The sequence below is a fragment of the Coloeus monedula genome (assembly GCF_965178545.1).
Source record: "Coloeus monedula genome assembly, chromosome: 3".
Classification (NCBI taxonomy): Eukaryota; Metazoa; Chordata; class Aves; order Passeriformes; family Corvidae; genus Coloeus; species Coloeus monedula.
The window spans coordinates 73599436-73743614 of NC_138783.1; positions in this window are offsets into that span (position 1 = coordinate 73599436).

Below are 144179 nucleotides of genomic sequence, written 5' to 3' on the forward strand. Positions count from 1 at the left end.
CAAATGAATGTATTGTGGATGAATGCTTCCCTGTAAACCTGCAGATCCCATTCATCAAAAGCAGTTGCAATGTGATGAAATTTGTGATGAGGCCAGAAGTAGAAGAGAGTATAAGATGGAAAGACATATGGTGGGAGGCCGAAGTTCCCTGGTAATTCTTAGTCTATTGAAGTCCTCCTGAAGCCTTTTAAGCCTGCTCATATCAGTGAAACATTCCAATTCTAAATTAACAACAAAATTAATCTAGCAGATGACATTGGGCATATTTTTTACACCTAGGAATTTCTCACAGAGAAAACAGAGGAATAATGAAGAAAGTATGATAAGACTGCATTATGTTCTACCAGGAATGGTGAGGAAAGGAGCGTTTCTAGTTTTATACAAATGATACAAAATTTGCACTGGATTTCCAGAGAGAAAATAGTTGTCCTAATGATACCCTTGTGACTGAGACCCAATGACTTGTGAAAAGAGGATCATAACTGAAGTAATGCTCTTAGCACTAGTACAGTACTAACACCTCATGAACATTAGATTTCTGTATTCTATGAAAAGGAACAGAAAAGGAAATAAACCCAAATAATTTCTTATGTCAGAAGAAATATATTTTATAAAATAAAGCATATGCTATCTTGAAAGATTACAGTTGAACTTGATCATCATAAGCATGGGTCTGTCATTGCCATAACACTAAACAGCAAGCTTATAATACTAATCTGCTATTGGATTTTTTTTTTCTTTAATCAGAATGCTGAAGTATAAAATCACCTTATTCATAACTCTGAGATCCATGAATTCAAGTGACTGTAGTAGAAGTCTTCTGGAAGACAGGCAATTATGTATTATGCTGTCAAATAGATTTAAATAACTTCATGTAAGGAGAAGCAAAATAAGGGAAGAAAGGGGAATGGAATCTAAAAAATTCTGAGCTAGTTTGGTTTCTGTCTTTATATAAATTTCTCCTTCAAATTCTTTATCCATACCACCTTTAAAAAGAAATTGGACTTATGATAGAGATAAAAGATTGGTAGTTTTTATTTCCCCCCATAACAGTCAATTATTAATATAAAAATACTCCACTAACCATTGGAAAAAAGCCTTCATGTTCTTTAAGGATATATCAGAAGGCTAGAAACATTGCACTAGTGACTGCTAGCATAATTTTTCAGGGCTCTTGGATTTTTTTTTTGCGTGGAAATTTAAAGGAAGTATCATGATCACCTTGTGAGAAATATTTTCACAGAATAGAAAAGGTCCAGATCAGGCATCATAAAGACTACATGAGGGACCAGATAGAGCACCCTGGCTATTTTATTTCCATAATGTGCCAGTAGAATCCTCACAAAGACAATCTCCACTACTCATCCAGAGTGAGATTTTGAATGAATCTCCCAGTTGTCCCTGTTACTTTTCTTTAGTTTGTATCACGGAATGGTACCCAAGTGCTTGAACTAAATTCCTTTCAGATGAAGTTGAAAAATGTGATTCATGGCTATACCAAAATGCCATACATGCATGTAGTTCATTACACTGGAGATGAACTAGTTTGAAGAAAAAAAAAATCAGTTAAATATGTTTAGTGTGGGCATCAGTGCCTCAGCACCAGCTGTTTCACTCTACAGATCCACTCCTACTGGCCCTGACCATACACTAGTGTAGACATCACCTTGTCACAAAAGAAATGATGGAATTTCACCTTAGAATGAAGTCTCAGAGTATTTTTATAGGACACGTAGGTAGTAGATGCACCCTCCATACAACTTAACTGCCTAGGAAATGTTGCTTCTCTTTCTTCAATTTTAAATCTAAATAACCTATTCAAATTTGGGGGTTCCTACATCTTCTTTCTCTTTTCTGACAGATAGTTTCCCATCTTGTTCCTAATGGCAAGATTATATTTCTCATTTTCTTTTCTAATGCAAGTATCCACCACAGCATAAGAGATACAAGTCAGAATTTCAGTCCAAAACCTGCTTTAGATGCCTGAAATAACAGACCAAGCTCGCAAAAGGTAATATAATTTGGAACTACCTTCCATAATTAAGGCTTCTGAGAAGTATTCACAAGGCAGTCAACTCAGCTGAAGTTCCCTTTACAGTATCTGGACTTCACTACATTGCAGCAGTTTTTTCCTTTTGATGCCACAAATTTATCCAAGGCAAACCAATTCTTTTTTATCAGATCTTTAGAGGGAGACCTATAGTGTGAACCAGAGCACATTAAAAAATATATTTTTAAAATATATTTGCATTCCACTTAATCTCTCTTTTTGTACTTCTCACCTTGGTGTATCTCATTTGTCCCACATCTGTTTTATTTATCTAATTTTAACATAGACTGCAGTGTTAGGTAAGAAAAAAGAGTGTTCACAGAAGATTTTTCCCCCACTGTGTTGATTCCAAACAGCTGTGTTTCATTGTTGGTTGGTTTACATCAAGACAGACCTTTAAATCTCATTCTTTGTTCTGAAGAAAACCCATCAGGGGGGAAATAAAAGGAGCGTAATAATTGAATAGCATTTAGTTTGCAAAATTTAAAATTTTCTGTTTCCCAAAAGTTCATGTGAGGTGTAAATGCATGATTCACTGAAGATCAAAGAGACCAGTCATGTACAATTCTTGATGTTCAGGCAAAAATATTTGTACTGAGCTTATAAATTATGGCCTAAAGCACCAAAAAGTTAGGCAATGTCTCATTTTCTCATAAAGCATGGATTTCTTAAAAAAAATGAACTAATTTAATACAGTTTTTATGCATTTCTGCAAAGTTTGTTATGGGGTAAGGATCATAATTTTATTGCTATGAAAGTTTTAGTGGCAGACATACACTTCTATCTATGAAAGGTTGAATTTGAGATATGAACTGTCACTTTCAAATAATAGGAAAAAAATGTAATAATCATAAAAGATAAAGAGTGAAAAGGAAAAATGGAATGAAGGACTCTCAAAATTTACCATTTTCGTCTTCATCCTAAGTTTCTCGTTACTAAACCTTATGCAAATTTACAATAAAATCACTTATATTTGCAGTAATTTACATTGCCATTTCTTACTTAAGGTTTCTAATGTATATCCTCTTCATCTGACTTCATCAGTTTGGTAATGTGACATAGCAGAAGGTGTGCATTATACAGAGGAAGAGTTCTAAATGCATCAGTATAGATCTGATATAACTCACTTTTGTTTGACTAGTTTTCAGCAAATGCCTCTATACATATACAGAGATACGCACTCCAAGTATATTTCTCTTTTTAGTCTGACATCTGAACCCAATGGAAGATGTTCCCTGATCTGAACAGACTTTGGTCAGTCTCTCACTGGCAATCACTCAGAATGCCTGATTTTTCTGGTGCAGCACTGATTTCGGGAAACTCAGAAAGTGAAAAAAAGCAAACCGCTTTCCTTCAGGGAAGAAAACAAGCTGGAAAGAAGCTGCATTTATGTATGTGCATATGGTAGTTGGTTTCATTTTTTATCTTCTAATTATGAAATGTTTAATGTATCATATTTTTCCTTTCCTACTAATTTTAATAGTCTGTTAACTATCTTGAGAACAAAAGAAAACAAAGCAAAATAAAACAAGACTGACAACACCCAAAATATGACTGTGGAGAGAAGGTATTCATTTTCAAAGGGTATTTATGTCTTTAAATAAGTAATTTAATTCATGTTGATACTGCTGTCCTTGTGCTGCAAAAACTGTACAAGAGGTACTGTACTGAAAAAAATATATCTACCTTCATGATAAAGTGGGATTATGAAACTAAAAATATATTTGAAAACCAAGTGCATCAATAATTTCACAAGTGCTTCCCCAATGTAAAATATCTCTTAAAACAATGCCTTCCCCTTTTCAAATTCTTCCTGGCACATGTTAAATCACTTGCTGTGTGGTTGTTTTGGACAAAACATTTTTGCTGCCAGGAATGGCTTGAAAGAAGTGGTTTTTTCTCTCGAGAATTTGAAGAAATAAGAATATGAAGAAAAAAGAAGCTTGAGTTTTGCCAAACAGGGACTTCAAAGTTTGGCCTGCAGATGGTTATGCATGCGTGCAGTACTTGCACTTCATATGTTGCAACTTCATTTCACTTCCTCCTCCATCTTTTCAAGTGTTTTGTGAAATGCCTGCAACAAAAGAAGTGTGGTGTGCGGGTGGGAGACATTTGAAAGAGAGTCCTTTTAAATAAGCTTTGAATGTCAAAGGAGATGTGCTTATGGTGTGACAGATGACAGTGCTTGTTCATGGAAGGTTTAATTTTAAAGAATAGAGCTGGCCTGAAAACTTGAGACAGGAAATTTTTGGCTTAGTTTTTCTTCTAGCACCAGGATTAACTGATTCAAGACTTTTGTGGTTACAATAGTTTGGCTTTTCAATGAAACTCATGAATGTTAGAATAAGAATGCAAATAAATTAGATTTAATTTTGAAACATACAAAACACTTTGAGAGGGTTTAAGAGCTCTTATGGTCATAGTTTCTGCAAGCAATAAGAAAATTAATAGTTTCATTTAAAAAACATAAGCCACAATGAGGAAAAACTATTTATTTAGTATTCATGAAATATAGTTTTATATCATATTTTTATATCATAGAAGAGTTTGGGTAGGAAGGGACTTTAAAGATCAAAAATAATATGCAAGCTGTCAATATAATTAATAGGATTGTCATATCCACATGTATCTATTCACATATATAGAACCTGAAAAATTTCTGAAATACATAGATGAGGTATAAAATTTTAGCAGTGTTACATAAGGCAATGAACTATCTTAAATTAAGCTTCTGTACTAGATGTGGCTAGATTTTTAAGACAGATATTGTGACTCTTACTATTTAAAGTACAATTATATCTACAGAAAGATTTCCATCAGAAAATCTAACACAAAGTTTCATTCCATTTTATTTTATAGGATGAGATAATCAAATATAAGTGACATTCTGCTTCTGGAGATATTTGTATGTTGAATATTAAAATAATTTGCCTTTGTTTGATTTTTTTTCCCCCTTGGGGCATTCTGAATGTCATACTGAGCTATATGTTCACATGGATCATAGCAGACTGTCATTTCTCTTAAGCCTGAGTATAAATTCTTGCAAATAGTACGTATGGGAATGTACAAACATCTCTTTAAAAAAAAAAAAAAAAAAAAAAGGAAAAAATTGGAATCTATTTATACTGAGAAACACTGCTTTTAGGGGCAAAAAACCCCACGTGCCTGAAGTCCTGCCAGTATTGTTTTGAAGGATGGAAATAAACATGTATGTTCTATTCCAAGGGACATTGCACAGTTTTAAGAAAACATTACTTTTGGAAAATAGAAAGGAACTCAATTTCATCTTTAATTTCCCACCCTCCCTTACTTCAGAATTCTTGGTCAAAATCTTTGTTCCAAACTTTATAATCCAATCTTAATTTAAATACATTCTTATATCATCATCTATACTGTTCTTCAGCTTTGAAAGACTGACTTTTCTGCATTTGACTTGCTTTAATTATGCATAGTAGTGTTTAATCAACTTTTAAAAAATTAAAATGCAATGTTAACTTTGCATATTCCAGGGTCACATGCTTTTATTCTAGTGAAAATTAAAATACATGTAATTCTTTTACCTTGCCATCTTTCCCTCTTACATAATGATATTTTACACTTTTTTTTGCACAAAAATTCTCTGATTTTATGAATGTTTTTTCTTATTAAGTCAAAGAAGCCACACTGATTTAATTTGTGTACCATGCCTTCCGAAGTAGATAGATTTTATGAAATTATTATTAATACTATCAATAGATATAGCAGTAAAGAACAGCCACTTTTTTTTTAATTATTATTTCCAAGTGAATTTGTGCCTTCTTTTCACTTCTTATTAACCAGGAAAAATAGAAATAGGAAAAGCTGTTAGCAAAATGATGTATCAGCTATGTGTTCATGAGTTACAGGAGCATAGTTAATCCAGGCTTGACATGTTGGTTTAGAATATATTTTAACTTTATTTTAAAGTGAGAAAAGTAAGTATTTTCTCTCATTTCAGAAGAAAAAAAGAGAAGAGATAGTTCATAGCTCACTATAGAAGACCATGTTTCAGTTAATACTGGAGAAGCAGCATGCAGCTAAAATGAATTACAGAATTGACTTATTAGTAAGCCATGGATATTCAAATATGTCTTATTCCATGATTTTGGTGAAACATTATGACAAATCAGTATGATCAGCCTGGTGGATTTCAAATTGAGTTATTCAGATTATGTTGATTGTTAAGTACTGATATTTTCTGGGAAAGGGACATTCTCCTGCTGGAATCTAGCCAGAGCTTAGGCTGCATGTGGATGAGAAAAAGAGGGAAACCTGGCTACCTAAACATAGGCTATATTATTAAGAGAATATTATTTACATATTTTAATTATGTAATGAACATAAATAGTTAAGAGAATGCAATAAGACAGTGTTTTACTATGCTAGAATGATATTTCATTGGAAGCAACCAGTGAGGGATTTTTTATTGTGTGTATTTTTGCATGGATCATCTGTTCCTTGGTTTCCATGACATTTTCTCAATTTCGGTGGCTTCATCCTGGATAGTCTTGATAGGTTTGATAGCTGGATATCTTGATAGTCTGATCAGTCTTTCTCTGATGTTGCTTGGCTGTGTGGGAGTATTCCTTATGCTGCATCTTGTGTGATCCTCCTGTCTCATGTGAGGAACAGATCAGTGAAGCAGATCTAGTAGCAAATGGGCAATACATGTGTTAAGTAGTGCCAGACCAGAAGCAGAATTTGGAGAAGGTTCAGGTGTCTGACAAGTGTTATTAGTGGGAACTAAGGCTTACTGGACAGAAATGAGCATGTAATAGGCTTTTGTAATTAGAATTATATGGTGGATGTGTGAAAGTATCTAATATGCTATCCAAACAGAACACATAGTAACTACTGCTTCTTTGCCAGCGCTCAACATGGGTTCTCCCATTTTGCTAAAATAAAATTTCTAGTTAAATTCTAATGTAGATGAGGTATTTAATTTCCATGTACTTGCTAAATTATAAAATGGAGAAAAAGGCAGCAGAGGTGAACAGTAAAAATATAAAATTAAGCACTAGAAAGCAGAAGAAAGTAATAGATATGGAAATAGAAAGTGTTGAGAGAAGAGGACTTCAGATGGAAAAAGAGAAACAAGAATATTTATAAGCTATTTATTTAAAGTCTAATACCACAAGTGAAAAGATCCTTGCAAAGCTGAGAAGTACGACTGGTGGAGGAAGATACCAAGGTGTTCAGTGAACAGGTACCTCACAGAATTGTCTGCTCCTGAGGTCTGCCCAGAGAGAGCATTTAGTGCATTGGTAATCTGCAATAAGAACAGGGTGACAATACCAGGAGGCCTTGCAAACAAAGGGGAACAGCCTATTTTCTGTGTTAGAGAAGGAAGTTGAAAGAATTTGAGAATGAAGCAAAATTTATATTGTGGTGACCTAAGAAGATATTGGGAATATTCAAGAGTCATTATACGATGCCACAAACAGCATTGGGAAGTTGTGCAAGACCTGTTATTGGCTATTTAGTGGAGGAGCCAAAGACATAGAAATACACCAACCAAGGAGGTTTGGGTTAGAGCAAGTATGGGGACATAGAGGGGAAAAAGGCATAAAAAGTGTTGGTCAGTTACAAACAGGTTGCTAATCCATGCAAACTTATGGCCATTCTTTGCACCTGATCACTGCAGTCTCTCCTATTCTTTCATTAAAATCCATCTCTAACTCCTTCTCTGGGCAAAAAAAAATCTGTTCCATATGCATGGATTTTTATAGGGATTTGACTGCCAGTCAGTGGAGCATGGGTCACATATACTTTCCACTAATGAACTTCCATCCTGTTCAGAGAGGCGAGCAGGACAAAGCCATAGGTGTTGTCTGTGTCCTTGTGAGTGCTGAGTGTCTGTGCTGATCTGTGTGTCTGTCTGTGAATATATTTGTGCATGTAGGATGTGCGTGGGTTTGCCTGCCTCCTGGTAATATGTGCTCAGCCTCTCTGCTGGCTGTTCCTATGGACAGGGAACTGTGATGGCTGTATCTTTTTCAGACAACTGAATTAGTCAGCTTCTACCTGAAATGAGGTTAAACAGTTAAAAATCAAGATTTGTAGGTGGGGAAGAGAATTTGAAATAAAGAATTGTGAAGGAAAAGAGGGAGAACAATCTATAAGCAACAAGGCTGGGTGGTGAGGAAGAGAAAAACAGAAGCAGAAGGAAACCTTGTAGTTTCTGTTGCAGCAGCAAAACTTAGCATGATATAATATATGTAAAGATCAATGTTTTTCATTACACAATACACCAGGAAATATAGACATTTCACCTATTTCCTTGAAACATAATAAAGCAACCTTTTACACCTACTCAACTTCCCAGCACAAATGTCAGTAAGATGCAGAATGAATGTGCTATTTGTTTAAAGGTTATTAGATATATTTAGACAAGTCGATAGGGAGACAAAATTATAGAACTAATCACTGTAAAATAATCCAAGTATCAATACAGTGACAAATGCTGGCATCAGCAGTGGGAATAAGCAATAAGTTGCGAAGTTGCAGAAACAAATTCATATACACTTTATAAGCAATGATCTGGATATTAAACAACAATGCTTGTGACGTTAGCTTGAATCTTGTCTTTCTAAGAAAAAAATATATTTAATTAGAAAAACAAGACTTTGTAGGACATAAATATGGTGTGTTTTGTGTTATGTGCTCAATGCAGTCTACCAACACTATTTTCTCTTGTGAACAAATAAAAAGTTAAAACCAAGTCAAAACAATAAAAAAACCCCCAAACCAAACAACAACAAAAAAACCCCAAACCAACACTCTGCTTCCTACTGAGTACATATAAAAACTCTCAATGAAACAAAATTATGTAAGCCTTGTAGTCCTGGTTTGGTTTTGCATAGTCAATTAGAACATCTTTCCATACACTCTATAAATTTTTTTGTCCTATACTGCTATGAAACCCTGTCACTTTTGAGCATAGAACTGGAAACTCCTAATTATGGACAACAAATATTTTTGCTAGGGCAGCTCTTGCATCTTCTTACTCTGCATCCTCATTAGGAGTGCTTACCTAATCAAGTGAAGAAAGTCCTTCTCAACCTCAGGAGGCCTGCTGTTAACTTATGCTTTCAATTTGCTTGCTTTACTGAATTTGTGTCATCCTTAATGAGGGTACCGACACACATTATCCAGCTCTGTTGCACAACTTCCCTTCCTGACTATCATGTTACTTAGCAATTGGGTGCCACATTTTGATTAGCTAAAATGAAGGGTGATAAAAGACTATCTTATTGAAGTATTTCAAGCTATTTTCCCCTGTGTGAGTAGTAATGGATCATGTGCATGCTGTCTCTGAAATTCAAGCTCTAGGGAGCACCATTTTACTCTAGAAATAGGTTTGTGTTATTTACCAGAGCAATCTAGGGCAGAATTTGAAGAGTCTGTATATATCTAGTCCTCTAGAACTCTTTTTTTCCTATACGTCACTTAGCTGTGAGCAAGGTTTTTGAGAAGGGAAATACTCCCCTTACAGCAGGTCATAGTAGACAGTGTTATTTGCTGAACAAAATTGACACCTAGGAATAGTTGCCTTCAATAAATTTACGGTGACTTTTTACGCATTATGCTGGAATTCAGAATCAGGTCTCTCTCCACAGTCAGAAATAGCAAAATTTTCAGACTAAGTCATGAACAACTCTATTCCAAATTACCTGACAAAGGAAAATAGACAAAACTCATATGAGATCATGAGACTGGACCATGAAATCCTTCTTACTCCCATAATTTTGTTGAACTTGTTTTTAGGCCCACATAAAAACTTCAAAGAGCAGTTTATTGACCTTAGATCATCTTGACAACTATATACAGATTTTTACTGTTTCAATTGTTATTATAGGAGCTTTTCAGATCTTTTGAGTTCTAACTTCAAGGGAAAAAAAAGACCAAATCATAGTTAAAAATGACACTGAGGCTGGGAGACAAGGGTCTATGTTGGTTGAATATTTCAGGTGGCATAATGTCACTATGCATTAGTTTCATGATAATGTGACCTACATGATCTGAACCATACTATAGCCTCATTTTATTTATTTACTTATGAAAAAAAAAATTAAACTAAAAATTCATGCTGGTAAAATATTGGACACATTAGTGTTTGACTTTTGTTTTTGAGCCACTTCGTGTTTTATTAAAACTTTATGTGTATTAGTGGAAAATCATTATTTTCTTTTTTTCAAAGTGCAACTAGTTGTGACTGAGCTTTAGAATTTTTGGTAATCAGCTTAATAAAGAAAGTGTAAGAAAAAGATTTCAGGTTTTAAGATCCATATAATAACTTGACTTTAATTGTCTTTGAAGTTTCTTGGGATTTAAAATTATTGCAATATCATTTTTTTTCTTATGATAATTCTAAATCAGTAAGCTTCATTTACAGGCTCCAGAAATAGACTGCCTTCTATGGGATTGTTCTTTCCAAAGGTTAATTACTTAAATTGAGTAATAATAGCATGTAGTTTTTCAAAAACTGCCTATAACTTGCTGCAACAGTGTTTCTGTAATTTTCTGTAGTCTGCCAGACTAGAGACGGTAAGACTCAAACAGGAAGTATATAATAATATTTTTCATGCTAATACTCATACCCGTCTGTCAGTATGGCATTTTGCCTGTTCAGAAGATATAAGACCACTATTTACAAGACATTAGCCCTATCCAAATAGGACAGACTGACATACACTTTAACAATTGGCTCCTCTGCCAAGAGATCCTCCTGTTTGCAACTATTGCCAATCTGAAGATACATGCTTCATAAGATGGGCAAGTATCTGTAGATAGATATTCTTCAGCCTACATATTTGGCCTGTTTTTCTACCCTATGTCACAATTTCTTCTTTTGTCTTTTTTTTTTTTAATCTGATTTAGTATTTTGATATTTTGTTAATTCAAAGGGCATATGGCTTCTTCACTGATGCAAATGTAATATACTTGAGCAGTCCCTTAATGACTTTGTTCTGTAAATAAATAAATAAATGTAGGAATATAAATTAATTTCTCTCAAAATCAGTTACTTTTATGGTCCTTTAATTCCCTCTTTTATCAATTGCTGCACATCTTTGGCATTTCTCATAGTACTAAAATCTTTTAAAATTTAATCATTCTGTTAGGTTGTCTTGAAATATTTTAGCAACTGTTTTGATTACAGCATCAAGAGTTTAAGTCTTCTATTAATGCAAGCTATGTATGCCTATGAAAACCACATCAAAACTGGCTTAAAGAAAAAAAAAACCTAAACAAAAGAAAATTATGTTTAATGCTATGGTGTCTCTTTGTAGCTTTATAAATTACAACAGCAATACTTGTGCAAAAAGCTGCTATACCAGGTCAGCAGGAAAGACCACATTACTTGGCAGCTGGACTTCCCATTGGGCCATTATATAAATTTACAATGAAAGTTGTCAAAATCCAGAATTTAGAAGTGTCATTCTGTTTCTCTGTGCCAAACACTCTCAAATGAGCTATCAGTCACTGTAATGTAAGCATTGTATCAAACAGAGAGGAGTAAATAGATACATCACCTGATTATTTGGTGAGCATTAGAGGCAATGGACCGTAGGATGGGGCTGCCACTTAATGGAAAAGCTGCCATCTGTCTGTACCCACAGTTGTTTCTGAGGTATTACAGAATCGATAATAAAAGCTCTTTCATTCTTAGCAATGTCACGCTTTTCACAGATCCAAAGATCTCTTGCCAGTTTTGTGCATATCAGCAATGTAAACTTAAATATCATGTCACACACCCTGAGTGGGGTTTTAGACAAAAAGTATAAGGACAGGTTTATAAAACATAGTCAACTATTTCTAAGAACTCCCAGGAAAAAACCATGATAGCTCATACAACTGCTTGGTCTTATCTTTTTTTCAATAAACTTACGTGTTCAGCACTGAGTCTCTGATCTATGTGAAAATATAAAATATTTTTAAATTGCGAGATGTTTTATCAATGCAAAATATCTATTTGGACATCATAAAGTAAAATACAATGGTTTAATGGGAAAATAATCCCTGCTGGAGGTGGGGACCTGCTATGTCTTAGGTCTACATTTACCTATTACAATGTCTCCTATAAATATATGTGTCTCGAACCAATTCTGTCATAAGTCCAAAAGTCACTCAGCTTTGAAGTGAAGGAACAGAACATTCCTCTGCACCAGATTTCATCAGGAATTCATTATTTTAGCACATGTGCGTAGAGTAAACAAATGGTTTTACAAGCCAAAAGAGGAAGATGAAAAAATCCACAGCCATCAGGAAATTGGTTTTACATTAAAAGGCAAGACCTATTTAAAGTTAATGCATAATTAATACCAACAATTTGTTACTCATTTAGAAGCTATAATATGGCCTAAATTATAAGCACAATTTAATTGCCTCTCTGTCTCTGAGGACTACAAAGATTAGGTGAATATGGTTTTCAGACACAGCTATAAGGTGCTGATTTTGTAAGTAGCAAATTGATGTTCCTTAGGAAAAAAAAAAATCTCTTCCCAGAAAAACCACTGTTTGTATTTGCTAGGACTTTTCAATAAGGTTAATGAGATGAAAGAAAGAATACAGATTCTGTACATAAATGTTGTTATATTTATATTTCACATCATCTGAATAGATCATACGTAATTCTCATTGTTCCTGGAATTTCAGTGTAATCAAGAGTGTTAAGGTTATGTTTTCCATATTTTGATTCTTGTGTTTCTTCTCCTTTTTTTCATTTGAAGCAAAACTGTATTTATTCCATCACTCTAGATGCACATAGTTTTTGACAATATATTTTTAAAAATATTTTTTCTACTTCTCCTGGCTGCATAAGTTGAATTTTTATCCTTTTTTGATTATTCTTACTGGTAGTCTTTGCTAATTTGCTAGCAAAACTGTAAAGTGATGCATGGTAGAATCTACTGTAGTTATTTAGAATAACTTTTGCTGTGGTAGTTCATGAACAAGCAGATATTTCAGAAGTTTCTAGCACTGTTAGAAAGAAAACAAGCAACTTTTCCAGACCAAAAGCAAAAAAAAATTATAAAGAAAAATAAATTAGGAAAAAGAAAAGAAGACATGAAATAAGCCCCATAGTGTTCCTGTGATTTTCTTATGATGGTAATTAAAACAAGAGTGCAACATCGTTTGTGTTAAGAAGAATGTGCCAGAGCTGCCAATTTCATTGTCCCAGTAGGAAACATGCCTTCTAGGCAGTCATTAAAGAGTCAAGTGGGCTAGTATTTTTCCGAGACCAGGGATGGTTTGCCTATATGCTGTGGTTTCGAGTCACAGATGGTCCGCAGATTTCTGTCTGAATGCAACTGCCAGCAAAGTTGTTGTTCTATTTCATAAAGTAAAAATAACTTTGATTAAGAAAATTTAAATAAACCTTTATTAATAGACATTTAAAAGGAATGAATAAAAAACAATATGTTCTTTATTTATATTTATTATATACTGATAAGGGTGGTATGTGTGTGCATGTATCAACCAGTCAACAAAGAAGAATATTCAGAGATTTTTTTTCTTCTTTACTGATGGGTTAGTTTTCTTATTAGTAAATCTAGTGTTTAGGCAATTTCCGTGTTAGGTCTTGAGCAGTTTCCCAGATACGTGGCCAGTAGCACTGTCTAAATGATAAAACTCTTTTAGTTAGAAAATTGAAACTCTGGAGAGTTAGCTATCCCTCAACTAAAATGAAATTCCAAAATCTTATCTCTTATCTATTTCATTTTGTTCTACCATCAATGAAAATCTGTAACCAAAGGAAACGATGTTATCCAAATTAGCATATCAGCATTTGACTCTCAGAATCTGTTCCTTGCCTGAGGAGTCAGCAGTTTGGAAAGGACTCTTAGTTATTATACAACAAAGTTAATGTTTCCTTGGGTAAAATGCAGTTCCAGATGGTCCATTTCTAAACTTAGATATGCAAATATAACTGGCTAAATATGAGGGTTGGGGGGTTATATATATATACACACACATATATACATATATACATATATATAAACATTCCTCAGGATATTTGAAACTCTTCAATTGTCAGTTGCAAAGGCTTCTAGTAATATTTAGAATACATCAGTGATGCGTGGTGCTAGCAGATACTCATGACAACTGAGGGTGTTTGAAATTAATTAAAACCCTACATACATGGCAGCTGAACTGAGACCCTACTCAGTATATTGGCAGACTACAGAGAGCTTGTTCAGATTAATCAGTTGGCTACATATTGCTGTCATTCTAGAATACCCTAGGGTATTTGTCCTGGTGTCCAGCTGCCACCCCAAAAAGCCCATGGCTCTGCCATAAATCCTATATCTGCAAGGCCACAGTGTTATGTCAGACACCTCTGAGCATTTGATTTTTACACTTGATGACATATTTACAAAATTGGAGCAGGCTATAGATGTGTGATTTGAGGTAAGTTAAACTACACTGACTTCATGACTAAGGTTAAAAGTTGGTGCTGTGAGGAATCACACTGGAGTATCACTGATGTTCATCAATGGTTCCTCTGAGGCTCTGGTAATCTTACATGTTATTTGTTACAGTGAAAAAAATGTGCTCTATGTGTTTTGGATAACCTACAGCTGTCCACCTCTTCACCTTTCACTGGGCACCTAATTCTGGATCATTGAATCTCACATTAGGTATGAGTTGACTGTAATGGGAGCTTAGATACCTATTTAAAATAAGGCGGCCTTGGCCTTGCTTCAATTTTTTATATACAAATTGCTATAAAGGAATTTGAGGTGCCCTACAGTATTCAAGATATGTGACTAAAGATGGTAGATAATGCACAGGATCTGAGGGACTTGTGGTCTTTGAAAGAAGCAAATGGAGACCAGGTAAGATAGGACCATAGGACTGTAGGATGATTCAAGGCATATAAGGGGTTCTTTAGCCCAGGCTGCTGTTCAAAGCAGACACAGCTCTGACTGGAACATTCAAGACTTTGTCCAGACAGGTCTTAAAAACCTCTGAGTATGATGCCTGCACAGTTTCTCTGGGCAACCTGATCCACTGTGTGTTTGGCCTCATGGTTTAATTGGTTTTCCTGATACACAGTTTGGACGTCCCCTGTTTCTACTTACGTGTCTCTTGCCCTCCCATCACACACCTCAAAAGACATTGAGTAAGTATTTGGGGGATGTTGATAGGTTCCCTGTAGCCTTCTCTCCAGGTTAAACAAACTCAGCTCTCTCAATCTTCCTCATATGAAACATGATCCAGTCCCTAAGCATACAGCCCTTTGTTGGATTCACTCCAATATGCTTACAGGTCCACCAAACCTGTAAGCAGCCTTCCAGATGTAACCTCAAAAGGGTAGGGGATGGGGGAGCCATGACCTCCCTCAACCTGCTGGCAAGAGTTTTCATAATGCAGCTGGAATTCTGCTGACCTTTGTGACAAGGACACATTGCTGATCCATGTTCAGCTTGTTACCCATCAACACGCCCAGGTATTTCTCTGCAAAGCTGCAACTGGTTCCCAGTACAAAACCATATGAAAAAAACTTTTAAACAAACTTTCGCATGAGGTCCGGCTAAATCATCACATATTTTCTTAAGAAAGTGTTTCTTACAGACAGCTGTTTATAGGATTGAATAACAATAAATATCAATTTGTGATAAATAAGTTGACAGTGAAGGAAGAGTTTAAAATATGCTTGGAATAGCTGGGCTGTTTAGCTGCTCATTATAAAAGCAAACAGCCTCTTTCACCAATCTCAGAAATATTGTAGAAATTCACTGTTGGCATAAAATTCCTGCTGTCTTCCTCATAAAGGAAACAAATAAAAATTCCACTGTAATCATAATAGTGACACTATAGAGAAGGGATGGCTACTGTAATGAAAATTATCTGCTCTTTCTGTGACCCAGTGTTTCCTGAATAGTGTTTTCTGTCAAGTAATGAAATCTAGATTTCAAGATTCAAAGTAATTTTTTTGAACTTGGTGTTTTACTGCATGGAAAAGGTACGAATAAATTTACCTCAAAGATCTGAGTAAGTCAGGGCACTGACACAGTAACTTTTACAAGCTGGCTGATGCTCAGCCGTACAAGGTAGAAAAAAAGAGAATCTAAAATAAATCTAGAAAACAGCATTCGTTAATCTAAGACTTGTTAATATAGTTGAACAGAGTGTTCACAGAATTTAGACTTCATCACCATGTGAGAATTTGTGGATAAAATCACTATGGAGAATAATTGTTTGAAAACCATTATTAACAATGAAAGCTATTAGTTTTTTTATTAAGAGCCATTATATATGGCCATAAGAGCCATTTTTATGGGAACGTAATCTAGTTAATTTTCCGCTCTGGATTATGGAATCAAATAGTTAAAAATCTAAATAGAAAATTAAACATAGATACAGCCTCCACCTCCCCCCCACCCCCATCAAATCAAATATGGAATAGCTATGGTATTTTCTTCTGTTTAGCATAAAAGAATAATCTCTCTTTGTTAAGAAATACTGAATTCACGGTCATATTGTGAAGTAAAACAAAATATTGAAATTATTAGTATTATGTACTTTATGATAAAAAAAAAATTAAAATCAGCACTATAAGGGCTTGTATTGGGGGAGTGGGATTTTTTAATAGTTACTACTATAGGTGCCTTTAAATTAAAACAGAAGTCAAAATGTATAGCTACAGCTGATTATAGGTCTTGGTGATTAACCAGGAGATAGGAGCAAAACCCATGCTCTGTTGCCAAGATGGACTGTGGTTGTGGTAAGAACAGCAAAACAATAGAAAGATAAAATGTATGTACAGATATTATCTAGAAAGAAATACTGAACTTCTACTGAACTTCTTATGGCCATCTTTGAATGTCTCCAATTTCACATAATGGGAAAGGACTGAATAGTCCTAAGGTTCAGCTTTTTTGTGCACTCAAGTTTAACCTAGGCTTACATGGGGTTTTCTTTTCCAAACACTGACTGAGGAGGTATAAACTGTAATCAAGAAGGATGATGAAAGTCTAAAAATATTCTTATCTTTCAGCACTTTAGCAGAATGGATTAGTCTTTATTAACTGAGTCTATATTTTTTGAATATGTACACATATTCCTTCCTGTGTTTACACAGCTTCCTGTCATCTTGTACAACCTGTTATTAAAATCTAATTTTGCTAACTTTAAAATATGATACATGAACAAACCTCTTCATTCTATGAAGATCCTGTCTTTCTAACTTTGGTCCACATTCACTTTTCTGTGGAAGTATTCCAGCACATTAACTCTTTCTTTTTTTACTTCATAGATTTTCATGCTTTCACAAACATACAAACATAATCTGTTTGCGTCATTAAAAGCATGTAATAGAACAAATGAAGATAGCCAATAATCTTCTCAAAACAATAGCAAAGCCTTTCATTTTACCTGAAATGCCTGAGGGAATAGAAAAAAAAAAAGTGTGAACATTGCTATTTTTATAACAATTAAGATCTGTAGCCAAACTAATTGATGTAGGTAGAAATACTACATTTCAGAGTGTGAGCTGGTTTTTGTTCAGTATACTTAGATTCAAGGAAATAAATGGCATTTTTTTTAAAACATGAACTTTTTAAAAAGATAAATAGAAAAAGAAAAACCATACCAAACAATATAAATAGGATTTGCTAAGGTGCCACTATACCTGATATTCAATTGTTTCATTGTGCACACAATTTCAAGGATGGGGTAGGTTAAAGAATTAAATGATTTATCATCGTGACAGTCTTTGCATCATTTAATGTTTTAATTCTTCTTTCCTTCATCTTCTGAAAGGAAGTAGTTATTTAACAATGAGCATCTTTATTTGCCAGATACTCTTTTTTTAAACAATTGGCTTAGGTTTCTACTGTAGACTGCTCTTTCTTTCATTTGAAAGAAAATTAAGAAGAAAGGTGTCACAAAAGGGTAAAGAAATGAATGTCACAAGGAATATTAGTCAGATAGTTCTGATAAAAAAAATTCTTCAATATGATGATATTATTACCCAGCTTAGAAAGCATCAAGCAAATGGGTACTGGCTCCTGGATCCCATGGTTACAAATCACAAAGTTTTATATAGTCCTAGTGATTTTTTTCAGGTTTTTAAAAAGTTTAAAAAATTCAATACGTAGAGTTTTGTACCTAGAATGGAAGAACACCTCAGTTTTATCTTAAGTTTAATATAGAGTTGATGATTCATGGTTGCCAGAGACTGGTGCAAGTTTTTTCATTACAAATGATTAATTTGCATATTATATGTCTTTGTAGAAACCCAAAAATATGGTGGAGTTTTTTTTTTTTTTTTTTTGGTCTTTCCTTCTAATCTCTGTGCTATCTGCTAGCAAAGTTACTGTGGAATTGTGCATCTGGAAACTGAGGTTCTATGAAATGTTGTTCTAAAACATTTACTGAAAACTATTTGAAATAGCGGATTACAAGTAGGTTGAGCCAATGATTTTTGAGCCCTTTTGTTCTCTGGTGCTCCACATATGGTAGAGTTTTATGTACTGAAGAAAGAGAATATCAAAGACCTTTTTTATCTTTAAAAAAAGGCACAAAACCAGAAGTATATCTATACTGAAGTTGTTTAAATTTAGAAAAAAGTGTCCTTATGTTAAATATGAACCAACAGATTTTACCTACTCCTTCAGGATTTAGCACTTAGAAACCTCCTTTTGCTTAACAAATCTTTTATTTTCAACTTATCTAAATGAAAACATGGAATTATTTAAAAACCAGATAGAACATGCTCTTTTGATGTATATTTTCTTTTACTATCATTTGTAGACAGAGCAATAAATGTCTTTCAGGTGTGTTAATTAACATACTTATTTCTGGAGGCTAAGAATGCAAAATATAGATTATTACCCTCTAGATACTCTGGTTCACATATTTTATGCAATAGTGGAACTTTTTTACCAGAAAAAATCATAATATTTCCTCTGTTGGTGATACCTGTGATTACAGAAAGCAATAGAAAAGGCGAGGAAGAGGATTACAAGCTCTCCCTAGCTCTTCAGCTCAGATTGGAAAAAACCACCTTGTGATACACACAGTCTCTGTGAAGGGTCTGGAAAAGCCTGAAATTTTGACACTCAAGCATTTTAGGGTCCTAATGGGTTACCCTCTGTGACTTATAACTTGGGGGCTTTGCATATCACTAACTTCTGAATTACCTGTTATCTGCAGGTCCAAGGTCTGTTCATTATGAACTACAGACATCTAAAAGTCTCTTTATTGTCTTAAATAGATGGAGAAGGTGAACAAAATTTCAAAAATAACAAAAGGCAGGAAAAAGTACTCAATATCGATTGGTTGTTCCTTTTCAGAAATTTTTTTTTTCCCCAGATAATTCTTTCATGTCCTATTTTCTTCCATTCTGGTATATTTCTTCCTGGTCTCCTTCCATGTCGAATAATTGCAATTCAACATAGCCTGCTGCTGCAGAACTTCAATTCCACTTCATACAATTTCCAATACTTTGTGTCATTGGACAATTAATTTTTTTACTTACAGTGAAATTAATTTCTGATATTGTGAATGTGTTCATTCTGCACATGATCTACACTTAAAACACTGTGAAAAATGTGTATAAATCTTGTCTGGTATTTCACTCATACTTCTGCTGCCCCTTTGCAATAAAAAGTTTTACCTTTTATATGTTATATATGTGTTGTGCCATTATGCAAGGACTTACTAATTGATAACAGAAAAGGGTTTAAAAAAAGTAATCCTTATGTTCATCCTTAAACAAGGTTTATCTATTCAAGGGTAGATTCATTATGCCTGACTTAGTACTTCTTTTAGCTTCTTAAAGTAGGAATCAGTCCTGTTTTTTCTCTCTAATTTTCATAAAGTAAACAACTTCCCTTGTGCAGTGTCGCAAAGAGCAGATTCGCCCTCTAGGCATGCCAGCGTCTCTCCACTGCTGTAAGAGGCACATGACAGAATATGGCCTTTTTCAGATGTATTAACTAAATGCCTCAAGTTCAGTGGGACAAATCTGAGCATAAATAAGTAAATTGAAATCAATCTTCCCCTGTGGGAACAAACTCTTTATGGGAAAGAATAACAAAAAGCAAGTTAGTGTTATGCTCAAAATATTGTTTATGGGCAAAGAGGAAGTAAAATACATATCTCTGTAATAATAAAACCAAAAGGTTGTTGTTTCTCTAATGGAAATCTGAAAAGTCTTGTTCAAAAATCATCATTAGTCTAGTTACAATTATTAGAGACAAAAGATTTTTTTTCATTAAAAAAAAATAATATTCATAAGAGAATTAAAAATGCAACAATCTGGTTAATGGTTTCCTTCCTTTCTTATCATCCCTTGTTATATTGATAAAGGTCCTTGGTCAGATACTTTTAAAGGAAGCACTTGGCTTCTATATACACTTACAGGCAAAATTCTGTCAGCCTCTGGAGTCGTCTGCTGGAATAAATATGCTGCTTAGAGCTTTTCCTTTCTCCTTCAGTATCCAGTTGTGGTACTTTGTATGTGTTTGTTAATGAGCTTCTATACCTTTCTCTTTTCTCATAGGTCTGCAGTGTCATGTTGCATCTCAGTTTACTATATATAGTGCCCTGTATAAACACGTTAGATATTAGTTTTTGTTCTGTTCATTACCCCAAAACCCAGTTTTGTCCATCTCCAGATCTGCATTTCTGTAACTGACAGTGTTTGTGTTGTTTGTAGGTGTGGCATCTCCAGTGCCAAGCCTGTCCCTTCTCAGAGTTTTTGGCTACTGTATAAGATGTGAATTTCTCTGTACTACATCTCTGCACTACATCTCTGCGCTCTGCGTTAGAGAAGTAAGTACCTTGTTCTATGTTTTTGTGTTTGTTTTTTTTTTTTTTTTATTGCTACTATCAGTATAAAACTCTTGTAACGCAAAGCTGGAGGTAAGGAAAGATTCAGACAGAGCAGGCCTGGGAAGTGAAGCACCAAGCTTATGGCCTGTTACTAGCAATGGCAATACTGTATTGTTGAGCTTTTGATGGGACACCCTTCCTTCTCAGACCAGGGTAGAAGAGCAGAGGAGGCTGCTATTCTGCTGAGTTCTTTATTTCATAGTCTCACAGCTTTCTTGAAGGCAGAGTTCAAGGGGGTTACATGATAAAGGCAAGCAGCAACAGCAAACAGCAGGCAGAAAACAGCTTCTTCTTCTAATTCTAGTTTCCTCTATATCTTTTTTTCTTACAGAAGTGTGGATTATACTTGTTAATTGACCAATGAAATTAACACATGATTCTAGGGTTTTTTTTCTTAACCTATCCTAACATTATTCTATCTAATTCTTACAGTTGTAAATCTTACACAAGTGTTACATAGGTATCACACAGATTTGTGTATGTAGTTTCTATCAGCTCTTGCTGTTTATGTGAACACTATCTAAAACATGCGAACAGTATAATTCTATGTTTTGTCTAAAGTAAAGAAATTCTGTGAAAAGGTAACACTGCTGCAGTAAGAACTGTGTTTAAGATTTCTTTACTGCAGCTTTTCAATGTTCAAAGCACTTAGCATATATTTCTACTAAAAGTTAAAAATCTATATTTCTGTTTCACTTTGGTGTGACTTCGTGTATCTCAGCTTATCTAAAAGTTTTAATTCAACCCCTGTGCTTTGGCTTCCCTCTGGGCCTGAGTTCAGAGGAGCTTTCACTCCAGCACTGTATGACTGGACTATGCAATTACACTATGGCCAAATATGCAAAAGCAAATATACCAAAACTAGAAGGCAGCTAGGAGCTGCAGGTTTCTTAACACTGGAAAAACAAATTTCTAGCAGATTTATTCTCTCCAGCAGAATAACAAGCCTTGAATAGGCACATGGGATTTCAACACATTGAGAAGAACTACATTCTATAAATTAGCATGGGAAGCAATCAGCACAATGAGCAGGGAGCGGTCTATAACTGCGTGAGAAAGTAAGAGTGGAACTCGTGGACTCATGTAACAAATTCAGTGACATTAGGAGGTTCAAATTACATGCAAAAAAAATTATATATAATATTATATATAATATTTAATGTGTATTTTATATAATAATCCAAACATAAAGAATGTGTGATTGATAAGAGTAAATATATGAAATATATATGTACCGATATAAACATATATAATTATTTTATATCAGGTACAGTTTATGTTTCACATATTTGCTTGTATCAATCACATTCTTTCTATTTGGATTATTATTTTAAGAACCCTATACTCTATGTGAGAGATTTTTTTTAACTTAGGAACAAGGGAAGTTGGAGACATGAGTTTCATTTTCATGTTTAGAAGATGATGAAAAATTTACAGATCATGCAATAATTTCTGTGTTCATGAAACACATATACTTCAAAGTTTGTTTGATGCACAGACCATGCAAGCAGCTAAATTTCAAAGAAATACTAAGCATAGACCCCAGAATGCAAAAGGCCTTGTCTGTTTCATATATTTGGAGGAAGGGGATGACACTGTGTATTTTTAAACTCCCACCAAATGGCCTTAATTTATCTTCAGGGGAGGTGTAGAGAACATCATGTTCCTGGTTGGATTAATGCCTGAAAATGGCAACAGGCCAGGATATCACATGAATATTAAATAAATTATAATAGCATACAGTGCAGTATGTGTGTTCTCAGTCACATAGCATGAGAATGGCCATGAAGTGTGTAACCCCCTATGTTTTACACCATCTTCATTTATGTGGACTCAAGTTCTTTGATATCACTTCTAACTTCAGTCTGGCTCAGATTCCTGCCCTGATAGGCATTCAGTAGAAACACTGTACTACTTACTACTAGGTTTAATTTTTCTCTTGTCAAAATGATCAAGATTAGTGCAATTTCTTTTTCTTTCACAGATATATATTAGTTTTTTAAATACAGTGAAGGAGTCATTTGACTTCACTCAGTAGACATCAGTGAGATGGTTAAAACAGACCTCAATGTGTCTCACAGCTAAAAGTATTTCTCATTTTAAAATATACTTTACAAGAATAGAGAATAGATTTTGCCTTGGCTTTTTTCCAGGTGTGTGGCTTGCAGATAACATAAGAAATATTTAAGTGTGCAACGGGGAGTTAATTGCTGTTGGGAATGGTTTTGAACTGGATTCAAAATGTTTAATATTTAACATGAATGGCTGGCTGATGTTTAAAACAGGTGATTACGTTCTTTGCATTTCAATTAAAAACATGTGTTCCTATCTTAATATAAAAACTCCAAATATCCATGCCTTTTGTAGGTATGCTCTACCATCTGTAAATTAGATTTTTTGGTTTTTAATTATTTTTATTACTTGGCACAAATTTTAAGCAGGTGTATTTCATTTCTAATTGGATGAAGTTGTGGTCCCATTCAAATACAGTAGACTTTGTTTCCAGCAGGATTAGCAGTTCTCTGAAATACAGGGTAGGTATCCATGAGGCGATACATGGCACATATGTTATAGATAAGCAGGCAATGCTCACTTTGTAGTGCAGGGTTCTGTTTCTTAGAAATAAAATTGTAGGCACAATCACTTCTCTTCTATAGATGTAATTGTCCAGCATATATCTGCTAGGAGGATTTTGAGATGTGGTGTACACAGCATATGAAGGTGGTCCATAGAGAACTGATTAAATCCATCACATTAACATTATTACTTATTGACACCTGCAAATCACACTGGGCATTATAAACTAATTCCTTAATAATATCAAAAGAAAATATTTTCTTTCAATATTCCAAGATGTTGCTTATCACTCATTGGTGGAAGCTTTCTATTTAAGATACAGAAAAAAAGAAGTACCGTGTTTTAGGAGAAATGAAAACATTCAGTTTAATATAGACATTTTTGCGTGCAATGAACACTGTCTTATCTGTGTTAAGATCACACCTACTGGAGGGAAGAAACATATATAAACACCAAAATAAAAAGGCATTACTATGTGTTAATTTTAATGCAGATCATAAACATTCTCTGTTATTTCCTAGTTATACTAGATGGAATTGTGTTGATTTTGGAAGGAAAAGGAAGCAGGAATAGAAAAGAAGCTAAACAAACTTGGAAGGATCATCAAAAGCACTAGAACAAAATAATTATTTCTAGTTGTACATGAAAAGTTGTAGGCTGAGGACAGGTATTGCTCTGTTTATTCACCAACAGTAAACCTCTAGCTAAAGCAGTATTTATATCATATACTACAGCTCAGATTGGAGCTGTCTGAGCTGCAAAAAGAATTTCAAAAAAAGGAGGCAGAACAGTTCTGGGGCTGTTAGACAAATCATTTTGCTGCCTATCTTTCATTTATGACTCTGGCCATAAAATATGTCTAATGGAATTGAGTTAAAATGAAAAGTAAAGTTAAAAAAAAAAAAAAAAAAGTCTGTTGTTGTTGTTGTTCTTGTATTTAAAATAACAAAGGAAATTAAAAGAGAACAAGAGTAGGTGTATTGCCTATGTGATTCTTTTTGATAATTTAAAAAATGCTAAATATACAAATGTTTTAATTAACAAAATTGAAAAAAAAAACAAAACCAAAAATACAAATAGAAGCTCCTTGTTTTTTCCCTAATACCTGAAAATCAGATTTTATTTCCTTTCACCTATAATTCAAGGAAACAAAAAATCTTTAAGGAAAGAAATAAACCCAGTGATTCCATGGAGATTGTTCATATTCATGCTCACAGCACATTTCTTCCTTTTCTTTATTTAACATGGTACACCACTGATATAGCACTGTTAGAGCCAGAAGCACAATTATATCAGCATCTTAGGGAAAGCAGAAACAGTATTTCTTTGACTTGTTTATCTTTCAGGAATAAATTCTGCACGCCGTGTATGATAAATATTCAGATACACTTCGCAGTCAATAACCATGTCACAGCTCCCTTGTTTTCAAAATGATTCTGAGAAGGTACTGAAAGAAGGAAAGGAGATGTGTTGCAACACTCTAACGTGAAAAAAAGATGTAGTTTGGCTTTTTTTGCACACAACCCTGGAACTGTTAGTTACTTACTATCATCTGGGTGGCTTCCTCTGTGGGAAAGTTGCATGTGGCATATGGACCTCAAAATACTTTAGGTTGGAATCCTGAAATCTGGAGAGACAGATAGGACAGCTCATGTTACCACCACAACCCAATAAAATAATCTTCCCCCAACTATTTGAGACTGCTGGATTCCAACATCTGCAAGTCACTGAGGGGCAAAAAGTATGAAGTATCTTTAGCAAAGAGAAATCAAATTGTTTGTTTCTCTTTTGATTTTTACTAAAAATGAATGAGATAACAAATCAAGAATTGTGAATTTTTTTTTATGACTTATATAATTCACACATCTAATTTGAGCCCAGATCTAGATTTTTTCCCCCCCCATAAATGGTGTTTTCATTTATTATAGAGGGTATTTGTGTTGGGTTTTTTATTTTTTAATATTTTCAGGTCCTTAAATTCATCATTATATTTAGAGGGAGTACAACTGATATTGAAAGGATGAACCCTTCATATAGTAATTTAAATAATTTGATACTCTAATATTATTCAGTGTCTTGTCTCAGTTTAAAAAAAAATTGATTTACAAAAAACGGTCATCATTACTACTTCATTCTAGTGACATGTAGGTCAATTATTTTGTATTACATAGTCTTCAGATTAGTTGAAATTAGGGGCAAATTATTTTTTTGCCACAACTAAAATAAGTTGCATTCTAGTGGTTAACATCTTTATTTAATTTCTAAAAATTTTTGAGTTATTGGAAATTATCTATGAGGCACCCTTGAACATAATCTTGTTATTCTGCAAAGAGAATCTGCTCTATAAATCTAAATTACTGCACTTCAATATTTGTTGATCAGATGCTCACTTCTTTAGAGTAATATTTGAAAAATTAGTCCTATCTCAAAGGCCCAGCTCTATTGCAATCACTAGACTTGTGCTGCATTCAGGAGCTTCAAGTTTTTGCTAAAAGAAATTCTTTCAAATTAGATCAGGTGCCATCACTGTCAACACACAATAAATATCAGCAGGCTGTAGGGCCAGTGGGTTTTTCTTGCAGCTGAAAAGTACACTGATTTTGCTCCTCAGCATGGACCTCTAGTTAAAGTAATTAATATTTATGCACAAGAAAAAAAGAAATCATAGTGAGAGGCTGATTGGAAGAATGAGTCTGGTGGAATGATTTCTGTAAGTATAAATACAGCAGAGGATCTAGTTCAAAGTTATTATAATAATCGAACAATAATATATAATAATTGAAGTAAATTGAAGCATTAGCTCATATACGCGTATGCATAAATTCTAAGTACTGAAAGCTTTAATTATAGAAAATAACTTTAAAGTGATAAGAATAGCCACTTCAAAATATAGCACTAGCTCGTTAAATACTTTGTATGCTCTTTTAATAGTAGTAGTTGTAGTAGAGTAGTAGCAGTAGTAGAAGAGTAGTAGTAGTAGGGATAGTACTGCATTGACAGCAGCCTCAAGTTAAGGCTACATCAAGCAAAGAAATGTGGAAATTAGTTGGCTAAGCACAGTCAACTGGTTTTATTTGATCACATCATATGCCATAAAAGATTGAAGATATGAGCATGTGCTTGACAGACATGAGAGAGGCCTACAGGACACCCACGTCATTATGGAACATACAGAAAACTTGGAAGGAAATCATGAGTACTTCATCTGTCCCTGGATCCATATTTGACAAAGTCAAACACTGCCTCGCTGCGGGTCACCAGAAACTGGCCCACAGTACTGTGGATCTGCAACACACACTACTATGACTTAGCTAATGTTTTTGATTTGAAGTAATAAAAAAAAAAATTGAGTATAATTCAGCTGTAGAAGACCTATGCTTAGCACGACACCAAATGGGTAGTGATTCATGTATATAAATAAAAGTAGACATGCAGTTCTAAGTGTCTGGGGTCTTGCAGTTTTTTTATTCCACTACACCTTCTACAGTTTGAGTGTAGTTGTGACAATAACATGAGTGCCATGGCATAGTATGACACATGCAACTAGTGTGCCATATGGTGCATGGTGCTCAGAGCCATTAAAATCAGATTATCTGCTAAGTTTTCTATTGAAAACAAAACCAAGCATATCCAGCCAACAAACAAATGAACAAAAGAAAAACCCCTCAGAACTAAAATGTACATAATGCACTGCAGGGAGAGGATTCATAGGTCAGACACATTCTGAGCATCTTCCAACACAAAGATACATTTATGAAAAATTCTAGTCTCTCATCAGTGTAATAATTCTACTGCAAAAATACATTAACTAGCGAGTTGATTTTCAATAAGATTGTTTTTTCTTGTGTCTGCTAGAACATTAGTGTGTGTTTTGTCTTCTTCTTAGTTCCCTTAGATCATTCTCCTAGACCTCTTAAATAGATATTTAGTATAGGACAAGACGAAATAGTGATATAGGTAGGTGCATAAGTAAGTTCCTTTTTCGTTGGATCTAAATGTAATAAAACCCTTTGTTCAGGTTTACCGTTCTTAATTTCTGACAAAAAATATTTTGACATTGCTTTGGCTCTTTTTTTCACTGATGCTCTGAAAAAAAAATTATAAAAGACATTTCTGCCCCCCAACTTGACACCAGGACCACGGAGTGGTATTTCTTTTTATGCTCTCTAAAAATCTACCTAAAATAGCTAACAATTGTTCTTTAGTCAAACAATGTTATTAATATGCATAGGATCCTTCAGGCATTTGCAATTTCATCCACAGAGACTCTGTTTTACCTTCAAAGCATGTAAATCTTTGTATTTCTTTCCAATAAAAAAGAAAAAAATGTTTGACTTGTTCAAAACCTGAAAACAACTTGCAATAAACCCCAGAGATAGAAAAGAGAAAAAATTTCTTTATGAAAAAAATAAAAGAAAATAAAATCCTCTTAAAGCAAAAGCTCTTCTCAGAGTCTACCTTCCTCTACATGGAACCAGTCCGGTAAGACAAAAGTGATCTTCAGGAGTAACCTGACAGTGACATAGCAGCTACTATTCAAAATTTTAGAGTTAAAATTACATAGCTAACCAACAAATCTGTTGCAAATAGGTAACAGTTAAAATGATAATTTGATTTAATTTTACTCAGTGTTCTATTAATTAAGAATATAAAATATTCAAGTCTGAAATAAAAGACATTCTAAAGAGATCCAACATCATAAAAATGCTTAACTAGCAAACCTATAAAAGTTTTATATTTTTCTTGCAAATGCAGGGAAATTTTCATGCACAAAACTGGATTGATTACTTTTATAATTCTTTTCCCCTAAAAACACACTCAATCTACTTTGTTGTGCACTACTGTGTTCTCCAGTGTAATTATATTGATTAAATTATGTTTGCAAGGCTAAGATCCAAAATTTCTAGATGAAAACATAGTTATATGTTGGAAATACTGATTTAGGTTTCTGAGAGAAAATGACAAATAGCAGAGAACAGAGGAAACCATAAAAGACTGCAAATGACCTTTTAAATGGAGTATGACTGAAATAAATATTTCTGTCATTTAAAAAACATCATCTCACAAATGATAAGAGAGCAAGATAAGATAGTGTTATGAGGTAATCAGATGAGGTAATCACAAAGGACAAAGGAATGAGTCAAGAAACAAATTTCCTTCTTGTGCTGTCCTGAAAATTTGCCAGGCTAGGTCTTTGAACTCTGTAAGAGGAACTTCACTACTCTGAGTTTGTTCAGTTTGCTTTACACAATTAAGTGTAAATCAGTTTAGATTGTGTTCATGATTCTCTTCCAGGGTAACAAGGATTGGGAAAGGATTTGTCACTATGTAACATCATTATAATTGCCCATTTTTTAATGAGGATACCACAAATGATTATGTGGGCTCAAGAAGATCCATCACAAAAGATCTGAGATAATTTTCTGTAATTCATTTTAGGATAAGTGATGGTTTGGACCAAGTTCAACATCTTTAAGAAACACTGTGCTTTGACTACTCTGAACACAATAACCTTTCTGTAGAAGCTTGATGTACCCACAATAGTAGTTTTTGTTCAACACTCCTGTGCTCAGTTTGATATTCCCACAGAGATCTTGGATAGATGAGGGGGGTTTGTGTCCGGGTCACACATTTTACAATCTTACAATAAAAATTACAGGCAGCTCCATGAAATTCAAAGAGTTCTCTGTTCTGTCTTATTAAATGTTTATCACAGTACTGGTTTCTTTGCATGAAATTAACTTAGAAAATATTTCTTGATTACCCTCATTCTCAGTATGAGAACACAGATTATATCTGACTTGAGATGAAAGAAATCATGTGTTTGCCCTTACTGATGGAAAGTTATCCCTTGAATTTGCACTGCCAGCATGCTCATTTGGCTTCTATTGCATACAAGGAAATAATTTCACTCTTTTTTCCTGTGAAGCTGGGTTTTTCAGGGCATGCATTAGATTACATGCTGAAACATACAAAAATGTTTGACCAAAAGCTGTATGAACACACAAGTAATACTTTTAAATTTTTCAGTTAGTGATAATTTCATATGAAAGCTGTAAAGAGAATATTGGATGATCACAGTCAGATAAGAGACTTTTAAAACTGGAATAATACCTATAGCTTTGCCAATAACCTGTAAATGGGAAAATTACATAAATTAAAATAAAAATCCCAACAAGTAAACTGTAGGGACAGAGCTGGAGTATCACTATCCCTTGAACAGAAGAGTCAGTGATGCTAGTTGTTGGCCACAGCTCTGTTGTTGCCTCCCTGGAACCCAGCAGCTGTGGAGGCTTCCCACGAGGGCCCACTGCCCCAGCAGGTCAGCCAAAGGGCACCAGAGCAGCCTGGACATAGGGATGGGACAGGACATGCATGGTCTGACTCAGTAGGACCTTGCCTGGCCAGGACAGGGCTGTGGGAAGCTGGAGATGAGCTCTGCTGCAGCATCAGTGATGATGAATGTGGGGGACTGAAACAGAGTCCTCGGACATGGACATAGAGTCCTGGGGAAGTCTGGATAAGGAGAGCAATTACAGAATTATGGGCTTTTTGAGGATGGAAGAGACCACTGGAGGTCATCTTGTTCAACCTCTTGCTCAGGAAGGGTCTGTAGCAGCTTGCCCTGAACCAAGGCTTTTCCTTTTTCCTTTTTCCAGACAGCTTTTGAAGATGTCCAGGAAGGATCTTTAACCTGGCCCAGTGCTCAATCACTGTAACAGTAAAAAAAAAGTTTCTTGATGTTCAGAGGGTACCTCCTGTGTTTCAAGGTGTGCCAGCTGCCTCTGCTCCTCTCTCTATGAACCTCTGAAAAGAGTCTGGCTCCATGGTCTTTGCACTTGATTTTTCTTTCCTTTTATTCTGAGTTCAGAAATGAAAGTTTCATTCTATGTGGAACTAATATTTTAACATCATTGAATTTTGAAACTAATGTTTTACCATTATTGAATTTTAACATACTTAGCCCAAGGTGCTATAACAGCTTGATATATTGCAATGAACAGGGTCTTGACTGTAGGCTTTAGTATCTTATATCCTAGGTGTAAGATGTGGACCTAGATTATTTTTTGTCTTATCTTTCAGATTTGGAAATAAATCAAAATATTTAATTATTCAAGCAGTATCACTCTCAGACTCCCTCCAACTACATTGCCACCATTGCTTTTTCTTTCCTTTCCTTTCATACCTCAGATACTGCCAAAGCGTGTTACCTGCTGGATATAATTTTTCCTTTTATTTGTGATTTTCACACACAGAATTCTTGATAAGTCTAGTCATTTTTGTATCATCTCCTCATCTGAACTCCTCACTACTTTCATCCTACTGATGTCAGTCTTATGAAAAAGATACTGTCACACTTAAAGCTACCATAATTAGAATGTTCAGATCAGTGAGGGAGATGAAAAAGACTTTTCAAAGTAACACGAAGGAGTTCACATCTCACCAGGGAAAATGGTGAATCTTTCTCATTTTATTTGTAGCAAGAAAACAGCCATTAAAAAAAAAAAAAAGTTTAAGAAAATAATATTTCATAGCAATGAGTATTAAACATGAAACTATAAAGTTATTTTTATGCTGCAAAGAAACTTTGCTGTGTTTTCTTATCTCAGCAGGTCGACTTCTGTATTGGATTTACTTAACAAGGTATGTGAGAGGGAACAAGAGTGTGGTCTGTGAAGAGAAGCCAGGGGTTTCCCATATTAGATGCAGTTGGTTCCAGATGGATCCAGCAGACTCACCACAGAACACAGTTGAGCCCCTCAGCCAAGATGGTGGTGCTTTCAAAAAAACGTATTTCAGAAGAAGCAAAAAGTGCTGCACAGCAGCTGTGAGAGATAGGAATGATAAACAAACTTGAAACAATCCTACAGACATCTCGATCAGAGAAGCATGGGGAGGAGGTACTGGAGGTACTGGAGCAGAGTTTCCCTTGCAGCTCATGCAGAAGGATACACTGAAGCAGATTTTCCCCATGCAGTCCGGGTGGAGGATCATGTTGGAGCAGATATCCACCCTGCAATCCATTAAGGACCTCATGCTGCAGGAGATGGAAATGTCCCTAAGGAAGGTGCAGCCCAAGGAGAACGCATGTCATAACAGGCTTCTGGCAAGGGCCATGCTCATGGAGAGGAGCTCATGCATGATTTTCTGGCAGGACCTGTGACCCCAGAGAGGACCCACACTGCAGCAATCTATTCCCAGAGGACTGTAACTCATTGCAAGAACACATGTTGGTGCAGTTCTTGAAGAACTGCAGCCTATGGAAATGATGCCTCAGCAAAGGACTATCTCCTATGGGAGGAGTCCCACTCTGGAGCAGGGGAGAGCATGAAGAGCAAGGAGTAGCAGAGAAAATTGTTTTTACTGCAACCCACATTCCTTACCCCCCTTGCACCACTCCAGGTTGGAGAAGGAGGTGGTAGAAGAGTTGCGAATTAAAGAGTAAAATTGAGCCTGAAAAAAAGACAATGGGGGCAGGGGAAAGTGTTTATATTTTTGTCTTTTTTTCTCACCATCCTACGTTAGTTAACAGTGAATTAAATTGCTCTTTCTCAAGTTGAGTCTGATTTGCTACAAGGCTTTGAGTGATCAGGTCTGTAGTGGAAGGTTTCCCTGCCCACAGCAGGGGGGTTGGAACTAGATGATCTTTAAGGTTCCTTTCTAATCCAGGTCATTTTATGATTCTGTGATACATATATTATGTTGTATTAAATCATAGTCATACAATTGAAAAATGTTTTAAGCTAAATTAAGGTCAATTATTTAATGTGTTTATATCCAAATGTGAGATGTAAATCTAATGCAGGTATAAATGAAGACTCAGAAAAATTACATCGTCATGTTTTCTTGTTACGACTTTGGCTGCCTTCCATTTAAGTATTGAATTCCATCTATATTCTTAGGCATTGCACAACACAGTAAGTAGAGGAATAAATTGTGAGATCACAGAGGGTATAGGATTGCTTTCTAATTGACTTTATATGGGAGATATTTATGTGGGCATTGTGAATGTGAAAGTTGTACCTGTCATAAGAATCAGCAGGAACAACTGAAGACTCCTTTAAAAAAATATGGTCCATAGTGGGTTAAGTCTTTCAAGAGGTTATAGAAATCAGGATGTTTGGGATTCATCTTGAATATTAAAGGACACTCTGTTTAGGGGAGAGAAATCAACCTAAATATGTCACATCTCTTTTGCTTTTTTCTTCTCTTGTTTCTTATTAACAAAGACATTTTTATGGAAGCAGAGGTTTATTTTATAAGAATTCATCTGCTGCTTCTCTTTATTCCTCCAGCTGAAGTCATAGTCCTCTGACATCATGATCATTGTAGAACCACTCATCTTGATGTCACAGAAGTGTCTCCAAATAGACACAAAGAAAATAAGATGTTCTTCTTTGTAATTAAAGCTTGCTTCCTACTACCCATATTAAAATAAATAAATAAATAAATAAATAAAGCTAATAAATACACAGCATCTCTTTGATGTAGTAGTGGGAACATTCCTTTATTAGAAAAACTGCCCTTAGTTGTCTCACTGGTTTTAGCCAATTTTCTGCTTTCCTCCATTGTGTCTCAAATCACAGAGAAGTTAAAAAAGATTTTGTATATTAAATATTGGAAGTTTCTGCACTGTTACTTAGATTAGATCTTGCTTCAAATATGTTATTGCAAACACTACTGCCCCTATTTTCTGACTAAAAAGGAAGATAACCTGATGCATATTAGAAATAAGAAGAATTATATTTCCTTTTGAGCATAAGTGTTTTTCATAAATGTGCATTTCCTCTCTGTAATTACATGTAAACAATGTTTCAAATTATAATTTAGTGATAGACATGAAGGGAGAGAAGGAAGAAGGGAGAAAAGAGGGAGAGTGAAAGAGGAAGGAAGGGAGGGAGGGAGGGAGGGAGGGAGGGAGGGAGGAAGGAAGGAAGGAAGGAAGGAAGGAAGGAAGGAAGGAAGGAAGGAAGGAAGGAAGGAAGGAAGGAAGGAAGGAAGGAAGGAAGGAAGGAAGGAAGGAAGGAAGGAAGGAAGGAAGGAAGGAAGGAAGGAAGGAAGGAAGGAAGGAAGGAAGGAAGGAAGGAAGGAAGATGAATTATCCTGAAAACCAATAATAGGAATCAGAAGATAATATTTTTTAAAAATTGGTTTCATATGGACAAAAATGGAAGATTCTAAATTAAAGATATTATTATGCTTTAATATAGTTAACATCATATATCAGTTTTATCAGCTACTGAGGTGTTCTTCCAGTTTTGGCTGGAGTAGAGTTAATTTTCTTTGTTTAAAATTATGACATTATTTAAAATATATACATTTTAAAACAAAATTAGACATCTAGGCAATAAACTGTATGGTATTAAAGTGAAATAAAACACCTTTGCATTTTGCAAAATATTTTTCAGAATTGCATATACAATAAGAAAGGAAAACTTTTCTAAATGTCATCAATGGTCCAGAGCTGATGGCCCAATTTTACCTTATACTGCATATCCAGGTCAAACAGAAAGACCTTAAATGTGAATAACCAATGAATGCAATTAACAAAATTGTAGATTAAGTACTAAAAAACTGCTCTCTTTAATGGAAATAAGGTAATCTTTGCATCTGCAGCAGTTCAGCGCAGAATATCAGAGTGATCAATTCTGTGTAGCAGATTCTGAAGTAGTGTAATTAGCTATTTTTTGTCATAGACTTCTGTAGCCTTATTAAGCCTTACTTCAAAGACAACTATGCCTATGTTATCAGTTGTGGGAAGTTTCATGTAATTGTTGCTGCACAATTCTTTTATCACTGATTAATCATTAACACATGCAGCCGTGGGTCCTCTAATATTATATTATTGAGGTACTTTTCAAGGCATCTGCTCTCCTACACTGTCAGTGGCTGCCAGTAGGAGATGCTCTGAACAAACTAAAATTTAGTAATGAATTCTATATAAATAGGGGAGTTCTCATTAATTTGATACCAATATAACTCTCAATTTACGTTATTTGACAAGTCTTTAGTAACATCAGTGTTGTGGATTAACCTAGGCAAGTAGCTAAGCATCTCAAATTTCATCCTCTTTAAAGTGAGATGGGAAAGGGGATCAGAAGAGTGAAAGTGAGAAAATCATGGGTTGAGATGAAGTTTAACAGGTAAAGCCAAAGCCACACACACAAGTAAAGCATAACAAAGAATGCGTTCTCCACTGCTCAGGGACAAATGTTCAGCCAGCTCCTGGAAAGCAGGGCTGCATCACATGTAATGGCAACTTGGGATGACAAAACAAAATACTCTGAACATCCCACCGCCATCCTCCTTCTTCTCCTCACTGTATACACTGAGCATGATGCCATATGGGATGGAATATCCCTTTAGTCAGTTTAAGTCACCTGTCCTGGCTGTGTCCCCTCCCAGCTTCTTGTGCACTCTCAGCCTCCTCACTGGTGTGGTGGGGTGAGAGGCAGAAAAGGCTTTGGTCCTGTGTAAGCACTGTTCAGCAAAAGCTAAACTTCCAATATTATGGGAAAATCCAGAATTCATAAAAGGTCCTAATATCAGAATTTTGTATTCTGCTGACTATTTAAACACTTATCTGAGGTCTGAATTGGGCCATCCTTATCCTAGTAGAGAAGATTCCCTTTTTCTCAGTCAGATCAAAAAACCTGAGCAAAATACTTTCGACTATGAGCAACACATCTGTGTTGTTCAGTGTCATGAAGAAAGGGTGAACTCTAACTGACATAGCTGTCAAACACCCTATTAAAGGCCCTTTTAAGCTACTGCATCATAGCTTTGTTGGTGTAGCTTGCTTAGTTAAAAATAACAATAAATGCTAAAATGTACTCTCTTTTTAAAAAATTTATTTATTTTATCAGGGAATACCCACTTTTGACTGCATTAAAAGTGATTTACTAATGTTTCTGTAATTCTCTTGATGTTCAAATAATTTCAGAGATGAAATGGTTTCATGAATTATTGGAGGAAAGACCTACTTTTTCTTCCTGGTTAAAGGTGCTTTAGATTCTGCAGTAGTGTTCACTTTAACTGTTTTCTGCAAAACAAGATATGTTTATCCTTCTTACTATACTTCAGCCCTCTGGTCCTATAAAATTTTCCAGCATCACTTGAAAAGTGAAGGAAATGGTTTTCTTATAGGTGATGTTTTCAAAAAGAACTTTTCAATCAACTATTTAATTAATGTTCTTTGTGACTCATTCACATGTTAAAGGGTAAAAATCTTTGAATTTAATCACTTGGTCTGGTGATAAGTTAGGGAGAAAAAAACAAAAAAAAGACAAACACCAAACCTTGAATAATAATTTTATTAGCAGACAAAGATTCATAAAGAAAATTTCCCAGAAAAAACTTACAGCGTATTTGGGGTTACTTAAAAAGTGAAAATTCTAAGAATTTCTCTGGTTTTGAAATTTAGCTAATGACTCATTTCTCAGTTAATTTTTTGATGTTTGACAGACTTTAATGATGAAAGAAAAAAGGGAATGAAAATAGTGAGAAACAGATTTCCAAACAAGAGTTCACTGCTACATCAAAATTGATATAAATAAGTAATAAAGGCTGATGGTAGATTTTTAATAAGAAAATGAATAAATAAAACTATTTTGTCATCAGTCTCATAAATAGTTTTACTAATAAATATGTGAATTTATGAAACAGTGAGAGATATTAATGATTAAATTCAGGGGCTCTATTTTAGGAAATCACTGGAATGAGTACTAATTGTGATCTTTTTTACATCTGTGAGCAAAGCATATTTACTTCAAAGCTGAATTTATTGATTATTTTTGTTAAAATCAATTTTAAAACGATAGCTGCAATCACTTCTTAATCTATCATTTTCAGCTTGTCTTTGATGAATAATGGATAGATTTTACTTTCTTTGTGTTTGTGTTTCACTCTCCTCTTGTGGAATGCCCTAGATCTAAGGCCACAGGACTCTTAAACTATTGGCTTATGTGTATTTCCAAAGGAAAAAACTCCACTTCTTCATTAATCTTAGCAAAGACCCAACAAGAAAATTCTAAAGCTTAATACATTCAGAGTCTATGTTTATGAATTTTAATCTGAATCACATAGCATTCAAATGAAAGAATAGACATATGAATGAGACTTTTGATATTGCTGTTGGATTTTCTTCCTGGTAACTAAACATACTTTGCAATCCTTCAGGTTAATTGCATTCTTCATATCTTAAATTCTCATAAAATAAACAGCTGAAGGATTTTTCCCAAAGTGCTCCTCTGTATATGTAAAAAAACCCGAGCTGCAAATAAGGAAAATCACATCCACAGTAAAAGTAAATACAAAGCAAAACATGATGGTTAATAGTCAAACTCCATCTTTATTTTTAACTACACTAAATTCAGCTGCAAATACAATAGTATTTGAAACTATAATGTGACAGAAATCCATTGGGCTGTGTTTTATGTACCTGTTTTCAAGAGGCTTGTAAGTTCTTGGCACTTGTTCATGCAGGTTTACTCTGAACCAGATGATCAACATCTGTGGGCCTCACAGTAACAGCATTTCTGCTGCTGATTCAAATGTGGAACATGTACCTTCTTTAAACAGAATAGCAAAAAGGGATTCTTCACATATGAGACAGATTGGCAGGAAATTTAAAATAATTTTGGAGGAACTATAGTTTATTATTTGCTTTTTAAACTTTAGCCTTGGAGGGTTCAAATCACTGGACAATATCCTGACTTCCTTATCCCTGAGAAGCATCAATGACATTCTAGCAATAGACTCATTTTAGTACATGTATATATTCAAATATATGCACGTATATATAGAATGAGTCAATATGCATAAGAGTGATAATTCTTTTCACTGGACCTTTCACTTTGATACATTTTAATAGAAGATTATTAATTGGATTGCATATGATATATGTATCCAATTTTCCTATAGGAACTCTGAATAACTTTATCAGAATCTCAGCCAAAGCCACCCAAAATGAACACAGGTATGCTCATGGCAAGTTAACACACACAAAACACATTGATCTATATATAAAATTGTCTAGCTCAAAGTTCACCTAATAATACACAAAAATATTAATTCCCAAAATAGATATAATTTGTATAAATTTTACTTGAATTCACATGAACTTTTGAGTTTTTCTTCTTAGAGATATTGAGAAACCATCTAGACATGGTTTAACTAGAAAGATTTCTTGGAGAAATAAACACAACATATTTTGACATTTCCATGACATGATAATTGGTTCTTTAAATGGAATGGGTCCCTAATTGTATTATTTTACTTACGCATTATCTTTCTGTCTTAACTAATTAGAAATGCTACTCTATAGAATACTTTATAAATACATCCTGGAGTGTCTCAGTTTCGGAGACAAAACTTCAGGAAGAAACACTCCGGAATGAGCGTCTCCTCCGAAGGGAAAAGGGCCTCCCCTTTGCTTCCGCCAATAAGACAAGTGGGTCACAGCTAGTGAAAGCGGAAAAAAACAAACTGTTTATTAACACACAAACAAAACAGGGTAGAACAGGATAAAAAACCCAAAACAACTCAAAATACAACAAATTCCTGGAGAGGGAACAGACACCTGGGCTCAGACTAGCTGGGACCACCCCCACAGGCTCCCTGGACCAGCGGGGAGGGAGGGGAGGCGGTGAGGCAAGGGGAAGGGAAGGAAAAAACCAACAAGAAAAACCAACAGAACCTTTTCCCAGCTACCCCGAACACAAAAGAAACCCAAGGAGCAGCACAGCGCTCCCGGCGTGCTCCCTCCCGAGCCCTGCTGAGCCCCAGAGCCCCCGAGCTGTTGGGCTGAGCCGTTCAACCGCCCCGCACTCGGTCCTGTGGCCCCGCCCCCGGGTCCATCTTACAGGCACCGCATCCGTGGGCATTGAGCAGATGGTTAAGGAATAAAGCGGCTTCATAACGTCACCCCAGGACACGGAGTTATTGATACAATAAAGTATGTATTTATTTTTATATCTCTTATGCCTAGTACTTCCCAAAATCACAACTGCAAAAAAGATCCAATACACAGACTGCAATAATTTAGTAGAAGGGGTTTGTTATTCTGCATTGTGCAATGACAGAGAAAATGGAAGAACAGAATTAGTGAATGACTGTGGCATAACAAATACTGTCTTTTGACAAAGTGATCTCTCATTCATGTATAACTTTTAAATTTGTTCTTTTCTTCTTAGGCTGGTGTATGATTTCTCTAGGTTTTCAAATATATTTGTAGAGTCCCATCATAGTTCATAGTTATCTATGATGAGTATTTAAGTGATGTTAGAGAGAATTTTTAGCACAGCGTACTCTTGAGATTCATGGCGCTTCCATTACGGTAATTAATTTTCACCTGCTTAAAAATTAATTTTCCCAGCTCTCTCCCTTAGCATAAAGTTTTCTGAAAAAAATTAGAGTCTGAATGGTCCACAATGATTTTTTTTTTTTTTTTTCTGATGCATATGTATAAACTGAATTGTAGAAAATAGATGCTTAGTATTCAGAAGTTCATATGTTTCAAAGCTTGGAACTCTGACTTGAGATTTTTCAAGATTACTTGTAAGGAGTTGTCATTTGCAGTTTCTGTGAATTGTAGTCTGATTAGGTTGACGTACTCTTAGTTGTTAATTACACAGTTCTGTCTGACTAGTCAGATCTTCTATAGACAGTGTGGACTGTAAACTCTTCACCCTACTGGGTAACCAGGTAGATTATCTTCTACAAAGGTTTTCTATGAGAGAAATGGCTCTTCTCTCTCTCATAACACTCATAGACTATTAGGAATGGAAGCAGACATTTAAAAGTTTGGAATAGTAAGAAAAAGAGAAGAATAAGGATTCCAGGAGAAAGAAGGTCTGGAAAAACAAAGGAAAACCCAACCCAACTCAAATCAAACTAAACCCACAATTGGTTGGGATAGGATATAAGTTTAAGGAGAGGGATGGGCAAAAGACCAAAAGAAAATTGATTCACTTGGTCAAAGAAATTTTCTTGGACACCACTGAAAGAAAAGTTTGCTGAAGTCACAGCACGTAGTTGTCCGCAAATCTAAATACTCAGTGTATTGAGTGTACTCAGTGTACTGAACTTGGTATTTTCCAGTTGCTCAGATCTGAGAAGCATCACCAAATTGAGGAGGACCAAGGAGAATTATAAATGAAAAGGCTAAAACAGCTAGGGGATATCTGCACACTGCTAAAGCTACCACAAAGTCACCGTTAGGCAGGGTGGCAGCACCTGAATGAAATTTGTCAGGAAGTGCTAGCAGCATTTTCAGAGGCTGTTAAAAACAGTCAAATGACACTTCCTAAAGCTTGGGCTGTGAAATTAAAGTGTTTCTCTAGTTACTTATGTGTGTTATAAAACACGATAATATAGGAACTTCAAGAAACACATATGAATTATCAGTGGATTCCTCTCTAGGAAAAAAAAAAAAAGAGGAAATAAGAAAATAGTGAATTTTAAATGAAATGTATTACATTTGAAATGTATTGAGTTTTAAGGTTAGCAAAAGAGATTATTTTTATGATGTAGGTGTATAAATTAAATTTCAGTTGATGTAGAAATTTCTACTGGTGATTAAATTCTATCTGTAAACAGCCAGCATTGTATTTGCATTTTATTTGTGTAATTCTATGGAAATCTATGAGTTAATGTAGACCATAATTTCCATCAGTTATTTTCATGGTGTATTTAAAATTCAGGCTCGAGGCAAGTTCTTTGATCTTTTGCTAACCAAAGTTAAGAAACAGAATCAGTAGAACTGTGACCCCACTTTCTTTAGTGTCTGCAGTATGAACTAAAAGAGAGAACTTACTGATCTATGAAATCCATAACTACACTGAGATAATGGAGAATCAGGCCTGACACCTTCTAGTGAAAAAAAAAGGAGAGAGGAAATTTATATTTTTCATTAAAATTTGCACTCTTATAGATTTCCAGGGGTGATTGGCTTAAAAAAATTCATAGCAGAAGAGGAAAATGTTATTTGGAATGAGTGAAACAGACAAGAAACATGTAGGAACTCAGCAGATGTGTATAAATACACACACGCACACACACATACGCACATAAAAAAAAAAGAAATACTGAGATTGCTCTGATACTGAGAGCTATGTTTTTCCACCACTTCTTAGGGTCAACCATGGAAAGTCTGAAAGATGCTAGGTCTGACAGGAGCTGAATTTTAATAACTGTATTGATATTCTCCTGATAACAGCAGTGCTATTTATATGCATGAAACTTCATTAGAAACTGAATAAGGAAAATTTAAAGACAACTACAGAAGCATCAGCAATTTAGTCACGTACATATGTGTAGGGAACTCTTGCAATTACTGAACTGGCCATGCTACTGTAATCATTAAGTATATTTACAACACAAAACATTCATATGAATCTGTCACTATTAACTACTGTTTGCCTTAGTATATTGTAAAATTACACTGAGCGTAGAACTAAAATATAATCGAATGTGTACACCCACGGATCCTGAAGAGTTCTGAGTAGTTTTTGTCTGACACCAAACTTTTTCAAAGAGAGTTTTCATAACTAGCTAAAAAGTAAATAGCAAATGGATTGAAGGATGAATGATTTCCAGGAAGAATTTATCCACTGAAAGGGTGGTTAACCATTGGAATGGGCTGCAAAGGGAAGTGAAGGAGTCAACGTTTCTGGAATTGTTCAAGAAGCAACTGGACAGGGCAGTTAGTGAAATACTTTAGTTGAAAAGGTGTTGTTCAGTCAAAGGTTGAACTCAGTGATCCTGAAGGTCTTTTCCAAACTTAATGATTCTATAACTCTATAATTTAATTTTTTATAAGTTTCTCTCTATACTTGCAAAGCTTACTATCCAAAAAACCCGTGGCTATGTGAAAGATATAATATGGAAAAAAATTAACTGTATGTATCCATATATAATTATTCTTCTAATAGTTTTGCTTTATATGCAAGATAAAAATACAGTACTGATGTAGTGCTATCCTTTGGGAATGGTCAAGCACTTTGTCTCAACTGATTTGTTGAATTTTATAAAATGAAAATGGGTGACATTGAGAAGTGCCTACTGTTTCTTTGACATTGTGCTGGTCTTTTCCTCACATTCTTAGCTAACAGCATTTTAATCTATCATAAGAAAAGGCATATAAATTGTGAAATTATTTATTATTCCTTCATTCTATATCCCAAGATCTGTATGATGCCAGCATTTTTCTGTTCAAATTAACTTTTCTTTACTGTAGCATCGCACAGAATCAGTTTCTGACCAAAGTTACATACTAATAAGCACTGAGGTATTTAATGCCTTTGACAATGCATGAAAACTTTTCTAAAAAATTTGTAGCTAAAAACCAAACTAGCAAACAGGATACTATATCAAGTCTTTCCTGTAATGGACAAAAACCTTTGCCATATGATATTGTAATAAATGAATAGTAGAATATCAGCTATCTAGGAGCAAGAAAAAATGTGTATATCAATTTTAAAATGATCAATTATAAGCTAATTAAGTAGAAAGTTTCTTTTTTAATTACTAGAAGTAAACTTTATATTAGTATGTCCAACCCTAGAACAAGAAGCAACAGAGGAGACATAAGAATAATTTATTTAAAGTTTTGGAAAATTGAATTATTTTGCCAAAATAGCAAATGCAGTGCCCGTTATTTAACTTCTGCAGAATAATTACTCAGCAGAGCATGGTTCAAAAGCCCAAGAAAGCTTTCTAGCAGTCTTCATACACTTTCTGTCTACACGTGTGTTGATAAAAAACCCACAAATCAAACAAACCAACCAACTGAACAAAAACACCTCAAAAAGAGAACCAACCAGAACAAAAATTACTCATATCTTATCTCTAACATATCTTATCTCTAATCTAACATTATTAAGGTTTTAACTCTTGTCCCACTGCCCATAATGCTTCACCTTTGAACGATAATTTAGTAAAAAATATAGATATTTCATGTTCAACATCTAAATTAATATTTTCTTCATTTACCCTAACTGATGAAATAAAGTCTTGAAAGTTCTTCTGAAAATGTCATCATCAAGTAATGACAGACCTTTAAATAGAATTTTCAGCAAGACAAGAATAATTTAAAACTATTTCAAATCACTGAAAGATTGTCAGTATTACTGATACAGAGTATCACATAAACAGACCTTTGTTTGTATATTGGAATTTGCATGGAATTTCTCAAAACTCTTTAGGAAGACGAAAATCATAGCTAATTATTCTCTAATAAAATTTATACAGAGTGATAAGACGTGTGTGGATAAGTTTTTGATATATCTGAAATAAAATACACTTTTGAAACTTGATTCCCACATAAGACATTACAGCCTGATTGAGCAGCGTATTCACTAATTACTGAACTGACAGAGCTAGACAGATTTTGCCATGCTTAAACTGCATATTTTTGATAAGGACTTTCATTCAAAGCAAAAAATATATCTGTCAAACTATTTCTGGCCTTTCGGGGGGGCTTTTGGGGTTTTTTTCTTTCTTTCTTTCTGAACATCCAGACATTTTTTCAATTGGAAGGCAAATTTGCAAAGAATTTGCCTTGGTTTTTTGCCTGTAACAATGGGACTGAAGAGACTTGAATGTTGATCTGAGAGGCTACTTGCCCATCTGTTGTGCAGCAATATGTTTTTTAAGCTCTCTGCCATGTAGCCCGGAGCTTAAATTTCCAATAGATGTATGTCTGATTGCCATTTTTCTCTTCTAAATCATCTCAGAAACCCTAGAATCTACGCATTTCCAAAATTGGTGACAGAGAGGTTTATTAGATCATTATTAGAATTCTAGGAATTTACAGGATAAATATATGTTGAAAAATAACTACTTTCAGGTTCACTTCTGCATCCTAATTCCTTGCTCATGAGCACTGGATAAATGTTAGCTCTTTTGTGGATCTCTTGTGATTTCATTAAAATAAACAGAACAAAGAGTATAATGAAGGTGATATGATTTATACTGGGATACCACAGATTTTTCACTGCCTCTCCCATGAGAGTCTTTTAAATTATCTCACAGTGCTTTAGACCCTTAGCAGTTCTCCCTACATCCAACATATCAGCACAGTCAAGCTAATAAAACATCCCAGTGGGCTACAAAACTGCCTTTGCATTGTTACATGGTTTTGAAACAGGAAAGAACAGAAAACAGTAATTGCAGATTAGGGTCATGAGACCATTTGTGGAGCTCAGAGGTGTTCCATGGACAAATAGTGATGTGGATAAAATATGTTTGTTCTAGTCTTGAAGAGACTCAGTACTCTTTAGAGTTTGGAAGAAGACAAGCCTGGAGTCTCTGAGAGAAACCTGCTTTTTCACTACCATGTCTGTTAAGGCTTTCAGAGTCATTGCTACAGAGCCCTTCAGGTTACAAATTTAGATAAGTTCTGTCCATGTTGCCCAATACTGCAAATACTGTGAAAATAATATTGAAACAACAGCAACAAAGCAGCTCATTTTATTTAGCATTTTTCATGAGAATAATTCATTTAGGGTGCATGTGCCAAAAAGCCAATTTATCTCATAGTTTAGTTTTAGTAACTTGTCAGAAAACATCTAAACCACAAACAGGATAGAAATACTGTACTCATCCTCTTTTCTTTCTGTTTGTTCTCTGAATTGACATTATCCGAATTCCCTTTAAAAAATGCGTGTCTAAACATCATTCTCTTAATAGAAGCTCTTAATTACTTTTGTTAAAGCTTTTCAGTTCAGAAAATATTTAAAAGCACTTAAAGAAATACAGACAGTCTTCTTTACATCAATAGCTAAAAAGATTTGTGGTTTCAAGCATTTGTCCTTTAGACTAGACATTTGATTCCTTTTGTTGTGTGCTGTAAGTATTATAGATTTCTCATAGACCGAGGCTCAGGTTTAGTCAGTATATCTGGCTTCTTTGTAGAAAAATGTGTGGTTTTCCTCCCCTAGTAATGGTTCAGGTCACTCCAGCATCTCAAATAGTATCTGACGCTTTGTTTATTTCCAGTAAAATTTAAAGTGATTAGGAATTAGGTCTGCTTTTAATTACATGAAGCAATCAAGGAGAGGATACCCTGCCATAACCCAATCCGAGTCCTGATCAGAGACATTATTGCTTAAAAACTTGTTGGGAAAGGGGATAATTGTTAAAGGACTGAGAAACAAATACCCATAGAATTTGTCTGGCATGGAAACAAATGTGTACTGAGCATGCAGTATGGGATAAATCACACATTACAGGAAAGAAATAAGGAAATTTGGAGTAGAATAATTCTGAAATGGCTGGACAATAAAGATGGAAAAGCTGCATTTTAAAAGACAATCGGTGATGAGAATATGGAAAAACAGATGGTAAATACTGTAATTTTCTTCTCTTATTTTTCCTTTTCAGTGCAAGTGTGCACACAAGTGAAGCAAAAGAGCTGGAACAGGTGTTAAAACTCCAGATTTAATTGATCCAAGTAGGATGAATCGACCTAATGTTTATTATTCTATTCACATACATGAAGTGAACTAGATTTTAACTTCATGTAACTTTTAAAAATATGTTACACTTCTGCCTTGGGGTGACCTTATGATGTGTATCCCATATTGCTGCTTATGCCCAGAAATTAATTTTTGTGCTTTTCTGTGCCTCTAAACTGAGCCTGAGAGGGGGAAGGAAAAACTGAGCAAAACTTTTTCAAAGCAGTTTGCGGCTTGTTCAAGGTCAAGTAGAGATAGTGACTTTCCCCCCCCCCAGCTGTGGCAGGGGAGCGAGGAAGCACCCGGCTTGCTGCTTTCCAGTCAGCTTTTGGCCTGTTGTTTTTCAGTTTCTTGTTCTCCAGAGAGAGACTGAGAGTTGGATTTTGCTTTTCCTTCTCTGGAATTCCGGATTTTCTCCCTTTTCTACTGGACTGCTTTCAACCTCAGAGCACATCGGGAGGACTTTCCACCGGGCACAGAGGGCCTGGCCCTGGCCCAAGCCCCCGCTCCGAGGAGACCAAAGGGAGGACTCGAACACTTTCCCAGGCTTTTTTCCTCCACAGCGAAACATTCTATTATTTAGCCTTATTTTCCTTTTCCCATGTGTTTGCTAAATAAATAGTTTTATCTCCTTCACTTTCCTTCGAGGAAAATTTATTTTTTCCCGAAACTGGGGGGGGGAAGGGGTTTGTACCTTCTTTCAGAGGTATATTTCTAAATTTGGCCAAACCGGAACAACTTCTTTTTTTTAAACAACTGTACCTCCCACTCTATTTGTGTGTATATTTTACACTCAAAATTACTTTCATGTACTTTTAGGACAAAGGAAGATAATAGACCACTGAAAGAGAACAAGGACAAAGGTACAGACAACTGCAAGAAGTTTTGATTTCCTTTAACTTTCTTCTTATATTTTAAAATTTCTTTCCACTATTACTGTTGTTGATTTTTATCCTTTCCTCACAACCAAATCAGTCTGATTTTCAGGAATCTTTTCCGTTGGGAGTACATGGTGACTTAAATCACTGTCTACTGCTGCTGTGCAATTTCTATCAATTTCACAGAATCATTTAGTTTGGAAGACACCTCTTGAGATCATCTACTCCAACGTCCGCCAGCAGGGTCAGTTAGACCAGGTTTTCCAGGACTGTGTTCAGAAAGTCTTTGAATATCTTTGATGTTTGTGGAAGTGTAATTCTGTCTGCCATGAACACAGAATTCACTGATCTACCAAATGTGTAACAACCCATCTTTGCACATAAATAATGACTTACAATATAGTAGCAGAACTTCACAGTGCTGGAATTTTTATAGTAGTCCAGCAAAAATAAACCTTCCAGCATGCAGGAATTAAGCCTGTAATTTCGTTGGGAATTTTTTTGTAGGTTGTTATTTCTCCTTGAAGAAAACTATATGACATCATTTTTTTTTAAATGCTTCAGCAAGGTTATAGGGCTTTTACTGTCCCTGAAACTGCAAAACCAACCAAATATATGAAACAAAACCATGTATAATGGCCTCTATGTGTTTTTTATTGTTTGTTTTTTTTTTTTTTAACCAAAAATAAATGTTATCATTAGAAATATTCAGAGAAAATTTTCTGTATTCATAAACTGGCTGGTATTCCTTATTCAAGTAGGGGTATAAATCTAACATTTAAACATGGAGGTAACACTTGGAGGACAGTCAGGGAAATATGAACCAGGAAAAGACTATGTTCTCTCTAAATTCATACAATAGCCAAAGAGGTAATAACTCACATACATGTGTCTAATTGCCAAGGAAAATTCATTCATTTTCTTCCTGAATAGAGCTTAAGTAATTTAAAATTGAGAGTGAAAAAGAATGATGTACAGACTTTTTTTAGAAGAGGTACTATGCATCATTAACTATAATAATAGTAATCAATTATTTGTGTATCTCACAGTGATTTTGATTACTTAATGAACTGAAAAAACATGTACTAGTCAAAGTAACTACAACCTGCATGCAATAAGCATCAATAGCAGTTACAAAAATACAAATCTTCCTCAAAATAAGGCTAAATAATATGAAAGCCAGCTCATGAATTTGAATATTTTTCTGGTTTGTGTAACTTATTACCACATGTTTTTCTGATACACTTTCTTTTGTGAAATGCATATATTTATTTGCTATTCAGTAAATAATAGTAACTAGTTTCCATATAGTCAAGAAATAATTTTTTAGCCATTGTTAAGATAGGGTTTATAAGATAACTCATTTTAGAATTTTTCTATACATTCTTATTCTTCCTCTGAAATCTTCACCCCCTGTTAAGATCTATTTTAGGATATTAACAAAAGTAAATAGTAGCATGTAATTTACATTTGAGGCCAGAGCTTTTCCTGTCAGCATGAATTGCTGCACAAATGTCAACATTAGACCTTATTTTCTATGCTTCAGCTTGGTTGCATAAATGAAAGTCTCTTTGGATTTCCATGTTATTTATTATGAATATTTCTTTACTTAAAAATGTAATCACTGGCAAATTCTTTTAAAATAGTTTCCATCAATCTGCCTTGGTGATTTAGTCTGAGACAAAAAGATTTACAGATGATGACTTCTACTGGAATTGTACTCAAAAAGTCTTGGTAGTTAAACGTATTTCCTGCAACTTGTTTTAGATTTCCTGTTCAGAGTGAACAGGCACTAAATCACATCAGTCTACAGATGATAAAAACGGTCTCTTTCTCCTGACCTATAAAATATCTGTATAAACTCTTAGATAGTTACCACATCTGAGAATCATAATTATACAGAAGGCAGAAAAATATGTACCAAATAAAAGCAATTCTGGTTACAAAGAAAATGATCTCTGATGAGAAGATGTGTTATTCTGTAAATAGTTTTTATAACTCAAAGATGCGATGTTGCTGTGATTGAATCACTAGCCCTGAGGGAACTCACATATTTTTGCTGATTATGAAAATGCTAGATTAAATTCTGAAGGCAACTGGCTTAACACAATTACAGAGAATGGCTTGGGTTGGAAGGGACCTTTAAAGATCATCTAGTCCAACCCCTATACAACCTGCCATATAATCAAAAATCGTTTTTATCTACACTGCCCTGAACATGAAAAGCCTACATAAAATACTTCCATTTCAGTATTTCATTGTACCTGTGCATTTATCTGAAAGATTCACACAGATTCTTCATTTGAATATTAATATTTGATACTCTAATTCATATATACTCTAGGAAGCTGCACACGTTAGAGAACTGATTGAAATTAATGAGAACACACAAGCCACAGTTATAGCTATTATAAAGCTTTTATTAATCAAATTGAATTTCTGTATTTCTTATTTTACTTTATTATTGGTCTTTTCAGATTAAATATTCTAACTCCTTTTAGTGATAACCTAGCAGATTCCTCAAGAACTATGAAGGCAGAAATGATAGGAAGACAATAGGAAATTTGGATTCTAAGGCTATAATGAAAATGGTTCATAAACATTTGGTTTCACTCATTTTAAATTCCTGTTCTGATTCAGTCCTCTCTAAAGTAGGCACTGAGGGAAAAATCCTGTTAGTATTCCAGTGTCATCTAGAGCTGACAAACTTTTAGGACTGTTTTCTGCAAATACTGATTTACATCCATCAACCTTATATAGGTACCTTATATAAGCAATGTTGTCCTAAATAACAACAACAACAACAACAACAACAAAAATAAATTTATCATCTTCTCACTACGTTTTACTCTGGTTTCCATTGTCTGCTTTGACTAGATTTCTATTAGGTAAAATGAAAACTAGGAAATCTAACTGAGGTTTTTATTTGTTTTTTTGGTTTTTCTTTGAAGATGCCTCCATTTAGATGTCTAAATCTTGAACCAGATTTTATTTTGTATATTTCTCCAGTGAGGGGCATTATTTTACCCATTTACACAACATACAAGGCAAAATTAGCAGAAATTAAGTTAATGTAATTCAACTAAAATAAAATAAAATAAAATAAAATAAAGACAATGGAATTAAATTGTTTCCTCTTTAGGTACAATAAAGCCCTTAATCAAAAGTTACTAAAGGAAGGAGATGCCATGTAAATGTAGATATAGAAATTCAGGACACACCAATAATAGGGGAAGTTTTTATACATTCTGTGCACCTATGTGATCTCAGAAGAATTATCTCCTCCTCAAGATAAGGAGAGAAAAAAGTGCATGTACATCCCTATGCCAGGTAGCAGCATCAAGTTAATGACTAACCATTATGTTAGTCCAGTTAAAATAGTTCCCTTCTGACTTGCATTAAGAAGTCCAAGGCATTGTTCTCTTTGAATTGCAAATATTGACTCTGCTACTAGATGAATTAGAAACTATAGTTAACTTAAACCCCCAATTTTCAAATTGCATAAAACCCTTTTTAGCCCATTGCCTGTAAGTTAGCTATACTAGATCCTGGAAAATACAAAAAAAGATGCTAAGAAACATTATTCCTTAGGAACGTTTCCACATTTATTTATTTTGATTTATTTTTTAATATCTTGCATATTTTGTTATGTTTAATTTCTTCAAGTTTTCCTTTAAAATGTTGGGAAATAGTGACACATGCATTTCTATATCCTGGCAGGCTTTTAACAGTCTAAGTGCCTATATATAACACAACTAAATAGAATTCTATTTTTAAAAATCCTATCATATCTCCATTATACCTGTTTTATAACATAAATTAACTCATGTCTGAACTTCTCTTTCAAGGTTTGCCTCTAGCTCTCTGTGCAGCTGAGGTTACAGATGTTTATCTGGAAGGGCTATTACAGTAATTTCCTGAGTTAGTTTATCCCCTGCTCTTTTGATATTAGCAGTATTTATGTGTTCTTGGCATTCTTTGCAATCATATATATTAAAGGGGAACTACTCAAAATATTTACCAGTATTATATCTTGATATTCCTTTCTTTAATGCTTTGGAAAGAATCATAGCCATCTCAAAAGTCTTCTTGAAGCTCTCTATTGATATTTTAAGTATAGTGTTATTAATCTAGCTTGATATAGAATCATAGAATTATTAATATTGGAAAAGACCTCAACCAAAAAGATTATCAGGTCCACCCAATAACCCAGCACCACCATGTCCACCAAAAAACCATATTCCCAAGTGCTTCAACCACAAGCTTCTAGAACACTTCTAGAGATGGTGATTCCACCACTTCCCTGGGCGGCCTATTCCTATGTCTGACCACCCTTTCAGTGACACAATTTATCCATTCTAGTCATAACCAAAGCTGTTATGACCATTAGAGGGTCGTGAGTTCTTCTGTTTATTTTTTTTATTCACTTTGACTTCTTTTTCACTAGTTATGAGAGAATTTAATTATAAATGTCCTCTAAAACAGTTTGCTCAATGGTGACAATATAGCTTGCTTTTCTTGTTTCTTCACTTTTTATCAGCAATCATTAAAAAAAAAGTGGTTAAGTAAAACAGAATATTTTTTAAATATATTTCATTTCACAGGTTTTTTAGACACTATAATACTTAACATGCACAAGTGTAGCTGGAGTAGCAAGTCAAGATAAACACAAGAAAATATGGCAGAGTAAAAATAAAGCAAGCTGATGTTTTTCTGGAAATATAGGAATATATTTTCCTATTATGGATTGCAAAATGACTATTCTAAAACCACAGTAATTTTAGATATTGTATTTTCTTAAAATCAGAAGAGAAAAATGGTGAAGCTTCTGTTGCCTTGTTTTCCCTGAATTATTGATAAGATGTTTTTACTCTTCTGCTTTCTGACTGAAGAGTAAATAAAATAGGACTGATCTTGAGGCTTTTCTCAAAGGCACAAGAACATCATGCCTAGATGGTCATGACAGAGATTCTTCAAGACATACAGATGAAAAGAATATAACTTGTTTTATTTGGTCATCCTACCTGTCTTAATCAGCATTGCCTCTGATTAGGGTTACTGGGACAGCACATAGAGCTACATTTTCATTCTGTTCTGATTCTGGGATCTTCTTTGATGCAGTATGCATGTTTGTGAACTGATAATGTGCTCAGTGCTAGATCTCCATTCTTCATATGAGAAGATCATAGTGTGTTGTGGAATGTCTACAGCCATTTAGTTATTCTGTTGCATACTTTTCAAGACTTCTTTCCTCAGGTTTGCAGTAGACAGTGCTTCAAGTTATAAACACTAATTTTTAGAAGTTGTGAATCAAGTTTTTTATTATTATTGTTGTAGTTTTGAGGTATTTCAAAGTCTTGAACTTTACTTCACTACTTCAAAGCATAAATTGACAAGAGCTTAGAAAATGTATTCAAAATTTGAGAAGGCTTGTATGCACTGTTTCAATTCAGCCCAGTTTCTACTGACCATTGTAACACTCTCTGAAGTGATGGGACATAGCAGTCACAGAATGACATGTTATATCGTCCCTACCAGATCTCTTCTGGGCTCCTGAGTTTCTCTGTAAATACGAACAATACATCAGTATTTAAACTAGCAAAATTATGAAAAACAGAGAAGCATTCTCTAAACAGAAACAATCGAAAAGGATTTAAACACTATTTCATTACAATGCACAGCAAGTAAAGCCTAAGAGTTCAATAAAGAGAGAAGAACTGTAAATAAGGTAGATTCTTTGCAAAAGACAACCCTTGATTACCTATTTTCTTTAGTTACAAGACCAATGTATCCTTTTTTGGACACAAATGTGCCTTTTCTGTTTCAGCATTTGTGTAGCAGAAGGACCACTCTGGCCTGAAAAAAACCCCTCTGGTTTAATACTGTTTTCCCTTATTTGGCATTAAATAAAAATAAATATATAGACATATGATTAATTGTAAATAAGTCTGATTTTTTTATCCAGTCATGAATCACAAATTAGTAGTGGATTCCAAACATTGGTTATAATGTTTTTCACATCATTTTAATTTAGCACTGCTTCCCTAGGAACTAAATGATAATGTCAAATACTCTGTGGGTGAAAAAAAAATTTAAACCTTATAGATTTGCCAGTGCCACTGTACAACCTCAACGTATAAATATTCAGGTTTACTAACAATTTCAGGATGTGTTTGCTCTGAAGAAAAACAGAAATTACTGTCAAAATATTTAAATATTTGTGGATTAGTTTGGCCTGAAAACTTTCAAATTTTCAGTTTCTCCAGTAATTTTGCTGCCTCATGACTTTGACAGGGAGTGAATTACAGTGAGAGGCAATATTCTTCTATTTTTGGCAGTTTGAGAATAATTAGAACTAGTTAATTAAAAGCAATGAGAGCAAAAGGGGGAAGCACAAGGTTAAGTGCTACATCTCCATAACAGCTGTCATCCACTAGAAGAACGGAAATTTTAATCTCAGGAATGCAGTTTGAGTAGGTGGCTTCCTCAAAAATAAAGACTGAAAATCTGGAAGGGATAAGGAGGCTGTTTGATCAAAATAAGTTACAACTAACTTTAATAATTGCAAAATGAAGTAATATAATGATGACAATGACATAAAAATCCAGGAGACCCTTAAAAACATATTTTAATGGAATGAAATGAAATGAAATGAAATGTACACCATCGGTGTTCTTTAGCATATCACGCCAATATATTGAAACAAATATTGACTTGGTCTGGTTTTGTAGTTCAGGTAATACTTAACAACATGCTATTTCATCTACTGATTAAAAACTATTTCAACTTTTGGTAAAAATAGATCTTATTTCTTACTTCATGACAAATGTATAAATAAAAACCAGTATTTTACAGCCCACTATGACAAAGTTTATATTTCCCTTAGTATATTAACTTGACTCAAAACTTTTAAATAGTTAAATCTTTACCTCTGTAAGGAGATAATTATCTCACCAATGGCACTGGACAGATTTTGATTCAAAATAAAAGACAATTCTGCAAAGGACATAAACAGTAAAGGAGGTGTTAGTTAATCTAAGGTGTTAACACCCAGCTACCATCAAAAAGTTAAAATAGAAGAAAACAGAAGTAAATTAACGAATCATTTATAGCAAAACATTAAAAAAAATTTTAAAAAGTGGGTTTATACTTGTGCCCTGCATGTGAGAACTAATTTTAAAGATTTTTAAAATTTGATTAAAGATATGAATTTCTGCCCCATAGGGCTCCATGGGAGCACTTCTCTAATAAACTTTGTGTGAAGCTCCCACTCCATTCATGACACTCACCACTCACCAATCTCAGTAAGCCTTTAAGAAAATTGAACACATTCTTTTTATATCAGAAGTAATTAATGAGCAATAACGGTAACTCTCCAGTGAAACTAATTGGAGAAAAAAGTAAAATATATATAGTTTAGAAGAAAGAGTAAATAATGTTTATAGGTCATATTCTCAACGAATGTGGGCACAAAGATAGCTTTTTTCAGTAAAACCTTCCATTCCACTTTCACTCTTGTATATTTAAATTTGATTGGAAGATGTAAATATTTAACTTCTTAAAAGATATCTTTATAAATAATAAAAAATATTAATCCCATATAACATTCAAAGGAGAAAAAAAAGAACAAATACCCTTCATCCTGCTTCCACAGCTATGCATGATTACAAGTAGTTACCTATGCTGTTACAGAAATGCTGTTTAAATTCCATGCTGCTCCACTGTGCCTACACTATAGCCCTAGATTTCAAAAGAAGAAACAAAAATAATTGCAGATAGTTTGAAAGAGGCATTTGGACTCCTCTAGTTCAGTGCCTACTCAAAGCAGGGACAGTAACATGCCAATGGATCATAATTTTAACTATTTCTCTGCATATCATGAAAGTCTGAGCTGCACTTTTGTCTCTAAAAAATTATATTGCTCCAGTTAAAAGCATGATGTTAGGTTATACAAACATTTCAATACAGTATGTGAAGTTGTTGATTCATTTGGGAAACATTATCTTCAAAGAATCCTTTATGTCATTGTGCTGGTATAAAATTATTACAATCTTTTGCTGTCTAACTTCCTTGCATCGTAAAGAAGGAATACCTAATTCTTATAACATGAAATATCAAAAGGTGATGGTTAGATTTGTCTCTGGCTAAACTTTGAAGGTATTCAAACTCTTCCTGTCCTGCTCATCTCATTTATCGAATACCTTTTTTCTTTATATGTCGTAATCTTCCCTGTCATCTGTGACTTACAGAGTATTTCTGGTATGTTTAGGTATTATAAAACACATATCCATCCTTTGCTAATGTTGAGAAGAATAATTTGCAAAGAAGTAATTGCACTTCTGGTTGCAGAGATGAACCACTACCTACCTATGAAGTGTAGAATAGGAAAACTTATCAATTTTTTCTTCAATCAATAGAAGTGTAGCTAATCCTGTATTCTATAATTTTCTTTATGTTGTTTTTCAGAACAGTGATTAGTAGCAGCTAGTATGGATATATAGTAAGCAGTTACTTTTCTACCACCAACTTTATTAGATCATCATCAGAGTCTCTACCATGGTCTAGGTGGCAAAGCAGAGAACAGGAGAGGAACAGTTCTTTTAGGTAAGCTGTTTCAAAAATCACTGATTTCCATTGAGAGGAACTATGAGGAATATTTTAGAAAAAACTGTGAATATTCTGGAGGTTTTTTGTGGATTTACTACATTTCATAATGGACAGCATCCTTTAAAAAAAAAAAGAATGAGTAGTTCATCTTGTTTTGGAACAAGAATTTGAACTCAGGAATCATTCTAAGTCCTATTTTCTATTATTTCAATTATTTTATTTCAATATGAGTTCTAAATGCTGTAAAGTCTTTTCTAAACTGAAGAAATTGCTGTATATCACTAAACCAGAGATAATAAAGTTTTATTTTCTGCAAGTTTCCACTGTTTCTGAAGAAGAAATTTATAACAGGACTCAAGAAAGACACTGAAAAAGAGATGAAAGACTCAACATGAATTTAGGGCACTGTACATAGCAACATGCTGCTGCATGTGGATTTAACTCCCTAGACTTTCCTTTCTAAAAAAAAAAACCAGACTGTAGGGTCATATACTGGTTTAACTTAGACAACATGATTGAGCTACTGATTGATTTGATTTACTTTCTCCATCCTCTTTCATCCCAAGTCCCATCAAATATTTGTGCATCTTTTTCAACACTGCCCTCCTCAGAACCTGTACCTGATGTCTTTAATTCACCATTGAAATAAGCAGCAGTCATCAAAATGGTCTTCTAAATAATCATCAGTTTCCAAATGATAGCTTCTATGCTGAGAAAATGAGTGATTAATTTTTTTTTATTAGCTTTACCATCATACCAATAATATTTTATTTCTCTTGGGACTGATGTTTAACCAGACAGAGTTTAGGACAGAAATTGCAGAGATCACAATGATTTTAATTAAATCTCTTTTGTGCACTAACAATGCGTGTCCTATTTTATATTACAATAACTTTAATAATATAGGAGCTCATTTAGATGGTACATAGGTATCCCTAAATACAGTCAAAGAACTTCAAATTCAATTCAGAAGCAATCTTCCCTTTTATTTTTTTTATATGGTTCTTATAATACTTATGATCATAACCTTCAGCAAGTGATGCTGTGCTTTAGAACTAATCTTTCCTTTGACCACAGAGTGTAAGCTGCAGTCAGACTGCAAACTGAACAAAAAGGTTGAAATATAGATAACACCGCTCCTCCGTCTTTCATTTCCTAGAGCTCCATCTGTATTTGAGTCTGTGGGATTAACTGATTGAAGTCTGTGGTTCCTTCATACAGGAAGTCTGAATAGCCAATTATATTTTTTATGAAAAAGAATAAGAATGGCAGAAAAGTTCATCTAAGCAGGATGAGTGATTACCTCATTAGAGCATGAACATCCTACAACTAAGAACAGTTAAGGTCTAGTATATTGTCACACTGCAGTTATAGTAAATGCTTGCTATATCATATAGCTTAAAGTTCCAAACCGCCTACAGATGGACATGTCCATAAATAAATAGATCATGTATTAAATAATGAAAGAATATGTATCATCATGTTTTTTAAACAGGACAACATAATGTGTGAGCTTGTGGAAAGGTGTATTTGTTTCTTGGTAGTTTTTGTTTCATTTTGGTTTTTACTGATGCATCTTTTCTTTCTTACATTTAGGAAAACGCTCACATACACAAAGTGCAGAAGTCTAACTTGATGTTACTTGTAGGAACTAATTGTTGTCACAGGGCTGGAGAAGGGCACACCTACAACATTGCTCAGGTCAGCACACAGTGACCATGCCTGAGCTGAAATGGGGTCCTGGGCTATGGGTAGAAGTGGGAGGAGGCCACAGTGAATGCTGAGCAGAGGCTCAGGGTGACTTCTTCCTGTGCCCTCGGGACCCTGACAGAAGCCCCCTTTTCTCTCACCCAAGCAAGTGTTGTCCTCCTGCCTCACAGAGATTTGGGATCAGAAGGGACATGCTATACAGTGTTCTGGTTGCTATGGGACATCAGGGGTCTATTTCACGGGGTGCAGAGGTGGGACACGGAACTGGAAAAGGGATGTGGCTCAGACTGGAGTTTAGATCCAGGTCAGCAACACAGCAAGGCTGTGCAGGGCTATCACAAAGGGCACTTGGGAGTGAGATGGGGAACCTGGAGCTGATATAGACACAGAACAGAGCCTTGGAGCTGAAATAGGGGCATGACGCTGGGCATTTGGAGTAATGTCAGGATAATGGCAAGGCATTTGGAGCTGGGCAGGACATCCAGGCTGTTCCTGATGTTCCTGGAGGGAGAGGACACTGCCCCTAAGGAGCCCTGAATCCCAGGAGGACCAGTGAGAGAAGGCTCACTCAGGTGCCTGGGGTTGGTCAGCAGTTTGGCTCTGTGGGGAGGTCCAAAACTCAGGGCCAGGCTCTTCACTTTGGGGAAGCCATGGAGGCAGGGCCTTGAACTGCTGTGGGCCAGTGCCCATGGAATTTGGGTCAGAAACCAGAAATGACTGGCAGGGAACAGCCAGAATTGATGGCTCCCATGGGGCCAAGCACAGCAAAGATCCCCAGTTTTGCTCTAATCTGATGGGTGCTGTCTGGCAGGGTCTGAATGTGGGAGGAAGCACCAAAGCCACCAAGGAGCCCTACCAACAGTCCCAGTGACTTTGGATGAGCATGGAGCCAAGGCTGGGATTATTTCCCAGCAGGAGCATGAGGCTGCCAAATGGTGGTGTAAGAAGTCAGTCCAAGGGACAAATCCACATGTCCATGACTGGAGACAAGTACTTCAGTGTGGACATGAAGGGTCTTTCTAGGAGAGACAGATAAAAATAGGCACACCTACAGTGGTCTCACCACGCCTGGATCAAACTGTGTATCTGGGGTCCCTGGGTAGACAGGGTGTGTGGGGACTCAGTCAAAGCTGGTAAAAGCTGTTGAGATCCATTTATTCTTCTTCAGACCCTGACATGGATGTTAACCTCTGTTTCTGTTTTGAGCTCATTTTCTATGACTGACATTTTTCCAGTGCAAATATTTTTCTACAGACAAGTGGATTTTCCCTTGGACAAGCCTAGGATTGTTTTTTCCTTTCAAAAATGAAATCATAGGTATGTCAGTAAGAACCATTGGTTCTGCAGCTTGTGACAGCATGTATATTATATTTATCCTAACACCTATCCATAACTCAGGTGCTCCAATACGCTTTTGAAATTAGTTGTAAAAAGCAGAACAAAATGTGAGCACTATTCTGACTAAGAGCTTTGGAAATGACTCAGAATTTGTAGCTGTGTGTCTGCCAAATGAGAGCATTGAGAATACAGCCCTTGTCCCCAAAATAATGAGGTTTCTGGACTACCTGACAGAAACTTGACAAGTATACTTTTTCTATTATGTACATTTTCCTGCTAAAAGTTACATTAATAGAATAAAGTTTGAAAAGGTGGAAGGAAACATGGCTTTTCTAGAAAGGTCAAAGGAAAACTGGATGAAAGCTGAATGAATTTCAGAGGTTCAAAGATGCAGTAGAAAAGCTGGCAAGAAGATGTTCAAAGCCCAATCAGTACTTTTATTTTCTCTTTTAGTTATGACACAGAATGTTGAAACTGGCTGGAATCCTGCCTGCTACCATATAATGAAGGCTTCCTGTAAGGATTAGGCACAGGAAGGCTGTCAGAAATACCAAATTTGGTTATGAATTTAGCTAAACTGGGGCAAATTGGAAAAACGTAGTTAGTGATGGGTTTCTTTAGAGGGAAAAGGCTTGAAGAAAGGGGATCCAAGTGGTTCATAGAAGTACAAGTATAGAAAATGGAGAGAAGAAAGGAATAGAAAGGGATAATCGTATGCAAACAAGCTGCTTAGCAGCACACTTGTCTGACTGAGCCCTGTACCTGATCACTGCAGTCTGTCCTATCTCGTTATTAAATAATGTTCTTCACAATTTTCTGTACAGTTTCACTCTGTGTGTATGTACCTAGAGGCTAGCACCTGGAAAATGGGACAGAGTTTACAGAGAGTACTCAGGGATGCCTGCAGCATGTAGAGTCTGGAGTGTATTTTTCCATTAGGGAATTTCAATCCTGCGAATCTGTATGTGTTTACACTGGTAATCTTCAAGCTTGACTAGCAGAATAAATGACAGCACTTGCTAGCTGTGTTCACGTATGTGAGAGCTGGAGGTATTTATGTGAGTGCCATGACAACAATGTTTTCTGTCTGTGTGGCTTCTTCTGGCCAGACAAGTTGGTGAGGAGTGTGCGTGTGTATACATGCATGTACCTCTCCAGCTGTATCTCTGGAATCCATGTTCAGTCTTTCCATTGCCCAGACCTGCCAACAGGAACAGCAGCAGCCACATCCATCCCAGTGAAATGGAAGAAACACCCTGGATCTGATAATGCACAATTTTCAGTGCCAGGGGCATGGGAAGGCAGTATCCCCACAGCCCAAATTCCAACAGCAGACAACTCCCCTAAAGGGGTCTGTTTCTGGCAGTCTGCTCTAAAGTTAAAGGAGCTGCATATTCAGACAGCAGGATAAGCTCTGAGAATGTCAACAATAGTCTGAAAACTAGTAAAACAAGGAAGATACAAGCATTTGTTTCAATGGCATAAGTAAGCAACTCAAGTGCCAAAGTTTTCTCACGCAGCACTCGCCACACCCCTGTGCATACAGAAGTGAGCACACCAAGACAATCTGCAGTGCTTGGCTGATCATTTGTCATTGTTCTTAGACTCTGATTCATTAGTTTAATGTGAAATTGAAAAATGTTCCCATGTATAAACTATGTAGTAAAATACATTTTTCAATATCTCAAGTTTCTTAATTAGTAACCCTTCTGTCTTCTTGACTATGATACTTTCCTGCTTATCATATCCAACAGATCCCACATGGCTAATGAAAAACACAAATGAAGAAACCTTAGTATAGACTAAAGTTAGCAAATCCAGAGTTAATATCTGGGTTCAGTGTGGCTGATGACTCCCTGTAAACCTGTCAAGGGTACTCCAGGGACCCTGCAGCTCTATTACATGTGGTGCAGTTGTGACTGCCAGAGTGGCTCCTGGATAATCTAGCAGGGAAGTATTCCTGAACACAGATAAAAGGCGAACTTAAAATTTCAAGTTTAGAATAATTATTTTGAGATTCTGTGCTTTGTTTCAGTATTGTGTCTCTCTTCTACCCTTTCCAGAGACCAAGTTTGATCAACTGTCTTCTTATTAAGCAGAAGAGAAGTATATGAGATGACTTGTTTCGTTAACACATATTCAGAATAAAATAGAAGACAGCTTTTTATACATTGGTACGGACACCAAGGGATATTTTGTATTATCTCACTAATTTTGTGCTTCCAGACTGTTTCTTTACTATCGATCTTTCCTAATATGCAATGCAAATTTAAAGTAACATGCAATCCATCATGTGAAAGTGCTCACTATAGAGTAGACTTTTTTCCTTGGTAATGTTATCAAATATTCCCCATCACTCACCAGAACTTGAGTTAGGGCTCTGTCTAGTGGTCTGTGAGACAGACTGTGGTGTGGGAGATGGATGAGTACAAAAGCCTGCTGCAGATTTTACAGTAATGATTGTTCTTACTTGGAGGGCACTCAGAATTGATGGGTAGCAATAAAAAATTTCAAAGTTACATAAAAGAAGAATGGCCCATGGAATGGATGGGCAATTTTTTAATGACTGTGTCCATGAGACCTTTATAAGGGCAATATAACAATAAACTTTTTTTTTGTTTGCTTTATATTTTTAATTTTTTTAATCTGAAAATATCTTTGCTAGTATATAGTACTATATTCAGAAGTAAATGGTTTACAGTTGTTGATAAAATAACTTTTTTGCAGCTCTTAAAAGCCTTGTTTAACATTCTAAAAACCTTTTTGATTCAAATCTCATACATCTGAAAATGTACAGGGTGCAGATTTTCAGGAAGATCAGAGAAGAAAATCTAAATATATACCTACAATGAATATTCCTTAATGTGAACTTAGAACATGCACATTTCATTAAGAAGATTTTAATAGTTCAAAATTTATTATATTTCTCCTGGTTTTTGTTCTTAAACTGATACTCTTTCCAAAACTAGAGGCTTCATTGTAAAGTTTTCTGACATACATATTTCAAGTTATTTTATTCAGACTAGTTAAACCTTCATAGGTGCATTGGGTCTGACCAAGGTAGAGCTCACAGCCCTTACAGTGCTGTGCTTTGCATTGGTAGCTGGAAGGTTGTTGATAACAGACCAGTGTTTCAGCTACTGCTGAGCAGCGCTGTCCCTCTGACATTCCTTCCCCCACCAAAGGGGATGGGAGTGGGCAAGATCCTGGGAGGGGACACAACCAGGCCAGCTGACTCAAATTAGACAAAGGGGTATTCCATACCTTATGATGTCAGCTCAGATATATAAGCTAGGGGAGAGAGGAGGAAGGGGGGGGCATTCATGAGTTTTCAGTGTTTGCCTGCGAGAGGAACTGTTATTTGTGCTGAAGCCCTGCTTCCCGGGAAGTGTCCAAACATCACTGCTGATGGAAACTAGAGACTGACTTTTTTTTCTCTTTAGCTCACATGCACACAGATCTCTGCTTATTCCTTTCTTTTACTGTAATAAAACTGCCTTATCTCACCCTTCTGGTTGTGCTCCATCTTATTCTCTCTCCTGTCCCAGTGGGAAAGGGAGTGATAGAGCGACTTAGTGGGCATCTGGCACCCAGCCAGGGTCAACCTGCTACAACAGACCACATTAATCTTGTGATCTATATATTACCCTTCTATCTTGAAAGATGTTATAATACTAAATTATTACTTTTTAATATATAAAATCTAATCTAAGACATAAGGATGGATAAAAAGAGACAAGATAGTCTTCATATTTTTCATTTCCATGTGTACTGAAATGGGCAAAAAGATGTCTTGCTGAAAACTCTTAAACCACTTTCAAGCCATGTATTTAAATGTATTATAGACTTATTTAAATAAGAAAGAAAGAATCATTAGACTCATTTTATGATAAGAAAAGATGAGCATCTGTAGATTCAAGACCAAAGAATTGTTATGGATTTTAGTTTACTGTTTCATACTGGCAATCAATAGAATGGCATATTGATTTTATTATTGATTTTGCTATCGACCTAGGACCAAATTCAATGCTCAAATAAAGATTGTCTTATTTAAGGTTTATTTACAGATTCAATACATGCAAAGAATATTTAAAATTGATTGAATACACTTCATGAGCAATGTGTATTTGACGTCCTGCTGTTTAACAACAGGATGGCTTACTGCATATGCCGTACAACTGAGTCACGTTGTGGTCTCATGTATTTGTCTTTGAAAAAGTAACCCTTATTTTCCCATTGTAACCTTAAAATGATGATTCTTAGTTAAGAGGTATGAAAATGTACCATGGAGGTGCAGTATTTTGTGGTCAAATATAAAAAAATATATTGTTATATTTGTAAACCCTGTAATCAGATAACCCATAGATTTTTAGGAGTATCCTTTCTTGGCTTTGCAGAAATATATACAAGAAGAGGAAGATAAAATTTGAGGAATGTTGAGACCAAAGGGTAGTAGATTAAAGAAGATTAGAAGCTGGGGGTTCATTTGAAAATATCTGTGAAATAAACTGAATATTCTGTTACACACACATATCTCTGTGATAACTGATACATCTCTTGAATCACAGACAAGAAAAAGAATGATCCATGGATTGTTGAAAACATTCTAACTTATGGATTTTTTTTTCCAATTATGTTGTCTAATGTTCTTTATTTTCCATGCTAGTAATTTTCTATTGGAAATAAATGTCAAAAAACAAAAAAAAATCTTTCTAAAGATATTCCCAGTGCCATCCTGCATGGAAAGAAGAGAGAATGTCAAGAAGTTGAGTCCTATTTAACATTAGATATTGCAGCAAGACAATCATGATCAAAGTGTCTTTCTGCAAAGGAGAGAGGCTGTGTCATCTTTAGATTTAGAAAAGTGAAGCCCTTTCTAGCTCTAGTAAAATAAAATACCTGTAATGCATGGTTGCTGCAGGGAGTGTGGATCACTGCTCTGAGAGGTCACACAAATTCTTTACTGCTTCATGAATTTCAGCTGCATCATCACCAGAGGTCTTTGTCTCAATGGGTAACAGATCATTCTTAAGGACCCTTAATAGCAAAATTATCAGATATTTAGCCGTTGTGAACAAAAATCTTTTAGTAGGAAACATTTTCAAAATTAGGCAACATAGTTCACACAAAAAAAGCCCTAATTTAAAACTTAAATATTATCTGCTAGGCACACCTATTCCAGTCTCACTGTCCCTAGAGATGTAGCTTCTGTGGCCCTCTGAACCCTAACTCTAACCCTAATGGAATGATGACGCTGCAGCTGAGGTCCCCATGTCAATGGGTGTCCCACATTGGAAAAATGTGAATGCGACATTGTTGGTGACCTGCCATGATCCCCTTGGCATGCCTTTTCTGGCCCCAGTGTCCCATGACTATAGGCTTTCTGAACCCAATGTAAAACAGAATAGTATTTTGGGGCTGTACCATCACCAAGGGTGGCCCAGATTGGAATAATGTTGAAGCAGCCATGTTGGTGCCCTGTCGTAATCCTCTTGGAATGCCTTTTCCAGAACCAGTGTCCCTGGAGCTGTAGGCTCTGTGGCTCTCTGAACTCTAACCCTAACTCTAATGGGACTTTGGTACTACAGATGAGTTTCCAATCTCTATGGGTGGCCATCATTAGAAAGGTGTATAGGCAGCAATGCTGGTGCCCTGAAATTACACCATTTTCCAGCCCCAGTATCCCAGGGACTGTGGGATTTCTGGCTCTCTGAACTCTAGCCATAAAGAAATCTTGGTGCTGTGCCCAAGGTACACATTGCTATTGCTGTTCCAGTTTAGAAAGATTTGGAGGCAGCAATACTGTGTCCTACCATGATCCCCTCGGCATGCCTATTCCAGCCCTAGTGTCTGGAATGGCTGGTTCTGTGTCTCTCAGAACCCTAACCCTAACTGAATTGTTTTATAATGTCATATCTTCTGGTGCTCAGGTTGGATATCTTTACACAAAATAAATTACCATTACATGAAAGTAAGAGCTTTTTGCAGTTGGGATTTTGCACAAGGCCAGGATATACTGCTTCCTATCACCACCAATATTCTTTCTTGGTTGCATGAAGAAAAACGTTTTGTGGCTGAATTAATTTTACATTTTTTTCTTTCCTTTTTTTAGCTTTTTCCCTATTCAGGATTTATATCTAGTATAAAATTGAAGTCACATGCTTGTGATTCAGAGTAATAATTTAGAACATATTTATTCTTACAGTAATTACATTTAGGGAAATATGTACACCATCCTTTCATGTGAAGTGGTTTAGAACTTTAGAAATCGAACACAAGTGAGGAATTCACACATGGATTTATCTGGCTGATGGAAAAGACACAAAAAACTATAGATAAATCTTAACTCTTAAGAAGCTGGGTATATAAAGAATGTGAAATCTCTTGCTTAGTGTTTTGCATTTTTAATTTTCTTTTTAATGTTTTCCTCTTCGAAGATACTTGAATAAAAATCTGGAAGTAAAAGAATAAAAACAGGCTTAGGTGTTAACAATAACCAGTAGAATTCAAAACACCTTTATTAAAACCCTAAGGTCCTACTGCTTTTTTATTTATTTCCTGCTTATTATTCAAGAGAATGTTTGATTGTGTTTATTGAATATCCTTAACAACAGCTTCAGATAGTATTTCAATACCCACAGCCCCCCTGTCCCCCCCATTTTATCCCTCTTTTGTTGTGGGGATACTTCTTATCAATTATTGTAGTTAGGTAATGGTCTCTGGTTTCCAGTTTTGAAGTGTGCTACCGCCCAAAAATTCCACAATACTCATTTAAGAGTAAAATTTAGAATATAAAGTTCCAGATCAGGATAGTTTTATGTCTAGATTTTTTATTCATGACCTTGAAATTGTTTTTGTACTTAATTATAAGGTCTGTGTAGTTATTAAACATGGTTATTACTTATATGCACTTGTTTTGTGTTCCAGAACTTAATGCAAATAATATATTAAATGGCATACCATTTCAGACATGTGCTAATTAGCTAGCGGATCCCTTTCTATGATTTTTACTTGAATGACATTATTTAAATAACAGTATTTTCAAACATGGATGAAAGTTTATTAGACCTTCCACAACATACTGATAGCATAGGTCAATCCTTCAAGGTGTGAAGTCACCATCAACTTAAAGAGCTAAACTCTGTTGTTTTGAGAAAACAAACTTTTAATGAACTGTGATATACAGACTTAGAATATTATTTTCTAAAGTTGGATGACTACTGATCTGAATGACTGGAGAACTGAAATGGCATCAAACATTAGACATCTGTGGAAGCATATGCTTTAAAATATTCACTGTCTTAATTAACCTGTTAATCTTTAAAATGTGTTTTTGTAGTCTTTTAAAATAAATATTAAATAAGAATTAGATAATAGGAGCTCAAGTGTTCATTTCTATCATACCGTCATTGTATTGTCTTTGTTTGTGATACTTGGACATGTCTGTACATATAAATATCTACATCTACATCTACATCTACATCTACATATGTTTAACTATACAATGTGCTTTAGTGGAACTCATCATTGATTGTTCATTTTGAGGTTTTTTGTTTTGCAAAAGTGCCATGGAGGAGGAAAAGAAAATGTCAGGATTCTTCCATCATTCCTAGGTAGAAAAGCGAGCATTCTTCCTAGAGATTGTGAAATTATTAATATGAGAATTAGGAAAAGCAAAAAACTTTCCTAAAACATAGTATTTGTCTGCTGAATCACAATTTTTTTTTTGAGTTGTCAAGAAATCTGATATTTTTCTTAGAATTTTGATTTTTTTTTCTGTTATAAGGAGCATGCATTTAGGACTAAAAGTTTTCTACCTCTCTACTTATTTACAAGTATATACCACATTTATTATTTCTGTAGGCTGAATTTTTGTTTTTCAGAATCAGTGGATCTGGTTTGATTTCTTAAATGCTTGTGGCTGGCAATATTACCTCTAAAATTTATGTTTTTCTTACATTGTGGGACCTGTAAATACATTTTAAGAAAACCATTTTCCTAAATTGTTTCTCCAAACAGAGATTTCTTTTTCCTGTCTTACCAATAGTCATTAGGAATGACTATTATAAGTGTCAGAATGAACCACCTTTTCTGCCAAAAGACATCACGGTGTTTTCATTTCTATATAAAGACAGCGACAACATAAATTACAATGGAGACTGGGCTGCAAAGTGGAGAAGACAAAGTAGTTTACACATATGGTCTTCAAAAATAGAATCAAATACCGAAGAGGAAATTCTGTAGAGAATTCCTCCCCAATCCAGAACTTGTACCAATATTTTTCCCACAAGTTCACCAGTGTTTTTTAATCAATTAAATTAGAAAGATGAACTTCAGTGACCAGAACTTTAATCCAGATTGACAGAGGAAGCAAAATACAGTGCTGCTTGGAGTAATTTGATCAATATTGTGTTCCCAGAACAGCAGTTAAGTTTAATGAGTTTAGGAGAATCCAGAAGCAAGGAAGGAAAGAGCTTCGTCTTTCACAATCTCTCTTGGTTCTGAGCAGCTGTACTTCCTTGACTAGGACATGGATAAGGCAGATATATAGTGCAACATTATATATTCATACATTTATTATATATTCACTATATATATATTCAGTGCACTATTGTTAATGTGTTTCATCAGGTGAAAAAATGAATCTGTTACATTTGAAGCATCTACTCAATGACCTTCTGGGACCTGAGATTTGGAAAGTTGGAGAGATTCTATGAAAAATTGAAGCCTAGGACTTAAACATGGGTAATTGGTTCATTTATTCATGGTATTGAATTTAATTCTTACACTCATCTCATATAATCTCTTTCAGAGGTAGCGAGGCTCAAAAATCCAGTCTGGCATCCCATGAATTCCTGACATCTAACAAAAATGTGTAAGCTAATGAACTCTGAACTGGTGTCAGAAATATGGAAGGCTTCTTTAGCTGTTAATTCAGTAGGAATGGTTCATTACCTGCTCTATGCCTGCCACCTTTGGCAAAAGTTTGGAAATTGAAACCGAGATTTTTGAACATTTTATAAAGGCTGATAAAAACTTTCACACTTTTCAATTGTGGTTTGACAAATGCTTGGCTCTAGAACTTGCAGGTTGTGATTCTGTGGGTAGACAGAGCATTTATTTCAATTTTTTTACCCCTGTTCATTTCCACTGTTATGTGATAGCTAAATAAGATGTATTCCTATTTTAATTTCTTGGCTTCTTATACTGAGTCCAAAGCTGTGTAGAAAATAACAGCAAGATAGCCTTAAAAGTCCCAAAATAGATCAGAAGAAGTAGTATATAAGGTTTTTGCAGATTTTATAGTATTAAAAATGTATATATGATGGATCATAGTCTGTAATGCATACATATATTTGCAACAATGCATCCAAAAATAACAGAATTGCTAGAAAAGATGGGAATTAGTTTGAATATGGACAATACTTTCATTCAGTATATACTTGCTATTTTGACACAGCAAAATTAGGCAAAATAACGTGTTCCTAAAATAATCTTTAAGTGACCACCTTAGTGGACTTTTAGTCTGGGGTTAAAAGAACACTACCAACAAGCCAAAATAAACAAACAAGTCCCATAACATAATTTTCCTGTACCATTGCAAACTCTCTGAAAAGATTTACTTCAATTTTAATCTGGAATATACCATACATATCACTGCTACTTTTCTAAATTTGTGCAGATAAAGAGTTCTACATTTGGCTCTGAGTTGTCTGAAACAGTAGACATTTCTTTATGTGAAACAAATCTGTCTCTGATCTATACCAATGTATAGGTGCTAATAGTGTAATCACCACTGTTATCTAGGCCACTTATTTAACAAAGATGTGTGGCTAAACAATCACTCAGATAATTATTTTGTGAGTCGATGCTTTACTATACTATTTGTGTTGCAAGAGCAATTTTTAGTTGTATGCCGGTGTTTGAACAGATGTAAAATAGAAAACATTCTAAACCAAAAATGTATTGTGAAAAACAGAAGTATGTCTCTGGGTTTTTCCTTTGGTTGGCTATTAGAGGACCATCTGTTGTGGAATTTGCTGGGTTTTTTTTTCTTTTATATGTGGTAATAAAGGCATAAATTTGGGTCTGTGCTTCATAATGCGATGAGATGTAGAGCACTTCATGACCTTCTGATACAGACATTGATGGCAATACAGGGCCTTTAACTCAGCTTGCCAGCCAATTCACTGGCAAATGCTCCCAGCAGATTTTCCTCATTCTGAGTCTCAGAGGGACAATGCTGGCTACTAATGATGTCTAGAAGAGTGAGAGAAAGAGTGATTAAAGATAGAGAATTCTCTTGACTGAGATTTTCTCACACTGAATTACTAAGCTGCTAAATTTTCTAGCATAGAAAGGAAAGCTGATAGCAATGCAGTCAACAGTATTATGGTAACAAAAATAAATTAAAGTGTTTGTCTTCCTCTTGTCCTTCTATGCTATAACCTTACATTTTATTATAGTCTGACCACGATCTTTAAAAATTTAAACCTCCCCAGGTTTTTTTCCTGTTGAAGATATTTAAATGTATCTTGCTTTTTTCATCAAGTGTGTGCTCTCAAAAAAAAAAAAAAAACAAAACAAAAAAACCAACCAGCTAACACTATCAGCACAGCTATTTGATAGGACACAAATCCAAGACATCAAAATGCAAAATTATTTCTGATCAAACACAGTAATTTTTATCTTCTTATTCTAATAATTTTAATCAGCATGATAGGTTTCTCTAAGTACAAAGGTATAGAACAGATTGAAATAGCTTTAAATTTCTGTGTAAATAAGGCCTTAATCAGATCAGTACTGATTTTAGTCCACATGCATTTTACCTTCATTTCAAAAATTGTCTAAGTACATTCAGTAAGTGGAGAAAGATCTTATGGGAAATAGTCAAGCAAGGGGTAGATTCAGGCAAATATTACCCTCATCTTCAGAAAAGCAAGGAGGATTTAAGGAAGTGCAGGCCAGTCAGCACACTGTCAGTCCTAGGAAGATTTTTGAGGAATATTTCTTGTAAGTATGTCTAGTCACAGGAAGAAAATAAGGAGTTCTGGGAACAATTAGCATGAATTTATCAAGGGCTTACACTGCTTGATGAACCTGACAGTTTTCCATGATGAGATGACATACTTAGTGAATAACAGAACACTAGATGTTTATCTTAGAATTGTAGAATGCTGCTACAGGTAAAGAAAACTCTATGAATTTGTTTTAAATTATAATAAAACACTGTTAAACTCTTGATCAAATTAACTTAAAAATACATTGTTTTATTGTCAAATAAATTACCCACCATAAACAAATTCAGATTTTAATATATTTACCTAACAATCTGAAAGTATTCCAATGTAACAACACTATAGACATTTGCTCCAATATTCCACTTTTGATTTGTTTACCTACACAGTCTCATATTTTGGACAGAAATTGAGAAAATATCAATCCCTTTTAGTTTTTAAATCTAGAATAGTTTCAGATGCCATTAACAAAACTGTTGAACAGCAATTACAACTGATGTTCATCTATCTATATTATTAATGTTTTTCCTTGAATGTTTAGAGATTATTTACTTCTAGCTCTTGAAAGAAGAAAGTGTTTTTAAAAATTTTAATTTAAGATATGTTGACTAAACAGGAGCATTATTTATTAATTATATGAAACATCTACAATTTAAGAAAGGTTCTGTTATGGCCCCCTGGTGCACCATTTAAAATGTGTATCAAGCTGTAAGATTATAAAAACAATCAGAGTTTTATGGAGCAACAGTCTCCATTAGACTAGAAAGCATTATCAATTATGTGCTACTTAATTTGCTCTTTCAATTAATCTTCTAATCTTCAGGCAATGCTGAAAAGGTCGGCTTTAAAACAAAGCTTCCTTGAAAGATTTAGGGGTTATATGTTGATGGGTGAAGATGCTGATGTAAGTAGCCGTAAATGTTAGAAGGGAAAAATTATTGTACAGAAGAAAATGTTGGTCCAAAAGTATGAATAGAGAAACTGACTGTCTGCTTGTGTTCTCTGAGCCTAGGATCTAGGTCTGGGAATCAGAAAAGTGCTGCTAGATTCTTTGAAGTGCAGCTAGGTACGCAGAAACAGGACAAATCCTGAAATAACATTGATAAGAGTAAAAAAAACAGGAAACTCTAATAACAATTTATCCTCTGAGAAAAGTGGAAACAGTATGGGAAAACAAAATTGCTGAAGAACAGAAAATATTGTCATCTCTTGACGGTTATAGATGAAAACTTGAAGTTATCAGCATTTATTAGCTGTTCAAAGTGGTGATGTCCTAAGCCCTCTTATGTCTCTGCAATATAAAAAGAACTTAATTTTTAATCAAAATGAAGCTTCCTTCTGTGAGAACTTCCCATGTTACACATACTTGTTATTTCCTGAAAAGCTGAATTCCACATTAACTTTTTCCAAGGTCTTTACATAGTCTGGATTCTCACCAGGGATGCCAGGCTGACTCCTAGTTCTGTTATGTGAATCTGTTATTTTCCTTGTCCTCCTTTGGGCCTGCTTTTGAGGCCATTCAGATTGGCTTTCTACCTCTGGAATGGCTGAGTTCCGCTCTGGAATCAGTTTGTTCTTGTCTCTGGGATGGTATGGTCCCTTGACTCACTTGGTACTGGTATTACATATCTATATAATTGATATACCATGGACATACCTGCTGCTATATTATTGTGAGTTTCTTCACTAATGACAAGTTTATAGTGGCCTGTAACTTTCTATAATGACTTAGTTGTTGCTGTTGTTGGTGGTTACTATATGATTGTTTGCTGCTAGTACTAATTGCTGCCGTACTATTGGTAGATATTACATCGTTGATGGCTAATAGCAGTTTGCAATAGCCTGAGATATATTAACTTTATTAATCATAGATCTACTTGCTAGCAATTATTTTTGTGATAGTTTGTGATCACCACATGTTAGTGGTGATTTTTGTGGTATTTGTGGTACTCTGTTATGCAGAAATTTAGAGGACAGATGCTTCTGTGTTCTTGTGTGTTACAGAATCCTACAAACCCACAGTTGTGTTCTGTCATAGAATCATGAATGTTGAAGAAAACCTCTAAGATTGTCGAGTCCAACCACTAACCTAACACTACCAGATTCACCACTAAACCATGTCCTTAAGCACCACATCTACGTATTTTCTGAGCACTTCCATGGAAGTTGGTTCTACCACTTCCCTGGGAAGCTTGTTCCAATTCTTGGGCACCCTTTCTGTGAAAAAATTTTCCCTATTATCCAATCTAAATCTCCCCAGAATAACTTGAGGCCATTTCCTCTTGTCCTATCACTTGTTACTTGGGAGTAAAGACCAATCCCCACCTTGCTGCTCCTTTCAGGTAGTTGCACAGAGCAACAAGGTCCCCTTGGGACTCCTTTTCTCCAGGCTAAACAACACCAGCACACTCCTGCTCCTCATAAGATTTGTGTTCCAGACCCTTCACCACCTTTTTTTCCTTTCTTTGGACAGGCTCCTGCAGGTCAATGTCTTTCTTGTCATGAGGGGCCCAAAACTGAACACAGTTTTGGTGAAGTTGCAGCGCCACCAGTGCCTACTTCCTTGTTACTACTGGCCATCTACCTGTACACACCTGCAGGCTGGATAACCCTCTAGGTCATGAGAGATGCAAAGGGAAATGGACAGATTTCTGCTTTTGTTCTGAATTTCAGATTAGAATTACCTCCCCAGAGAAATTAGGACTGATGAAAATTTTAGCACTTGATTGCTAAATACTTCTAATTGTTTAAACTTGACACTTATTTAACAATTACGGCTCATTAAGCTGTGAAGTACTGAACTGGGTTAAAAGATTTGATATAAACATTTTTACAACCTTTAATATTGCTGCAAAAAAAGTGGCTTAAGAGGGGATTCTTGTGGGCTTAAAATGGAATTTAATAGTTGAAGTCTCTTTCCTGTAGTATTTTCAGTGAAAGAGAATTTAAACTCTTACTGAGCAGTGACATGCAACCTGCCTAGGCAGTGGGGCTGCAGCAATGTGTCAGCCTGTAAGGACCAGAGAGATAGAGCTTGGCTATGAAACACAAAGTAAGCAGAAGCAATAGTTGCCATTTTTATGCAAGGACTTCATCTGTTACCTCTAAAAAATGATGAAAGCTGTTCTCATTTCAGCATTATAGCAGTTAAATTACATCCAGAGCTGAAGTAACAGGTATAAACGGTAATGAGAAAGGGAACAGTTGTGCCCTTAAGGCAAGCAAAAATATGGAACTGTGGGGCCTTTTTACTGAGTTTTTCCAACATTCATGTAAGAAATACAAAAATTAGAATTGAAAATAACTCATGATGCAGACAGTTTCAGTGCATAGAACAGTAAAAAATACAGTTTTGATTTCATATTTGGCAATAGAAGACATAAATTAATAGGGTTTTTGTACAAAGTTCTTTACTAGACACCTGCTATTTTTTCCATTTTTTTCCAGAAAAGACTTCGATTTTCTATTTTTTAGTATTTATTTTTTTTCATTTCAGATTAGATGTAACCTTATCTGAGAAGATGACTAACTATCGGTATGATTAAACATAAACAAGAATTTTAAAAAGTCTACGTTTGGATGAACAACTTGAAAAGGCATGTGAAATGTTCTGTTAATTTTTGATTATGGGGAAAAAAAAATATAGTTAACATCAGAAGTCTTATGCCAAAATTGAAAAGATGTTTTTGTTTCCTAGTCTTAACTAACTCTTAGGAAATATATGGATATTATAAATTTTCTGGGGTTTTGATGTTATATAGAATTTTGACACTCATTTTTTAATAAACCACTGGAACTAGAGGGTCAGTTTCCAACCTTTGAAGAATTTTCAATTCAGGACTGAAACTATTTGACTGAGAAAATCAGAGTGCAGAATGAACCATATAACATTTTGAACTTCAGTGACTTTGGACGTAGATGCATCACCATCTTTCAGCTTTCAATATGCAGGAAGAACAGGCTTTCCTACTGAGACAGAAGAGATGACATATTCTTTTGTGTCCCTTGTGGAACTCTGAAAAAGTCACCAAGGAAAACAATCCTTAGAGTATCTTCAAAACTACTAACACTGCCTATGTGCCACTGTCTTTTTAAGCACATTCTCAAGAAAAACAAAAGTATTATTGCTGATGGCTATTGTGACTCTTTCTTGAAAAATAAAGCAGTTTTCAAACAGGATATAGGATGTGCTACAGCTCATCAAAATTCAGATATCATGTCTCATGAGGAAATAATATTTCAGATGTATTTTAATAATGACACTTGTAGAACTTTCATGGATGAGTTTCTGCCATAGAAATATTTTTATTCACAGACATGTTGATTAATACCAAGATCTTCTCGTGTGAATTTGTCTCCAGTAATGGCAGTCAAATAAAGCCCTTAATAATTTCCTGGAGACAGGCAAATCCTAAAGTACAGGGTAAAAATTTTCTTGTGTACAAGAAATAGTACAGATTTCTACAACAGACTGATGGGTTATTTTTTACACCAGTTTGATTTGATACTATTTGATTTGAGCAGTGAGCTTCCAAATGACAATCCCATCCATGAAATTCTAATCTCAGAACATATGGTTAAGACAAATTTAATGATAGTATAAAGTTCTCTACTGTAAAACAGATAGATCAAGATTTTCCTTTTTCTGGTGATGGAAGACAAGCTGACTGTTCAGATTGATTTACATTTATTCTGAATCAGTTTTGTGTACTGAAATCATCTCACCTGTTAGTTCTGTCTTTTTGCGAGGCATCATTTGTCCCACAGTCCTCTATATCCTCTTGTACATGGTGGCATTTCAGCTAAAGTCAGGGTCCTAGGACTCTGTCCCTCTGACTGCTGTCAGAGATCTCAGTTTTGCCTTTTGTCACTTGTAAAATACTCTGTTTTTTAAAAAGACATTAGCTTAAAACCTGCTGAGATATTGTCAGGATTTCTCTTGAATTCTTTGTCCACCTTTAAACTAAACAAAAATAAAGCTAATGAGGAATAACATGGGAGTGTCATTTTTGCATAATAATTCTTTACTTCCACAGTACTACTTGGAAATGTCTTTTCTGCCTAGCAATGTAGCAGAGTATCAGTTGTGCCTGAAGACTATGCCCGGGCTATAGAAGTTAGACCTGCATTCAGAATAATTGAGCCCTTTTGCTGAAGTTTTTTCTTAAGAAAATCCCCTTTTTTATTTTTTCGCTTCTGAGACTGTAATAAGTAGAAAATTTTTTTCATAGTCTCTCCAATATAACAGAAAGATGTTATCTAAGAGTGTTTGTATGGCTAAGTTATTATCACTATTTTTTTCAAGAAAAAGAATGATTCTGCTATTAAAATATAATAATGGCCTGTGATCCAATTGTCTTAGCCTTTATTGAACTAATCAGATAATATAAAAGAAGTGATATTACTGTTCCCAATTGAAATTCTGGGAAAATTGCCTGTTTTCATTACTTCTTTTAGTAAGAACTCTTTTAAAACAGCTATACTTCAGTTCTGTGCTCATGCAGCACCTAGCATAACAGCTTCTGGCAGATTTTTGACAAGATAATACTACTAGAAATAATAATTATAATATTTACTGCAGTCCTATTCTTGTGTCCTGACCTGAGGCTGACTACATAAGAATGAAGCTATTAAAAAAAACAGCTTCCCTCTTAGGGATAGTAACCTTATAAAAAATAACTATGTTTCCATATACTGTTTTGGAAAAAATTGAAATGCTTTATTCACCAATGTTAAATTAGCCATTCAGTGCTAAAAATTTGTGCTATTTGCTGAAAGTACAGCAAGTTCAAATATTCTTTCTCCAGAGGAAGCTAAGCTTTTTTTTTCTAGTCAATATTCAGGAGAAACTGCCAAAAATGTCAAGCATAAGAAATTTCATTTTAATTTGCATATATTTGTTTTTCTACTCCTGTGTAATGTTTTTACTGAGTTTAATTAATGATCAAAATTATAATTTTAATCTTGGCATTAAAGAATAAAATACATTTCTAAAGTATGGAAAGTAAGATCACGATAAATATCAACACCTTTCCTAAGAAGTTCAAGTGTATGATACTGATATACAGATTTTGTTTTAGTTGTAGTTCTGTTGCACAGCTGTGAGAAATAAGAGAGGACCAAACCTTCTTTTATGTCTTCATGTTTCAAAAAGAGCCAAGAAGCTGAATGGTTCTTCCTCATGTATCGCCTTTAAGGAATTAGCATCCTTAGGTAAATTAAGTGACTGTTATAAAATCTGTACTTTTATGATGTCCTTTAAAAGTGAGTAAGACACTCTGAATTCAGAGCAACGCAACTGTCACTAAGTAAGCACTGTTGTTCTTTTGAGAATAACTTATGTTCCTTCTATGCATAATTTGATACCTGTGGTTTGTTTTTATTCCTGTCTACCCCATTAAATGACTGTGGTTTCAAATACTTCCACTTCCAAGCAGAGCCAAATTCCTTCCCATTTTATCTTTGTACTACTGATGTAGTAGGGCTGCATCTGTTTTATACGCCCTTTTATGCCTCAGCATCTACAGTCTCCTACTGCATATTTAACCTTTCATTTAACCTCTCATCTTAAATTGTAGTGTCAGGGAATTAAGAACAAGGACAAAATGAAATTGGTTTATGTATGTAAAATTTGTGTCTTTCTTGCTTTCCTTACTCATTTTCTTATTTCACTGTGTACTTTACTTACTTCAAGTGTGAGCATAACACACATCTCATTTTGTTCCTAATTCCGTATTTTCCAGTCACTTGTCCTCTACACGTAATTTTCAATACTCCTTTAATCTCTCTGTTACATACTTAATTCTTGTGAAGTGTGATTAATATCCTTTTATTGAAAAAGTTTTGCATTTCAGATACATAACTCTTCAAGTGATTTTCTTCTGTAGAGTGTAAGTTACGAAATCTTAATACTTAGATTTCTCTAGTTGCCTCTGAAGGTTTGTGTGCTGGAATCTAACATTAGGAACTTCAAAGATCTTAGAGAGCCTGAACTTTTCAAAACAAAGTTTATTTCAATTTTCAAAATGTAAATCTTAAGGATTTTTGGTAACATAGAAACACAATTTTTTTTTCTCACTATTTTTCATAAAGATATGTCGCATAGATCCTAATTGAAATCTCTTCAGTGAGATTAAAATCTGGCCAGCAGCTGATTATGTTTTCCACTGCACTCCATGAAGACTTTCATTGTCACTGTTCTTTGGTCACAAAGCGGAAAAGGTTATGAGTAAGCTTATTTGTCTCACACTGTTTCTCCTGAATTGAATAAGATTTTTAATTTTTCGTCCTTGTCCCCATCATCCATAAAATTAAATATATCTCTGCAAGAAATTTAAACTTTTCCCTTAAAATTGCTTCAATTAGATAATTCTACTTGAGACAATGCATCTGTATTTCAGTCTTTTTGAATGAATAAATTGTCACTTATACATCTATCTGTCAGAAAATTCTTTATAGAATGATAAAAGAAAAAAAGAAAATGGTCCAGGGGATTGGAGATTATGGACTAACTCTTCAAATTTTGGTGGAATATTAGTAGAACAAAGTATTAAACAATCTATCAATAATCAATTATATTTAAATAAATCCCAGAAGTAAACATCTAAAATAAAGTCAGTTACGTTTTCCTGTTTTGGGGAGAAATTAAGAAACTAAAATAAGCAATAAAATTTTTACAACATGAGTTTGATAAGGTTTTCAACATTCTCTAAAGGGGAACATCTTGAATAATATAGGGAAGCAGGGGCTTTAAGAAATCCTAAAACAGACATGAAGAAAAAAGAAAAAAAATAATATAACATCATCTAAAAACCCCAGTACTTCAAGTCTAATTAGAATTCCTTGCAAGTTTTTCAAGCTGGATATGAAGCAAGTTTGTTTTGGACTTCATTCTGGTCAGTACTTTTTCTGCAAACAGCTTTCCAGTTGTTAAAGAGAAAACATATTTAGATAATATCAATATATGAAGAGTTGCAACTGTAGTAAAAATGGTCAAAAAGGCAAGAAACACAGTTCACTCCATTAATACTATATGTGAATTCCTGTGCTAAGAGAAATCATATGAAAGTAAAATTGATATGACTAAGCAGTTTTATAAAAATTGTATAAGATGTATTTAGGAATAGAGGATCTTGGTTTTCAATAGATTAAAAATAGAATATGGCTATCCTACATGATAGTGTTGTAATAAATTAATCAGAGGTAAAAATATTCTTTGGGGTATATACACAATCATTTTGTATATAAGTCAGAGAAGGAAATAAGTAATCTTTTATTTTTATACATTGTGTTTCCTTATTTATTTATTTATTTATGTAAGTATTTTTAACCTTGGAATCTGTTGTTGCCTGTGCCCACAAGGGATCAGAAAAGTTGTTCTTAAGTAGTTCAAGAAGGGCACTGAAATTTATCCTTCAACACATGTTTTCAAGATCAGGTTAGACACAACAGTCAGGAACAGTTTAGGGCTGTTTAAAGAAAAGGTATATTTGTCTGATTCTCCTTGACCTTATGACTAGATTGTTAAGCTCTTTATTGTAAGGCTCGATATCCTATCCAGTATAGGAAATTTCTAAAGTCTCTAAACATAGTGATAGCCTTAGGGTCTTATAGCCTTTTAATATTTGATCACTGGGACATATATACTAAAACTTATTTGGAATGACAGATCCCATATGTGTGAACAAAGAAGTAACTTTTTGTATTTATGCTTGAGTGACTCATATAAACTGGGAAATCAAGAAAACACTAGTACAGACTTTGTGTTTAGTTTTATAAGACAAATAAAATCAGATAAATGATATGAAAATGGATAAAGTAATGCTAATAGCAAAATTAATTAGAAGTAATACTAATAGCAAAATTAATTAGAAGTAGATTTACATTCTCTTTTTTTTTTCATTATTTATCACAGGAAGTGAAATTTTAATCATTGGCAGGATTTAATTTAGTCTTGGTTAGATATATATTAAATAAAAAGTGCATTACAGATGTAAGAGACTGTGAAGAAAAGCATCTAGCTTACCTAGAGGAGAACATATTTCCATAAAATCACTTTGGAAAAGAATGTTGAGACAGTCTACTGGGGTTTTTAGTGACTTAGTGTGATGGGGATAAATAACATCGTTGACATGAATTCTTCTATGAAAAATTTTAATTTTCAGAATGTTAATTGGAAAACACAAATAACAAAAAGGGAATGTCATGGATTTCCCAGTAAAAAAAGTTTTCACCAAATAGTTACTGAAACATGAAGAAGTGATGCTATTTTTGACGTATTTTGGGTTTTATTTTTCTAATGATGAGATTAGAGAAGGGCTATAAAAACCCAATCTTGGACTGTGTGTTGAAGTTTGATTCAATTTAAATTAAATGGGAAAAAAATCCCAAACAAACCAGGTCTGGAACTAATACTTTGGATTCAAGTAAAGGGCAAGTTTGATACACCAAGAGAAAGAAAACCTAAACTCAAAGTCATAAACGTGACATATTAATGAAAATAACTTCAAATTGTGGATCATTTGTACCCAGAAGGCATTGTCTTAAATTTTGGTAATGTTCTGATCTGTAAATTGATGCTACAAGGTCAAGAATCACCATTAGTGTTAATAGATGATCTTGCAGAATGTGATAGGAGAATGAAATAGGGCAGATATGGGATTATGTGTTTGGGGCAGTATTTGAAATATTATTTTCTTAGCTTTACAAAACTGGGACTGAGATAGGAATGTAATTTTCTTTCAAAATGAGAGAAAACTTTTATTTTAACTCAAAGAATGGTGCAATCAAATATAAGTTGCATATTAGGAAATATAGATACGAAATTAGAAAAATGTTTGCCAACATCAAATTCGAGTGGTGATGCCAACCTAAGAGAAACAAAGGAAGTCCTTAACTGTGTTCTAAGTGGATTTCCACAAAATTATGAAAAGGTTTATATGGGTTACTGGAGTTTGAGGATTTTATTGAGCATCAGTGCAAATATCTATTCATGGAGGAGGTGGAAAAAGCTAAATCAGACGAAAAATATGCAGTCCTTTGCACAGATAAGTTTAAATATTTAAATTATTAAGTTCCGTTAAAAATCAAGTTAGCATAACTTGTGTATGAAGACAGAAAAGAAAATTTAAAAAAAGATGGCATATAGGAGACATATTTTTGTTTTCCCCAAAACTATCAGAAATCTCAAGAGCATTGCAGGCCAAAAAACTCAGAATACAGACTTTATTTGTAAATTGGCAAAATTATCAAGCCAGAGACAACTGCTATTTTCTCTCAGAGGGAGTATTTTACAGTGATTTAAATTGTTATATAGACAAGATTAACTAAGAGAAAGTGTTAAAACTGATAGCGTAGTTTTACCAGCTAAATAAAAGTAGCACCTCTACATTTTATCTGATGCCTGCACTACATTTATTACATCCCAGGAAGCAAAGAAAGGAAAGAAAGCTGTCACTAATTCAGTTTGTTAGGTAAATGACTGAAAGCATTTCAGTGTTTTCACATCTGCTAAAAAAATCAGGAAGCCAGTGGAAGTATTCCAGCTAAATGTTCACACCCCTAAAACAGGGATTTGTTTTCTTGCAATTACGCTTTGCACACTGTGTTTTGATATTTGAAAGAAAAAACCCAGTAACCTCTACAGTGGCTTTCAACTAAACATATTAGAAGCAATGATTTATGATCCAGGAAAAAAAGCAACCACACACACTATGATATAATGATTTTAAGGTGCAATGAAGGTGTTCACATTTTAGTAAACACCAAATTCACATAACTTAAAGGTGCCTGATAATAAATCATGTTGTCTCGGTGTTTGTGCTTATGGAACAATATACGTGTATGATCTACATTCACTTTAACTCTGGTAAAACATTTTTATTTTTTATAAACGTTATTTTAAGACTACTTATATAGTTTGTTTTCTGTTTTCTAAGGTGGGTTTTTTTTGTTTTGTCCTATGGATTTATGAGTAATCGAATTTCATGCATCTCCAGCTTTAAAAATCTTGAATGGTCCATTACGATATTGAAGCATCACATTCCAGTATATATTTTATATAAATATACACATTCCAGTGTATATTTTGCATCCATATCAAACACACACGTATAGAAAATAGAAATGTTAGCTTCTCTGCTAATCATTAGGTATTCTAGATATTTTGTCAAATTTTATTACTCTACCTTTAAAAATATTTTTCTTTTCTCTGTAATAATAAGTTTAAAAAAAGTAAGTACCTTACAAAACACCTCCAGAGAAAAACTGTTTACTGGAGAGTATCAATATCACATACATGACAGAGTGAAAGGCATACTATGTGCTTACACACTCGCATGAAGATTTTATGCCTTAACAATTTTTGCTCTCTTTTTTTTCCTTTTAACAGATTTATTTTTAAATAATTCATATTTTCTTCCTCCTTCTTGTCTTTTTTATTTGCCTTATTAATGACATTTTAACTAACTTGCCCCCATTCATGTCCTATCCCTCCAGAAAGGTTTTTTCCCTCCTTCTTACCTGCCTTTTGGCAGCTTCAGGGCTACAGAGATTACTATTTTCTAAGAACATGTCTCAGTTGATTCACGTTTCTAGGTAAAAAATGCAATATTGAACATGAATTGTTTTATAGAAAGTTTCAAAAGACAGTTATCTAAGAAATATTTTGATTATGGTAGGTAGTATGTGAAATGGAAAGTTACCAGAAAACACATACTGGATATAATCACATTAATTTGTAGACTTTATCTGCATATTTTCAAAACCTGTGTTCGTATTATCATATGCAAATGGTACTGCCTTGCAAAATTTCAAACGAATTGCATAGTTATGCTCTTTTAAGAACATTTTCAAATATCATTTGTACAGTTGCTTTTATGACTTGAAAATATTCAAGAAATAATGGCCAATTCAGATACAAATTCACTATCCATGAATTTCTAGTTTTCATGCTTTGAGGTACTTTTGCATGTTGTAAAGAATATGTATTTTCCAAAACATCTTTAATTGTTTTCTCAGTGGAAAGAAGAATTAGTTTACCGTCCATTTGGCAATATAGAGAGATTTTAGATTAGCAGGTTGTATTGCTTTAAGTGTAGTTGAAGCTTTAGCAGTAACATTTCATGTGCATTTTTGGGTGTTGTGTTTTTTTAATTTGTTGTTGTAAACAATTATTCTACGTACAAACACATTGGGGACAATCATGGATAATACTATATTTCACTTTGTATTTATGCACTCCAAAGTAAATAGTCGATAATATCCAGGGAGAAATTCAGCCCCAGGTTAAGACATTCAGGTTGTCTCTAACATCTTTCTATTAGTTAGATGTCTTCATACGTGTTCTACTTGGCCTATGCACTGGATTTGAGAGAAATGTTCAGCTCATTCTAAAATGCCTGTGCCTGTTTAGTGAGTAGTACACTTTTTTCAGGCAACACTGGGCTCTCCGTATTTGTTCATACATTGCCATCTACTATTGTTGATTTGTCCTGTGTTTTCCTACTTGATCCTCATTTGCTGCAGACAAATAAAGTTAGGTGTCTTAAAATCTGAAGTTGATTTCTTAGAAAGATATTGTGGCTCAGCTTTGGACTTAGACCCTAAAATGTGGACTAGATAAAACACATATTTTTTCATGGAAGTTGACATAGATAAAGTGTTCATATCATCAGCTCTTTAAAAAAGAAAAGATGGCACTTCAAACATATTTTCATTCCAGTGGTGATTTACGGCTTTATTATGAGAATTTTTCTAAAACAATTCATAATTCAGGGACTAAAAAATAATTCATAAGTGTAAAATATGCTGTCCAGGTCAAATAAATACAGATTTATCTAAAGGCAGTGGTTGGATTTGGGATAGAAAATGAAAACAGAAGTAGAAAATGAAAATAAAATTTCCAGGAAAATAAAATCAACTCCAGATATTTAGTTTGGATGACAGTGTTTCTTGTGGTTTCCCTAATGTTGGCTGTCCAAATTATTTCATCTTTAAGCAGCATAATGACTGCAAAATTTAAGACATTCAGATGCACAGCTTCTCTTCTCTTCTCTTCTCTTCTCTTCTCTTCTCTTCTCTTCTCTTCTCTTCTCTTCTCTTCTCTTCTCTTCTCTTCTCTTCTCTTCTCTTCTCTTCTCTCTTTTCTCTTCATTTTTATGTGGTTAGCATATCAGTTTCAGCTTTTTGTGCCCCACACTGGATTTTTTTTTGTAAAATCTGATGAAAGCATGCTCTTTTTCCAGTCTTTCCCACAGGACTGTGAGGATTCCCTGCAAACTCTTCACCTGATTTGAACACACAAGCAGCATACTGTGTCAAAGCCCCCTTAAACACTGGTGTCCCCTTCTATTTCTAAGCTACTGACATTGACTAAAATAGTTCAGGTCTCTTTTGAAAGACTTGCAAAATTTCTCCTATCTGCAAGAAAGATTTGGCATGTCATTGTGCTTCAGACTTCACTTACACAGAGAATGATTTGGATCTTAACAATAAAACAAATGCTATTTTAGATTTTTTAACAGCACATTAAGTCAAAAAAAAGACCCCAAACACCCTGGAGGCATCCCTTCTTGCCCTTATTTTCATTGCTTGAGTTATATTTGTTAAAAAACCTCAGTCTGAGTAATGTCATTTCTTTAAGAAAAAGTCATATACATGTTGGCACATTTATAATTGTTATTTCAAGTATGTAAGTCACTGAATTTGTAGAGTAGAAAAAAAATCTTTATGTTCTGTAAAAATGCAAGTTTGTGAAGTTGAATTCTACATTAAAAAGAAAAATAGTCAATATTTTCATTGTTTTATGTTATTTTGAAAAAAGATAATTTTCTGATTGTCTTGTGAGAAATAATAAAATTAAAGGATATTTTAAATTAGACAAACTCTTGGAAAATTACATAGAGAAACAAGACAAGATCATTAGTGTCATAGTTTCTCAGCACAAAATAATATAAGAGCATCTATGGTTTTTCAACTCTATTCTTAAAACTTAATATTTTATCTTACATGGCATATCTAATTAGTGATGCTGATATATTTACTCAGGTAATATCTTTCAGCTTATGTGAGTGATTTATGCATTAGTAAAAGGAGCTCTACTAACACAGCGAAATAATGACAGTTATTACGAGTATTATTAATAATAACACTAATAAAGGCAGAGGAAGGAGAACAGAAAGAAGGGAAAGTAAAGGAGAAAATAAGACAAGAGTTCTGTACTTGATTTGCTACTTATATACTAGGAAAATTCTCTACAATTGTGTCCTAAAATATGACACGGACTTTTACCTTCTGATACAGTGATACCCATAAACATTTAGGTTTATGCCTAATTGTGCATGCAGTTTACAACACACTCTAGCTATGAAAAAGTAGAATTTTTAAGCAAGCATTCTCTGCTTGGATTTGGAGAATAAATCATGTCAAAATGTTACACTTCAGGTTTTTATTCTCAGGCCATGTTATACATCTTTTCTTCTTATACCTACATGAGGTATGTTAATGTTGGTTATTCTGACTTACTAGACCTCTACATGGATAAAACTCTCATTCATCAAGAAAACCATATTTCTTGTTGTTGCCAACTGATTGTACACTTACAATAAGGCTTTCAAAAAAGGATTTTAATGTTTGAAAAAATCACTTTCCTCTACTGTTTAAGTTGATATCATCTGTGCACAACTGAACTATTGCATCAATACCTTCTGAGCTACCCATTACTTGACATTTGAGATTTACAAATGATATTTGGAATTAATATTATGATTGATTTTTGGGGTATGTTATCAACTTTTTTTATCAAGTGAATATAATCATGTATTATCAGCTGAACTGTCTTCAATATGTAATTTAGAGCAAATGTGATATTTGGGGCTTCACTACTCTTTTCATTCCTTTTCTTCAAGGGTAAAGGTAAGGGGAAAAAACCCAACAACATAAATTTCTCATACAATCTTTTAATTCTGAGTCCATATTAGCTGTTGGCATTAAAAAAAATACAGCATTATGATATCGGAGATAAGGGAACTTCAGAAGCACAATGTATCACCATGTTGAGGCTTGTGTCCCAGGAGCATTTCTCTGGCCCGAAAATTCTCCATGTAAAAATCCTACATGAAAGAAGGTAGTATGACTAGCCTGTCCCCTTCTCTGCAGTTACTGCATAGGCTGGATGTCTGAAAAAGGTTGTCATGGATTCTTTATTGTTTCTTATATGCACAAAATCCAATATAACTGACAGAAATGGCCTTATGACTTTTATCACTGATAGCCACATTGTCACTACCTACTGCTTTGTTTCTTCTGTTTTTTGCTTGCTGGTTGTATTAGTCTTCCATGACAATAATTATGAATTCCAATACAGTTCCAATGAATAGTTTTGTACCTTAAGAGCTCCATATAGTCTAAATTACTTTTTTTCCTCCCACAGCTTTCTCATTGTCTTAAATCAGTTTTATGGAAAGCACCTCTGAGGAAAACCATGCATCCGTTCTGGAATTTAATCCCAAGCCAGTTTGAAGGCAATAAAACTTTCTTTTGCACAGATCAAATAAAAAGAATTATGTGCTTTATGGCACCATTCTGGGTAACTTCTCTATTTTGGCATTCCTCCTTTCTGAATTATCAATAAAAAATAACAATACAAATTAAATCTTCCAACTCTCACCATAAATCCACATACCTTTAATACTGAATCCCATGTTTTGATTTCAAAATGATTGGACACCTGCATTATGATTTGTTTCTCTAATGGATGGAATTAGACTGAGTTGTGTATGAAAAAGAAAAGGATAAAATTAATAAATAGCCAAAATTCGCATTGATATTTCCATTTAAAAGATTGTTTATAACTTTTTCACTGTATCATTAAACAAATTAGAAATTGTACCTACCTATGAATGTTTTTGTGCTGATTTTGGGGATAGAGTTAATTTTCTTCACAGTAGGTAGTATGGGGTAGTATTTGGGATGTGTGCTGCAAACAGAATCAATAATACAGAGGTATTTTTGTTGCTGAACAATGCTTGCCCCCCATCAAAGCCTTTTCTGTTTCTCATACTACCCCACCAGCTGGGAGGCAGGGGGTGCACAAGAAACTGGGAGAGACACAGACAAGATAGCTGACCCCAAATGACCCAAGGAATATTCCATGCCAAATGGTGTCATGCTCAGTATATAAATGTGAGGGAAGAAGAAAGAATGGGGGATGTTCAGAATGATGCTGCTTGTCTTCCGAGGTCACAATTAGGCATGAAGGAGCCCTGCTTTTCTAGAGATTCTAGGGATTGCTTGCCTGTGGGAATTAGTGAATCCCCTTACAATTCAGAATGCACTTGCAGTCTTGCCGTTTCCTTCAAAGTCAGGTCATAATTTAAGTAGAGTTCCTGGCAATTTTATTGTCTAAGATATGTCTAAGAAGTCACTATTATTTCTCCACAGTTTTCTTTTCTCAGCAAAATATTAAACCTTATTTTCATTTGACCATTTTACCATTTCCATTTTATTTTGCGGAAGAATATTTTATTTTCCTTGGTGCTTTAGGGCTGATTTAATAAACTTCATATTTAAATGAAGAAGATTTTATATTAAAGAACAAGAAAATATATCAAAAAAGGATATAAGCCAGACTCCTGTGTTTTTAAAAAAAACCAACCACACATATTTTCTTTGAGTTGTGGAATTTGCCTTTTGAAACTTTCTGTCTATGACTTCAACCATCTCAGGAATTCAGATAAGTTATTGAGAGAAAGTGGTTTAGGAGGTTTCTCTTACGTATAGTTAAATCTTCTCTCTCTCTCCACACATGGAGTAGAAAACACTGTTTATTATGGGTGTTGAGCATGGTTCTTGGGCCCTGCAGTTCCCAAAGCTCTGTTACAACAAGGCTCAGGGATTGCTATCCGTCATGGACTGAAGGTGTGCAAGGAAGAAAGAGCAAATTCACCTCTTGTACTGTAGCCTATCAATGTCCGAGCCCACCTCTTGATCATGTGTCATTTGCTAGTACAGATACAGCTGCAAGAACAAGTTGCATATATCAGCTGTGTTCTAATTTGTTCTGATTAGGTTCAGATGCACTCAGCTAATGACTTGTAATATATTGCCTCTGTAGCTGTTGGTGTTCCATTTTACACAGAGCACTCTATCAAGGAACAATTCGGGATGAAGTGGTGGTAAAGAAATATTTCTTTGTCTGTAGAAATACCTTTCTTTCTATCACTAATTTTCTCAGATGTCTCTTTGCTGCAGCAGAACACATTGAATGACTGCAGGATAGCCAGTATGTGCAGTAAGTGGGGAACTTAGTATGCAGGAAAAAGATTCTCTCTACATAGCATCCATAAAAATGGTATATTATTTCATATACAGAATTCTAAAACTTACTTTTTTTCTGAAAGGCCTGTTATTTCTATGACATATACAATGCAATGATGTTTGAGATACTACAGACTCAGATGTTGTCTAATATATCAATTGCTTCCTTTGTTGTTTCACTTTTTTTTTGCTCGTCTAGATGAAAAAAACAATCACAATAATCATACCAAGTCAACATTAATCTGTGAATGAGTATGGAACACACAGAGTTGTTGAAAATGGTTGATTTAAATAATGACTTTAAGAAGAGCAACATTAATTAAATAGGCTTTTCCTTTTTTTTTAAGTATGTAGGATTTCTACGGTACTGATTTAGTACTAAATACTATAAATTATTATATTAGTTATATTTAAACAATGGGTTTAGTTCTACAAAACATTATAATTCCTACTTCTGTTGCCCAGAGGGGAATTTAAAATCTATAATTTCACTGTTCAATTCACTATATAATCAATGAAGAGTGATAATCATCATGTAGAAAATCCAGAAAGAGCTGAATGATGAAGGGGGAGCCACAATCTTCTGTCTAGAGGGAATGCTAAACAAATTAATCTTTCTGAAATATATGTTTATCCAAATGCCACTGCACTAACTTCCCACATCCAGTAGACTGGGGAGGTTTTAGCCAGCTGATCATGTCTAGATGCATTGAGCATGCACCAACCTGGGCTACACCCTCTCCTTTGAATTTCTTAAACTAAAAGAAAACAAAAAGCAATAGTTAGGCTTATAAGTTAATTATAAAACATGGTAATGTAGGTTCCTCTCCTTGATCTTAATGATTTTTGCTGTGCTATATACCTATTATTATCTTTTGAACTCTATAGTAGACTATTTTCATTACCACTGTAAGTAAAACGTGGATAATGACATCGATTTATACTTTCCCCTTACATTTAATCACAAATGTTAACCGGACTCTAAGTCACATCCTGTTCATTCAAACACCTGTCAAAGCAACATGTAATATGTTAGGAAAGCATTTTTGAATGTCATAGTGACAACCTGTAAAGATTTAAAAATCATTTATGATGCAACGTTGATTGAGAGATCAAAATTTAATATTGTGGTATGGATTAAAATCCTGTCATTTTTATAGAAAAAAACATGGGTTGTCTATGCTGGCATCTGTACTCTTTGCATTCAAAACTATATCTGGTAAGATTGTTTACACTTTTCTTTGTACCACTTTATTCTGAGAATTTAGATCATAGAATCACAGAATGGTTGGGGATACAAGGCAACTGTGGAGGTAAAAATATTCTCTAATTGCCTAAACCCTTTGTATACAATTTTTAGAAGTGGCTATTTTAATATCACCACAGAGGGTAAAAGTAGGCACATTTAAGACATGGTTCAATTTTTCTTACTATAGAATTGACCCTTAAAAGTGTCTTAGCCTTGATTAAAAGCAAATATTAGCTGACTAGCATTATTGTGCATATTGAATCTTTGGGTTCTGTTTCAGACCCTTGAAATCAGTAAAATAAACTTGACTAAGGTGCTACATATTGTTAAAGTAAATAGCAGAGCCTAATTCTATGTCTGCAAGCTAAAGCAACAGTTTTTTCAGATGTGATCTCTAACACTAAGCATAAATTCTGTGACGCCAGGAAACTCTCCGGAAGGTTGGACTTTTTTCAGTCCATACCGAAGGATTTTTCATGTACTGAATTGAATGACTTATAAGGATTCCATTTACTGTTTGTCTGGTTTATTTTTTGTTGTTTGGTGTTTTTTCATTTTGTTTTTCTTTTGATGGAAGCTTAGTTCTCACTTCAATGCTGTTTATCACAGTCTTTATCTAGTTTGGCCATTCAGTCTCAAGCATAGAACTTCTGAAACATGCAATTAACATGTCCTTGCACAGGACAAGAAAAAGTGAGATCTCTTCCTGTTAGTCACACCATATCAACCCTAGAAATTCCAAATCTGACAGGATCAATAGATGTCTACACACAATTATTGCAGGTTGAATTTTTAACCTATTCATAAAGCCAAAATCTTTGACCACCTATAGTCATGGACAACCAATGTATGTACTGGATAATACTCTCATTTGAATAAGACCATATATTAATGAAATTCCTTGCATCTGGAAAGGGAATAGGGAATGTAGTGTTTTGATTGATAGAATTTTTACTATAAAAGTAGTAGAGAAAGAACAAAAAAGAATGTGATTTAACCTAGGACTGTGTCTTTGATCATTTATGTGTGTAGCTTCAGGCTTTGTCAAAGGAGGCAAAGTAAGAAGTAATTATGAAAATATTATTGTAGAAACTGTTCACTTATCAAAAGTATTAACAAAGATAAATGAAAATGTCTAAAAACAGAGCTGTCAGTGGTGTGACTTAAGCCAGCTACAAGACTAGCATGATAACCAACAGTATTGTGATCCTAAGCTCATGCCTCATGGCATGCCTCATGGGATGCCTCTACTGAGAACTTTTAATGAGTCACTTTGAGCAGTCTGCTTTAATTTGCATCAGAAGTTTCCAAATTCTCTTGAAATATTCCCTTGTTGTTGTTTCACCCTCTATCCTATGCTACATTTGATTTAAATGAGCACATAGATCTACAACATCATCTAACACGGTTCTGAATCCCCTGAAGGAAGTAGCATTTCTAATCTTTGAGATTAGTGTCAAGTTTACAACATTTAAAGGAAACTCCTGCCAATTTATTAAATACATATTCCTAAGAAAGCTCGAGCTTTAAAATACGTGAATAATGGTTTGACTTGTCAAAACTACACTGAAAGGTACTTGGCCATTGCTGTATTCTAAAGTAGGTTTTTTGCCTCAGTGTATTTTACTTCATTAAACTGAATATGGGAAAAAGACTTGAAATTGCTGAAAGACTGATATCTTGTTATATCTATTATACTGTAGAATTGTGTACTGTGTATATTTGTGTATTTTGTATGATAGGTAGATAATAGACATGAAAAGAGGGATTCCTAAATTCAATTATTTGGGATTGATAGAGCCCAAACTTATATTTGTTATTTAGACTTCATGCAAGAAAACTGAATCTCCCTCCTACTGAATTATTATAAAAAATCAGGTAAACCAAGGAGCAATGTAACTGTGCATTCCAGCAAGCAATGTTCACTGTAGGAGTTCTGGCCTCCAGTCACTTCTCCAAGGACTGTGAAGATATTTTACATCACATTTCAATGGAATGGTGCACAGAACTCCCCCTAAGGAACCATCCTAGTACCAGATCTACAGCATCATGTCTTTTGTTTACTTTCTTCTGCAAGGAATTTTCAGGTATTTCCTGCAAATTTTTAAAGTTTCAACAGCACTCACTGTAGAACAGCCGGCAATTTTACTCAAGAAAACAACTTGCTTTTCCTTATTGGATTTGTGAGTCTAGGGAAATCCCCTGGGGAATTTTCTGACATCCTTGGTTGATTTCATACAAGAAAGATAGTGATGGTTGCCCTACATTCTAAATAAGCAATTTAGGATGTTTTTAACCCTTGAAAATAAATGTGGTGCTGAGTTTCCAGAGAAAGTGGAAATATAAAAGTAGCAAACTCACATTGGGTGACAAGGGGAAATTTCAATTTTTAGCAGTTTTTAGAAAGTTATATATATACACCATTAGTCTTATTTTCTAACTTAAATTGATAATATGAAGAAAGTTTTTGTATTCATAGGGAACAAGGTTTGGTACGATAACGGAAGGGGGAAAAAAATCAAAAGCAAAAAACTAGATAGAAGATAGAAACACACCACGAGTGGCTTAAAGATAAGGCTTTTCTGTATTCATTCCATTCAATATTTAGAAACTGCGTGAAAATTACTTGCAGGACGTCTGAATTAGAAAAGTAAAGAAGGTTATAACAAATAGCACTGCAAATAAATGCCCGTCTTTAAACCATCTGAGTTAGGAAAAAATGAATCTGTGCTGTTTGAATAAGGTGTAGACAAATGGAAGAAATCAAAACCACAGGTCAAAATGGTTTGAGTTTAAAAAAAAAAAAAGAACATTTTTTTCTGACTGTTGCCATGAGGCAAATGCTGGACCTGACCTTGGTGCTGAACAAAGTTCTCTTTGTAAGGTTAGAAATGCTCTACAGAGTGGAGGAAATTATCCTGATTGTATTAATCTGGAAAAAAAAGGAATCAACTCTTCTCAAGATATTTCTTAGCATCCAAGTGCCTAACCTTTCCCTAGCTTTATATTATAGTGATTTTGGTAAGGAAAGGAAGGGGGGAAAAACAAAGAACAGCTTGTAATTCAAAATATGATTCTTAAATTCTGCTGAGTAAGACAACAACTTGGCTAAATTGCAAGTTTTTTATTTTCAATCTCAAAGGGAAAATACACAGAATTTGCAACACTTGCACCTTGAAAACATGAATAGACAAAATAAACAGGTCAGGGGACACATGAGATATCATTAGCAAGGGAGTAAGGACAGCGGTTTTTTCCCAGATGCATATAAGCTATAATATATATTTAAAAGAAAAAAAAAAAAAGTTAGCTCCCTGCTTCACAGAGAGATGAAGAAAAAAATGCTAAGTATGAAGCATTTGATACTTTTTAAAATTAGACTTCAGAAAGTCACTTTTTGGCTTTTATTTCACTTGGAGTTTTCAGGTTCTGTGGAAACTCAATCTTGGCCCATAGTTATTATGTGTACAGGAATCCATCAGGGGTGGGGAGAAGAGGGAATCAAAACCCAACATCGTTGTAGAGAAACTTACTCATGTTAACACACTATTACCACAATATCCCACATTGTTTCAAAGATTAACAGCATGACCTGAGCTAAACTGGTGAGAGGTCAGACAATTCTATTTCAGACAGCTTCATTAAAGACTGAATGTCCTTACCCAGCCAACAAACTCATCACAGTAACTTGAATAGCTATCTTGTATTTCTGCTCTTCAAGATCTACTTTTAACTTACACTTTGCCTAATATATTTTTTAAATGAGTTATGTGACTTGATCAGCCATTCTCTACCAAGTTGTAAAACAGCTTCACTGAAAACTGAAAACTTATATGAACATTTGCTGAAATAAGAGCCAAATGGAGATAAACACAACATATTCAAAACTAAAGTCTTTAATTCAAGTTTTTCTTCACTTTTTCTCAATTTTTCAGTCATTTACTGCTTTATGCTATCTGGTACCTTCATTGTTAACAGTATGCATCCATATTCTTTAAAAGATGAAATCATCCAAGTTCTCAGATTAAGGCCCTCTGTGCTTGTACCATCTCAGCAATGAAAGACCACAGTAATTGAGCCAAACTCAAACTTAAATGAATTCATTGCCAAAAATTCCTGAAGAGAACTGGTTGTGGAACGCCATCTTCTCATTTTTAATTTCAGATTCTCTACTGGCTAATAGAGATTCCCTTTATTTTATTTTAAATAGCAACTTTTTAAAAAAAGCATGCCTAAAATGACGAGCTTCATATCTGTCTACTAGATAGAAAGGAAGCAAGAGTAAGACATGCAGATACGCTGTGCACTGAAGTAAGATTATTTGTTTTTGTTAAAAATACACTCACTTAAAATTCTAAAAGCATAGTCTATGAAATGCTGTGGACAGATGAGTACTCCGAAATTTTCCATTTAGCATCAAATCAGAGTAAGTGTAAGAGTTATCTGTGTTTATTCAGAATGAGCCAGTATTAGTTTCTAAGCTGACAAACATGATCCTTGACGGAGGTCATTTTAGCACTTAATAAGAATTATGTTTTATGCTACAACTCCCTTCTGCAGTCAGCTTGCTTTAAAGAAAATGAATCTTTAAAGGAGATGGTGCCTTGATATCTGACATGTGGGAAACACTAATATTTTTCTCTTATCTTCTAATAATTTATTTGGATTAGTATAAACCACTATAATCTATTTATATGAAACATATACATATATTTTATCCATTCATATAAAACAATAGAATGTTGTTATATGTATATATGTAATGTAGACACAAAAAATACACAATAATTAAATCACATAGATTAAAACTTTTTTTTTTTTTTTTTAATTAAAGAGAAATTGAAAGCCTCAAAGGTTAATTTCTAAGGGAAAAAGTCAGTGATTAGGATTGGGGAAATTACATATACAGAAGAGCACATAAACAATTTTACTTTCCTTGCTATTAGGCACACAAAATAAACAGATTTTTACAAAAATCCTGAGCAAAGATCTTATCTTAGTGTCAGGACACTACTGTCTCATACTGTTTTTTTACCCACATACCAAGCTGTCCCCTCAGGCATTACAAAGAACTTCATGTTTGTGGTATAGTTCACACTTTTAAATACATCCCTTTCTTTTTCTTTAGTGTAGGAAGCTGCTTCAGCTGTGATTTGGTCTCTCCTTAACACCATATAAGTTACTTAAGACCTCAATTTATATATGAAAATTCATTAAAATGACTTTTTGTAGGATCCAACAATTCTGGTCTGCAACTTAATTTCATTTTGTCTTTAATAATATTTTTCTAAGTACATTCAATATAGATAACAAGAGAAAAACATTGCCTTAAAATCTATGACTTTGTTATGAACATTTTTCTAATGGAATGATGGGTGGGAAAAAAGAGACAGAGATCTAACATTTTAGCTGTATTTGCTAAAATCGACAAACTGGTAAGGAATATGTGTAGGCTAAAATTTTATACTGCTTTGTGTGTACTATGCACACACACTTTTTGTTTTCTTCAGTTCAGAACTATCTAGACATGTGCTGTGCTACACAAAGTTGACATAGGCTGTTGTATTTCTTACAAAATAAAATAATAAACACATATAATTTAGAAGTTTACTTAATGTTTTGAAATCTGAAGACATGTTCAGAGAAACTGAAAACAATAGCTTTTTATGGGTGGCATTTAAGGAAAAATCTAGAGTCCTTCAGATATATTGAAGGTAAAGTACATCACAAAGCATGTGAATATCCCTTTCTTCTACAAACAGTACTTAAAATTGATTTTCCTGACATTTTCATTTTTCTCAAGCTAAACAAATATGTTAATTGATAACAAATATACCTCCCATGATGTGATCTCTACAGAAATTACCAGGTATTTTGCATTCCCCTTTCTGGGATAAATTTCAAGATGAGTTTGTTGTAAACTCTGTTCATAGGAAAAATAAACAAGGAAGTTTTTTTTTCCTCTTGGAAAGTATATATTGTTATCACAGATATAATCTTAGAAGAACCCTTGTAGCTGGCTTGGACAAAATTTGTGTGCTTAAAATTAGAATAGTTTCCTTATAAAGATTGTTATTATTTATACTTTGTAGACTTGTCCCCTATCTTCCACAATTAGACTAACTAAATTTGAGTATGTGTTCTGGTTTTCTGCAAGAATATAAGCTTTATTATTTGACTTTTTAAACTGTATTTTTGAAACCCGCTCAGAAGAACACAGGGATCCAAATAAGGGTAATCTTCCACAAAGGGTATCTATCTTAGAAGCAGAGTTTGCCCAATAAAGAAATGACTTTATGAAATCCAAATAGTAAATCAATGAAATTGGCAATCAAAAAAATATAAAATAAAAAATTACTTATGGCAACAAAAAATGGTTAAATTAAATTATAATCTCTAATAAAAATAGTGTTCTAATCAGTTGTCTTGAAAAAATGCTTTAAAAAACAAAAAGTGGAAGTTGTGAAACTGGGAAATCTCTAAGTAGTAAAGCAGCCAAGAGGACACAGAAGAATGCTCAGTATTTCTCTCTTGGCATTGCTACTCATTTTTCTGTGGAGCATAACCCCGCAGCATTCGTTGTGGTGCACCCCAGGGGAAGTCAGTCAAAGGTACAAGACTAAAATTTTTTCTTCAGGAGTGTCTAGTGAAAATCTCCACTTCATTGCTGTTTCCCTTGTCATAACTGACTGCTATCTAAAGCAATTATTTTAAATAATGTAGATGAAAACTTTTGAAAACTGTTTGAAAGTCCATTATCAAGATTAAATTAAACTGCTTAAAACAGAGTAGATTAATTATGTATAAAAGAAAATGTACTTACTACAGTAGTTTAGTGAATAATAAAGGCATAATGCCATATTTTGAAAAGTAGAAATATGGAGTAAAATAAAAATGTGTTTACAGAGTGGTTTTCCCTCAATTGTGTTTAATCAAGAATTTCAAGTGTTTGGAAAATCGTGTCATTCTTATTCAGAATTCAATTAAATATTCCTGAAGAATAAGGGAAATAAATGGAAAATATTAAAATAGCAACAAAAAATTTACATTATAAGTATTTGATTCAGTTCAACGTGATTTTATCTGAAGATTTTAAGTCTTCCATAAAACTAGTGGCTATTCTAAATCACTGTTAGACTGTTATTGTCTCCTCTAAAGATGTGTCTTACACAAGTAAAAACCAGTGACTGTTTGCATCACTAGGACAGAGAAGCTACTAGAGGCCTATAGGAGGGGTGTAGTCTGGGAGCATTTCACAGGTCCAGAAACAACTTCCAGTCACCTATCAGCTTCATCCCCAGCAGCTCAGTTTCTGAAGGAAAACAAACAAAACATAGCTGATGTATGACCTGGGAATGAGGACCAGATTCCCCCTGGTTCAAATTTTAGACAACAGGGACCAAGACACTGTGAAATGTCTCTGCCTTGTTTATATGTGAACAATAATGCTGTTGCTTAGTATTCACTTCAGTCTCTCAAGACAGATCCCAAAATATAAGTCCTGTTTCTTCAGGACTTGTCCTTTGTCGAGTCACATTTATTCTCAGCATGTTGCTGTGTTGACATCAAGAAAACAGACAGAATAATAAATCAAAAAGTAAGATTATGAATTCCTCACTGCAAAACGTTATAAAACTTATGTAAGTTTCAGGATTCTGAATACAATAATTTCAACATGTGAGGGCAATTATTACAAGATTTGAAAACATGTTAAAGATGCAGTAAAGAAGGAAGGACAATCATGACATTGTAATGAAAAATATTACTCAAAGATACTTTTTTATCACACTTTATTTTGTTTGTTTGTTTGTTTTGCTGTGGTTTTGTGAATGCATGTGAAGAGATTAGGGAGAGTGTGAACTGTATGGTTGGCTTTTATTTTTCTTATAAGACAGGGGAAGGCAATAAATAAAACCTTGAAATTACGTTAGATATAATGCTCTTATAATTGAAAAAATGTGAAAATTATAAAGTGTGGCATAACTACTGCTGCTTACGTGTAAATGTCAGATCCAGAACAAGATTTCATACTCCTTATTCCTGAACTTCAGGCACCTTTTTTTGAATAGTGCACATGTCCCAAAAGTTATCAGCAGTATGTGGCTAAGAGATGCTTAAGTTTTACCCATGGCTCAGAAACGTTCTTCTGGGGCAGTTCCAATGTCAACGGCCTGCACAAACACAAACTCTCCTATAAAGCCAAAAACATGAGACTGGTAGGGAATATGAAGAGCAAAACTAATAGTCAAGAGTCTCCAGGTCTGTCAGAAAAGTATCCACAAATCCCAGATTCTGGAAATTAGCATATGATGAAGGAAAAACTGGTTCAGGGAATCTTGCCATGTGCTTTCATTCGAGTCAAAGTGCTTATAAAAATTGGGTTTGCTCTGTGTAAAACAGGATTAGTTACATATTTGTAGCTCACTAGGGTGCTATTTTTTTTCAGGAAAGCTTAAGCATTGAAACAATACTGCAGAATATATTAAGTCCTCAAAGTTACTGTACTCTAAGAGCTTTCATTTATTTGTCAAATGCTGTTTCTGTTTTTCTAGGGGACAGAGGAGGACCCTGAAAATCTGTATTTGGTATCTCTACTATCTATTTGTATCAAGTGAATCAGTTAGTCTGTGCAGTCTGTTATATTTTCCATCATCTAAATGAGTGGTTGTGGATCCATTAAAACCATCGTTGCTGTTTTCCTATCTAGACTGGATTTCTGAAACTGCTCATGATGAAGAAGGAAATGAACAAGAAAACAATGATTAGGTTGTCTTACCACAAACAAATGATCATCGCTCCTGAAAGAGCTCCTCCCTAAGGCTGAGATAAAATTACCTGTGACAAGAATGACTGAGGGATTGAGTTAAATTCCCTGTATAAAGGGTAATGTTTGCCTGTCTCTCACCTCTGACCTAAAAGCCTATTCTTTCACCTGCTGCTCAAGGTCAGAATACAGGTTTTAGTTTGCCTATTTCTTACTTATTTAATATTTTATGTCATCGATGGATTATTTTTCTCAAGACTAAAGAGGAATCCCCTGAACTTCAGACTGACTTTTGAGTAGAATAAGGAGGTACTCTGTTTTCTCACAGAAAACTCTGGACTTAGTATAAGATTTAGCAAGCTTCAGGTACTAATTTCAAAAATGGAACTATTTCCTAATAGCACTCAGAAAAGGGCTCAGACAATAGTGTCTCACAGGAACAGCAAGGAGCCGGGTAACAACTCATGCATGAAGGTTCCTTTTCCTCGTATAGCAGAAGGTTAATGTGTCCTAAGCACAGGCTAATAATCTTTCCTGTGAAAGGAAGAAGTAAAGAAAGGAGTGAAGGCTTGCACTATTACATTATTTGGTGAGAACGCAGGTTAACAAGACAATTTCCCTCACATCTTTTCTTTTGACTTGCAAATCAGAGAAAATACCGGCAAGAAAACCAAAGCCATTCTTTGGAAAATAAAAATGTTTGGGCAGGTTTGAAACCACTCCCTAAAAAAAGTGAAAACACTTTCTGAAGGGTATAATTTTCTTTTTGAAATGATACGTATTCTTAAACCATCAAATTGAAAGGCTGATATCCCAGCAGACCATGTTTGATTACTTGCCCAGAGTGCAACAAAAAGATAGGCTTGGAATTCTTTTATTTTCACAGACTAAAGAGACATAGTGAGGAGCTGATTGCTTCACTTACTGTATTTCAAAATATCTTGGGAGAAAATCCTATCCTTTAAAATTTTGGCTGTGAGGGTTAGTAGGAGGACAATAGTACTAATAAGAATGTAAGAGGCTTCGTGACATACCCATTTGTGTGGGATTTCACATGTCATTGTTTGTGAAAAGTAGCTGGGTTTTGATCCGGTTTGATGCATGCTTATCAAAGAACAGTTAAAAAGATATGTTTGTATATAAGATACCTTCTTTGTCTCTTCTGAGCAGTGAAATCTAATCCTACCTACTTATTTACAGAGTGAGACAGAAGTATTCCTCAGTGAATTACACAGAGAAGCCTAGGCATTTTGCCAAAGAGTACTAGTAGGTCTTCCAACTGGAAATGTATATATTTTTTATAATGCACATCTACTTTTGAGGAGACTGCTTGCTGTTTCAAGGTTATTATAAGTTATTCAAGTAATCTTCTTGCTCCCTTGTCTGTACCATATGCAAAACATCAAAATTACAAGTGGCTGAGCACCCTGTGCTTTGAACCAAGATTGCTTGTTCTTAAAATAATAGTCATGCAAAAGATAATCGGAACAAAATCAAATAACTAAGTCACTAAATGTATTTTGAAATATTTCAAGGTAATTTACACAATTAAGCTTGTATTATGGTGTTTGCTAAAGAGATGATGATAAATGAGCTATGACACGCGAAATGGCTGCTTCACTCAAAAGAACAAACAAATCAAAATTAAAAAAAATGTAAAGTGGTCTTAAGTAGTATGAGATATTTTGAATGTAAAACATTGTTTCCTTATATTTTTTTATTGTTTATCTCTACTTTGAAGATCAATTCAGATCTTTTCATCATTATTTTCTACATTTAGCAGTTTAGATAGAAGTCTTTTGTTAAATGAGACTGAAAGAAATAGTTTTCTCTAGGTGAGTATACCCATGTACATTTGAGAAGTGAAATTCTACATGTATGCTAATAGCTTGGTCAACCAAATAAGACAAAATGACAGAATGTTGGTTACTGTCCACTATCCGTATTTACAGTAGGTTTCAATTCTATACAGGATATGAAACATTCAGAAAAATATTGGGTGTATATATACAAAGGGAGATGATCAAGGGACTGGAGCACCTTACCTACGAGGACAGGCTCAGGGAACAGGTGCCATTGAGAGTGGAGAAGATTAAGGCTGTGGGGGGACCTTATAGCAGCATTCCAGTACCTAAAGGGGGCCTACAAAAAAGCTGGAGAGGGACTTTTCACAAGGGCATGTAGTAATAGGATAAGGAAGAATGACATCCTTAGGGGAATAGATTTAAATTAGATATTAGGAAGAAATTAAAAAATATTTACTATTAATGTGGTGAGGCACTGGGACAGGTTGCACAGAGATGTTGCGGATGACCCAGCCCTGGAAGTGTTCAAGGCCAGGCTGGATGGAGCTTTGATTAACCTGGTGTAGTGAAAGGTGACTCTGCAGGAGGGTTGGAACTAGATGATGTGGATGCAAAAAGGCAGGAGCAGAGGAATTTTCCAGCTGCTGAAGCATTTGTGAAATTTTTCCTTTCTCATGCTTTAGCTGAGAAACAGAGAAAGACGGTTTGGTAAACTATCCACAGGTGCAGGCTGATGTGAGAACAGAGGAATTGTTTTCAGTCTTGTGAGGATAATATTTTGAAATGCGTGGTTATATCACTCAGCCACTCACTGTGGTGGGTGGCTAGACAAGGAGCCAATAATTTAATTTCTCTTTTGTGATCCCTGCTATAAAAGATGGGTTTTTGGCATTAAAGGGGTCTTAGCTCTGCTTTGGCCATATCATCTGACCTGGACTTATGTCGTGATTTTTGCCGTCTCTCTGGGGATAACAGTGACAGATGATCTTTAAGATCCCTTCCAACACAAATAATTCTGTTTCTAAGAGTCTATGTATATATGTGTCTATTTGTTTACAAAGTTATTTCACTGCTGTCTGCTACATTTCATCTAGCATTTTTTGCAAGATACTGTGTATCCATGGTAAAAACTATGTTTCTGAACATCAACATACCTGGTTTTATTTCTTGATATATGACATTCAGAAAGAACATCTAAAATTTCTATGGGTTATTTACGTTATTCTGTTGCACAAAATAAACTGGAAGGATGAATCTGTATTTCTAATTTTTAGCTAAAATATTTTTAGGACTATGGTTAACTCAAACATTTTTTCATTCTCATCATCATTTAAACTGAAAATGGCACAAGGAATCTACATTAGCATGAAAAATGAAGGTTTTTGCTTTCAGTATAAAAAAATCTAAACATTTCTCAACCCTCTAATGTGGAATGTGAGAGTAATCTTGATTTTCAGGTTTGATTGGGTAGAAAAATTAAAATATCATTTAACTTGGAAAATGGCAATAAAAATATTTAACTGGAGATGATCTCTGTTTTGCAGTACCTAAAATTCTACTACCATTGCAGCATTTTCTTATAAGATCACTTGTACATGAATGAGGAGAGCTGCTATGTGTAAGATTAAAAAAACCAGAAGAACACAAATTTTCTTGTTAAGTGGACTAAGTGATTGGTCATATCATCTACTACATAAAGAATAAAATTTAGTACATAATGTAAAAAGTATACTTGTAAAGTTTCTTACACATGGATCTTTCTCTTCAGTCTTAAAAAAATTCTAATGATAGTTTGGGGTTTTTTTGTATTTGCATTTGCAGTTATGTTGTACTTCAAAATTAAATTCAAGGAGGTTTTAGCAACTGTCCATATAGGCCAGACTTTATGTATTGCATGTTGGAATAAGAAAATTAATAAAAAGCTGGAAACAAAAATATTATTTTTTTACATTCACAAAAGGTGCTGAATTCTAAAACTAATATGTATTCTAGACAGTTTTTAGACATTTATCTATATCAACTACATCCAGTAAATAATTGTGTGACTGCTGCTTCATTTTTTTCCAATGCAAGATCCTATTAGTAGGGAAAATACATTACATTCAGGTAAGTGAAATGGATACAAGACATAGGTTATTCAAAGAAATATTGGTAGGAGGGTTTTTTTTCCCTTTAAAAAAACTCAGTAGTTTGTACTTATTAATTGGTTTTGCATTTTAAGTATCATGTTTTCTTATAAATTGTTATTGTGGTGATGGTTTTTGACTGCTCCTGACATTTCCAAACATATAGAATTGGTTGTTGTAAGGGAGAGAGTGGGGAGGATAGGAAATCTCCTCTCCTTTCTGTCCAAGAAGGGAGTTATGAACAATAATGGAGTCTGACAACATTTTATAAACTAAACTTCACTGAGGCGGTAAGAAAATTGAGCAGCAATGCACCTGTATGGCAACTCACCCAATGCCCTGACTGCATCAGACTGCCAGGACACTTGATGTTCTGTATCATCTGACAGGAGCAGGCAACTGTGCAAATGCATTTTGAATGCAGGTAAGACTCACACAACCCCTTAGTTCCAAAATGTGTGATTTGAAACAATCCTACCACATGGGAAACATGGCCAGCATCTTGCCTATACTGACAATGTCATCAAGGGGCAGAGGGGCAGAAGGCAGGGTGTCAGGAGTGTGTGATATTGATCAAGGTTCAGGGTGATAAGATACATCATTTTTTGGTCATTAAAAAATCATTTTCAAATAATGAAGAAATGAAAAACAGAGGAAGTGCCCATAGATATTAAGTGCATTTAGATGTGACCAATTTCCAGAGTGCAGACTATTTTTGATATCAAATAGGTCCCAAAAGAACCGTAAGAACCACTCTAAACTGGGCAAAAATAGCTGTGGCAGCCTGAATTACTCTATTAGGTAACACTCTGTGACTACTGAACAACAACCAAAATAATTTTGCTAATGAGATCAACTACAAATTTAAAAATGAAGAAGGGTACCTGTTAAAAAATATAAAATGTGTTTGAGCTAAACTCATGGTTGAAGCTCACGGGTAAAGTTCTCAAGCTCTTTATCATGCTTACAATAGTCTAGTCTGTGTAGTCAAGCCATTGATTCCTTTAACTATAAAAAAAAAAAGTCTTTGTTTGAAAGATTAATCTGTTTATAAACCTAAACTACCAGAGAAATATGTCCTTAATGCACAGGTGGTTGAATATTCCCATGTTTTTATTTAAAATTCTCAGTCACTTATGCAATTACTATGTACTTTCTTTATGTGTATGTGTAAAAATGAGCACACCTGTGTGTATTTTCTCTGCCATTTTCACAATCAAGATCAAACTCTTTATCTTGCATGGCTTATAAAAGCAGCCAGCCCAATTTTAATCTTAAAATTGATTAAATAATTTCAAGTCAATTTATATTTGCTTAATAGTCATTCCAGGAGTATTTGTATCTATACAAAAAAAAAAATCAGTATAAAGGGATTTTTGGAAAAGAAGATGTAGAGACCTGTCTTTCTGCTACATATGTACATTATAGATCCTGGTAAGGTATCTGCTCACTGGTATGAGCAGTCCTATTAATGTGTTTTGCTGTCTATACAAAATTCATAACACTTTCTATGCTGGATTTAAAAATACATAGATGTGAACTATGTTTTTTGGTTTATGATTTAATAGCAATCAGAGTAGATTTCATTTACCTTTCCATTTTTACTGGTTCTGATCACTCATCTGGTCATCTGTAAATAATAGACTACAAATAAACATAAGCTTCTGATAAAGCTAGACAAAAAATAGCCTTCCAGTTGTTCATCTTAGGATGTTTCTCTGTGACATTGTCACTCTCCTTTATTTCAATGTAAAAGAATACATATTGTTTCCTTTTACTTTCCCTGTAGATTCCTCTAGTGTTACACCTCTCAGTTTTTAAGAAAAGAGCAGATGCAAGAAATCAAGCCTTGCACTATTAGTCCTTCTTGCTTGTCAATATAGGAGTCAATGATACTGCCAAGAGAGACCAATCTGAAATATATTAGGGCTCTGGGACAAGGCTGAAGAGGTCAGGTCAGGAACAAAGGTAGTTCTCTATTATTTTGTCTGTAAAGCAGACAGGCTCAGCTAGGAGCAGAGATATCCTGTAGGTCAACATGTGAGCACACAGCAGGTGTTAAATGCAAAGCTTTAGTTTTTATACCACTCCACCTTCTATGAAGAATGAGCAATTGTTGGGAGATAGAATACACCTGACAAAGTAAAACAGCAGCAAATTTGCCAGTAGGCCTGCTAATCTACTGAGATGGACTTTAAACTAGGTTTTCTGGGGCATAGTGCCTAACATATGAAGAAAAGTTTAGACCCAAAAGACATTAAGGACATCATAGTTGGGGATGCTGTTCCAGGCTGCCTGTAAAAAAAAAAAACCCAAAACTATCACTGAGGATGAAATGAAAAATGCCTTTACCAAAAAGCTGCAACATGGAAAACAAAGAGTTGGACTTAGAACTTCGTGACCAGTCACAGAACAATATTTGCTTATGATTACAGAGCCATTGTGGGATAACACTCGTGACTGAAGTTCTGCAGTTGATGGATAAAAGTAATTTCGGAAGGACAAGACAGGAAAGCAGGGACTCTTTGTCTTGAAACTGGTGATGGGCCTCTCAAGAACTTACTTATAAAGATCTGAGGAAAGATTTAACCACATTGGTATCTGCTCAAAGGAAAACAGTGGTCACAACTAGGAAGATTTCTACAAAGGGTCAAGGACAATTTGTTTTGCAGGTGATCAACAAGGTTTCAGGGGAGGCATTCTGCTTGATATGCTAATCATAAACAAGGAAGAACATTTTAGGATGTAAAACTAGAGGGAAGACTTTACTGTAATGAACTTGAGGCTTAACATCCTAAGAGAAGTGAGCAAAGCCAAAATAAAATTGGAGCATACTATTTGAAAAACATGCTTAATTTTATCTGAGAAATGCCTACATTTTAATTAAAATGAAAAGTGGAAAATAGTTTACTTTTGTCAACACTGCTTTATTTTCTTTGTTAAGGAAGAAAAGTAGAAAAGAAAACAAATTTCTTGAATCTACTTGGAATCTCCTAATTGTGCAGTTCTTTATACAGATTTACCTTTTGAAGATAGATATCTAGAGGATGATAAAAAGAAGAAATGTAGGTACAAACTGGAGCAGACCGTTCTTGGAAATATAGTTGATATTTTGTTGGAACAAACTTTTAGATTCCAGGTCTAAAAAAATAGTTCAGGCCATTTTCTCAATTGACAACCTACATATTCTTTCACTATGGTAAACAGAGTAAAGATCCCATTGTATCTATGTGTTTTAATACAAAAGAATAGGCAGCAGATCTCACGACAGGTGAAGTAAGGAATGGGGTTTCTGGGAATTGCAGTTTATTCTGACAATCATATCACATGAATTAATTGCATAAGAATTTGAAGACAGAGATATTTGAGGTTTGACTTGGTTTTAATGAGTGCTGCATTCTGGTAGTGGTGTTTCATTGTGGATTCTAAAAATAACATAAAATTTAATAGTCTCTGTAAAAAGGCAAACAAATAAAGAAAACAACACCCTAATGTGGTCAATGTCTTCCATTTATAAGTGGCTGCCTGCAGCATTATTGTAATCTGCAGATTACAGATATATGTATAAGTTCATTCACTTCTTGATTTTCTGATTGAAAGAAGAAATCACAACCTTTTTCCTTTGAGTCAAACCTTGTAAATAGCTGAAGAATGACAAACATGTTGATATTTTGTTTTTTCCCTTCTATATGTAAGAGCTGAATGTTTATTTTTTGGCCCAGCTGATGACTATCTGTCTCTTTGGTATGATCAGTTTTGGTGTAACCAGGTTTGGCATGATCAGTTTTGTGCAAACACCCTCTAAGACAGATTTTACTGTCCTGTTCATACAAGCTACTGCATCCACATTTGGATATTACCAGACATAATTTTACCAAGAGGTAGCTCTCAGGTCAACCGTGCAAAGAAAGTTTGCCCTGAGAAAGAGAGGAAAAGAAGGCAAGATAGAAATTATAATGGTGAAATAAATGAAATATACCAAGACCATAAAATAAACACTTAGGAAAGAAATATCCTGAGGGGAAAAAGTTTTATTAAGAGAAAGACAACTTTATAAGAGAGAGGTAGGTACTGTGTCTTTTGTTGCTTAAAAAAAAGAAGTTAAATGAGAAACTTTGAATTCTTAATGTAATTTATGTTCTCTATTTTCTCTTTAAGCTTGAATAGAGAAATGTACAATATTTGCAAAGAAGAAGGATCTGTGAAAGAAAACTGGTAGTACAACTAAGTGTTGAATAGCAGTTTCTTGACTATTATTTGGACTACTTCATGCTCTGAAGATGCCATAGGATTTGCCACTTTCCAAGGTTCAAAGTGGCAGAGTTCCCCAGTGAGTCAGATTCCTTTCATAGACAAGAGCTACATAGATATGGGACCAGAGAGTAGTTTGGATGTGTCTTAGAACATATTTTTGCATAAAAAGGAAGTGCAGATTCTCAAACAATGTGTTGAACTTTCAATTTTCTAAAAAATCCATTCCAGATGAATGGAAGCTTCTCTGTGTTATGATCCGGTTTAAACTCAGAAAAGCAAAGAAAGCTAAGTCTCTGTGCATAAACAAGAAAGGACTTAGAAGGTTGAAAATATTCCCAGAACTGAGATCAAAACCAAACGAGGTTAGATGTTGATGCCAAAAAATTGATGTATTTTATTTAATAGTAAAAGAGGCAAAGAGAAGGCAAGAGAAAAGAAAGAGAGAAAGAAATGAAAAAAAGAAGTGTGCATGGGGGGTGGGGGGACAGGGAGAGGTGACAGGGGTTAGGTGGAAGCAGATCACCCATCCGAGGGTGCCAGCGACGTCTCGTTGCTCCCCTCCATCTGCTCTGCTCGTGGTGAGGGTGCCCTGTCGCCGCCACCATGGCCACACTGCCACACACCACCACACCATGCACCAGAGAGTACAGAATCCCCTGGATTAATATACACTTTGGGCCAGGTGGGAACACCCACGTGTCTCCCCTTGCAGGGGCCGGCTTGACTCTGTCCCTTGCAACACTGAGGCTCTGTTGCATCATCTCTGGTGCTCTGGGGCAGGGTCTGGGGACCCCTTTGATGGGGGGCCCTTGTGATGGGCCATGTCACCCCCTTCTGCTGTGGAAAAGCTTCTCCTCCCCCCGCCCCAGTGAGGACCCCTCAGCTGGGCTCCTCTGCACAGTGGAGGATGGGCAGTCACTGTGCCTCTGACGGGAGGCTTCTCCAAGATACCCAAAGCCTCTTCCCCCATCCTTTGGTTAGAGGGTCTGTGTGAGCCTGGCAGCTGATAGCCCTGGGGCTGTGGTCTCCACCTTGGAGGTGTTAAGCTTGTGCTTTGTGAATGTCCCCAGCCCTGAGTTACTTTATCTTATCTTCATCAGCGAGTGGTGTAAGGCCTCAGTCAGGGCCCCATTCAGGGTGCAGTAGTCTTCTCTGGAGCTTTTGTAATACAGTTTTAAAAGTCCTTTAAGAAAATGTTTAAGTCATAAACTATAATATTTCAGTCTGACACTGTGTTGTTTGCATATAGTTTTTAAGATGATTTGTTGACTGTTGGAGCCACCAATTAGTGTTGCCCAAATAGGACAAATAATGGACTTTTCCAAAAGAACAGAAATATTAGGTTTTCTTAAATCCACAAGTAAGTAAGTACTACTACTTAAACAGCTTCACAGGGAATTATGTGTCTATCCATAGATTTTAGTGAAGGAATAGTATATGGATCACTATATGTGCTGTATACTGCAAGAAATATTTTGGTGCAAGTGGTGTATTTTACCTCAAAGAATTTAACAGTACCCCTAGCAGCTGTGTATAGTTTATAGGAAATATACTCTGATTTTTCAGCAGTTTCCTCCATTCCCAGATGTTCCCAGATGCCTGATACTTTGAACAGAATGTGTCATAGCATGTTCATCAATTTGTATACACAATTATACATAAATTGTCTTTAAACATGATTAAGAAAAAGAGAAAAATTAGGAAAACCTTAAATGTGAATACATCATTATGCATTTATACAATGTAAAATATGTCTTCAGAAAATAGTTTAACCTGCCTGAAAAACACTCATCAATGCCATATTTCAGGAACATTTGACATGTGAGCCTGTTAATAACAATGGCTCCATAAAAATTGTGTTGAGGAAATTTAATGGTTACTTCACTGCCTTTGACTAGAGTTTGCTGATGTGAAGTTTCTAATTGCCAGCTCTAAGCTTTAAGAATCAGGGTGGGTCCTTTCTTCTCCACAAACCATCACCAGTAAATTGGACCTTGTCAGCCATATTATGGTCTGAATTATGCATTTTTTTTCCTACCAATTTCCTTCTTCAATAACATTCCAGAAGACTTTTAATGCAAAAAATGAATGTCTCATGGGTATAATTTGGGTTCTAGGATACTGACTATTTGTGAAATCAAGCTATATACAAAGAAATTAACAAGACAGTTGAATTCAACTGTTATGGTGAATATTCTAGCAAAATTATAAGTTAAGACCAAAGAGTAAAGGAAGATCTTGTGCCATTGAAGAAAAAGGAGGGTCTATTTTTCACAGTTTCCCACTGTCAGCAAGTGAAATCATTTGACTTGGAAAGCTTTGCATTTACTAGCACAGCAGAAAAAGAGTCAGTCATTTATTATATATATTGCTTCACAGTATAATCTCTTATTGTTTAGCAGTAGTAGAACTGTCAGATTAAAAATAAATATTTCATGACTTGTAACAGTAATGAGTTCTTGCTTTGATGTATAATCCATTATTAAACTCACCAAATGTTTTTCAGGCTAACTTATGTGGGTCAGCATTAGGCCTTTGTAAAATACAGCTTTCTAGCCAGATGGTTAGAGGTTGTCATTAAATTGGCCTGAATCAGTCAGTATCCCATCAGTTAATCTCATGTACTATAAATGGCAGATGAGTATTCTTTGCACTGATTATGCAACTTACAGCATCTGCCCATTTTCTGCTTGACTGGGTCCTGTCTGAAATGGTCATTTCCCCAAACCTGCTAGAGCCAATCAAAAACCTGCCCAGTCTGCAAGAAGACTGCAGGCATATGGCTATTTGGCCTCTATTTTCACCATAGGGTACTCAGCCATTATGTATGAGTATGAGAAACTATGTACAATAAAGTCATTAAAGTGCTGAATGTTAAGAATTATGGCCATGTTACACATAACGACAGCACTGCAGAAGATGCTCATCTGTGTACTTTTTCCAATTGAATGGTTATTTCATGAATGGCATTTAGTTTCTTACGATGTGGGAGAAAGCTGTCATTCTTGAGTTATTTGATTCATATGTATGTAGTTAAACTTTCTTGCAATCATAATGTTCTTGTTATACCATTTGGGAGCATAGATTTGTAGTGTACACAGGGATTCCTAAAATAAAATCCCAGATTTTGAGAACAAAATTACTTGAAAAATAGGCAAAAAGCTGGATGCAACCATCCTTGGGTCATTACTATGTAAATAGCACACCAAATATTTTCCCATATTCCTTCTGCAGGAATATTGAACAGATGAAAAACTGCTATATGGATGCTAAGAGTACCACCTTAACAAGAAAAGTTACAATCTTATTAACAGTGATAATCAAAAGTACTCTCCACATTTTATTTTCCTTAATAATAACTCTTAAGTAGATGTTAAATACCAAAAAAGGAATTTCTGGAATATGTCTTCTCTTATCCAAATAACATACTTGACACTATGGTACAGTACATAGAGTAATTGCAGTATGGTGGCAATGAGTAGTGGCAGTGTATTAAGGAAACATTTGTAAGACAAAACTGTTGAACTCCTAGCAATAAGAGTAACAAGGAAAAAAAAAAAAAAAAGGTAGGTACTCCCTACTTATATTTCTATCCAAGAAAACAAAATAAAATAATGACTTTTGAGTAGGATGTCATGGATAGTTACAGAAAAGACTGTGGTTCAGAGTTCTTAGGATTTATATGTTACATGGTAATGTTACGGCTGCATGCTGTAAGTGTTGTACCTGCTTTTCATTAAATGACTGGACATAGAAAATAAAATTTCTTTCACTGCACTTCACCTGTGCAGCATAAATTGCCCATAAATTACATTTAGATGTTTCATTCATATTGTTGAACAAATGTGCCTATTTTCTTAAGAAACAGAAACAGCAACCTAAAGAAACATTCTTTAAATTCATAAATTCCAGAAGTAATTTCAGAGTTAAATAGAAAATTCTTAGCACAAGAATAGTCTTAGGCTGCATGCACACTGAAAATATAACTTCATTTATGCCACTGCGTTCTTTTCTGTGGCAGACCAATTATGTGGATGAGAAGTTTCACAGAGAAATGCTTTTATCCAAAGCACAGATTCATAGAACAGTCTGTCTAAAGAAGACATTCCTGACTTCCAAGTCATGCCCTTGAGTTGGAAGGTTAATAACACCTGTGATTTATTTTGCATATTTATTATAAGGCAAACCAAATTTCATTTCCTGACAGTTTGCATCTACATCAAACATCCAAAAATGGTGAAATGAGACACTGAGGAAAAGATGTTCCTGTATTCCTTTCCATATACTTATTGACTGCAGCACACTCCTTCTGGAAGCCTTTACCTCCACCTCAGGGATATCACAAAGTAACTAATATTCCAACTACAGATTCATACTTCTCCCAAAAATCAGTAGTAACTTAATCTGTTGATACAGTAATGAACTTCCATGCCTATCCCAGGCTGGGCTGAAGGTGGAAGGGGTATGAGGAGGCATGAGAACCACAGAATCGTATGATAGCTTGGGTTGAAAGGGACCTTAAAGATTATCTAGTTCCAACCACCCTGCCATGGCCAAGGGTGCCACCTACTAGAGCATGTTCCTCAGAGCCCCATCCAGCCTGGCCTTGAACATTTTGTGTAGGAGACCTGCATGTGAAGGAGTTTTTGTGAGCTCTTGTCTGTTGCACCACTAAGGAAAGTTCTAAAGAAAACAGCCACTAATCTCTGGCATTGATATTGAGAAAGCTTTCCCCTCTTTTCTTCTTCAGTCCTTTGTATCACACTTCTACTGCAATTCTAGGGTGGTTTCCAGAGGTATCTACTCATGACACAGAAGGGACACGTTCTGGACAGTTTTCCTAGGAAAGAAATAGATCATGAATACAGCTGCTTTGAGAGGGGAGCCCTGAGGGAACTGGGCAGAGACAGCCATGTCTGTGGTGCCGACAGGGTAATTGCAGTCTGAAGTATAGGAATGTGCAACAGGAGAAAATAAAACAACTAAGTTTATTGAAAGTGACCAAAAAAAATCAGTGCATGAAAAATCATAAGATACTTTAACTGTTTTCCCCAACTGATTGAAAAATTGAACCTATCTGGAGAAAATGCTTTTTCCATAACATCCACAGCTTCAATGATTGCTAGCTAATATAAAGATGTACATGTAATGTAATGTAACCAGAACTTCAAAATCAGAAATGGTGCGATGCACAGACAGAAACATGTTCCAGTGTGTTGTCAACAGAATATGAAAATGGATTGTCATCTGTAAAGCAATGCCACTTAATAACAGCACAACAGCATACAAATGTCAGCTCTGTTTCAGCTAGCAGTGTATCAACTAGTCCTGAAACCTGGTAGTGAACAGTAGAAAATAGGGACCATTCACTAGAAATAGATAAGCCCCTCTTTGTCCTGATCCAACTCATTTATATTAGGAGTGTACTTACCCAAGACATTTCTTGGATAACTCTGTTTTTCATATTGATACCTTTGATTTTTTTTTCCCCCTAGCTTTGTGTTGAGATTCTTTTAATTAATATGATTATTACACCTTTTACCATGATATGAGTTGTTATCAAGAGACTCAGAATTTTGATGGTTTTAAAAAGTCTGCTTTCCTACTCATACAGTAAATGAAATAATGAAATGAACTTATGCAAAACTTTGTTGTTATTAAGTATATACATAATTTATTGGAGCTTTGTTATTTTACAGCTAAATTCACAGAGACCCCAGGACTTAGAAAAATTCTCATCAATAATAGAGAGCAACCAAGAAAACACAGTATCAGCGCAAAAGATAAAAGAAAGCAAAAGAAAAAAGTTACTTTCTTTTTGTCTGCTGAAGTGAGGAAAATGACCTAGATTAAATTTTTAATGAAAAATTATGAAATATTAAGTTTTTCTAATTTCTAGGGAGGTATATTTAAGCTCTGTCATTTTTCAGGAATATATCTATTGACATCCATCTTGGGTGAATCTCAAGTGGATCTTAACACTATTTTTAAACCTTATCTGGCAGTTAAAATAGCACATAAATAAATGACTTACAAGAATGATCAGGAAATGTAGACAAGGTCTTCCCTCCTATTGTCACTCTTCCTACATATTTTCCTCACTTCACACTCTAAAATATAATATTGATCAGGATTATGGAACATTATTATTTCAAATTATTTTTCATAATAATTTATGGAACATTATCTCAAATTATTTTTCATCTGAGTGTGTGAGGCCTGAATTAGTCCACTTAATTTTAAGCTCTTTATGAGTGCATAGATTAGAAAGGCTCAAAAGGGAGACTAAGGTGACTAATAACAGGAAGCAGCTTTATACTATTAGACAACAGTTCAACCCATCTAAGATCTCATTTTCCCTCTAAAAGTGATTTCTTTTTCTTCACTAGGAGAAGGTTCCAAGGACAATGGTGTTTTTTCATTTAAGTGCCTCAGCCAAGCACTTCAAGGTAGATGATTCACTGAAGTGTGTTCACCAACAGGGAGTGATTCTATTACAATATGATTGCATTAGGGACGTCAATACCACTGAGAAGAGAAAAGTTTTTTCCAATGAAAATTCTCAATCTAAAGAGCAAATGAAAAGTACTTTTCCTGACTTTCAAGAAGACTCTAGAAAAAAATCAAACTGCTAGAAAAAATTCACAGGTTGTGATCATGATCAGCACTGAAAGTTAGAATTTGGGCAATACATGTGTATCACTGCAGCTGGAAGAAAAAGGTGCTGAAGGTGGGCTGGGTCATTCATGTTTGTTTCACATGCAGTTTGCCTCTATCATTTATTCTGTAAGAAATTAGGGCAACACCCATCTGTACACCTACAAATAAAAGCCCTCATCAATTAAGTTTTATGCTCACAACCTGTCATTATTATTTTAATAATATTCAATTAATTTAATTTTGAAAAATTGTATATTTATTACTTGAAAGTTTAGATTTGCAAAGGGTAGAATTTCTAGTGTAATGTCAGTATAATAGACAGTCCTTAAAGTTCTGCGTCAACTGCTTTAACAGGGTAAAATTCCCAATTGTTTTTACACTCAGCTTTGCTTCCAACTCAAAGCAATAGCTACTCTGAGTTGTTCCACTAAAACCAGAATTCACCAGTGACCGTAAATTCCCAGTGACAAAGACAATATCTTGATTATCCAGATATGCAAAGTCAATCATATTACAAGACTCCACAATATACTGAGAATCTCTAAATTATCTTCTTTTCAAATGTTAGGTAAGACAATATATGAATACATGAATTTACTAAATGGACAACATATAGAACCTTTAATACACTATTCGGAAGTGATATTGTAAGAGTGGCAATCATTGAAATCTTTATTCTGATGCTCATAAATTGAAAAGACCTTATAAATTATCAAAGAAATGATCTTAGGCTACAATAGCATAATCTTGAAGAATGGGATGCCAGAAATTTTAATATTGTTATGAGATGCTATATTTAATTATAAAAATACAAATAATATCCAGTACATTTATCCAAATTACAAGGAAAGCTTGCAATATGGCAGGGCTGAATACATACCTTATAGAGATATAAAGTGTATGAAAAGTAATAAAAAAGCAGTGGAAAATATTTTAATTGTCAAATTTCTTGAAGCCTGAAAAGTAGAAAATAAAGTAAAAATGGCCAATTATTTTGTTGAACAAACAAGGAAAACCACATGTAAGTTTTCAGATTCATTAAGAAGAGAAGATACAAATGGTGAAACCAGTCACAGTGAATGGAATAGGATGGAGGTTAAGCCAGATACAGAAGAACTACAAAATTAGTATTTTACCTCACATGTATAGGTAATATTTATGCACATGTTAAATTATGTGAGTATAAAAACCTGTTTCAAAAGACTGGAATAACTGCAATTGTGTAAAACAGATGGAAATAACATTCATATTGTTTAATATTACAAAATAAATCCACTTACAAAGTCCACTTACAGAATAATCACAGGGACTTTTTATGAAATAATCAATGTCTACTGCCTTAGTAGAAAATCACAAATATTTTACACATATATATATCCCCTGAAAAATTACAATCCCATGAATTTGATCTCAAATTTAGCACAGCCCTAGAATGCATTTTGAATCATGAAGGACTAGATCAGCTGGGCATGAAGAGAAAAATAAATTACCCCCAGAATTTAATCAAAAGTTGATGACGTTACATTAACCTGTGATTGCTCTTTAGTACATGAATATATTAGTAACAGCAATCTGTCTAAACTTAACTGAAGCTACTGAGGATTCAGCCATACTTTCAGAGTGGCAAGTAAGTGACACTTCATATAGTGGATTCCTCATCACAGTTGGATGCATCTTCTCTGGACTTGTGTAGGTACAGTTTGCATAAATAGTCCTAACTTCACTTATTTCATATTCCCAAAGAGCATCTTGGGAAGTTCAGAGGCCTGGGAGTCCAAAAGGCAGGATTAAGAGTGGAAATCTTTTCATATCCAGGTTCTTGGAGTAACTGTTTTTGTCTTTCACATTTCTAAGCTTTGGCTTATGTTCAGTATCTCTCTATTCCTGTTTGGCTGCTCATTCCTGCTTTCACCTTCTGGGAAAGCTCCTTTTTGATTAAACTTTTCCTCAAATTCCTTGCCCATGCATGCTGTCTTTCAGTCATGGATGCATGGCTGTATGCACTTCAGAATGTACTTTTTAATTTGCAAAGATTGTCCTTGAAGATCAGCCCTGGCTTACAGTCATTGCAGTCAAGACTGCACTGTCTTCAATCAGTTCATCCTTTTCCCTTTCTGTGATTAATGGCCCATGTTAGTATTCTTAGCTACTAATTAGTAAAGCATGTGTATTTTTCATCAGGAATAATGTCTCTCTCTTTCCCTATTTTTTTTAAACATAGTTCCATTCTTACCACAATATGCCTGAAGAGAAAAGATGAAAGCCCTTTACAGGCATCTCCTCCACAATATTTCATATTGGCCTCATTCTATGTCTAGAATTAAAATTTCTAAAAATTCTCTGGCTCTGACTTGTTCACATCTGGTATCACCGCACATAACACAAGGAATAAAATAACAAATAAAACTATAAAACTACCATTATGAAAAGAGTTCTGGTGGCATTCTGTGGAACACATTTTTGTGAACAGTTCGCCCGTCCTTGGATTTTCTTCCTTTACCAGTTTCTCCCTCATTATTTGTCTGCCTAGAGCCATCAAACTGCTAAAATTTTTGCTCATTTAAACTGATTGTTCTTACTGGACTGAGATCCACAAAAACAAAGAGAAAATAAAATAAGATAAGTTTAAAGGTCTTTCTCTTATCTCTGGAGTTTTTCAGTAAAAATCAGCACGTATCTGTTAACAAAACCCAAATTTGGTCCCTTTCCTAAACTTATTTTTTATAATTGCAAATAAACAGGAGTTCCAATGAAATGAAAGCTATAATGACAGTTAACTCTTATGTAAGCATATTTGTTTGCTCATCTTGTTTGATTATGTCTGCAACCACTTGAGTTTCAGGAACAAGTGCTGTCTATACCTGTCCTTGCTAAGTATCTCTAGATGGATGCACTTCATAAGATTACTACTTTATTAACAATACCTCTAACATCATAAATTTGTAGGTGGCATCTTTTAGGGACCACTTCTGTTAAAATAAAATACAGGAAAAATTCATATGTAGGTGTCAGAGACTGAAATATTAGTCTATGACTTAAACATTTTCTTAAAGGACTTTTAAAACTGTATTACAAAAGCTCCAGAGAAGACCAACACACCCTGAATGGGGCCCTGACTGAGGCCTTACACCACTCGCTGATGATGATAAGGTAAAGTAACTCAGGGCTGGGGACATTCACTGAGCACAAGCTTAACACCTCCAAGGTGGAGACCACAGCCCCAGGGCTATCAGCTGCCAGGCTCACACAGACCCTTGCACCAAAGGATGGGGGAAGAGGCTTTGGGTATCTTGGAAAAGCCTCTGGTCAGAGGGGCAGTGACTGCCCATCCTCCACTGTGCAGAGGAGCCCAGCTGAGGGGTCCTCACCGGGGGGGATTGGGGGGAAGCTTATCCACAGCAGAAGGGGGTGACATGGCCCATCAAAGGGCCCCCCTCAAAGAGGTGCCCAGACCCTGCACCAGAGCACCAGAGATGATGCAACAGACCCTCAGTGTTGCAAGGGACAGAGTCAAGCCAGCCCCTGCAAGGGGAGACACGTGGGTGTTCCCACCTGGCCCAAAGTGTATATTAATCCAGGGGATTCTGCATTCTCTGGTGTGTGGTGGCGTGTTGCAACGTGGCCACAGTGGTGACGGGGGACCCTCACCACGAGCAGAGCAGATGGAGGGGAGCAACGAGACATCGCTGGCACCCTCGGATGGGTGATCTGCTTCCACTTAACCCCTGTCACCTCTCCCTGTCCCCCCACCCCCCACGCACACTTCCTTTTTTCATTTCTCTCTTTCTTTTCTCTTCCCTTCTCTTTGCCTCTTTTACTATTAAATAAAATACATCAATTTTTTGGCATCAACATCTAACCTCGTTTGGTTTTGATCTCAGTTCTGGGAATACTTTGAACCTTCTAAGTTCTTTCTTGTTTATGCACAGAGACTTAGCTTTCTTTGCTTTTCTGGGTTTAAACTGGAGCATAAGAGTAGGCTCAACTAAGAAAGGGAAAGCTAAATATTTATTTGAATATTAGTATCATATACAATTTTCAGAAAGTTTAGTTTCATGCAAATTGCACTTCATTAGCATATTATTACAGACAATATATTTTACATTGAGACAGTTTTTCAATCATTGCTCCTGTTAAAAAATTTAAACGTAATTTAAATTTAAATAATGTAATTTAGAATTTTGCCAATGGGACTCCAGCTTTCAGGAAAAAGTGGGCCTTTAAGCCATGGACTATTCCCTCTCAAAAACAAAGTTTCTTTAGTCCAAATCTAAGACCTAAAAGGCTTTAAAGGAAATTGGAAACAGTGAGTATTGGAAAACATCTTTTATACTAAGTTAATTTCAGTGCTTGGAATTTTGAACTATTTTCTAAAAACAAGGAAAACTATGGTTTACAGCCATGACTTCAGATATCAAGTCAACCTAGGCAAGAAAACAGGAGGGCAAAATAGATTAAATGATTAAGCATCTGAATTTCTAATTCATATGTAGATAAATATGCATGAATAGGTAAAGAATATTGTATGTGGATAGGTGTGTACACGTATGATTATTCTTCTGCTTGTGTCATTGTTTGTGTGCATAACACAGTACCACGATACTATTTAATGTTGCTTACTACACATCTATGATTAAATTACTTATGCTTTCAATTTTGTACCTTTTAGTCTGTGTTATGCTGTGAACAGTCTATTACACTTTACTTTAAAAGTTTTCTGTCTGTGGCCCTAGTTCAACAGAGTTTGTTTTATTTGTCTTGCTTAAATTTGTAGACATCATATACACATTGAAATGCTATGCTTTGCTGAACTGAGATTTATTTATACATACTAAATGCCAACACTTCAATGTCTGCTTATATTTATACTCAAAGCAGATTTCATATCTGAAAGTAAACATTGATAGCTTGTTATCAAGTGACAATTGATCAATTAGAATCAGATTTTTTTTCCTTCTTCCCATTTCCAGGTATGATGCACTATCATACAGCTATTATCAGATTAGTAATACTAAAAAGAAGAAGCATTGAATTATTCTTTTATGAGTATTGTATCCAGCATATTAAGTAATCAAAAAAGAGGATTATATCAAAAACAATAACAGAATAAAGTTTAGAGGCTGTCTTCTAATAATGCTTGAGCGTATATGTTCAAGTTCAATCAGTCTAATTCTGTTCAGTTAAATAAATTTTATTTATTATGTGGTTCAAATATCTTGAGATACACAACAAAGAAGTATTTGACAGAAAGAAATGGTGAATTAAGAGTTTATTCTTTAGAAAAAAAAACTTCTAGGTGGCAAACACTATAAGGTTAAATTTATAGATAATAAGGCAATCCAAAAGATATTAAAACCCAAAGCTTTTCCTTTGATGCCAGATTAAAATTCTAGGACAGAAATTCAGGTCAACACATCCAGGTCTGACAGAGACCCTGAGGGGATCTACTGTCTTAACCAATCATTTATTTGTTTTTCTTCTGTGATATGGGAATGTCTTGATACATAATACTTTAAAAAATGGAGACACACAGGAGAAGTACCAGTAAGTCTGTAATGTAAAGTTTTTAGCTTTGACTTAATAGCCTGAAGACTTTAGTCTAATCTCCAGTTCATTTATTTTCAATGCCAAGTGAAGAGAAAAATGGAATGAGTTTGAACAAAGATGCCTGAGGAGTTGCTTGTAAATGCCTGCAGTAGGAAGCTACCTAGGACACAGAATTTCCAGTCTTAAGATACCTGCTATGATAAACTTTATCCATGTTGCTGTGGTCACAGGTAGGAACAAAGCAGCAAGAATGAAACAAGTAGTTTTGACTGTACAATTAAAAGTTTCCTTTGCAGAATAAAAAAATAGATTGGAATGATCAAATTAAATGTATCAGCTAATGTAGTAATTGATCAAAACCTCAACCTTATATGACTGGAATAACTCACCACAAACTCCCAGACTTGGAGAGCTAAGTCTAACATGCTGGAAGGCAAACTATTATGATGTAGATACAGTGAAACAAAAAATTTGGAGGTAAAGCCAGTATTTGGCAAAGTAACAATATGCTTAGTAGTTGAAAGTACACTCCCACATGTCATTCTAGCTGTCTTTCAATGCCAGGAATTGATCTTGCCATATGATGTGATGCTTACTGGATCAGTTAACAACAGAATTGGGTTTAAATGCAGACTGTCATTTTTGATTTACATATTCATATGATATATGTAATTTATATCTTTTAACTTATATGATAAATAAAAGAAAATAAAAGCCATTAAAACTGAAAAATGGCACATTGTTAGGTGGTAACACCTTTAGTCTAGTGGTTAATAGCAAAACTTATCTAGGACAAAGAAAATGCTGATAAAAGAAGGAAAAATAAATCTAAGGATAAAAAGGAAAAAAAAACCCCTGTATTCCTGAAGCAGATTACATGAATACTTAAGCACTTTTTTTTCTGTAAAGAATATGAACACATGTTTGGACCAAATGTATTTTTTCTTTATTCTAAATAGAATCATAACAAGCTTATTTAGTTCTATGAAGCCAAGCCATAAACATTGTTATATTTCAAATTCTCAGTAAGCACAATATTTCTACATTTTAAAAAACTCTTCCATTTTTTCCGTGCAACATAATATCTTACAAATACTTATCAATGTACTCTTAAACATTCCTTTATGAGAGAGGAATGCTACTTGATGTAAAACTGGAGGCCTGTTTTATGTCTACCAACATCTGTTTGCAACTGGATTCAACAACACAAGATGTTGTTGCTATATTGTAACTGAGGGAAAGAAGCATGAATACATTCTTCATCGTGTAAGAGCTCATATAACAACGCAGACCTCCTGAGGTTGCAATTATAAGGAACAATGCAGAAGGGAATTTATTCATATGAACCACTATGAGTTACATCTTTGTATCATGAAATTGAAATGCTCAGTATTTTTTCATAATTGGGTGCCAGACATTTAGTGGATATACATCATGTGTTTTGATAGTGGTAAGCAATGCTCTGTCTCTCAGAATACATGAGCTGGGCATCTCAATAAGTAAGATCCTCTACACTTAAAATGGGATTTCCTTTCTAAAAGGAGGTAACTGTCAGAAGAACAAGATTTCTCTAGCTGCTTATTTATATCATATTTGAAGGCAGAAAGGAAGGAATACTAGGAATCAGTGTAGAAGAAACAATACTCTCCAAATTTTGTGTTGGAGCCAGAGTATTTGCAAAAGGCATGAAGAGTAGAGTGAGACAAATAGTTTGTCCATAACACAGTAGTTGTACTGGCAAGATGCAAGCTTTTGTTATTGACTTCCTGTTACCTGACATAGTTATACATTAAAAAAAAAAAAAAAAAAAAAAAAGGGGAGAAAAGCAGACAATTCTAAAATAGTATAGACAAAATACTCAAAATATTGTATTATTCCTCATAAGAAGCAAGCAAAATAACCTCACAAGAGCTTCAGACAATTAATTGCATTATTTTTCATGTTTACAATTCCCAGATTAATGAAATCATGCCCTTCAATCATAATTGCATGGTGACAACACTTTTCAAATTTTGTTCTAGCCTGTTTCAAAAAATTAGACTATCATATTTTCTATACAGTGTATCTTTCTATAGAATAAAGCTCATATTTTCAGATACAGATACGCTAAATACTGAAATGATAAGTCCTTGATTTCTAACCCTCTTTGATATGAGGCAAGCAGTATGTGCACTATTCTCAGGACATATCAAAGCCCAAGGAAAGAGAAAGGCTGTGAGATTTGTGCCAGGCAGCTATTGTAGAAAATTCTGTGGTTTATAGGTCATGTTTCTGGAAGCAGTATCAAAGTGAACTGTTTTCAGTTTGCCTGCTATGCCTTAGGCTCAGAATGAGTTGATTGTGAAAGGGTTATTCAGTCTGTAAAAGAATCCCCAACCCATTGTGTCTCTACAGGACTGAGCACATTTAATTAAAGAAAAATAAAATTACCATAGGGAGCAACAAAAAATATTTCTTATTCTCTTGAGAGCCTTAAGAAAAATAGATCGTTGAAGTTAGGAGTCATATAATCTTTTTGTTAAAGAAATTTAAATAAGTTGAAAATTTCAATTGCTTAAATCACAGTTCCTATGTTTATATGAAAAGATATAATCTTAACTTCATGTGGAATGTGCTTCATAGGAGAAATAGAAAACTATTTTCTTTAAGAGATATAAATCTGCCAAAGCAATGTCAAGATAAAATTGTGAATAGAAAAATTAATTAAATTGAATTTTCAAAAAAAATTGAACTTCCAAAATTTACATTCCCTTAAATCCATAATTTAAATTTAAGTTAAACACCGTATGTTATTCAGGAGTATGGATGACGTTGTTCTAAAGAACTAAACAATATCATTATGGTACTAAGCTAAGCTTTTTCAAAGCTTTATAAAGTATATAAAATGTCTTCAAGTGAAGTATTTTTTTTTTCTTTTCCAGTATATAAATAGATATAATTGTCCCCTGCAGCAGTTTGCATATTTCTATTATTTGGCTAGCAGCATAATCTTTTTAATTTCAATGTAGTACAAATATCCATGTAGCAAACCCCTATGTAAAGAGGATAGGAGCAGCAGAAAAATAGCCTTCCTAAAAAATTAAATACCAAAATTTAAATGCATTAAGAATAATACTAGGTTTCTGTTTTAATCCTATAAAATATGGACATTCTAAATTACTTAAAAAAAAAAAAATCTAGCAAGATTTCTTTTGCAGGAGAACTTCAGCAACAAAAAAAAAAAGAAAAAAATATCATATAATATGTTGGAGTGAAAGCTCCTCTGGACTCAGGCCCAAAGGGAAGCCAAAGCACAGGGATTGAATTAAAACCTTTAGAGAAGCTGAGATACACAAAGTCACACCAAAGTGAAATAGAAATATATATTTTTAACTTTTAGTAGAAATATATGCTAAGTGCCTTAAACATTAAAAAGCTGCAGCAGAGACCTTAAACACAGTTCTTGCTGCAGCCGTGTTACCTTTTCACAGAATTCTTTACTTTAGACAAAATATAGATAGAACTATACTGTTCACATGTTTTAGATAGAGTGTTCACATAAACAATAAGAGCTGATAGAAACTGTATACGCAAATCTGTGTGATACAGATGTAACACTTGTGTGAGGCTTACGAGTGTTAGAATTAGACCACGGTAGGTTAAGAAAAGGAAAACTAGAATTGTGTGTTAATCTTATTGGTCAATTAACAAATATAATCCACACTTCTGTAAGAAAAGATATATAGTGTATAGTGTATAGTATATAGTGTATAGTGTATAGAGCATATAGAGTATATGGAGCATATAGAGCATATAGAAGAAGCTGGTTTTGCCTGCTGTTTGCTGTTGCTGCTTGCCTTTATCATGTAACCCCCTTGAACTCTGCCTTCAAGAAAGCTGTGAGACTATGAAATAAAGAACTCAGCAGAACAGCAGCCTCCTCTGCTCTTCTACCCTCGTCCGAGAAGGAAGGGTACCCCATCAAAAGCTCAACAATAATATATATTATATAGAGAGAGATTCTATTCTATATCTTTGTGAAATTTACAGTCTTTTTTAAGATGATGTGGCATTTAAGATTTTGTGGTGCTGTTTAACAACAAATTAGTTCAAAGTGTATCAGTAGATCAATATACAGATGAACCTTTTTGCTGATCTGTCCCGCCAACAGCAGGTTGTAAATAGTAACTTAAAGTTCTGAAGATAAAATTATCCTACTTGAATCTAAGGACGATCTTATTTACACCTGCAAGAAAATGTTATCATTCTCATATGATGAAGGATTTTGCTTTCTTATTTATTTATTTATTTACTTAGGTAGTTTGCTTGTATGTACTTATTTATACTGTTTTGAAGGGTAAATGTATCTTTAATATTGTCAAAATTGTTATCATATTATAGTGGTTTACAGGTCTTAGATGTTCTGGTTGAGAATTAAACTAGAATCTTTACTAATTTATTGAACTTTCCTTCCTTTACCAGTATTTTCCTTGCTGACTTCAACTGAATAAAACATTTTCCCTTCCATCCCCTATTCCCCTTCCACTCTCCTCTCTCTTTTATAATTTTTTTCTCTGTTGACGAAGAGAATTCCTGCTATGCCTTGCTTGTGGATATATTCTTTTATCATCAAATTGAAGAATTATGTTATGTCTTAAACAACAAAACAGGCTTTTGAATCTCAAATAATTGCACTTCATTTTATAGAACTGCATTGGCAATATTTCAAAGTCCCGTCTGGAAGCTTCTTAAAATCTTTCATGCTGCTATGATATGATGAATAAAAACTTTGTGTGTTTTGGCTTATCTGAGAAGCAGGTGGTCCATTACTGCAACTTTAATTACTACCTGAAAAAATCATCCACCTGAGAGCAGTGAATGAAAGACTAGCTTTTACAACTTGCTGTCATGAGGAAGAAGGAAAAAAGACTGAAAGTAAGAATATTTATGCAAGAAAACTGGAACAGGATGGATACAAAATGTTTGAAAGTTTTTGCCTAATTTTGAAAATCTTTAAATTAGCTACAGACTTGTTTTGACAGTCACCATACAAAGGTCTGCTTCTCTAATCTTTGTACTACTGTGATTTAGAAGAAACAAACATCTAACTAGAAATAGAGATGTAATTCTCTTACCTTAGTGATACTTTAAATATTACAACTAAGATAACTAGCTTAGTATGGTCTTTAAGTCCATTGGGGAGAACAAGATCACAGAATCACAGATTGGTTGAGGTTGGAAGGGATCTCTGGAGGTCATCCGGTCCAACCACTCTGCTCAAGAAGGACTACCTAGATTTAGCTGTCCAGGACCATGTCCAGATGGCTTCACAACCTGTCTTGAGCAACCTCTGCAGGGTTAAATCCCCCTAACAGTGAGAAAGTGCTTCCTGATATTTAGAGGGAATATCCTCTGACTCAATTTGTGCCCGTTGCCTCCAGACCTGTCACTGAGCACCTCTTCGAAGTATCTGGCCCTGTCTTCTTTCCAGCCACCTCTCAGGTTTTTGTACATGCTGGTAAGATCCACCCAAGTCTCCTCTTCCTCTTCCTCTTCCTCTTCCTCTTCCTCTTCCTCTTCCTCTTCCTCTTCCCCTTCCCCTTCCACTTCCCCTTCCCCTTCTTCTTCCTCTTCTCTCTTACCTAAGCAGTCCCAGTATCAGCCTTTTCTCACAGGGAAGATGCCCCCAGTATGTCCATGTCTCTTATACTGAGAAGCCCAGAAATAGACACAGGACTCCAATTGTGGCCTCATCAGTGTTGAGTAGAGGGGAAAGTTCACCTCCCTCCATCTTCTAACATCACTCCTAATGCAGCCTAGGATACCATTAGACTCTGTGTGGCAAGGGCACATCACTATCTCATGGTTTGTCTCCTGCTAGACCTCATCTAAATTTAGTATGATAAACTGCATTCTAAAACTTCTTATTCTCTCCATTGCCAATGAAGAAAATTTAGAGTAAGTACATTGGTAGATATTACATTATGTAGACCAACATATTACTCTAATGCCTGTTGGAAGTTTGCCTGGATTTCAGAGCATCTCAGGTGGGATTAAACATCTGTTTTAAAATGCTGAATGTGGTCAGTTGCTTGTGTACAGAAATCTCATGTCTGCACTATAGGCACTTAAGATACCTGCAGGAGGGCATACAGGTCTATTGTCCTCTGGAAAGGAGGGTGGTAAACAAGTAAAATATTCTAGATATCTAAAATGGTGTTAGGTCTGTTTTTATGTAATGTGTCTTCATGCCTGATGTGCAATTCCAGCAGGTTACAATTAATATTTCCAACACATATCAAAATTTAATCAACATCCAATTACACGTTCTGGAGAAATATTATTTCAAAGACATCCGCTGAACCTGGAAGTTCTGAAGCAGGATTTGTGTAAAACACTTGATTCACAATAAAGAAACCTAGAATAATATTCTAGGATCTATTAAATGGCATTAGACACCACCAGTACAAAAAATCAAGGCATAGGTATTAATATTATTTCTAGATATCACAGAAACCTGGCTGGCCTTCAACAGCTGCTCCTCTAACAGCTGCTGCAGAAGGGCACAAGCTTAACATAAATCTTCTGCTGAATATATCTTGAATAATCCAGACATCTCAAATAGCACTAATGTTTTAGTCAAAAGTGCATACATAATCAACCCTTTTTGCCATTTCATTTTTCCCTAGGATATCTGATACAGGACAAGAAGATAGTACGTGGTATCTATGAGAATATCAAGGGAAGGATTTATCATGAGTGAAACTTGGCTTTTAGGCAGAATGCCCCAAATCATCTTAAAATTACTAGAGTATGTGTGATCAAATGAATCAAGCCTGTAGCAAATACAGGCAGTAAAGTAAAAGGTTTTCTTAAACAGTTTCATCAGAGAAACTACTTACAGGTCAGTAGCAGCTTTGTAGAACTGTTGGCAGACGTTAATGTTAGATTAAAACACTGATGTTAGTTAAGGTGTGATGGGTGTCCAAGACCACGGAACATTGCTAGACAGAAAATTAGGATTTGCGGGAGGCCTACATTCTTCTGGGCAGCAGCTAGAGGTTTGATAGGATAGCCCACCTCACCTGAAATTGCTGGGCAGATGAAGTTTAATTTTGCCTTAAGTTCATTTCATTGCCACTAGATACCTACAAATATCCATTGATGCTCAAAGTACTGACAAATCAGGAAGTCAGGTGAATTGCTTGTAGACATGACTGCACAAATATGTCTCATTTTAGGTGTGTTTCTCTAGACCTGAATTCAACCCAAAATCCTACATATTTGTATTTCTTCAGAAGCTGACAAGGAATTACTTTCTTATGCATCAAAATCTTTACAAAATCTTTTGTGTGTACCTACCTTCTCTACCTCACTGGAAAAAGCATACATCTGAAAGATATATCTTTTTTTCTATTAGCAGGGGAGTTGTTTGTATGCAATAAGTGATATTAATAGTAGTGCCAACACGATGGATCTAATTGCAATTTTTATTGCAAAAAAATGGATTTATGATTTGTGTGATGGATGCCATAATTGCAGAGGTTTTTTAGTTTTGAGGTTTTTAGCATAAACAAAATTATCTCTTCACGTACATATATATACATATATATATGCCTATACATAGGCAACGGAAGATGTTAATTTTTCATTTGACAGGGACAAACATTTGGATATTTCTGTCACAACAGATTTCTTTAGCAACTCTTACTATCTTGTCTAATTTTCCAGAAAATACAAGTACTCTAAATAAAACAATAAAAATATATATTTTTAAATGGCAACATTCACTTCCTTGTATTTCAAGTGACAGGTGCTAATCTTGCTTTTTAAAGGCAGCATGTACATGTTAGCAGGTGTTTGAGTGAATTGATTTGAACTGTGCCAGTTTTAGTAAACTAATTGTATGACTGTGGTTCTTTTGATGGCTACAATAATGTTAATTAAAACAATATTTCATTTTCTCATCTTATATCAACAATTACAAGACAAGAAGACATACAAGTGTTTTAAGTAGCACTACTTATTGTCTTTAAAAGTGCAAATACTTTTATAATACATGTATAAGTAAAAGGCAGAATTTGCTATGTGAAAATTTTCATGGTTTTTATCCCAAAAAGCTCAATTTGGATAGAAAACACGCTAAACAGCATTGTAACTTTAGTCCTTCCAGACCAGTCCTTCCAGTCCTTTAGTGTCCAATTAAGAGAGTATTAACTGAACAGACACATGAGAATGTTTCTGAAATTACTGTCCATTTTCTTGAGCAGATACCTTTGTGGGGCCTGATTCTAAATATTAAAAAGCCTTGAGGGACTGAAAATGCATTTTGAGTAAGCAGAATTCTGAAGGACATTTTCAGATGGTCATTTATTACTGTAAAGTTGGGAATGCCAAATGGGACACGAAACTTGGGAAGAATAGTTCATATATTATTGAAAAAGCATAAGCAAAAAAAGAGCAATAAATATGAGGTGATAGGAAGTGTTGGTATATAAGTACACAAAAACTCTGTATAAGAGCAGATGTAAGTTGTCAGCGTCAAAGAGAATAAGATATGGACAAAGATTAAGGGAAAAGAGAAAACTGGTTTAAATTGGTAATATTTAGGTGTAGTTTTGGAACCAGTACAAGAGATCCCATCAGAAACAAAATTAATTTACTACAGGTTCTTTTGCAAGGTTATATAATTCAGATTAATTTAAATCAGTCAGATCTAGGAATTTCTAAGTGATATCAAAGTGGAATATAAAGAATTTTTAATAAAAGTAATATCCATGGCCTCAGAAAAGATAGGTTGTTAACAAGCAGCAACTGCAGACAAGATTCCCTGCTCCATCACACACTCTTCTTTCCTCTTGAATACAGCTACTGTGCAAAGTGGGACCAGTACTCAGTACTGAATTGTATCAAAGCACACATCACCAGGTTTTTATACAGTAGTCAAGGCTTCACCAAAGCTTTTTAAAGAAGAAAACAGTGTGCCAAAACTCATTAACATATCCCCAAGTTTGTAGTCATAACAGCCCAAACAGTCCTCACCCCTGACAACACTGGGTGGCCACTGCTGATCAGACAGCCCTTCTGTCTGATCCAGAAGTTGCTTGGGCACATAGTAGTGTTTTGCTGCCTTCTCAAAAATGCCCTGAGGCCACCTGCATAATTCTCAATGATTGTTATAAAAGCAAAACACAAAAAATGTTTATATAGTGTTGAGAGTCAGGGATCAGGACCCAGGTGTGAACTGAGAAGTGAAGTTATTTAACTGTACAGATTTACACTTTATATACTTGTTCCAAAAGTCTTCAAACTGTAGTGTACAGGAGAACACTGTTTGGTATACTGCCATACTACTGAAACACTGAAAAATACAGGGCAACAACCTGAACTCTGGTACCGATGTGATTTTGACCAGGGCCAAACTGGATTGCAGAATATGCAGAGTTATACCAGCTGACCAGATAACAGCCCCTAGCACATTATACACACTAGACTTGATGTAGTCTTGCAGTGTGCTTATATGCTTAGAACTCTGACAAAGTTGCACTTGTAGCACCCTATTTATTTTAGTATGGCCAGCTCCGTAATGCATGTAAGGAGAAGTCTACAGTGTTACGTTCACAAGATGTATTTATAATTTTTGTCTTTGATATTTTAATATATTGTTCCATTTATTTAAGACCAAAAATGTTATACTGCTTCATCACACACAGTACTTAGTAGTACCTGTATATCTAAGCTTTTGCAACCATTGCAGTAGCACAGTTTGAAGACCTTGATTTCTCTGAAATATTTTTATAGTGTTACCTCTTTCTTTCCTTTTGGCAAGTCAGCAACATTTTTACATTAAGAAGAGTCCAAGGCTGCTCATTAGAATTACTTAGTTATGGAAAAAACTGATGGATAAGCATCTTAAGTACAATATAAAAACTGAATATCATCCTCTGACAGGTCCCAAAACATACATTGTCAGCAAAACTTACAGAATATGTAAGCGTTTTAGCAGTCCTGGTACCAGAAACCTGTGAAGTGAGTTTGTGTTAGGTTAGGTGATGAGAAGGTCATCAGCACCCAAAAAAGAAAGCAGAGAGAAACAATTGCAGGAACAATAATTTGTTTAATAACCTGTTCTTGTTGCTCCCAGGCCCACACAGGAGAGCCACCACCCCATCAAAGGTCCTTCTTCATAAACCCAGAAGAGCACAGGGACACAACAGCAGGCAGAAACCAAACTTCAGACTCCCAAGGAATGAATGACTTGTCCAAGCCACTCCCAGGGCTGTCCCAGCAGAGGCAACAGACTTGTTGGCAACACATGAAACTTCATCAGGATGAATCATCAGAACCAGCTCTCCAGAGCACCTTGCCACCTTTTGGAATAATGGGAAGGGTTATGAGATGTATTGTGGGATTTAGGGAGAAAAGCATTTGGAGATTATGCAGAACTAACTATGGGATTCTTAAAGGAGATACCAAAGTTGGAAAAAAAGAACTTTGGGTGTGTTGTGGGCGACCAAGTATAGGGAAACAGAGGGATAAGGGGAAAAAAAGGTCCATTTGCATTTAAGAAGAGGCTGAAGATCCTGCCTGTTTGGCCGTGCACTGTTCCTGCTGCAGTCATGTCTCTTCATTAAACTCCATCTTGACTGTTTTCTGGCAAGGAGATCTATACTCTCTATGCCTGTGTGTGCATGGGGGAGGTTCTATGCTATCAGCAACTGGAATGAATTCAGGTCTCTGAGTTAGTCTCTGATCACTACTGGAGGGAGACCAAGCCAGGCTAGTGGGCAAAAATGCCTGGGAGTGGGAAGGAGTGTAGATCCTTAAAGCCCAGCTCTGACAATGGGAGCACCTGTGAAACTCATAAGGGTGGCAGCATGGGGTGGGGGGGTAGAGGGGCAGATGGGTTTGGGACCAGGAGAGTAGTGGTGTGAGGGTGAGACAGCCTGCACTGGCAAGGGGCTGATGCCTTGGAAAATTATATGGCCAGTTACCATCAAGTAGGGAGATTGGGATCCAGGGCTAGCTACCGGGCACACGGTCAGGCCAGCTGCTGAAGTGAATCACCCTGTACATACGTATAGGTACATATTCTCAGTGATAGACCCCTATCCTGCTGAGACAGAGGGGGAAGCAGGATGAGGCAGTCGGTACTGTCTGTGTTCATGGGAGCTGTCTCCAGTGTGTGTGATCAGGCACGGGTATCTGTGTGTGTAGGTGTGTGTATGTAGTGTACATAGATCAACACATGCTCAGCCTCAGTGATGGACAGATTAGGGGATTAAGTAGAACAGGGAGAAACCAGGACCCCTTGCCACAGGAGGTCCAGGTCACATTAGAGGAAGAGTCTCCTACATTCCCAAACTCATATGATGGGTTATTTTTCTTTATCAAACTATGACATTGTTTTCTTAATGACTGAATGCCTGCAGATCAAGACCCTCACAAGCAGCAGGGTTTATGTGATGTTTTAAACATGCCATAAGAGCAGCATGTGCTGGATTATAAATTAAGTGAATAAAAGGATGAATTATAATAAAACTTTGGAAATAATTTAAAAGCTATTTTTCTGTTAACAGGAACATCTTTTCAGTTCACACATGTCACTATGAGAATAATATTTTCATTAGTATTTAATAATTTTATAATAATAATAATAATAGTTTACTATTATATTATTATAAATGTATTAAATTAACATTTAATAATATGAAAATACAGATATTTTCATTGCTGGTGTGTTTCAATTTTAGCTTCATTCTTCACATATCTTGCAAGGTCTACCCATATTTTAGAATGTTTTATGAGAAGCTAAGGAACTAGCACTTCATCTCTTCAATTGCAATGATTGGCCAGGTTACATGTCATGCTATATGTAACTGTTCATAAATCTGTGAGCAGATGGAGATATTTTTCTGCTGACAGATTGTTGTCCTTTCCTCTGAGTGAAAAGCAGTTTAAGACACATCCTTAGCACTTCCATTTTCAACTGACTATATGAAAGGGTGAAATGGCCTCTCCTGCAAATGCCTTGAAGCACATGACTTGTCTAACAGTGTATATGTTAAATCTTCAAACCATTTCCCCTTTGGTAATTTCATTCTTAAACTACATTGGACAGCTCCCTCAGTATATTGCTATTTATGGGTCTTATTCTAAGGCATTTAATCCCTAACTGAATTACAATGACCATGTATTTACCATGGACCACCTTTTTGCAACTTGTCTATGTCTGTTTACATTGAGGTCTAACCCCAATGGGGAACTAAGACCCATGCAGCTGCTCGCTCACACTACCATGGTGGGATACGGGAAGGATTATCAGAAAAGTAAAAGTGAGAAAACTCAGGGGTTGAGGAAAAGACAGCTTAATAGCTAAGCAAAAGGTGAACATGCAAGCAAAGTAAAGCAAGGAATTAATTCCCCATTTCTCATGGGCAGTCAGGCATTCAGCCATGCCCAGGAAAGCAGGGCTCCATTGCACGTAACAGTGACTTGGGAAGACAGACACCATCACTACAAACATCCCCCCCCTCCTTTTTCTTTCTCCAGCTTTATATGCTGGGCATGACACTATATGGTAGGGAATATCCCTTAGGTCAGGTGGGATCAGCTGTCCTGGCTGTGTTCACTCTCAGCTTCTTGTATAGCCCCCAAACTCCTGGCTGGCAATGTGATGTGAGAAGCAGAAAAGGCCTTGGCTCTGTGTAAGAACTGCTCAGCAATAATGGAAACATCCCTGTGTTATCAACACTGTTTTCAGCACAAATGCAAACCACAGCCCCATAGTAGCTACTGTGAAGAAAATTAACTCCATCTTAGCCAAAACCAGCACAGACTATAATAGAATAACTCATTTTCCATGTGTTAAGAATGGATGAAGTTAATACTTTAATGTAGTTCTAATGGGTAAATCAAAAGAAAAGGATTTAAAATACTAATAAAGTAAGACTCTAACAAGAAATAAGAAATCAATTATTAATTATGATATTCTGCAGCTACACATTTCCCTAATGAATCTCCAACTGCTATAGGCATATCATACAAACCAATAATATCTAGGCTTCTTTCAAATTTATATTTTTATTTATGGCTATTTTTATGATACAGATAAAAAAATCTTCTTTTTTGAAGCTGCAAATAAATCAGATGATGATGCCTAAAGTAAAGTCAAAATATTAAGTCTATTATTTCAGAGTATGTATTTATTGAAATTATTTCAATTTTCTTTTTTTTTTTACTATTTCTTTTATGTAATTTCTGACACTGTTGTTTCAACAAAATCTTTCATAAATTCTAGGTACCAAGTTTCAACATACAGGATACATATTCTAATTCTAGGAATGCATTGTTAGCATGTATGCTAGCACATTGGTAAATATATAGAAGTATTACATATCTTTAAAATTTTCTCTGTCATTGCCATTTTAGTCCTATTAACTTTAAATTTAATAATATTACTTCATGTAGAAAACAAATTGTAATACCAGAAATACTTATTAAAACCTTTAAAAAAATAATAAACAATAGTATCTTAAAGAGAAAAGCTTTTGCATTCCCATACTTTTAAAATTATATTCCTTTTCATGGTATTTCAGATGTACTTTTATATTTTATTTATATGGCAGATGAAAAACAAGTGATTGAAAACTTTTTAGAATAGGTTTCAAGTCCCAATTTTTTGTAGTATATATTACATCATGGTTTGAAAGTCATAATCAACAGTAATATTACAATTTTAAAGAGAGTTTAGACATCAAAGATCAAATAATTTCCTTGTAATGCTCTTAAATATTAAGTACGCCTAAAAAGATCTTACTGATATCTGGTTCATAATCCAGCAGCTCACTCAGCTTTCTATTTAGTAATGAAAAGAAATTCCTGTCAGCATTTTTCTATTTGTATAAGGCCAAGGCTTTAATTATGAGCTCAAGTTTATTGATCACTTAACAACAACAATAGCATTTTTTCATTTTTGATCCGGGGAGGATGTGCCATTTTGTTTATGGATGAATCTTGAAAACATAATTTAACTTTGTTGGCACAAATGATTAATTTAAATTATTCTAAATCATTTTTTTATCTTATAAACTAAAGTATCTTTTAGTATTAGAAACAATACTTGTATTTCCTTGTATCATCATGTTTATTTCCTTGTGGTCATGGGTTGACATCCCATCAGTGAGAGTATTTTTTCTTCTTTTATTTCTTTTCGAACTACAGTTAGCCTTTTGGAAATTATTGCCCTACTTACTGAATCATGCAAAGTCATATCTCTACTTTGCCCTGAAAACATAAAGTTTCTTCCTTATAGGCACTATATCTTTCCTTTTTAAAAAAAAGAAAAATGCTATAGTGGCAGTCACTGTCATGTTGATTACATCAATTATAAGTATATAAATAATATGTAGATGTGACCTTGAATCATGATGGCTTTATCTACTTAGTCTCAGTTTATATTAGACCAACAGACAAACATGCTGTATCCTTAAATATATATGATTAAACTGTTGTTTAATACTAAATCTTGTACATAGACTAGGTGATCATAATTGCAGTTCTTTCATGTGACACCAGAGCTTTCCTAAAAGTAAATTTTAAAGATACCATTTCACATATTTTTGATGGTTGAAATAATTTTTGCAAAATTCATAGATGAACCTAAAAGATTTTGATCCTGAAAATGATAAATAAAGATAGTGAATATTTGTTGAAGGTCAAATACACACATCTTGACTTCATACAGGATTTTTTTTGGTGTAAAGAAACTTTCTTATATAATAAAAGATGCTCATGAATTCCTCTTCTGAATTTTTTTTTTTTTTGTTGTCTATAGAAATTAAGCTGTTGCTTTGCAATTTGTGAAAAGCCTCTAAACTTCAAACAATATTTGGAACATATATCTGATAGAAATACTTTTTCTTTTTTTTTTTTAACTCCTTCTTTGGCCATGGCTTAACAGGTTGAGGAGGCAAAACTGCAAAAAATTTCTTTCCATTTCTGCAATACATTTCTGAAATACTGCTTCTGCAAACGTGCCACAGGAAGTTAAATTGTCCCTGTGTGCCAAAGCCTTACTCAGTTTATTCTTCCAATATAGAGTTCCTGATCTTTGAATAGTATCTACTCAGAGATTTCCAGATTACTTTTATGAAGCTGTGGTGTGCTGCTGTGTTGCTTTAACCTCACCTGCAAACAATATTAAGACAACATTTGTGAGAAAGTTTCTAGATATGGTAGACATTTGCTGTTGATTTATCTGCTAGTGAACCGTTGCAGAATGTCCTTTTTTATGAAATATTTTTGTCTAAAGCACAGGGGGAAAATGAAGTATAGAAATACCTACTCACAAGGAAAAAAGAAATCAATAAAACGAGAAGCAATGAGTGTTTTGTATTTCAGATATACACTGATGAACACTTTTAGAGAACATAAGAAATCATTATGATTTGTGAACTTAAAGTTTGATTCTATTAGGTATTTAAGTTCTACATTGAAGATGAAAGTTATTAAAATGGGGAAATTATTCATAACTATTTTTATTATAGTATCTGTGATATCCAAGGAGAAGCTGGGAGAACGTCAGATACCTGCTGACTCCAAGTCTGGATAGAGTTCAGATATAAATGAGCATCCCCTCAACTGTAGGGGAGGGAGAGCGATGGTGAAAGCACTAGATTTTTCAGTGCCCAATATTTCATTATTTAATATTCCAGTAGTTATGCTGGAAACAAAAAAGTGACTTGCTTTAACACTGCAAACATTTATTTAAGGTGAAATATTGTCCTTGAGCACCTCTCTGTCTACAGGTCACTCCTGAATTGGAGTGCTTTCTCTGAACATTTTACTGCAATTTCCCTAACACACTAAAGTTTTTGCAAAACTATATGATAGAATGAGTTAGCATCTTTTTCACAGACAAAAGAGCAGTCAATTTTTCTCTTGTGCCCTTTGCAAAAACTGATGAAATAGCTTTCTGTACTCCATGTAACTTTATTCTTCTTCATTTATATCAACACAGCAATACACATTTAAAATAAGGAAAATATATTTTTATTATTATATATTTTCAAATTCAGTGCACAGTAAGTTTGGGAAGAGCCATGGTTTTATGTAACTATGGATATAGCTATTAAGACTAGCAGAAGAATAAAACATGAGAGAAATACAGTTATACATTCCTACTCTTCTTATTTTTCCCTTTTTCCTGACAGATCAAATTTTTCCATCAGTACTTTCCATCTCAAAACCAGCAATGGGTTTTTGGAGGAATTTGTTCATTTTTTCGGGGTTTTTTTTCTTGGTTTTTTGTTGTGTTTTTTTTTTCTTTTAAAGCCGAACTCTCTGTTTTTCAAAAGCCTCAGGAAAAAAAATAGTTTAAATTTGAAAAAAATTGAAAAAATAATCCTGAAAAAAATTATTATGAGAAATAGAGATTTACAATGCCTTACAGGTTTACTTAAAGTATAATGGCATTTAGATCAAGTTGTCACCCACAGGGCGATCTGCTGATTCTACATAAGCAATAATAAAGCTTAAAACTTTCCTGGAGCAGGGAGTCTTGTAACTTACAATTCAACAGATCACCAGTTTGGGGGAAAGTTCTCATTATTGTGATCTAATGAATCTCTTTAGGCTTATCTGGGACAAATTTGCTAACACAGATTTTCTAAACATATTCTTTTTGTTTACATGGAAAGCTTCCCTAGAAATTCCAGGATCCAGAACATCCATTTAACTACCATGTGACACCCTGTAGGAGAGGAAGTAAAATCTCTTTATGGCAGGAAAAGCTAGTGTACACATTTCTCCTTCATATTTGTAGCACATGAAAGCAGTTCATGAGCAAATGGATGATCATCCCACCTGCTTGAGCAAAAGTTACCAGCAGATGTACTAATAAATAAGATTATAGAATCACAGAGTTGTTAAGGTTGAAAAATACCTCTAAGATCACTGAGTTCAACTGTAGGGTGAAAGAAGACCGAAGTTCCCATTTATATTAGCAAATAAACCTGGCCAAGTAACCTAAGCCAGAAAACCATAAGTATTCGTTGATATCAGTACCACCCTATTTCTTCTACAGAATCTGAATTTATTTTAAAGCCAGCTTCTACAAAACAGATAATAACATGTTTTTAAAAAAGGAAGTGCAATATCCTACCTGATAATACACCTATGAAACCTCTTCCACAGATTTTAGGAAATTATGCACTGTGAATTGTTTCTGTTGAATCAAAACCAATTATTTGGAACATAATTTATATTTCAACTTTTAACCTTTCTGCTCCTGATATGATCTATGATATACATAATCTCTACAACTGTGTGTTTCATTACTGGCCGTCTTAAATGTCTCCATCTGTTTTACTAACTTCTTTGTGGATTTAAACCAAATAGTTGGGTTTTTCCCCCTTCCCCTTCTCACAGTACTTTGTTTGCTTTTTACTTTTTTTTTTTTTGTTTTTCCCTTTCACTTACATTTTTGAACAGAACTATTTCTAGGAAACACATGTAGTTGTCATTTTTGAGGAAATGTGTGCTGTTTAACTATAAATAATGAATTGCTGAGGATAGCAAATACTGAGTTTATAGAAAGCAAAGCATTTGTAGCTACTCACACAGCTACCTTTTTTTGTTAAAATTCAGTGAAATTTCATGAACTTATGAAAAAAAGTAATGCAGAACTGCATAGATCTTTTATTAAGGAATCATTTCAGTGGCATACACTTGCAAATTTAAACCACTGGATCTTAAATATCTGCAATACAAGCATCGTTTAATGAAATTTGCCTGATTTAACTAAGGTAGCTATGTTAATCTAGCTGTGTTGGGAAACATCTGGACAAAAAAACCTGGATTTTCCACACTCAGAGAAAATACACCCATCAGATGCCCACACATATATGTATATTTACATATATGTTATTTTGTATTTTTTAGTTTGGCAAACTGTGGTGGTATGTAGATATCCTACTCTCTCCTTCTTATCATTTGCATGAGAAAGACAAACTTCAGGTTTGTGAATTGTCCACATGGTAGTAGTGTATGTAAATCTTGGTGTCCAAATGCTCAGCACTGTAACCCATACTGGCATGAGGGACATGGGGTATATTTTATATGTTTGAAAATGTGAATAGTGGGAGCTATTGTCATCATTCATCTAAATATGAGCCTAGGATTTTTTTTCTGTAGATTTGATAATAGCTTTGAGTAGTGGAAATGAAGAGGAGAGAAAGGTTCAATGTATGAGAATCTTGAAGAAAAGAACATCTTAATGCATTTTTTGCCTTTTTTCTTGGCACTCACTAAGGAAGAAGAGAAGGCTAGGTCCCAGTTTGGGCTGGAGGATGGGAAAAAAATTTGAAGGAATACTTTTAATTTAATTTGTACAAAACACTGCAGAAAAATTCTATTTTTTTTTTTCTTAAAGCATTCCAGTGTGTAAAATCTCTGTTTTACAACCAGTAACAGTACTGCTACATTCTACTACAATAAACCCATTGCAGATTCAGAACATTATTGTCTTGCTCAAACTTCAAACAAAAGTTTTAATTAAGGTTATTAAAGTTCTTTATGGCAATGATGTGTTAAAAGATACTATATACTTTCTCTTGAAGATTTCAGTCATCAAAATCTTCTAACTGATGGAAAAAAAATATTTTTGCTTATTGCAACATCAGAAGACAATAGAACCTCAATTTCACAACTACTTTTTTTTTGGAGAATAGTCTTATTTTATCATCATACTCAACAGGATACTTATTTCATTATAAAATTTACAGAATACGTAACAGATTTGTTGAAATATCAGCAGTCCTTTGGCCAAATCCTGAGATCTCAGTAGAAGGTCTTGATAACCACATTTTCTGGATATTAGATTTATAGCATTTATTGCTTCATTAGTGTCATGATTATGACATATCAACACAGATGAAAGAACGGAGTTAATTTAAGCATAATGATAATAAACTGCATAATGCAGAATGTTTTCCCATAGCTCTGTGAGATTCATTCTTTTCATCTTTTCTATTAATTTTTCAGATGTGAAATTGTTCCTGTCACCACTTACCAAAACAACACGAAGATTTGCACCTACAACTAACTTCTCATAGTTTAAATACACAAGCTTTAACAACAACAGAGGATAACATCTGAATGCTGACTAGCTAAAAACATCTGTATATGTTGTAGCTAATATACCAGCATTTTCAAGAACATGATAATTTGCTGAGGTACATGCACCTAAAATGTCAAGAAACACCATTAAAATAAATACTCTAAATAGCAGGAATGTCACTTGCTATATAGTTGTCTAAACAATTTTTTCTGAATTTCTTTAAGGAGAATAATTGAGATAATCGAACCCTTTCCTAGTTTGACACCCACCTTCTTATGAAGTTCATTGGTGACAAGCATAGCATGGTGGTAATAACACCAAGATTGTGGGTTTGATCCCTCTATAGGCCATTCCCTTAAGGGTTGGACTCAAGGATCCTTGTGAGACACTTCCAACATAGAAAATTCCTGGATTCTGTGCTATATTTTTTGAGGAATTTTGATTTCTCTTTACTATTATTATTATTATTATTATTACTATTATTATTGATTTTTACCCTAGCTCTTCCTTTGTATGTTGAGTAAATTGTTCAGGCATATTTAATGAAAAGTATTAGGACTTTAGAAATTTTATTTTGGACTCCTTATCGAAAAAGACTGCCATAAATCTTCATCACTCAGACTTTGGTTTTATATTGTAATTTATTCTATTTCTAACCTGAAGAGGAAAAGATAATAGTTTTCTAGCTAAATATTATAATGCAAGTGTTTGCTGGGCAGTCAACTATATGGGTTCTGTTCTCCTGTGTTCAGCAGTAACCTTGTGCTGTTACTGTGCACACTCACAATTTCTGTGTGTGTGGCATGCATGCACAATCAAACTTTGAACTTAACATGAATTCTACAGAATGAACAAAAAATAAACCTCCATGGCTTTCTGGCGTGAAGGACTGAGAATAATCAGAATTCATTGAAAAGATAATTAGTAGAAAGTGCTGATATGATTGCAAAGGATGGGTACAGCTGTTTGTGCCCATAAGGAGACACAGCCATCTGTATGCACAAGGGCTTCATTGAAATATGACAGCTTCTTTCTGAAACCAGCTGAGCTGGGAGGAAACAGGGAAAAAATTTCACTTTTCAATTAGGCTAGTTATTTATTTGTGCTGTAATACTGTATGATATATTTTCCCCATCCTTTTTCAGAATTAATTTGAAGTTCTGTTCCTTTTTTGAAGATGAAGAGGATTAGGCCTGGGGGCTTGCTAGTCTACTCAAATTTCATGACTCTATCTGTTTAGAGCCTTAATGCTTAAACAACACTTCAGTGTACTGAATTCATTTTAATAGACATAATTCCATTTAGAACGTATGGGAACGAGTTCTAAAATAATTTCCAGAAAAAATCACTTGGTGGCTTTGAAAGAGAGGGCACCTTTCAGACTATGGTTCAGGCTAAAAAGGACTAAGAAAATGTTCAGAAATAAGTACGTCATAGCATTTGCAGGGGTCAAATATTTATTGTTATTGTGAATAAAAGCATATACATAATTTCATCCAAAATTCTGTTGAAATCCTCCTGTCAGAGGACTGTATAAACTGTGATTATTGATAATTTTAAGTAAACTAACAATATTACCAAAAGAAATAGAACAATAACTCAAACATTTTCTATCCTTCCTCTATGAGGAGCAATCTGACTCCTTTCACTATCCATCAGCAAAACATCTGGAATTTATACTCACAGTTGGGTGGAACAGTAATTTCAAATGATAAAGTCTTGTTTTGAAAGATCCTTAGGGCCTCCTACACCAGGGTGTCTGAGTGAAAACCTTCTCTTGCTTTTGGAGGGTGAGGGAAATTCATCCTCACAATCATTCATTTAAGCACAGGAGAAAATTTCCTAACTTTGGTTTTATTTATTCAAGGTTTCACGCTTCTTAATGAAATTTTAACAGGTAAAAAGAAATTTCCTAACATCCCCGCCCACAGGATTGCAAAAGCTATAATGGCTGCTACTTGCTAAGTCACTTCAGTTCCTACTCAGATATTGTAAAGCCTTTGATAGTGACTCAATCTCATAAATTCATTTTTTAAGAAGCAAGAGATAGAGGCACTTTATCCTGCTCTTTTCCTATAGCCATGACTGTATTAAGGCCTCAGTTCTGTCAGAATTCATAAAAGGATGAGGAGTCTTTCTCTGATGATATGCTAGCAGAATCAGGTCTTAGAATACAATGTATTACTTTACTTTATATAACCTACTCTATGATAATTGGCTGTAAAAAGAATACATAGGTCAAAAGAAATATAAATTGTGGGGAGAAAAATACCCAGACAAAATAATAAAGGGAAGACACCAAACATCTTCCACCTACCTTTTGTTGCATTATTGAATTACCCTCTACTATTTTTACTATTATTATTATTATTATTACTACTGAAATGTGAATGGAAAAAAAAAAGAAAATATAATCACAATTATTATTTTATTGTATATTAAAAAATAAAAGTCTTTCAATATGCATATTTTCCTTTTGTGAAGTTAATCAATGCTTCTTACTTGAAAAGACAAAGTTTTAAGGATGCATTCAGTTTCCTAGTTTAACAATTCCTTTTTAAACTAGTAACTAGCAATGACGTGACAAAGCCTAGGTCATGAGAGAAAACTACGACTCTTTTGAGACTCTCTCCAAAGGCCTCATTTACTCATTGAAAGGGGCTGATTCAAGCATAGTTCAATTCATTATACACCCATGCTCATATTTTTAAGCAGATGCTAGCAAGGCTTTGCACGACATGCAATGTTCCCAATGCCAAAGAACAGTGGGCAATCTGTTCTTCCTCTTTTGAAGATGACTAGCTGATTATTCATCTCATTCCATAACTATAAAGGATTAATAAAGTGGTTTGGATTACCAAAAAATGAATCAACCTGAAATTTTCACAAAATTGAGGAGGAAGTTCAAATACTTTTGAAATCAAAGTAATATTAGAAAGTATTACCTACAGAAAGCAAATATATTAGAAAAAATATCAAATTTTTGACAGAATGTCTGGTGACAAAAATATACAGTCCTGCCACTGTTGTTATTCTGTTTTACAACTGTTTTGCAAATTCAGAGCTGTTATGAGACTTCACCCTTTGAGGTTCATCCATTACTATGGTGTATTGCATCCATGTATTACCTCAGAAGTACACAGAGAGCCCCAGTTCCTATCATTGCAGCATCTTAGATTATCTATCTCAATGTAGTATACATTATAGAATATTATGAATTTTTTTAATACTAACCTCTCTCAGAATTATTAGACTGGAAAGCTCAAATGGCCTTATTAAAAGATGATGAAGTCAGAAAATCTATTCCATTCATAACTGGGCTGAAGTTTCATTTTGAGAAAAGAATCAATGGCACACAATAGTGCTATTTCTCAGTTGATTTTCTAAAATCATAAAAACTTAACAGAACTCATAGTTACATCACCTGCTAGTATAGTAATGCACAGGAGAGAGATTTGAGATTAGGAAATCACACTTTAATTTGTTTTTTCAGAAAACTGATGTTTTTCTGCCAATAGTTGGTTTTAAATATGATGGAGAGGTGTAATTTTGATGGCTTTTTGTTTTGTTTTTTTCTTTTGACTACAAGTTTTCAAATGTTTGGTTTCACATGAAATAATGTATGTGAGTTTATACCTTAAATGTACATGGTTTTTGTAAATTTCTGTATAACAGGCCAAAATTTAAGAATTATGTATGAATACATTAATAAATTAAATATATGAAATTACAAATGAAATATTAAATATTGAGTAAACCTGGCACAGTGAACATATTTTAACCACAAAAACCTTGGAAAAAAGTTTACTTTGGGATGGCAAAGCATACACTGGTCTTTCAAAGCATTGAAATTCCTTGTTGGCTATGTTTCTCAGTTCTAAAATGTTTTGACTGCACACTTGTCTTCTCTAGGAAGAACAAGAAAGGAGATTATTCTTATTTAAGTGGAAGAAGAAAGATGATCTTGCGGAAAAAACTATAGCAAGATTCTTAATAGTTAAATTCAAATGTTAAATATCCAGATTATGAATAGCATGCTAAGATATAGGTTTATATAAGCTATAACATCTCCAAAAGAATTATGGATCTTTGAATTAGAATCAGTGGATTTATTCTTGCATTTTTCATAATTGGAAATTAGACAATGTGGTGTAAGGAAAAAGTCCTGATATTTCCCAGTCATGACTTCATAGTAAATTAACTAAAGAATGAGGTTCACGATTTTCATATGTTTTGGGTACCCAATAGGCTTGCCATAAATAATTATGACTTGCTCTCTTCATGGATACCTTTATGCCTCTTCTGTCCAAGAACCACTCTTAGGACCCTTTCTGTTGTTTGCTATACCAGCACTCTTTCCAGACCTCAAGACCTTTCTTTCCTTTTTGCATTTTGGCAATGAAAACTTAACCGTCCTTTCCAAGGCAGGTCTGTGATACAGGAGTTGCAATAGAATAATTTTTTGTAGCATTAATAACCTAGATTATAGGTTGTGTACCTGCCTGCTGAGGAGGGACCTGACTGCCTGTTACTGTCAGGCTACATGGCTCCTCATTTCACCACTGCCTCCAGCTCATTCCTTTGGGGGCAGTAGCAGGATACTCAATTCTTGCTGTGTGTACAGAGCTCAGAGAAGGGCCTTTGCCAAGGAATCTTTGCAGCTGCTGTGATTCCTATTCCACCTGCTTTATGAGGAAGTAAATCTTCCAGTTGGGTTTCTACTTAGCAAAGACTGAGCAAAGGGAAACAAAATTTAATCTGATTAGACAGTCATATTCATTTTACAGAAGGAATTGCTAAACATCAGCTTTTGCTCTGTCTTCATGAGTTAGTGTCAAAGAATCGGTTCTGATAAATCTTGTACAAAAAAATGCTCTTAAAAAAAAAAAAATAGCCAATACTTCTGTGTAAATACTGAGTGTTAAAAGGACTAAAGTAATGTGCTGGTGACTTCCTGTGAGCAACTCACATGCAATGATGCAGCAAGAGACAAACTCTTTCTGTCACAGTTGTCATTATCATTATGATCTCTCTGTAAAATTTTGTCAAAGAGGAAAATGAATGTAACTCTGGACTTGGATTCTCAAATAATATGCAGTGGTATGATAGCACTGAATAGATTGATTATGTTCACTCATGCTGTCTGAAGATTTGATTGTTTACTCCTTGTTCATTAATAGTTCATATAGAAGGATATTTGGGGGCTTATACTACTTTTGTATTATTTAAAGGTTTTCCATGAGTACACTTAAGGTATTTGTTAATAGCTGATTGAAAATAAAATCTAAAATTAAATATGATACTAAGTGAAGTGACTAATAAAACAATTAGTAGTTTTACTGGGCCCTTAAAGGTAGGTTCTCTTCACCTTATTCAAGGTCTTTAGAAATTAGATGGTTTTTCAGAAGAAGTAATTTAAGTCTATTCTTAGTCTATGGAAAGAGGACTGGTGCCTTCCCAAAACAAGATGCCTTCTGATGTAATGTATGTGTCTAACTAGGCACATTGAATTCCTTCTGGGTGTGAAACTTCCACTTAGGAAGACAACTTGGACAGAGAGCCTAATAAACCATTTCAGACTGGATATCTAATGGATAAAATCAAAGAAGGCTCCTACTCCAAACAGAGAGCTGTAAAAGGGCATATCTTCCACAGTTTCTAAGGAAAATATTCTCATGAAGAGTATTAAAAGGAATGCTTCACATAGCAAATAATTTTTAACTCTGGAAAAATTAAATGTTGGTATTTTTCAGAACATGTATTAAAAGTGTTTAATTTTTTATGTCTTTAAATCTACATGTTAAGTTGTAATTTCTTTGGAGAAAATTTTCTACTAAAAATTAGCTAATTACTAAAATTCATGGTACAATACACTAGAATAGTTTACATATCACAAAATTATTTCCTCTAATATTTATTAAAGAAGAAAGATCTTTATGAAGAATGACAGGACAGAAAGAAGAAACCTGATTTTGTTCTCATTAAAGCAATGAAATTCTTGCCTGTAATGTCAGTTAGAAGAGAACTGTACTGTAGAAATAAATGCCCCAGGTTTTCTTTGGAAACCTGGGCTGAACTGTTGATGTAAAAGAGATTTTGGTCATAGAGCCACTGGAAATGTCAGTATTGGTGCAGCTATTTTTACATACCTTCAGTAGAGGTCAAATTAGCTCTTGAGTTACTCAACTTGTTCTATTTGCTTTTGCTACAGTTGCTTCCAACATGGATTCAAACCTGCTTACTTTATATACTTAGGAATTGGAAATGTAATCATGTCAGTATAATTATACTCCACAGTGTCACAGGAAGCCCTGCCAGGTAACTTTGTGTGACATGGGCATACCAAAATATTCCATTTGCTGTCTTAACATACAAGTTCTGAAAACTTGCTTCAAAAAATATTTTTAATGTATATATTATTGCAGAATAAATATTTTTTTTTTGTCTCTAGGATATAACTAACTACTGAAGCTGAAGTCCTTGCTGAAGAAACAGGGAATGCTGAAATATTCTCCACTTAACTTCCCATCAAAAAGTATGTTTCAAAACCAAATACTTTTCTTATCTTGAATAACAGACCTTAATCACTTATAGCTGTGATTAAAAATATGTTCTTTCATTCTTTCATTCTTTTATTGCTCAAATTCTACTTTGCCTTGCTATTGCTTTTTGCTATTAATAATATATTGAAAGTTTGATTCATCACACTTTTTTGAAGTTACTGCAAAATTTCTAATGTAGGAAACATTTTCTTTCCATATGACTTCAAATATTCTGTGAAAATTAAGTGAATATAATGGAAATCCTTTTTTCACTTTGTCCTTCCAGTTTTCCCATGTATGTCACCCTTTCTAATCCTGTTTTTCGTAGGTGCTCATACTGCTTGTAATTCAAATGAAAATCCTTTTTTTGTTAGTTTTTAATTCAGGATTTTTTCAACTACTATTTTCTTTCTGCTATTATTACAGAAATATTTTGAAGAACTCAGTCAGTCACTCTTATTACTTTTCAGTTTCTTCCAACTATTTTTACAGGAACTGTTTCTAAGTTTGGATAAGACACAATCCTCTATGCCTTAACTCACATGATTACATGGACTAATCATGAACAGCATCTAAAAGTCATTTATCTATTTACTTTACATATTTAATGTGTCCCAAAGTTACCTCTTATACTGATGAAAGTAGAGTTGATTATGTTGTTTTCAATTCACTGTATCTGTGCCATACATTATTAGTATTGATTAAAAAAAAGAGAAAAAAATATAGGTATGAAATAAGATGCTCGTTCATTTCTCTCTTGATTTATATTCTGACAAGGCAAACCTGTACTAATTAAATTCTTCTAGGAGAAGCATCATTATTGCAACTGCAGTAGAAAAGGTCTAAGGACAGAATAAGTTGAAAGTCCATAGAAGAACAAAGATAGGCAGGAGTCCAGAAGTTTATCTTCAGTACAAAGGAGATCCAAAGCTGAAAAAGAGAGAAAGGACTTCTTCCATCCTCCACAAGCCACCTAAAGCTGGGATTTCACTGAAATTACTGTGGAATTTGAGATTCTGTCACTTTTACTATCGTGATTTTTTTTTTTTTAACAAATAAAAAATAATGTGTGTCTTTGCCCTTCATCACAAATCTAAACATTAGACTTCTGACAAAGATAATTTGAATGAAAACCCATATATTAATTATTTGTTAGCCAAACAGGCCTAATACTTTGTTCACTTTAATTCACTGATCAACTAATACAGCAATAAGAATGCCAGTAAAGAAAATTCTATGCATCTGAAAAGAGAAAAATTGTAACCCATATTACCTAACTTTTAAAATTAAAACAGATTATGTAACATTAAGAACTGATTGTTTACTGGGGAAAAAAAATAGATTCTAATATGTGTACTTTACTGGTGCTGAGAGTAGATACATGGGCTGAGCTGGGTTAACCTTGGCTGGGATGCTGTGTGCCACCAGAAGCATCACTCCCCTCTGCAAATGGACAGGGAAGAGAAAATGTAACAAAAGACTCATAGGTTGAAACAATGACCAATTATTGTCATGGGCAAAACAGACTCGACTTCAAGAAATTACTTACTGTATTATTAATAAAAACAGAATAGGGTAATGGAAAAAAAAAAAAAAAAAAAAAAAAAAAAAGCTTAAAAACACCTTTTCTCCAACCCTCCCTTCTTCCTGTGCTCATTTTTACTCCAAATTTTCTCTACCTCCTTCCCCAAAGCAGTGACGCAGGTGAATGGAGGCTGTGATCAGTTCACCACTCATTGTCTCTGCCACTCCTTCCTCGTCCAGGTAATGACTATTCACACTCTTCCCATGCTCCAGCTTGGGATCCCTCTCACGCGAGACAGTCTTCCATGAACTTCTCCAATGTGATTCCTTTCAACAGGCTGCAGTTCTTCACAAATTTCTCCAGTGTGGATCTCTTCCACAGGGTGCAGTCCTCCAGGGACACACTGCTCCAGCATGGGTTGCCCAAGGGGTCAGACTTTCTACCAGGAGCCTGCTCCAGTGTGAGCTTCCCATGGGTCACAGTCTCCTTTGGGTACATTTGTCAGTGGCAGCATGGGATCTTTCACGGACTCTAGGTGGATATCTGCTCTACCATGCACCTCCATGGGCTGCAGGGGAATCTCTGCTCTGGCACCTGGAGCACTTCCTCCCCTGCCTTATTCACTAACCTTGCTGTATACTGTGTTTTTCTCACATATTCTCACATCTCTCCTATGACTGCTGACCCACAGGTGGGTTTCTTTCCCCCATTTTCTCAAATATGTTATGCCTGAGGCACTACCAGCATCACTGATGGTCTCAGTCTTGGTCAGCAGCAGATCCACCTTGG